This window comes from Vanessa cardui, chromosome 21, assembly GCF_905220365.1.
Source record: "Vanessa cardui chromosome 21, ilVanCard2.1, whole genome shotgun sequence".
Taxonomy (NCBI): domain Eukaryota; kingdom Metazoa; phylum Arthropoda; class Insecta; order Lepidoptera; family Nymphalidae; genus Vanessa; species Vanessa cardui.
The window spans coordinates 7,559,225-7,703,403 of NC_061143.1; the positions used below are offsets into that span (position 1 = coordinate 7,559,225).

Genomic DNA, 144,179 nt, shown 5'->3' on the forward strand with positions numbered 1-144,179 from the left:
GAGATACAGAAAAAATACTTTGACGAGAAAAGAGACGCGAATACCTAGACTTGTTGTTCGTTGTTGCATTTTTTTTAAAATATATATTAATTATTGTAAATGTTTATTAATATGACTTCAAATGTCACGTGAAGCATAAATTATAACATGATATTTCAAAATGAAATCGTAAAATTTTCGAAAAATAAAAAATAAGATAGTAAACAAATTCTAGCATAGTAGTGGGTATACAGCTAGCAAGGACGATAATCGTCGTCAGCGGACCGCCATCAGCCCATCAGTCTATCACACCGGCTTACAACAAACACTCAATATTTGAGTTGGTTTGTTTTCAGTTTTAATATTATTTTCGATTACCGTGACAGTGACGTGTATGTGATTTCATGTGCTTATATACAATTTTTTCAACACATAAATAAATAAATTATATGATTTAAGCCGAAAACAACAATAATTAACAAAACTAAACAAATATAACCTAAAAAAAATATAAAAAACTTGCGTTCTATTTCGTAACACTTGAATTTAAAATAACGTCTCATATTAACGTTTTTATTGAAGATTATTTCATAAATCGAACTAGTGAATAAACCGCGTGGTTTATATAAGATCGCCGGCTTTTTTTTTGTTTTTTTTTTTTTAAATCTTTTCGTGCTAGGCGGTTGAACATCGTGATAGTGAAAACCTGTTTCGAAATAAACTCATTCACATGTGTCTATCATCCTACATTGGAGCAATAAAATAAGCTTCAATCCTTAGAATTAGAAGAGGATGTGTCTTAAAATAAAAACAGAGATGGGGTACTGAGCATTCACAATAATATAAAATATTGATATTTTATATCAAGGTACAATTTTAATGATACATATATTTTTTATAAGAAAAAAATGTATTTTATATTTTGACTACATTATTTTAACCTAAAACTTAATACGTTGTTTTTATAAAATTCTTATATGAACGAAAAAAGATAAGCTTACGAAAGGTTTTGATAAACACTATTCAAATTGTTATTTAATATTATTTGGAACAATTATGATTATGATATGATTCTGAACGTAATAAATAATTCTCTAATAATAAGTGATACTACTAATAATATATGACATTATGAATAATGAGGGCAGTGAGTACGTCTCGTTTTTAACAATATTAAAATTTGAATCAAAATTGAAAATACTTATTAAATAGAAGATGTATCTAACTGATTTGTCAACTAGCTCGTTTTGTGCACAAAGTAATTTCTTTATTAGACGACTAGCAAAGGAAAAAATAAATTATGCCAAAAAAAATCTGTTCCTTAATTGAATCAGGAATTCTTCATTCTCATTCTATTACAGAGCTAATCATTCAATTTGTTTGACACAGCAAGCATAAAGCAACAGGCAGGAGGTAGACCATCGCCTTCTTATACACTTAACAATACGCTTTTATTATAAAGCACGACGTTTCGTTTTTATCATTGTAGTTTACAAATAAAGAATTAATCAAGCACATTTCTTCTATCCATTTTGATAATTGGCTTCATGTTAAAAATAATTATTAACATTTTAAAATAAAATAAAGCTACATCGGAGAATGAAGTATATACGATGTCATAAGCAAAACAGCATTTTATCATATTGTTAACGATATAATAAACGTCAAGAGTCAGGTCTTTAAGGCAAAGATACACGTAATTTGATTTTTATTAAAACCTTTTTTCTTTGTAATCTTCTCAATAACATATGTGTTAAAAAAATACAACAAAAGTATTCAGGGGATGTGAGTTTTGCGAGGATTATGTTTATCGATAACGCACAATCGAGCAAGGTCAACGACTTATATCCACCTCTTAAGCAATTCTTCCGGTAATTTAATTCTATTAAATACAATATAACTAGGTGTCTTATGACACATAAGGCAAAAACATTACGCAATTTTGAATACTTGTAGAATTTAAAACAAATTTAGAAGTTTGAATTGTAAGGTAAGAAAAAGGGTTTGAAAAATAGTATTATGTATAAAGCATGAAGTATTAAATTAAGTTAAAACATTATAATAGTAAATACCTACTTATAGCTATGTATTGTCTATGAACATTAGTTTATATTTAACGCCTTGACGCGCCTGTAGCATACCTATTATAATATTATAATTTGCATTAATAATATCAGCTGCCCGTCTTAACTTCATAAGGTAAACTATAAAAAATATTTATTTTAAAAAATACTGTGACCGCATAGCAATGCCACCTACCGACTAAAAACCATCCAGGTAAAAAAAATTCGACGGTCCAACTTTTTTAAAGTTAAGTTACATACATATATGAGAGATATATAATAATACATACATAAGAGACATCTAAGCTAGTGATTAATTATTAGGTGAGTAAGCCTTTGGACTTTGATATATAATATTTTAGACGACTAGCGTCTAGTGTATTCCCAAGTAAATGTTTTTTGTTTTGTCTTATTAAGATAATGATCTTAAAGCATAAGCTATGTGTATACACATAGCTTGTGCTTAAAAATATATTAGGTAGATATACCACTGAATAGATTTTCATGCGATTTTCATTAATAGACAGAGGGATTCTTAAGGCAGATTTTCGTATATAATTTATTACTGTTTTTGTGTAAATAAGTTGAAATAGAACGACAATTGTTAAACATGACGGAAAAAACAACAAAAAAATATAAATAAAAGGTAAAAATATCGAAAAAGATCCATGCGAAGCCGGGACGGGCCACTAGTATTTAGATATATATAAACCGGGTCGGCATACCACTTCATTCCACCTGATGGTATTAGTGGATTCCAAACGCTAAAACGGCCAGTACAGTCTGGAATAACGAACTAGTCGCCATGGCCATGCTGGTCCACAAGACGCACTGGTAGAGAATTCCATTTATTGGCGATGTGACAAAGAATATACTTGCGAATTTCTTTCTTCAAGATGAAACACATTACTCAGTTCCGGGTATGTGTAAAAGCTCAGCGTAGCGTATGTAATATACTTTACGAAATTTTACTATAGCAAAAAAAAGTGTGACTCTGTAATTCACAGCGTATTATACTCGTCAAACGTTAACAACCAACTACGATACGCCATTTTGATAGACATATGATATAAAATTTCTTATTTTTCTAGTCATTCACATTTCATATCACTCGCATTTCTCATTCTGACATTTCATGGTCGTATTCTGTGGTGACTTACGAGTTTCACACGGAATATGTTGCCCTATACGATTTATTTTTAAAACCATAAAATGTTGTAGAATTTATTTAATTAATTGTTGTTATATTTCATTATTAGAAAAACAATTCGTTTCTTTTGTAAAATTACCAGTGAAATGTTGAACAGATAATACAAATACTCAAATAAGTTAGGTCGGCTGTTGAAGTTTATCCAGCACATAATTATATATTAAAAAAAATCAAAACCTCGTTAAGGAATTTTGTTTTAGACATGATATTTGCTGACTGACAAATAAGGTCTAAAATCGTATGAAACATATAATTATATGTATGCAACATAGGATATTTTTACAACAACATTTAAATAGCATCGATTATTACTGTATATAACAGCTCATACTTGATTATATAGTAAATTGCAAACCAATTATTTAAATAACAGTTGTCTTCAATATTTCTACTTAAATATTTCCAAAGCTTGCTTGTTTATTTTCACACGCATGTATACATAATACACGCAATATGCATTGACTAAGCTGAAATATTTGATATCTTGATCCTAAGCTCATCATATCACATTTAAAAATTAGTATATTCAGCTAATAATTTCATTACAAATAAGCAATATACATATTGGTATCTCTAACATAATATTATGTCACAATTAACGCCGTTTTTCGTAGAGTAATTTTTACGCAATCCTCCTGATTGTGTGAATCCAGCATTTAAATTTGATGAGCTCATAAAAAATTGTTAACACGAAGAAGACATTGAGAATCTTATTTCTGTGATCCAGTTCAAATGACAGCTGGAAACTTATCCGAAGCCGTCAGTTCAATTGAAAAAGGGATAACAATTTTGGAAAGCATATATTTCTAACGAAGAGCACATTTATTTTACAAAACAAGGAATAAAACATATTAGCATGCTACAATATATTACGGGAGAAGAAAAAATCATGTAACTTTCTACACCAAAATAACTTCGAATTGTGTTTACACAGTTTATAATAATATAATGTCATATTATCTATAATAACAAACACACATTACACATTTATTTCTTAAATTATTTTTCCGTTCCCAATTATACATATTTTGTATGTCTTTATATGCAAAATTGTACCCCGACTTACGCGTATCGCGCTCGGTCCCACCTATCGCGTAAGTTCGGGGTATTACTGTACTTTTATTTCACAACATCAACTAACTAAAACAGTATAACTTCAGTTTAAATTTTTGTTAGATGATAAAATAAAGAAACCATGAATAAAACAGAGAAGCACTCTCGTTTTATCTTCGTCTGTATTTTTTATTAGAAACTATTCAAAAATCCGTATAATGTCAAGATTACGAGAGGGGCCACGTAACGTACGTCATTGTATAGACGACAATACAAGCGCAAGCGATTATGTATTTTAAAAAAGTACACAGTTGCCAGTTTTAAGAATCTTAAAAAAAAATCATTCGGGAATACTAATAAAAATTAACACGAAATAAAAGAATTAAATATTTCTACAAAATGTCTTTTTTATACTTATTTACATGATAATCATTATATAATATAAAACAAAACCGCTTACCGCTGTCTGTTCCTTTATATATTTAGATATTATAAATTACGCTACGGATTTTGATTGTTTTTTTTTAATAGATAGAGTGATTCGAGAGCAGATTTTTGTATGTAAAACATTATATTTAGTTATAGTTAAGAAATAAGAAAAAAACTGTAGTATATATAAGCCTTAAGTATCTGTATATTTTATTAATATTTATTATACATAAGTATTTTAAATATGTAATAATAAGTTAATATATTTAGCGAATGAATTTACAAATATAGCATCAAACGAAAAATTCTTATTCAAACACAAGCCTTATCTGTAATTATATTGGACTTATCTGGGTTCTTAATAATGGGATACTTCCTCGGATCGTTGGAACTGGTCTGTAGTACTTCGAGGACATTCTAAAACCGGTAATTTTATTGTGACGACACGCATACGTCGAATAAAGCCTCACCTGTGGATGTTATTGTAAATAAATCTGTAACATCAACGTACACAAAAATTACTTGTACAGAGTTTTATTAATAAAAAATATTCAAAATTGGAATGTTTTATTCGCGATTGCTATTCAAATTAAACTAAAAAAAGTTAACTTTATTTATCTGTATTTTTGACGTGATAAATTCTTGGACAGATTTTAAAATATATCTAGAACGTTTCAAGACGATATTTAACGTAATTATTTATCAGTTTTAATGAATGAATGTTCTCTTTAGAATGTCATTCATTTTTTTTTTATATAACAATGTTGTAAATAACAGAACATTATTTCTTTAAGAGGACGTGTTTGTTACCTTTATTAATAATTTCGTGCAGGTCTACGATAAACCCAATCGAAACCTATCGACGATTAAAGATAATTAAAACATTTTTTTTTATTGATAAAATGTGCAAAATTCGTATACTCGATATATTTCGATGTTTAATCCATAAAATTCAATGTCATGAAAGTTGAACGGGCGGCCATGATTGACTTTTACGGATGCGTTCTGAAAGTGTGTTCCAAATAATAATTTTGTGCCGGCTTACGGTAGGCTCGATGGAAACATATGTATAATAAATTATACGTAAACGTTTATGATAAAGTTATGTGTTATATGAAAAAGTTGTATCTATTTTGTTTTTTTTTTTACTAATTAGAGAGAAGCCGCGTTTTAATCTTCATTACAATTACTTTTAATATTTTCACGTAATCGTTTTTTGAGTATACATGTTTGTAGGTATTGATTAATAATTTCATTGACACTAGATAGGTAGGTACTTTATACGCGCAGTGTTTTGCGTAAGCTTCGTTGCAATAAACAAGTTATAGGTATATTCCATTAATCATCAACATTCTAGGAGAAGGATATTACTTCGCTTTTTTGTGATGAATTACTTTCGATGAGTGACATTTAATTAAAAATAAAAACAACCAAAAAACCCAAATCGTGAATGTATTTATGGAAGATCAGAAATACACATTAAAAGAAAACGGTTTATATGGTCATGTAATTTTAAGAATATTCCTATTTTTAATACTATCACAACTAGTTCATGCGTGAACACTGCGCTGGCAAAATTTAAGAAAACGTTTTTCTAAATTATATAATTCAAACATAAATATATTTTTTTGATAAATCAATTAGTATAGTTCGAATGGAAGACGCAGCATGCAATTCAAATATTAAAAAAAAATAACAAATTACCCACACCTTTATACTGTATAATTTAATAATAAATACCATTCATCATTTATAACTAATATTTATTTGCTACTGGTCTAGAATCCACTGAGCACAGTGAAACCATTTATTGATTTTGTTGACTAGACATATATTTCCAATGTTCTTTTTATGGATAAATAAATAATAATCATAATATTTATATAACGATGTATCCGAACTGCAAGTCATTGTATTACACAATCATAAGCATACATGTTATTAGTATTCCATCAGGGAAGGATGTGATCTTAGTTTAATAGTAGTAGGGTTCATATTACTAAACTAAGGGCCCGTCCTGGCTTCGCACGGGTGGTGAAGTTTTTTTATATTTTTAACTTTGATTAAAAATAAATTGATGTTTTATTAAATTTATTGATATCTTTATTATTGAAATGAAAACTCCTTGGTGGCTTAATTTTTCTGACATGTTTAACAATTGTTGTTCTATTTCAACTTATATACACAAAAAACTTAATAAATTATTTACCAAAACCTTCCTCATGAATCACTCTGTCAATTAGTGAAAACTGCATGAAAATCGATTCAGTAGATTTTGATTTTGAGATTTTGAGTTGGGGGACTTTGTTTTATAGTATGTAGTGATAGGCGGCTTATACTTGAACTTTATAGTTAATCTAATGTAAGATTGAATAAGGAGATTACAAAACCGGTTGCTCAGAAGCCCCTTCGATAAATTTATTTATTTATTCAATATTATTTATAGTTTGTGTACAATTTAAATGAGATAACCCAGTGGATAGGATATGTGCTTAATAGATGTGTGGAATTTGAAGGTCACAGGTCTATTCCGGCAGGGACAAATGTCTTATATTTATACAATAATTAATTGTTTTCTTTGATCATACACGTGTGTGTAAATAACGTGAAATGTTAAAAAATTTGGTGACAAACATCTTTATTTTTATATTTCAGTCGTAAACGTTAACAACCTTATAGGCGTAATATATTACATCTTTATTATACCTACAGAATGTTGAGCTTAGCGTAAACTTCCGGGTGGAAAGCACCCACTCATCAATAGGCTATTTGACAATGCGAAAAATAAATTGTGAATTATTGTAATCAGTGTATATTATGAGGTTAAAAATGCTTTTTTCGAACGTTTGTCACGTGACACAAAACGCTCCTGATTGGCCGGGCTTATGATGAAGTCACTTTCTTGTAAACTTTGCTTTATTACTACATGAATTACGTAGGGCTGCCGTTGAGGATGCAGAATGAAACCGAACGAATTTAACTTATACGTTTATTTAAATAATTTAATTTAACAATTAATTATTTCTAATTTATAATATACGTGACAGTCTGTTCGATGTTAGAACAAAAAGTGAAGTTCTGTAGTCTGAATTACATATTTATATACGAAATCGGTAAATCACTGAATGGTCCCCACGGTATGGTGATTCTTGGTAGCGCTCGATGTTCGGGAGGTCTTGCGAAACAAAGCAGCGACGCTGGCAACAGGTGGTAGCTTCAAGGAATGCATGGTGTGATTATTTCTCACGGTATGGTAATTCTTGGTAGCGCTCGATGTTCGGGAGGTCTTGCGATTATTTCTTAACAACTCCCTCCGCAGGATCAGCAGCTATTTGGAGACTTTTGTCGAAAATAGTGCTGATAGAGACATAGGATCTCTGGGGCTGTCCTGGACTTCTTGTGTTCTGGTTGCCTCATTGTCCTTCTGGTTGGTATTTCTTAAATGCATACATTTGCGACGAATGAGGACGATGCTAATAGTGAGTACTGATGCACCGATGAGTAGGTAGACAGGTATAGTCGTGTGATAGAGCGTGTCTAAGTTCGACAATTCCAAAGTCACTGGTTCTTGAGAGGCAATCCTGGTATTGGTTGAATGTAAGTGAGTCAAATCTATACTGTTCAATTTCAAGATGTTCTTCGCTGTCGCTTTGTATGGATCTTCATTACTATATTCTATATTCAACATTTTCAAAACTTGTCCTTTTACTTGATCATGGTGGTTAGTGATGGTGAAGATGGACGTTTGTAGAGCACACCCTTTAGGTATTTCAGCTAGATAGCTTCCGAGAAGGTTTTTGTATTGATCTTGAGAACAGGTTAAATGAACTTTCGTTAAGTTGGGAAAGCTCAGAACATAGTGACGATCATCCAATTGTTCCATGGCTTGAGAAGATAAGATTACTGGAGTAACCCGACAGGTTTCATGGATATGTTGCTGGAGTATAAGATGTTGAATGCAGCTCGTTTGCTCTCCATAGTGTCGGTTTAAGTTGTCCTCGCAAAGATGACCGTGACTGTACTTCGGACATTCTGTCTCTATATACAGTAGATCTTTCTCGTGAATTGCTACGTATGGATAGGTAGGGATTATAATTTTATCATTACTATTAGGGGCTAAGGACAATTTGTAAAGGATGTAGTTATTGGGATTCATGATTGGAAACTTAATTACCAAGATTATATCATTATCTTTATAATAATATCCTAATCTTAATAGATCTAAATATTCCCTAAAATTAATATCTAGCACTACATTTGAATTGTATAAACCTTTTAGTTTATTTAACATAACTATATAAGTGTCGTAATCGAGAACGGAATAATGGATGCTTTTAGCTCTTATGAATGCCAATAGATTCTGTAGTTTTGACAACTCTTGTGACAAATTGTCTATGTCATCACCTAGTATTGTAAGTAGCTGGGCTAAATGAAAATACTTAATTGCATCTTCTTCTTTCCTAACATCATTATCTAAGATGGTTTTAATAATGTTCTCTATTTTCCTCTGGTTTTCTACTATCCTATCTGTAACATTTGAACTCTGAGATGCCCACTGCTTGCTTAAACTTATTTGATGATTTATTTCAATGGCTAAGTTATTTTCGTTCTTTTGTAGAATAGCAATGGCATTTTCGTTCTTTAGTGCGTCCGTATAATCTAAATTTCCGGAGATTAGGTACCCGTTTCAGGCGCGACTTGGGTACGGGTCCTCTCTTTCTCTTTGTATAAATATGTATAGGTAAATCTGTTACAACCGTATCGTTCGTATAGCGGGCAGCTAATTTCTGTCTATTAGCTAGGGGATTTCTGACATAGATTCGTTGATCAGGTGCATATGTTTTATTTTTTATGCCATTTCTATTAATGTTCTCGGTTATTTCAGTACGACGCTGAAGGGCGGTTTCATTAATGATTTCGTATACCTTTAACATTCGCTTACGGTGATCTAGTATATATTCCTGCAATAGGTGCTCTGTTAAATAAGGATCGTAATAATCGGCATATTCATCGTATATAGAATTGTCAATGAAACTATTGTAATTTACTTCTTTAGATTTAAAGTAGTTCGTAGGGGGTGGGTTCCCGGATTTTGAACCTTGCGATAAAATAGCTAAATCGTTATATAGAGCGGTCTCATCTCGTTGGTCCGCGAAGTTGTTCACTAAAGCAGTTCGAATGCCTTGCCAGTCGGATGGAATCCCATTAGAATTAATTAAGCGAGCAGCAGAGCCTGTTACTTTGTTAAGAATTCCGTTGAGAAGAGCACACCTACTTAATTCACTACTACTATCACTACAAAACTGTCCTACCAATTGATCACATAATTTTAAAAATCTAGTAAGTACATTTGGGTTCCCGTCGAACTCGGGTACCAACCTTAAGGCTTTATAAATGGTGTCTAACTCAGACATTTCCGTTTGTTCTTCTATACTACTTAAACTAATATCTCTTCTATTATCTACGAAAGTTTGCCTACTACTAATAACTATCCTAGGTTCCTTCGATTTTCTTAAATGAAAAATCTTGGCAAATTTTATTAACACACAGGTTAGTTAGGCTAGGATTGAGCAACCACTAAAAAGAATCTAGTGTACTCACATGAACATGTTTCGGTCTCTCTGCGTTATCGATGTCTGGATACCTCTCGTGCAGCACTACTCGTAGATTCGGATGCTACGGATGCAGCAGCTAGACAAGCTACGGCGGGGCTTCACGCGATTACGGAAATCTTCTACGCGAAACGTTCCGCGAGCATCCTACCGACTGCGCCAATTACGTAGGGCTGCCGTTGAGGATGCAGAATGAAACCGAACGAATTTAACTTATACGTTTATTTAAATAATTTAATTTAACAATTAATTATTTCTAATTTATAATATACGTGACAGTCTGTTCGATGTTAGAACAAAAAGTGAAGTTCTGTAGTCTGAATTACATATTTATATACGAAATCGGTAAATCACTGAATGGTCCCCACGGTATGGTGATTCTTGGTAGCGCTCGATGTTCGGGAGGTCTTGCGAAACAAAGCAGCGACGCTGGCAACAGGTGGTAGCTTCAAGGAATGCATGGTGTGATTATTTCTCACGGTATGGTAATTCTTGGTAGCGCTCGATGTTCGGGAGGTCTTGCGATTATTTCTTAACACATGTACCACAGATTAAAATACAGCAAAGTGACATCACCGATCCCATTGCAGCGCCATATTGTCTAAGTAGCGTTTTTGCGCGCTATTCAAATATGGAATTTTTAATATGATATTTTTCGGCAAATATGTACTAGAAAAAAAAAACTCAACTATTACTGGGTTCCTTAACTTCTACTAAATAATATAAAATGGATTTTAAAAACCAGTCAAATATAGCCTACAACAACAATAAAGATTTTAGAAGTTTTTATAATTGGCTGGTATGGTACAAATTATTAAAAAAAAATCAGAATATTCCTACTTCATGCAAGCGGAATGTCAAACCTTCATTTACAATTACGTTCCAAGTTTAAAGTAAAAGTTAAGCTAACAAGCGAAAGTTAAGCGAATAATTGGCAAGAAAAACTACCTCATTAGCCTTCTTACAATGATATTTCGAAATTATGGACAACTAAGGAAGAGGTTATGATATGTAGGATTGATACACATATCAAATTTTTAGAAACATCATATATTTGAAATATCGCATATTTTTGTCGTTCATAAATAAATTATTTGTTCATTGGTATTCGAATATCGTCATTTAGATAAATGTATCGGAATGTATAGCTAAAGAAACATAAATATATATTTAAAATACGTAGTTTAGACAAATAAACATAAATAGTGTATAAAAGTTGAATATATGTATAATATATTAAAAAGGTGTGTGCAATTCAAACACGTTAGAAGATATACTTAATAGTTAAATCGATTTTTTGTTACGAAACATATCAACTGATGAGTCATGAGATGTTATATCTAGAACTAGATATACAAGATCTCTAGGTTAGATTGACTCACTCACTCTTCAAAACACACTCACAATACATAATAACATATCGATTTTTAAATCGAAATTCTAAAGAAGTTTCCCCTCAAAATAGTTTTGTATTATTTTCTAAAAGATATAGTAACGATACTTATAAAAAAGTCATATACTCATTAATTAGGTCGTTTAAAATTACAAAGCTTCTTACATTCGTATATCAAATAACGGCAATGAATTAATAACGACTGATATTTACTTCAGCTTTAAACAGATAGCGTCTATTTCAATTATATTATCTCACACAAATAAAAAAAAACTTGCATCGCACTCGCAACCGTAGCATTTAGTATTAAAACGTGGTAAGTATTGTTTACTTGATATGGAACTTTCGAATCATATCGTATTTACGTTAATGGCTTATAAAGCTGCAAATCCCTAAGTCACAATACCGAGGATGTAACGGTCTGTTACACTAAGAAAGATAGAAGGTTTTCCTGTTAACGAATTTTCAGACACAGTCTAAAGGTTTAAATTTGGCAGTGTTTGCCGTATTTAGGAGATTAGGTCGAACCTTTTTACCTGAACTATGTTCAGTCAATGCGACAAGGACCGTGCTATACGATTATGTGAGACAAGTGATAAAAGCATATTATTTGACTACTATACGTCCTTTCTCCGTTGAGAAAGGATATTGCGGCGGATACCGGTACAAACATCATAACTAATCCTGGTCACAATGTAACGAGACTATATATCGCCGTCCCCGGGGAACAAAATGATAACTTCCATTATCATCGTTTTAGTGTTTTGTCATTTTTGAGATCTTTGGATACTAATACACCTGCTCAATTTTTGTCGTAAATATTGTAGTGATACTTACGAAGTTACAAAATATTACACTACTATTCTACGATTATACTCATGCCTGATATTTCAAGAACAAAAATATATTGTACTATTATCTTAATGTATTTATGTCTTACTGCAGGACAAACAGCCTAACAATTATTTTCTCGTGAAAACTTCTCGACTAGCTTGTGATAAAAGCAGTTATCATTTTATTCTTGTGCAAAACAGTCTACGCGTTTCGTATAAGGTGTGTTTGTAATAATACTTTTGATGAAGTAGTTATAACTCAACCATGCTATATGTTAAAAGAGCCCAAAAGAATGAATTTATTACGAGGAAAATGATATAGCTGAAGATTTCTCGGCGGACGAATCAGAGTATTAGTCGAGTTTACATAGAACATCAAAAATATTACAACTCAATTGTCTGTCAAGTACTGGAGGCAATTCGGATTACATAGAAAATGCAAGTAAAAAATTGTAAACAATATCCAAATTTTATTTTTTTAACACAAGAAATATCTTAGCATCGCTATGAGTTATATACGAAGCTCATGAAATTTCTGATAATCCTAAAAAAAAGACAGAATGTGTTCTTGACTTGACTCCAACTAAGATTTATAATATAAAAAAATATGATCAAGGAATTTAAAAAAAATTATCAAGGAGGTGCCAATGAATGGTTTCAAAATCAAAATGAACCATCGAAAGGAAAGATTGGAATTAATGAACATGGCATACGAGAGCAATGAGATTTTGAATGTATTCATCATCAACAGCTCATATTCGTCCACTGCCGGACATAGGCCAATTGCACGCATTGTGATCGTTCTTCGGCTACTCGCATCCTCAGCTCCTGCCAGCCGTCTTGCGTAAATCGTCACTCCACCACGCCCGAGAACGTTCTACACTACGATTGCCGAAACGCGGTCTCTACTCTAAAACACTTTTTCCCCAACGGTTATCGGTTCTGTGATGATGTTTGTTCTGATGTGATTCCGCAGAGAAACTCTGAGCTAGTTTAAAGTCTTAAACTGGTGGACCAGCTTTGTCGTTACGTGAGTGACTACGTTTTGGCTCCGTATGTCATGACGGGTAGGATGCACCGGTTGAAAACTTTCGTCTTAAGGCACTGTAGGATCGACGATGTACAGATTCGACGTAACTTCCGAAACGCTGCCAAACCTAGCTGAATTATTCTATTCACCTCGTCCTCAAGGTTGTTCTACCAAACCAGTCCGAAACCCAGACTGTCCAGGGGGCTGGAATTCGTCGAGACTTCGCGCAAGATTGACACCACAAACCACAGATGTCTTCAATTTTCGAAACGATTTTGAGTATCTCATAGTCTGAAGTTGGTTACTATAAAAGAAAGTACTTCGCTACTTCACTGTATATGATGATATTAATTGTAAAAGCTTGTTAGGTATTGCTATGTTTGGCATGCTCAGATTGCGAAAAGAGGTGCTAATAAAATAGGTACTTGCTTGAGTCAATTGCTACTCCATGAGAAGAAAAGAGGCGTCTATAACATATTATTTTACTCCGATGTATGTTACGGTCAAAATAAAAACAGATTTATTTTAGTTTGATATATATTTACCTCACAAAAGCTGGGATTTAATACAACAGACAGATGTTTTGAGATTGGCTAAGACCAAAGTGTGGGAGATTCGATGCATTTCAATATTGAGGGCTAACTGAAACGTAGAATAGAATATACTCCCGATTAAATTTACTCAATTGTTAAGAACACATATGTTAATGGCGACAGATATAACGTCAAGGAAATGATGAAATCAGAGTTTTACAACCTAAGGGGCAGTCTAAAAAACTGGTAAGATGGTAAGAGAATATTGTGGACTCAAATTATGGAAGAGAGTGTTACCCATTCACAGCAATCAGTATTGAAATACAGATATTATTTAAACATAGAACCTGTGAAGAATCAGTATGAAACGAGATACCCGACAGATAGTGAGTCCAAACCCCAGCGATGTGGCGGAGTTGCCAGTGCTGTACATATGTATGTATACTGAACTTTTTCCAGTAAGCAAGGCTATGTATGATGGTTTTATGTGCGTTTCCAAGTTAGCACATATCTCAAGCATTATCACGCTCTTAACAAGTTTCTAACTCATCAGGGTAACTCTGGAAGCAATGCTGATGACGAGGAAGAAGATAATGATTAATATTTCAGTTTTTGATTAAAACTGTTTTATTTGATTAGGTAGTTAAGTTTTTTAATTAATAATATGGGACTATGTATTAATTATTTAATGAAGATTAAAATAAAACAGATGAACAGATGAAAAATATTGGAAGTTTTGTTGTATTTCCTTGGTTTAATTTTGTTTTAATAAAAAGGAATCATGAGAAAAGCAAAACTAAACGTGATAACTATATCAAAATTTTACAAGAAAAATCGATTACAGTCATTAAATATAAAATGGTGAATGAATATTTACGAGAACAAAATGGTATTATTGTATTATCATTTGCATTTGGACTCTTGAAACCCTAAGAATAAAATGATATAGCTGTTGTACAATATTTGACTTTGGATAGGAAATACTGTGAATAAAATGATAACGGGCGTTAGGCAACACAGGTGATGATTGATTTTGGCTAATTTCTTATTTTTTAAATAACTCCGTTTTAACATAGGTTACAGGTTCTTCTCGTTATTAACTTAAAGCTTTTAAAAATCTAATTTTCTAAAAACTTTAAATCACGCTTCTATGTCCAGTATTTAAAAAGTTATTGACAAAAACATGTTTTTTAATTCTCCTGAAAATTTACGTTTTGTTAGTTATCTTTTTATTCCCCGGGGACGGCGATATGAGGATTAATTTTTTTTACAATTCAATCGTTTACAGCAATAGACGAGGCATTAGTTCGAGCATATTAGAAAATAGTGCACACAAGCATTAATTGTCAGCTATTTAAAGGTGATAGTCAGATAATAGAGAACTAGGAAACAGTGTGAGAAATCGGAAAGATTATTATTCAATATAGAGAGTAGCATGAGTGGAATATCAGTAGAATAAAATGAAATGAGACGAGATATTATAAAAAAGGTACAACATTGTGTTTCCAAAAGTGAAGAGTTCAAGTAAAAGTATGTAAGTAAAAGAATGATAAAATTTTAGGAATTTATAGCAAAGGATAAATTGATTAAGAATTCAAAGGTAATGGTTAAATGATGCTTTATGTAAATTACCTTTGATATAACGCTATGGCCCTGACATTAATAATACGATGGTTTCTATGTTATATAGGTAGGATATTACGTAATTTTTTTACATAAATATTTATTAGCTTTTTGTTTTTAGATACAAATATTTTTCTTTGAATATCGTAAAAATTATGGTAGTTCAATAGGTTAGTTGCTTTTAATCGTTGGCGGTTAACTTTATACCGAATTAGTAGTCGAGCGCGGTTTCGCACGCTTTTTAGGCTGTTGGTTGTCATATGCGAGGCAAAAAACCTGTGCCCTTTCTTGAATTTGTTTCATACCAAATTTCATCAAATTCGGTTCAGCGGTTTGGCTGTGAAAGAGCAACAGACAAATAGAGTTACTTTCACATTTATAATATTAAATATAGATAACAACTTTCTTTGGCCAGTATCAAGATCAGGAGCCGGGGCTAAGCCCAAAGACAAACGAGGTAACTAGCAATATTATAATGTGGCTTTATATTTTAACTAAAAAAAATAATTAATAATAATATTCAACAGAAAACGAATCCATAACTTAAGTCTGATTCAAGAGTGTTTGTAAACACGAATGACTTTTTCTTTAATGTGACAACTATATATACCCAAAATAGTTGACAACCGCCAACTGTTTTGTTAATTTATTATCAATTATAATGACATCATGACACATATAATTTCTGTATAAAAACAGCATAACACCTTCTTATATTCTACATTGAAGATAACATCTTGGTAATATATATAACCTATTTGATAAGTTAATTACATTGTTTTTATTTCCTAAAACAGTGTCCAAGATTATTTCGCTTCTTAATATGATTTAAGCGATACATTAAAATGAAAATCTTCCAGATGTCATCAAAATTACTTATTTTAATCTATACAAGGAACCATAACAATATATAATTTCGTAGTTATGTAAAATTCATAATACTTATATATATTGTTCTGTTTGGTGATGTCTTGGCTACGATGATCTTTTAACTAGGCTAGTGGATTGACTCTGAGTCAAAATATAGTTTTGATGTTATATTAACGAATTAAATTGAAAGACAACGACTAACATAGGCAAACCGAGATGGCCCAGTGGTTAGAACGCGTGTCGACCGATGATTGTAGGTTCAGATCCAGGCAAGCACCACTGAATATTCATGTGCTTAATTTGTATTTATAATTCATCTCGAACTCGACGGTGAAGGAAAACATCGTGAGGAAACCTGCATGTGTCAAATTTCAACGCAATTGTGCCACATGTGCATCCACTTACCCGCATTGGAGCAGCATGGTGAAATGTGGACAGCAGTGGGAAATTTACAGGCTGTTAATGTAATTTAATGACTAACATAGGTACAGATAATGATATCTGGATTTAGAATCAACATAAGACTGATCAGTAACATATGTAACTGCATACTATACTAATGAATAATCTGGTTAATTTTAAAAGCAACCAAGTTTCTTCCTCTTTTTTCTCACTCGAGGTTTCTTCTCAAAAGGATAGATTTATAATACTGACAATATAAAAACTTTTTATAGTAAAGATTACCTCAGATGACATTACGAAGTTTACTAGAATAAATTAAAAAATCGGATTAACGCTTAATTTTAAATTAAATATATTTCGTACAAATTGTTTATAACAATAAAACCGATGACTAAAAGACAAAAAAGCATTTATTATTGAAATGTCATATTCTATTAATCACGTTTAGAATTGTCTTGGATGAATATTAATACATAATGATAAGGGTCTTAATGTAATCTCAACAGAACTTTAAACCAATAAATTAACAATATTCCCACGAGAATTATTAAAATTAACGCTATATGTTAATATATTGTCGCTAATAATTTAACACAGCTGAATTTCCATTTTTTCCCTATATTTTATGCAGTTTTTTTTATATAAGACTTAATGATATTTAAGACACTTTTTTTCTTTTTAAGACATAATTTTATGTTTATTTTTTTTACTCATTAATTCTTAAAACATTACAGAGACAGATTTAATTATCTCCAATTCTTCGCACAAATTAATTAATAACTAATTCGTACTTTTAATTTGTTTCATAATTGTTATCTTATGCCCGACGGTAAAGGATAACGTCGTGAGAAACCTGCTTAGGTTGTCAGATAAAAACTGTCACACGTTCCTTAATTGATGCTCTACTCAATTTTCATGTACCAAAGAACTTATGCTCGGGAAAATATCTTAAGGTAACTTACATAAGTGTCATAAATTGGTCATAGGTGCATTCAACAATAAACGTTAGTGATGATTGGTATTTGTAGGCTTTGTTTATATGACTTACAACTTTTAATTACGTTTTTGTTCAACTTTTGAATATTATCTGTGCGCGTCCTTAAAGTCTAGTAGTTTTGATAACACTATAAAATAAAAGGGTAGAAATACCGCGGTAAATATTAATCTCAAAAAGTAAGTTAACCTTTATGGGCATGCTTATTTCATACAAAAATATTTATTGCAATATTATAACATAAAATAAACAACTACAATATACCCATATGCAACCCATAAGCTAATCATATGAGTTATATTAGTGGATGATATTTAGAATATCATAGTAAATATTAACCTCACCTCACTTAAGTGTGGGTATACCTTTAGATACATTTTTATTTAAAAAAAATGTTTTGCACAGCAAATATCACAGATCTAGTTACACCTGTGCAGTCACTTTACGGATGTGGGTAGACTAGATCTTCCTTATACGTTCGGTGTTGATATCCAATTCGTGACATTGTGGTCTCTGGAGACCGCGAGACTCGGTCTACGTATTATCTTTAAAAAAATATCATTATAAACGAATAATAAAACTAATATTAATAAAATTTGTTTCGACCAATCAAACTAAACTGGAAGGAGGGCGGATACAGGGTCAGCGACTTAACGCACTATCCGAGATATTTTTTTTTATTGAAAATAGCCTTGGGTATAAGTAGATTCAATGACAGAGAATCACACCATCAAATGTAGACCAATAAATGTACGAACATTTGGTATAAAAATAATTTTGTATATCAACATTTAATATGTAAATGAAGTTATAACAAAAAACTATGTTCTATTTATAACTTTATTTTATTCTCATAAAGATAAAACTGCACAATAAAAAATTTAGTACATTCAGAAATATTCTAGCTGTACTAATATTATAAATGCGAAGGAAATCTGTCTGTTACCTCCACGCTTGACTGAACAACAATACAACCGCTGAACTGATTTTGATAAAATTTGGTACTGACACAATTTGAGTCCTAATACTTCTTGTAAATCACTTCTCGAGGGGATAAAATGGCGGTTGCCGGCTGGTGTTTTATTGGTTATGTTTTATAAATTATGCACGGGTAAAGCACGGGTGCAGGCACTGTTATTTTTTTTTTAATTAAAAATGTAACATTTGTTGCCAGTGTTAAAATTTTCGTATTTTATAAGGAAAGACCAGGAATTGCACTAAACGTTTATTCGGAATACTTATTTAGAAATAAAACGCGTTTTTATTTGATATCATAATGGTATCGCTGATCATGTTACATCGATGTATTAAATTAAAAGATGTTTTTATAATCTGTATCTATTAATAAATGAGAACACGATTTTTGTGTTCCCAGAAAATATCAAACCCTTGTGATCAGAAAATAAATAAAAATTTAGTACAAAGAAAACCGTTTTATAGTAAAATAAAGGATTAACGAAGGTTATTAACGAAATAACACAATTAGAATCAGATAAAGTTTTACAACATATTTTCATTTTAATATTGACGTAACAAAGTATGTAGCATAATCATCGATATAACTATGACGTCATAACTACTATAACCTGAAAAATGAACTAAATTAGTATTTAGAAAATTAAAGAAAAATAAATAAAATAATAATTTAAAAAGAAAATGTAACACTGGCAACACACTAATGATATTAAAAATATCGAACATTACAAAAATAATACAGATTAAAATAAAATAAGGTTATTTATAGAACATACTTAGATCTTTTTCTGTAACTCCATTTACATAAGATATTTTTAATCCAAATTATTTATAATACTAAATGTCGATGTGCCTTAATTAGCCAACATTTGCATGTTGTGTTTTGATACTTTTAATAGAATAATCTATACCTATTATCTATTAAATCAAGGTTTTTTCACTGTAAAAAAAAGAATATCAGAAAGCGAATAAGGTCGCTGGCCCTGCATCCGCCTTCTTTGCGGTCGGGTCCAAGTTGTCGTTCTATCGAAGTATAAGAATAAAATAAAAGAAAGCAAACCTAAATTAACGGAATCATCTTTAATAGGTTCTGCGCATAGTACGACACGACTTAGATGTAGCATCGGCAAATTAAATAAAATCGATTACTGCCGATTTATACAACCAATAGGAATAGCTCCCTAACGCGCCATTCGACGCTATTCGTCGCTATAGATTCTCTCATCAATTCAACCCGAGAAATTAGGTGCATGTAAATCGACGTGTCAAATTGACGAATATATAATACATATGATATTACAAGTTATTACGTTTGTGTAAAGATCATATTCATATAAGAAATAAATATTGATAATTTGGGATAGCGTACTTAATTCGGATGTGATCGGTTTTGAGAATTTTGACGATGCTACATCAAGTTGTGTCGTACTATACTTGGATAATCTCCCATACAAAATAGACTTCGAAACAACATAAATGTCGAAGTATATATATTAAAATACTTATATAAATCGAAATACATATATACGTTCCATAATAGAAGAATAGAATAATAGTGTCTATTTTAATAGACTTACTAGTAGTAGGTATGACTGCTTTGCACGTAGACCACAGTGACCAATTGAATATTAACACCATAATATAATAAGGTCTAGTCTACGCACATGCGTAAAGCGCACAGTTGTAACTAGATATGTAATGTTCGTTTCCTGTGACGATAAAATAGGAATCAATATTTTTTTATCAAATAAAAATGTATGCAAAGGTAAACCCACAATATAAGGTATATATTTATTGTGATATATATTAGTATACATTCTCTTTTATTAAAATTAATTTTCAATTTTATTTTAGTATTGACATTTTTGAAAGAAGGTTTTACTGCATTAATTAATTAGAATTTATTTTTAAAAATGTTTTCTGTAACTTAAATTTTTTGTACTATTACACATTTTGTCTCACTAAATTAAAATCGGTTTTTATTCAAATGTACATGAATATTTCTTATTACTTGTCATTAGTTTTGAAAGTGCTTGCTTAACTCGAAAAAAAGAAGGTTCTTACGTTTAATAAAATTATAGTTAATGTTTTACACGACGCCTAATGACATTATGTATCATAACAATCAATTTTCCCGCCATGAAGAATATTTGTCAATGTTGACGTTGCCAGATTAAAACGACTATCATAATGATTATAATACAAAGTGACAAATACTCGTCTGGGGATTCTAAAAAAATAGTAATCCATATAATATTTAATTCAATTCAATTCTTAGTTTAATGACTTTTATATAATATTTAATATTGAGTATTATATCAACAGTGACATATTTGTCTAATCAATTTTTCCGCCATGACAAGTATCTATCTATCAAAGTGTATTCTGCCACATTATAAATAAAAATTTTAACAAAAAGAAAAACCGACTTCAAACAAAACACTATTTTAAAACAAATGAATACGCACGAAAAAGTAATATAAATAATTCCGTATTCAACATATTTTTTAGAGTCCTCCTAAGTAAAGTAAAATGAAAAATATTAGACTACTTAAATATTAGACTAAATTTTTTCGGTCAGATTAAGAAAACCCACCAACATTTTTGTCAGATTAAGAAAATATGCTTTCAGGATACCGAGATAAACCGCCCCTATGAAAATCTGACGCGCTCGAGTATTTCAAAAAAACTTTTTTTTTTTGCATTTTCAAAAATTCATCGTAACTTATCGTCACGCCGAAATTGTCAGTTTTTTTAAAGGGAGCTTCCTTGGGGCCCACTTAACACCCCTTCCGAAAATCTGACGCACTCGAGAAAATTTTTTTTTTTTCATTTTTGACTACTTTATATGCCTACCCCCACCACGCAAACCGGCAGATTAGTATACCGTTGTTATCAGAGGCGCTAGGGGCATACGTAGGTAGTATGAATATCTGACGCGCTCGAGAATGCCCAAGTAACTGTTTTTTTTTAACATTTTTGAAAAACCGTACACGTTAAACCCACCGCTAAAATGGTTTTTACCATACGAGCTTTTCTTTTCGAAATTATTTTAACTTTCGATTTTGATAGGCCTCGACGGCGCCGTTGAATTACGCCATTTAGCTACCTCGCCTCCCTAACTATCAGTAAAAAACTTTGCAAAAGAGCTATTATATGTCGTCCATCATATGACATCACATCATATACACAAAACTTGATTAAAGACAGTAAGAAATTCTGCCCCAAATCGCACCCTAACTATAAGCTGTTTAGGAGTTCCGTCAATACATAGTATAAAACAAAGTCACTTTTTCTGTCCCTATATCTTTAAAACTACGCAACTGATTCTAATGCGGTTTTTTTTAATCGATAGTGTGATTCAAGGGGAAGGTTTGTGTATATAATACATGAACAATATAGGAAAGAAACACTGACAATTTTAGAAGTTTGCAATGTGATGTCGTAAATAAACAAATTCTTTAGTATATTTAGTATCAGTATTGCACCCGTGAGAAGTCGGGGCGGGTCGCTAGTTGATTATAATATTTGATTATGACAATTACATGAACATAACCACGTGCCGGAAAGTGATTCAAATATCCAAGTAACTCATAAATAAAAGATTCGACCGAGTATTGCTAACGTGCTCCTCAGAATTGTTCCGTTCCCTCCCGTTCCCTTAATTTGTCATAGATCCTATGCTCAGAACCTTACCAAATGTTCACCAAACTACGCTTAAAGTATATCCTTTATAATAAAAAAAGAATAATCAAAATTGTGCCAACCAATTTTGAGTTATTCACCTATTTATCGCGCACATACATAATGCAAATTTAAGACTTATGTCGTTTTCATACGGATACCATCATTGGACAAAAAATTTAAAAAAATGGGACCCCACAGAAAGCACTACCTTTCAAACAAAAAAAAATTATCAAAATCGGTCTACCCAGTAAAAATGTTTTGAGGTAACAAACATAAAAAAAAAATACAGACGAATTGATAACCTCCTCCTTTTGGAAGTCGGTTGAAAAAGACAATATTATAACTATTATTATAAGTACAACAAAGTGACAAATACTCGTATGTCGGTATGTATATAATAGATAATAATAATTCGTATAATATTAAATTAAATATTAAGATTTAATCTTATGGAGCCTTACAGTTTGAATTTATATGCTTGCTAGGGAATAATACAAAACTAACCTGCGACATAAAAACGGTAATAGATACATCCACAAATGATGATTATACTTAATTATAAAATAAACTGTTAACAAGTTATTGTTTGTTTGACTATTATTATTAGGTATACATTTTTATAATTATATGTTTTAATATAACTTAAACTCACAATATCCGACGTTAATTGTACTTTATAATTTTGCTTGTACATTATTGAAGAATAATGGGTAGTATTGAAATAATTCCAAATCAAATCGATCGATAAGAATGCTTGAATCAAAACTGTCAGATTTATATATTGTACAGTCACTAGTTGCCACTCCTGGCTTCGCTTGCTCATCAAGTGTTACATATAAAAAAGTATATCCTTCGTTGGTATTCAAGTTTGTTTAATTACAAATTGAATCCAATTCGTTTCAATGATATAGTCATAAACGTATAAAAATTTGACTAACTTTCGCATTTATAATATTAGAGAAATAAACATATATTATAAACTAGTAATATCCCGCGGCTTCGCTCGCGTTTTAAGGTTCTCCTATCTTGGGATTCAAGTTTTGCTTCATACCAAATTTCATCAAATTTGGTTTAGCGGTTTGATCGTGAAAGAGCAACAGACAGAAATACATACAGAGTTAATTTCACATTTATAATATTATTATAGATGATAATTTTTGTAACGTGCGTTAATTACGTGGGAACTACGTGCCGGTGCGTAAAAACAACGCGCAGCGACGCGGAATCATCTATGGTTAGAAGCTTTTTATTTATTTTATCTATTATTTTTTTTATGCATTGTTTAATGTTTATTTAATGAACATTGAAGCGGGCGGGTAGCAAATACCATATATTTAATATAAAATACGATTATTTTTGCACATCAAATAAATTATGTTTTTTTATTCGAACCTCATGGTCAAGTTAAATCTTTAGACAGACTAACTATTTAAGTGGTTGTTATTATAAGATTATAAGACATGATAACTGGATATATGCTAGTATTCTCATAATAACAAAGGAAATTTATTAAAACTTACTATAAATAGACTGTACTTCTGACTTTGGATTCCAAAAATACATGTTTGTTTTTGTACGTAAATAAATGTTAAAGCCTCAATAGCTCACTGGCATATTGGCCGCCTAGCGATGTGTGTAGTCGCAAACCCGATTTCTACTCGTTAGACTATACGACGCCTGAACTCTTAATATAATCTTTGCGTTAAACTCTAAAGGGAATTTTAATCCTTGAAAAGTTCATATAAAAATATGTTTAAATATTATTCGTTGTCTTGCAAATTTTAAAGATAGATAAGTAAAAGGCTTGATGCTGGTGACAAAAGTGTAGTTATACTCTGTAAATGTCTTATAGCTGTATTAAAGCCTCCTGAATCAGCAGGGTTAAGGGTTAACCTTCTCCTCAAAGGGAAAGCCCTTTATGGATATGGCTTATTGAGCTGTTAGACAATGATAGTTCTCATTCTAGTTTTCACGATATTTTCTTTACCGCTGAGCACGAAATGAATTATAAACACAAATATGAATACTATTTTGATTATATATGTTTATCATAATAAATTACGTACCTATATAGTAATACGGCATAAATAAAATAAGCCCGTTGCAAATAAATGAGAAAATTGCTAAAATTTAATTGGACAAAATGCTCAAACCTGTTCATTATTGGACCATTTCGACGTTTCGATAATGACGTAGAGAAAGGTGAAACTTAAGAAAAATAACAAGTATAACTAGTTGTCCGGAAAAGTTCGGAAATATGTCGTTCATTTTTTCGTCGATTTTTAACGTCAAAGTTCAACGAATCGGTAGGTAATATCATCAGATATTGTTCACTTGTTTATCAAGATTTTTCTGTACAATATATAATACTTATACACTTATACTGATATCATTTCTAATATGGTCCCACCTAAGTATTACGTGAGTAGAATTTTAATAATTATTAACCTTACTCTGGCCCTTATCAGCAAAAGCCAGCAAAGTTTTACTGTGATCGCATCCACCTATGTTAACGTAAACTTTTATTAACGTTAATGATAGTTTTTTTATGATCAGCAGTCTTTATGTCTAGAAATAATGAATTTATACGAAGAAGAGGAATTAAATGCACGTATGATAAATGATATGTACTATATTTTGCGTAAATTCCAGAAGAATAATAATTAAAAAGTACTGACGTAATCACCTAGACTCCCAATTACCCTTGTCATTAAAAATAAGCCCTCCTCAGTACCTCTTCAACTTTTAAGTCATTCTCGAGTCATACCTGAAACGAAGACGGAAACGTAAAAACATTAAAAAATTTTTTTACCTTCAATAAGATTAGACACTTGATACAAAAACGTATCTAAGCAATTTCGTAATATTCTTGTGAAATATAAATTATACATAGATTAAATGAAATATTTTACAGCGACAAAAAAGACACCTTTGATGACGTCGGTGTTTCAATTGTTTGTAGTAAAATAATTTACTTGAATAAGCAATATACGACGCGGTATATTGCAACATTCATTATTTTTGAAGTCTGCGACTGCGTTTGTATCAATTCATTTTAATATCAGCAAATAAGTTTAATGATGATGGTGATTTACTAAAGGTAATTGTAATCCCGATCATATCTTGTTCTTATTGAGGTTCTGATCTATTTGTAATGTGTAATCCTTTTTTACTTCCTTGCGTAACTAATATATCTACCCAGACTTCTAGCTTTGTAACTCAAGAAACTGACTTTGTTTTTTAATATAACATTATTTATTTTATTAAACATTTATGAATTTGAAAATATTTTTGTATAAAATTAAAGTGTTCATTTAAATGATTAAATTAGAAATAGCACTGTAATACATTATGACTAGAAGGCTATTTTAAGAAATAATGTTGAATGTGACGTTTTTTTGGTGAATAGAGACTAATGTGAAATATGATGTATATATTTATATATTGTGTAAGTTTACCTATGTATTGCGTAATACATATAAAAAAAATGTTCCATAGTAAGGCATGGCCATAATTATCGAAGGCCTCTTTTTCTCTTTAGAAAGGTGAATAATTAGAGCTTATTCCACCGCGCTGCGATGTAGATTACTGGCCACACATACAATTTCCTTTGCCGCCAACCGCTAGACAAATTAAAAAAAAATCACATTAAAACTAATTACAATAACTATATACAAATTAGACTAGTTACTTAAATAGCCTTTAGATACGAATTAAAGGGCTCATTATCATTTTAAAATAGTTAAATCAATTAAAAAACGATATGTTACAAAATTATGCAACGCTTTTAATGAATTTTGAGAATGAATATCTCAATGCCAGACAAATTATTTTATGACTTTTTCGATACACCAAGGCTCTTCCGTTAACGATTCTTTTTTTCTACCTACATTGATTTTTTTTTTGGGTTTAATCATAGTAGTTAAGTCAAATATTATCTTACAAACTCAGAAGATTTTCTGATTACAATGTTACGTAATGTTAATCTGGCTTAATATTATATTTCTAATTATCTTCTCGTTATTGATTTAATAAGGAAACGCTTTGCATATTGCAGTAAAAAAAATACTTAAAAATAGTTTTGAAAATCGAAGGTACATAAAACCTACTTCATAAATTAAAAAATAAAATAAAATAAAGAATGTTCACAACAATATTCTTAGAATAAAGAGTAGCTATCTCAGCGCAAATAATTTCTATATAAATTAATTATCACAAATATTACAATAACATAGACAGTCCTCGTCATCAATAAAAAAAAACAATCTTAGATAAGTTTATATAATTATCTTAACATCCTTCCATTAATAAGTTTATGAGATTTGTATAACTTACCTCGCAGTGTTCCCACATACAACACCTACAAGGTGATACCGCGAGACATGAAAAACAAATCGACAATCTAATCGTATTTTCTCTCTAAACATCCAGAAATGGCCTAAACGTAAACCTCATTATTTCATTAATTAAAGGACCAGTTTCAAACTTTAATCATCACTTGTGTAATACGCTTGAACTTAACAATTATATGAAGGTGTAAGGCATAAAAACAAACTTGATTCAGTTTATTATAAGCTATCGCGTAGACACGCGGTCTTCGAAATATCACTTCGGAATAAAAAAATTACGACTCAAAAACTTACAAAATACGAATTTTATATTATAATAAAAGTATAATATTAAAGACAATTGATAAATAAACGTATTATTCTAGTATAAGTCTTTAGCAAACAATTATTGAAGACTCGATAAACAAAAGCTAGTAATAAGATTAACTCCATTTACAAGATTGAATTATACAAGAACAACATGAAATGGTCGTGTTTGAAATGAATTGACGTTCTACAAATAATAAATTATTATAGTGTGTTCATGTTAAGTTATTGTTTTAAATAATTTGATAAGTATTACAATGACGACGGACTCGAAGAAAATCATCAGTCGATCAAGAGTGGCGTTATCACAAGTAAGTTTATCATTATATATTTACCAAAATATTTGTAACCTTATTAATAATGTATTTTTTTGTATGCAAATTATTAGATAAATAATAATTCATTATATAATATAGTTAAAATGATAAAAATACTATTAATTGGCATAAATATTTTCTTCCGTATTATATATTTTTTAAACTTTTATTTACTTTTTCCTTTTCAACAATAATTCAACGATAAGTTGCTACTGGTTGTGTTAAGCGAGTAAGGATTATTTCTCTTATATTTATAATCTTAAGTATTTTATAATTTAACAAATAAACAGTATAATGCTTAGCTACTTTTTATATTAAAGTAGGTCAAGTTGACAATGTTGTATGATTTGTTATATAAAATACAAGTTGTACGAAATTTTTCATTTATAATTTAGACACTTTTCCCATTTTTTTTCCATTCATAAACAGGTGTAATATTTTAAAAATAGATTAATTAAAACAACGTAACCAATAAAGTGAATACCAATGAAATTTCGTTCAATAAAATTCCATTAATGATAGTTGATACACGTAGGTACGAAGTGTCCTCAACTTTTATAAGATACAATTTGTCAATAACTTTTAATAGGCTATTTGTCGATGTGAAACTCATAGCAGAATGTATTGACGAACATTTTTTTACATATATTATATATACCTAATCAAAAAAATTATACTTTAAAATAAAGGCAAAGAATAGTGTCAGTTCGTTTTGTAACGGAGTAGTATACAGTTAAGATAATAAAATCGTCTTGTAACATAGACACAAACAGGTTAGAATTTTTAATTAGTTTATATATTTCGGGAAGCAGACATGCAAACCGGTATCCTGGTGGTAAGTGGTGACTATTGACTCGGGCACCGTGAGAAATATAATCTGCCTCGTTCACAATACCGTCAAAGTGCCGATAATCACGTGATAGAAACTATAATCTTTGTTGATGAAACTACACTAGTTGTCTGATTATTTAAATATAGCAACAATTTTTGGCTCAAGTATATTTGGTCAAAGGATTTTTTAAAACCACTTGTAAAATATTAGCGACATTTTATTAAATCTTTATAATAAAAATTATTTTCTTTAAGTAGACTTTTACAAATTCTTTTAAATCCTCCTTTTACAGAACTGTATTAAAAATAAACGTACCACCGTTTCGGATAGCAGAATCTACGAAAATGAACTGGTAAAAGCATTTGTAGTACAATACAATAGAAGTACAACTATAAGTGGAATATTAATTGAATAAAATTTTCAGTACATCTCTTCAAAATAGATTAAATGATTACGCAATCTAAAATAAATTAATGTAGGTTATTAATTAAAATAAAATAATAAAATAAATCATTTTATACAATATCATATTAAACTAAAGCTTTCATAGACTAGTTTATTTCATTATTCGTTTTTGAATTCAGTCCTTTTATGTAAACGTACAGTCTAAAACATTTGAGATTGCTCAATCGTCCATACTAGTCATTAACTGGTTCAAACCGGAATGGATGTATCTAAGGTTACATTTTTTGTTAACTAAAAACAAACATTTTGAATCCGAAATCAACATCTATAACTGTTCTATGACCTTAGTAAACGAATAATTTTTTCTAATGTTTATTTATATATACGCTATTTAACAGCTTTTGTGACACATAAAAATTATGAAAATTGTATAATTAAAATTTTTGAATATAATATGTAAAAAATTATTAATTCATTAATTAATGGTTTTTAACGTAATTTAAGTCAAAAGTTCATAATAGTGGTTCATCTTTTTTTAACAGAATAGAACATTAATATGTTCGTTTCATATTTGGTTATTAATTTTAAAAATAGATATGTATTTACGTTAAATATTTTCAAGAACTATGTACGTAACGTACAATAAGATCATATGGGAAGTTTTGACAGCATTTCTTCGATGAAAAGCGATTCCGATAACTTAGACAAAACGTCAATACACAAAAAAGCAGATTAAATTGTTTCAAGAATTTGGTGTTTCTTCAAACGGTACACATATCATTATGTCACGAATTAGAAACGATTTTTGCCGCTTGGTTCGTCCGATTTCGCCTCAACTTAATAAAAAATACAATCATCTTATTTTGCAATAAAACCTTAGATTAGCCTTACGGGCTGTTGCTAATCACACTTTATTCTCATACTTTCCAGGCATTTAGAAGTATTACTAAAAAAGGACTGTTATAAATACATATATCACATCGTATCTTACTAGTAGTCTTCCGCGGTTTCGCTTGCATTTTAGAGTCATCTGTCAGGCAAAAAAGTAGCCTATGTCCGTTCTTGGAGTTTAAGTTTGTTTTACACGAAATCTTATCAAATTCGGTTCATCCGGTTTTCGTGAAAGAGCCAGAGCCATAAGAGCCAAAAACCCACAGCCAGACAGACAGACAGAGTTACATTCACACTAAAATTTCACTCATATCACGCAACAGATTATAAGAGAATAAGGTACTTTCAGTCGAGTAGCTTAGCATTAGTCAACTAATGTTAATGAATAATTACAAATTAAATACTATAATTTTAATTTAAAAAAGGTCTGGTATTTATTAAAAAGTAAAATTTCTTATTTTCCTCTTTTCAGTTTTTAGCATGTCTAGCGCTAAACGTTTTGCTGATTGGACTCGGAATGTCGATCAGTTTCGTCACAATGGTTCTTCCCGACGTGCTAGACGCCAAAGAGGGCCTGTCTTTAAATAAGAAACAAGCGTCCTGGTTCGGTAAGATATATTCACAATTATACTTCTTTACAATTCATTTCTAAATAAAAATAAATCTTTCTCTAACTTAAGCGCATTTTTAAAAGCAAATTCGAATAACTAACCTCATATCGTGAGTAGAGTTTTGCTTAAAAATTATATTTTATTAAAGTACTTACACCAATTTTTATTTATCGCTATTTTTCTTTAATATGAAACAAATACTCAAATCATGTAAACAGAAATACTTACAAAAAATACTAAGTTGCAATTACTCTCATATTCTTCTCATATTGCATGGCGATAATGCAAAAAAACCTTTACAATATTGCCTTAAATAAATAATATCAAGAAATACTAACAATATTAAATACTCTAAATGCTATACGAGACCGCATGTAATAAATTATGCTCTATGCATATGTCATTTAGCCCAAAGTCTCGTCCCGCACTAATTTATTAGTTTTACTAAGTAGATAAACGGATTGTATTGAGATTTGCGTTAATAAATTAAGTAAAAAATGTTTAAAGGATATATGAACATATATTGCTAAAATAAGCTGAAGGTCCCTTTTGTGTTGCATCATTCAATATGCCAATAAAAAACGTGTGTTAGAAATTAATGTAACTTGTGTAAGAATAAATTACTAACTAAAAGCAAAAATTTGGTATAGTAGTATAGTATAGTTTATTTATTTATAAAACGAAGAGCAAATGCTATGAATGCTGTAAATGAACACATATTTTATTAAATGTTCTTATGTAACGTGAAGCGAGAAAAAGAGGTTTTAATGTAACTCAAAAGAGACCACCTTACGTATATATACGCCTTATTAAAACAATTTCAATTTTTTTCAGTAATTTTTTTGAAATTCGAATTAACACGGTATTCATTTAATCATTGAACCATCATGAACTAATTCGTAAAAGTTTATTATATATCTTGTACAAGAATATGAAAATCATGCTTGCCTCGTCAGGTCTAAAACTAGGAAACATAGAAGCTTATATATACATACATATATATACGTACTATTCATTAAAACCGGTATAATTTTTATGTAAATTGGTTTTAAAGATTTTTCAGTTAGAAAACAAAGAAAATATCTCATCATTTATAACCATAGATTTTATTATCTTTTATTTATTTGAGAGAAAAATTTAATAGAAGTGTAAGCATTTTTCGGCAACTACTTAAAACAATTTCGAAGTAGAACGAGGGCAATAAATTAATACATCTTGTTTTATGATTATTGTACAAAGTAACGGGGTCACTGTTTTGTTATTAGTATAGAATAAAGATACATGTTAATCAGCGCTGGGTCGGGTCACGAGAAGGCCTCTATTCATTGATTAGCCCTCTCTTTCCTTTTACCTAAAACAGATTTTTAATCATTATTTTATTTTTATTGCCTTATAAGCCTACTGACGTAAATAAACATAATGGCGGAAAAATATTCTTCAAATTATTCATAATTATTTTTTAATTCTGTCTACAAAACTAACTTCAAGAAAATCTTGTAAGAACAAGCGTAAAAAAATAAAATAATAAATAAAGCACAATCATACATCAAAATTATAAATGTATTGTGTATCTACGGTCTTCACTATCACCAACTCCGTAAATAGATCTGTAGAAATTAGATATATTTGAATAATAATAATTGTATATCGTCTTTACAATGTTGTAAGTAATAAAATAATAGTTTTGACCTTTTAATTGAAATATATGTACAGGTTAGTTACAAGTGATCTCTTGAACTTATAAAGATAAATAAGATATTATACAACATGACCGTTTAAATCAAACAAAACGTTCAATCCTTTAGATTTTTGTCCTTATTTCCGACGTACAAGGAAATATACTTGTAAAGTGTACTTCATCAAAGCAGATAATTACAGTAAAACCTTGATTATCGGATTTAATTAAGAGCAAACACGGAGTCTCGATCGGATAATAGAAATGTATTTACTTTAGAGATTGAACTAAAAGAACACCATTATACATATTATTAAAATCACGTTGACATCCATATTAATTTTATATTATTTTTCTATAAAATCAAGCGTTCGGATAAAATAAATCAGGGTTCGGATAATCAAGGTTTGGATTGGAAAATGAAGATAATAATAAATGTCGTGCAATTGAAAATGAAAAAAACCCGATTGTTACCCATCAACAAAACCTTAATTGACAATTGTCATTATGTTATTGCACGCCTGTGATAAAACAGCTTAAATAAATAGTGGAAAGATAAGGCAAATAAATAAGCAAACTATAAATGGGAAATTTCATATTATACCTAAACACTGCATCTGCACTAATTGTTTTATATCAATTGCCGATTACATCAAATATGATTTAGATATACGTACATTTAAGAGAGACTGCTTATTCTGAAAGAAAAATTTTCGAGATACACCTGAAAACACTAGCGAGAAATGTCAACATGTGAAATGTGACCAAAATTAAAATGCTTCGATCTTATATTTCGTATTATTCTCTATGTTTCGGTTCTGTAAGAAACATTGCAAAGTCAAGCGTGATTAGTCAGATTATCGAGATTCATCCAGATTATTTCTCGTAATTTATTAACATTAAAACACATATCTGTTACTGACTCCTCTCAGTACTTAAATTCCGGACCTTATTATATATTAAAAGATAGCTACTAAACAGATTAAGCAGTGGAAAATTTGAGCAACTTGACCATCTGTTATCGAAAATAAAAATTGAATATAACAGGTAATAAAAGAGGTAAAAGCAAATTAAAAATTATTTAACCAAATTGATGATTAATCAATAACTGAATATTTATCAAACTTTTAATGTATTTTTTTATGTGCTTGAGAAGCATAGCCGGTTATTTCACAACATACTAAGCTTCATTTCTTGAGATTGCTCGATCCGTCCATGTCCATGATCAATTTTATCTTTATAATAGGAGGTTTATACAACCGCGGATGTTGAATACAATTGATTTATCTGCCCTTTATTTGGATACGTGGAAGAATTCGATTTTCCAACAGTCAACTGCTGACTACTTTGGGTAATATCGTCATTAATTAGAGGCTGTGCTATTTTAAGCCTGACTGCCTCTCATGAAAAAACTTTACTTTACTACTTTACTGCAAAGAATGCCACCCACTCTTGAATTTTAGCAGAAATTGGATATTTTTTAGATGATGATGACAAAAAATGATTTTTTTATACATTGATTTTCTTTTGTTATGAATAAATCCAAAAAAATAGGAACGGAGATAATAAAAAAGAACTTCATAACTTTTTACTTTCAACTTATAAACTTATAGGACATCAATGATTATTAAGAAAATATCAATCCTGATATATTCACCGACAGACCCTACGTCTAAAGAATGTAAGAGTGTATAAAAGTGAATATGTCGAAAAGTGGCGTTTATCCCTTCTTTCAATTGGTGGTTTAAGTATCAAAGTAATGTTACATTCAATAAGTCTTCCATTTTGATAATTATCGAGATAATATGATGAACAATAAATCGCTTTGTCTAATGATTTTTTTTTTAAATGAGTTTTGAAATATAACACGATTTTCCTGTAATTAATAAACATTTAAATAAAAATAAAATTAATATACATTCAAAATACATTTCTAAATGCACAAATGAAATTAGTATTGATACAATGATTATAACAACGCCCCTTACGTCATTATTGATTTAATTAAAGTTTTTATCGAAATCTAGCTTTTTGTTTTTAGTATAATGAAGAATTTTATAGTAAAATAAAAAAAAGTAATGTTGTTTTCTAGTTTCATATTAAAGGTATAATATTATATTCTAATCTAAATTTAAGTATTAATCCAATACACATAAACTTAAATCAGAAGATAATATTTGTGTCATATATAATATGATATAACTCAAATTATTACACCCGTTGGCAAATTGATACCTACTAGGCTGGCTACGTAGCGAAAAATGAGCAAAATACATACTCTATTAAATACAAATGTTATATGTTTCAACAACAACATACATCTGTAATAACGTGTTAAGCAATTCAAAATCAGTGTGACGTATTTATATTTTCAGGTAGTATGGCGTTCCTATGCCAACCTTTGGGGAGTATATTCTCGGGGCCGCTGTTGGATTACTTCGGACGAAAAAAGGCTTTATTCCTAGTAAACATACCGCACTTAATAGCGTGGCTTCTTTTATACTTTGCATGGGACGTGCCTTCGCTGTTCTTAGGCAATGCACTTCTGGGTATCGGCACAGGAATTATGGAGGCCCCGTCTGTTACTTACGTCGGAGAAATTAGGTAAGAAATTTTCAAATTCTTATTTGCTTTAATACTTCATCTCGTGCTTGGCAATGGGACATATCGTGGTCAGATGAAAATCTGCCAGACATATTTACATACATTAAACTGTATATTAGCAACGTGGCAAAAAAACTTATCTTCAAGGCGAAAGATTACTTGAGCATCTCTTAATTGATATGCAATTGTGGTCATAGAGGGCTCCTACATACTAAATAGTGTATTTATTTAAATATTAATAAATATTTGACTTAACAAACATTTAATGTCCTTGAACAAAAGTTTCAAAGATTTTCTATAAAAGAAATGTACTCAACTATAACCAAATCGAATTAAATACTGATAGGTTTTACAGTAGCTGTTACAGCAAATCTATACATTATTGAAAGATCTTTCGTTCCTGGCAAAGAGGGACAATTGGGCTGTTGTGCCGTTTCAACTTACACTGGATAAGGGGAAAATGGTTAGGCATCCTCGGTAAAATATTATCGTAGAGTTTAGAACATCGTGACCAGTTTTGACAAATGACGTTTGGCCTTGCTTCTAGCGTACCAGTGTGGATTACATGTCATGTGACGTCATAGCATCACGTGATCGTCACGTGTTAAACTATAACTCTCATTTTGAATTACCATTATTTATTTCGTCGCTTCGCTTAAAAAATTATAATTTTGAGTCGAACACAATAAAAAAAAGAACACGCTGTTTTAATGCTGAATCAAAAATTCAATATTACGCATAATTAAAAAATATATAAGTATATATATATATATGTTACGCTTGACACAAATTGTTATTGATTAGCACTTTTAATTATTTTATTTGTATATTTTAATCCGAGAATGTCATCCGTATTGGCAAAACAATAAATCAGTTGTATTAAAAAATTGTGTCTGTTACATGGATAGGAAAATCTATTCCAAAAATTTATTTGAACTGCAATAAATTTAATCGAAGATGACTTTTGAGCACTTATTATTCTTTGGGGTTTCAGTTTCAGCCATGCACGCAAAATAAACAAATTTGTCCATGTAGTACGTAAAACATAAATTCCGCTGCACTGGCGATTTTTTACGTAGTTAATACCTAAAAAATATTAGTATCAAGTTTTTAATATCCTATTCTCAACGTCATTACAAAATCATTACCAAAATATGACACCTATAAAAAAAATGTTTTTTTCGAATATCTATTTTTATGGTACATGTAGGCGGACAACTGGTACTCGGTTCACCTGATGGTACTTTCTATTAGACGAACCATTTGTCACAACCGCCCACAGACGTTGACGATATGAATATTAATCATTCCTTACATCACCAATGCTCTGTCAACATTGGGAACTAAGCGTTATGTCCCTTGCGCTTTTAGTTATACTAGCGGCTCGCCCCGGCCTCCCTACGGGTGTAATTCTGATACTAAACACACTTCGATGTCGATGATTGTATATCTATTAAATACAAAATTCCTTCTTTTCGAAACATTTTATCTATTAATAAATAAAAAATTAACAAAAACCGACTTCAAACAAAACGCTATTTTCAAACAAATTAATGTGCACTAAAAAGTAATAAAAATAATTGCGTATTCAACATATTTTTTAGAATCCTCCTAAGTACGATGAAATGAACAATGATTTCTTAAAAGACGATTTACGATTATATACGTAGTTATATGTAGTTATTGTTATTTTTGGAGCCGGTGTCAAATGGGTCCACACGGGAAGCGCTGCCTCTCAAGCAAAAAATACCAAAATCGGTTCACCCAGTGAAAAGTTATGACGTAACAAACATAAAAAAAATACAGACGAATTGATAACCTCCTCCTTTTTGAAGTCGATTGAAAAAACGCATAAAAATCCGTTGTATAATTTTAAAGATCTAAGCATACATAGGGACAGACGGCGGTAAGCGATGTTGTTTTATACTATGTAATGATTAGCTCACTCAACATTCGAACCAATACACAATAATACTAAGCATTGTTGTTTGACGGCTACCACTAAGGTATGCCATCACTTGACCAACAGTTGGTGAATTTTCTTCTCGATAATAGAAGATTTGTATTTGTTGTGAGGATTAACGTTATTTTGATTTGCATTTACATTATTATTTATGCCTTTATAGTATTTTCCGATCGCAAAAAGAACTAAGCGAAATAAGCAACTTTGAAAAAACCCAATATAATCGAGATTTTATTAGACAAATTGAAATTTTGAATAATCTGTGATATCCATTAGGGTTTCGCGAAAATTACGTTTTGAATGTCAACGATTTTGATATCGAAACTGTTAGTAAGGTTAAGTGGTAAAGTTGAATAATATTATATTATATCTAATGTAATATATTATAAAAAAATAAAGTAACGTATTCATCAATAACTCACCGCAGTGCATAATATAGGAGAGCTATTAACAAATTGCATGGAAAATATTGCTCTGAGGTATGTTAATTTAATCCTTCGTTGGAAATAAATCTCCTATTGCCTTAGTAATAAGAGTCAATATCCGGCCAAAATAAACCATAAATAACATTTCGAAGGTTCACACATAGATAATCTGTTATAATGTGAATTAAAAAATATAAATGCAGCGATAATCCACGATGTTTTATTTATAAGTGTTATCAGGATTTATTATATAACATGGATATACAATTTAATAATATAAAACACATAAGATTATCATAAAGACTTAGAATAATACGACAGCTGACCTTTATTTAGTAAATAAATTAGCACGGTTATATCCAATACCTCCATTAAAAAAGATCTTTTAAAGATTAAAAATGAAAAAAAATGTTAATCCGTATTCAAAGCCAAATTATAAAGTGAGTTACGTTTTTTTTCTCATGAAATCCACTTCTTCATTCAAATTAAAATTTATATTTTTTCTTATTTAATACTAGCTCATAGTTTCAAAACGATCAGAAACTATACTAAAAATTTATATGTATATATTTTACCCTATAGCATTAACATAGATAATAATCAGCCCAGACGCTTATCAGCAAAAGTATCACATTAATTTAAATAATACTTCATGAATGTAATACTTTTGAATAGTCAGGTGGTAATTAATCCTACATGGTTAAATGAAATTCGAAACTACCGACTTGCATAGAAGGTAGAAAGACCATCAAGAATCGATTCTCTTTGATTTCCGCGACGATTTTGAAGATCACCTCTAAAGCACACATGACCAAACGATACACATTTACTTAGCAGATAAAGTAAATTTATATAAATTGAACTAGAAAAAGTTCTGACTTTTTCTAGTTCAATTTATATAAAATTATTTATATATAATTTATAAAAAATGTTATCCGACTCTGGTCGGATTTAAAGTTGTGGAGGCCCCGGGGCCACAAAGCAGTGAGGGCCCTAGACGAACAGAAGTGTGAACACCCTAATAATTATATTATTATGAATTAATTAGTTTTTTTATTTCAATCAGTAAACTATGAATTGTTTCGTATTTGTATCGGTAACTTATAAAATAATAAAAAGTAATACATTATTTTAATTTGACTATATTTTAGTATTTGTTAACTTGCTGAAAACTGTGGCCCCCTCTCATGTGGAGGCCCCAGGGCAGTTGCCCCGGTTGCCCTCCCCTAAATACGGCCCTGGAAAAAGTCATACCCAAGTGAAGGAGAATTATATTTAAAATAATTTACTTCATTGCGGAAGTATTAAAATTAGTGTAATTAAAAAAGAAATAAAAATAGATATAATTACAAGGAAAACGGTTCAATATTTGAATAGATCAAGATAGAAAAAAGTAGTAGAAAATTATAGCTATAATAAAATCAGCCAATCAGAATCCAATACCGGATACAGGTCCAAATAGGACCAATGCTGTCGGTTCTCAGCCTTACGCAACCAATCGAATCCCTCCATAATCTTCAGGTCGTAAACATGTTAAGCTATTTAATTTCTTATAAATGCAATACTCTGATTAGATGCGCTGAAATAATGAATGTGATATATTTATAGGTCCTCATTTTTTATCGTATTTATATAATACTAGCGACCTTTAACAGATGTTTTCTTGTTCTTTACTATATTTTCCATGTGTTATAAACAAAAACCTTACTCTCAAATCACTATCTATTAAAAAAAACGTATCATAATCCGTTGTGTAATTTCAAAGCATACATAGGGACAGACAGCGGTAAGTTTAGTACTATGTAGTGATAAAACACATACGTTTGAAATGTAATTCGTTTTGTCTTTTTTTTACATGACAGCCTAAAAAAGAGCATCTCAGAATGTGAGTTTCTTTATTCAATCATTGATTTAGAATGCTTGAACAGATTTTGATTCTACAGACATGAAATAGTTTCATTATCTCGAGTGTCGCCCGCTTTAAATTAATTCATTCAAACATACAGCAGGTGTGTTTTTCAAATTTTGAATTTTTAAAATTGAAATTAGTTATAATGATACGTTTCTATGTGCATACATTAGAAGTGAACTTGACCTATCATTCTTATCTAATTAATATAGAAATTATAAATACGAACTTCATTCAATAATGACTTAGTTGTGCCAGACTACAGATTACTTCTCCAATATCACGTAGGATGAAGAAGACACAAAGAAGATTGATCGGTTTGGTTGAAAACAGCACCTATCAAATTTCTTTATCTACTAATTGACGTCTAAGAGGCTTGTAACGACAAATGATTTTAAGCCGAAGGGAGAACTGTTAAACGTTTTTTGTTTCTATAACGTGTACGGCTTTAAGGTCGATGACATTACTTATGAATAATTAATTATATAAATTCTAATTATGAGAGGTAATTATATGACTAATACTTGTATGAATGAACTGTTATATATTATATTTATATAAGAATAGGCTATTTGACAATGCGAAAAATAAATTGTCAATTATTGTAATCACTGTATATTATGAGTTTAAAAATGGTTATATACGAACGAAAATTGAAAATAGTACTTAATTTATTCAAAAATCTATAAATAACAATGCATTTTTTCAAACGTTTGTCACGTGACACAAAACGCTCCTGATTGGCCGGGCTTATGATGAAGTCACTTTCTTGTAAACCTTGCTTTTCTACTATATGTACCACAGATTAAAATACAGCAAAGTGACGTCATCGACCCATTTGCAGCGCCATATTGTCTAAGTAGCGTTTTCGCGCGTTATTTAAATATGGAATTTTTAATATGATATTTTTCGGCAAATACGTACTAGAAATAAAAAAAATCAACTTTTACTGGGTTCCTTAACCTCTACTTAATATAAAATGGATATTAAAAACCAATGAAATAGCTTATTATTAGCAATAGTACTTAAACATATACAAATATGAATTAAGAATAGTTACTGCATAAAATTTGATCACATGGAATAGTGACAAGAATGTTAGCAGCATTTCTCGACTGCATCGCTATTCCGATCATTGGGTCAAAAAGGGATCCAGCCCTTCTGTCACCTATGGAGGCAATTAGTCGAGGTGTACTTTAATGAAGCTTTTTGCACTACTACTCCAAGGCCCAAGTGTTTCGATAGCAAATGCGACAAAAAGTTATCCAAAAAGTATCCAAATTGTATCTAATTTTGTAATTCAAATATGATTCATTCCCTATTAAAGTCTGTTTTTTTATGTACAAGCAAAACAAAATCACAGTTACATTGTATGAACGAAAGTAACCGAATCAAACAAACTTAGGTACGGTCACCGTTATACAGTTATGTTGTCATCAAAGATATATTAATTAAATATGCGTTAATAGCAATTCGAAAAGATAAAGATGTTGATCTAGGTTGTTTGGTAATTGCGCAATAATTTATTCGTAACATAGATTGATGGTGAAAAAGTACCAAACCGAAAGTATATTTAACATGACTAGTTATTCATCTTTGGTACATATACATCATATAACTTAAGTTGACGTCACTCCAAACTATTTCGGCCTCTAATCTGTTAGGACGACAATTTCATACGGCCGGAAAGAGATCCGGCGGAAAGTTTATGAAATCTTTAGAGGTATGGAACTATGACACGGCCAGTTAGAGTTAGGAAACTCCCGAGGTAATGAAAAACCATTTACACAGGTTTCGAACTTAGTACTTCAGCATTTGCAGTTATGTTAGCCCTTAGACTAATGACGTAATCATAAGTGTATTCTCTTCCGATGAGACAAGACGTGCCTGAAATCGTTGAGGAAAATATCACCATTATTAAATGTATTCATTAAATAAAGTTTCACAATATGAACATTTAGGCCTAAATCACACCTATCAGCACACACATTTATACGGCTCGTAAATAAAAAACTGAGACACGTGGCTGTTGCTTCAGCTGCTAAAGAATGCCGTTTTTAATTGCTCGTCCATCAACGCTCACAGCGTATCAATGTCAATTAACATGCTATCCCATGCTTAAGTATCCATTCATATCCATTGACGTATATTAACATCTTTTAACGTATCATATCCAGTGCGATACTTATATGCATTGAAAAAAAAAACATACAATAACATGATTTTTTCCTTTATTTCTGTTTGGGGAATTGGGACATTTTTTCCCCCAATTTGGGGAATTTCGCTTAGATTTTTGGGGAATTAGGTAAATAGGCATTGGCAACCCTGCACTAAACACAAATACGCTCGTGAGCTGCCAAAAAAATGAGCACGATGTATGTTTATAATGATACTAGCATGTAAGTACGTTTGTATTGGAATCGAGTACTAGGGGCTCAGTGGAATCTTAACAAGAGCAAAACGAAAAAACAATAGTCCTTCCCAGTCTGTCTATTCTTGCGCCCCCAATAGTCTACGTGCCTGTGCCTGGGCACCGGTGGCACCGCCTTATTTACGCCACTGCGCCCAAGCTGAATTCACGCAAAAACGCACAAAAACGTATCAATAGATACCTACGACAAAATACAAATTGAAGCCATTAGATCCATGCCTTCAGAAAAATGAAATATCCTAATATGTATATGAATAATGTCTAATTTGTTAAAAGTAAATAGAAGTAAAATAAATGTAAGATCAATTTATTGTTTTTTACAGTGATCCGACGCTACGTGGAACACTGACAACCCTGACTAACAGCTTCACATCGACGGGAATGTTCATCGCATACTTACTAGGAACTGTGGTGTCATGGCGTCAAGCAGCACTTTTGTCGCTCACCGTACCACTAGCTACAATGGTGCTTGTGTTATTTGTACGTACCAAATCCTCCTTTACTTTACTTTATTTATTTATTTAGCTGTGCCCGCGACCTTGTACGCGTTTTAATTTAACGAAAATAAAAAAATATCGTAGCCTGATTTACTTCTTATTATATCAGTTATTTTCTAGTGAAAGTCCCCTCATCATCGGTCCACCCGTTTCAGAGATTAGCTGGAATAAACAGACGGACTGTCAGAGAGACAGAGAAAAAATGTAAAAAATGTTATTTTGGTATATGTACCGTGTATAGATACAGATGCATTGAGTAAAACGGCTATTTTAATATTACAAACAGACACTTTTTATTCAATCCAATCCAATCCAATTTTATTATACGTAGTGTAGGACGTCCTCAGGCACGGTGGAGTGACGATATAGGTTACATAATTAAATGTATCTCCAAACTTAACTACCGGTTTCTGAAAGACTCGAATTAAATAAGAAATTCGATCATGTAACAGTGCAGTCAACGTAAATCAACATTTACTTTTATTCGGGATTGCGCAAACGTTGTTTAATATAAACATATCTAATTTAAATACTACTCCACTTTCGTAATGTTATATTTAAAAGTTACAGTATTGACAATGCAGTTGACGATACTGCAACATATTGCAATAAAATGTTTCCGCATTATTTACGTTAAATTATATCAAAATATATTGCATACAGTCTAAAGTCATAGCTGAACACAATTAATTATTTTTTCTGAATGTGGAAATAACTTAACGTAAATCCATAATTAAAACCACCTCAAGAAGATACCTACTCTAAACTTTTCAATTCCAAAAAAATAAGCAAAAGGGGCGATCGCTTCGGATGCATCAACTAACGCATACTTAACTGCTTATACAAAGTTTGAGTTAAAAAATAAGAATTTTAATCACCAACTGACTTCCAGTTTTTGAAGGGCCAAAACTAGTCAAACTACTATCAATAAAAAAACATACTATTTTTCGAGAAGATTGTTAACTGATGTTTATTTTATTAAAGAGTCGTTAAACTATTATTGATTAACACTTTAACACTGTTATTAATGTCTTTAATAAATAACATTTATTATTATTATGACGAAATACAATGGCTTTATTAATATTGATAATAATTTACGACTATAAATTAAAAGTCTGATGTTTCTAATTGATTGAAACATATAATTGACTCCATTTATAATGCTATATATGTAACAACTCCTTAAAAATAAACTTAATAAATATACATAGAAACATCCAAGAGTATTACATAACGTAAAGTTTCAATGTCAGTTATATAATAAACACTTGAATGATTCATGAACATATATAGTTTATGACCCATGATGATACTATAAAATTGAAGACGATCGTGCTAGGTCAGATATCTTCGGGGTTAAGCAAAGTATATTATTGTGGGTTTAGGAAAATTGTGGTATAATAGTTTCCGCATACGGCTTCGCACGCATGTGATAGGAAAAGCAGCTGTACCGTACATACCTTCCTGTACTCCCGATAGGGTGCATGTAATATTTTATGATTATCAAGTTTAGTAGGGAAAGCGTGACAAATAATCAATATTACTTTCGAATTTACTTCAAATTAATTATGATAGCCATCTAGCTTTTTTCGAAAGCTGATTCAAAATGATAGTTAATAAATGTGATTTCAAAATTTTTCCTTTCAGGTTCCTGAAACACCAATTTGGTTGCTATCAAAGGGTCGGCAAAAAGAGGCACTGCAGTCCCTATGCCGACTTCGAGGCTGGGCTAAACCAGCAGACGTGCAAGAGGAGTTCGATGAACTTGTGCAATACAATGATAATATCACCAAATGCGTCGTATGCAATGCCGAAGGAAAACCAGATGCTCAACAGTGTGAACATGCTAGCTACAACATTTTCAAGAAGTTAGCTATGAAGTTCAAATATGTTCTATTCGTCAAAGAAACAATGAGGCCATTTAAGCTCGTCATGGCGTATTTCTTTTTCCACACGATGAGCGGTCTGCTACCAGTCAGACCGAATATGGTGAATGTATGTAAAGCGCTCGGAATGAAATTTGATTCAAAAGTTATTGTGGTGAGTTCATACTACGTAATATACAACATTTTTACAACATTAACAGCCTGTAAATTTCCCACTGCTGGGCTAAGACTTCCTCTCCCTTTGAGGAGAAGGTTTTGAGCGTATTCAAGCACGCTGATCCAATGCGGGTTGGTCGATACACGTGTGGAAATTTCGCTGAAATTAGTCACATGCAAGTTTCCTCACGATGTTTTCCGTCAACGCCGAGCATGAGATAAATTATAAATACAAATTAAGCACATGAAAATTAATTAGTGCTTGCCTGGGTTTGAACACACAATCATCGGTTAAGATGCACGCGTTCTAACCACTGGGCCATCTCGGCTTGAATATTTAACATTAGGTCATATATCTTTGATTTATTAAATCAATGTTCAATACGTAAAAAGGGACTCAAAAAATGTCAAAAATAATATTAATTTATACGTTATTTCCAGGTCGTCGTTGGTTTAGTCTTCATAATTATGAACTTACTATCAGCTGTAATAGTGAAAACGATTGGTAAAAGAAAATTGATCCTATCTTCGCTATTCGCAACAGCCTGTTGTAGTCTCGCTTTGAGTATTTACGCTGGAAGCAAACTGCCCATCGAAGTGTTCTCTTACGAAGCGAGCACATTTCCTGAACAGACGGAAATTCTCCCTGTATTTCTGTTCATGATGCTCGTTATGTTTACAAGCTTGGGTATACCTTGGATATTACTTTCGGAAATGTTTCCATTCAGGTAACCTATTTTTATTAATTTTTTACTACATAAGCTTAAGTTCCTTGCTATCGTAAATATTTTTAAAACAAATACCATATAGTGTTGTATGAATATACCATGAACTTAATAGGTAAATTGAATGAATATAGACAAGTGCAAGAAATCAATAAAAATATTTATCTCACATTATTGCTCTTTTATTTTTTCAGGAGCCGAGGCATGGCAACGGGTTTGGCTGCCGCTCTTAGCTACGTTATTTTCTTTTTAGCTTCAAAAACTAACTACAATCTTGAAGCTAATTTCCACATGCATGGAACCTTTACGATATATGCCATTATAGGATTTATTGGAGCTATATTTTTATATTTCTTCTTGCCAGAAACTGAACGTAAAACTTTAGTCGAAATTGAAGCTTTCTATAAAGGAAACCAAAAAATATTTGCAGACGACTTCTTCATAAACGCCTTTAGAAAAAATAAAGCTGAGGACAAATGCGTTAACAGACCAATGCTAGTCAATTGAGATTATTTATACCGAACACTTGCCATGATGTTGTTTTTTTTTTTAAATTATGATTTTATATATTTTTAGTTATCCAAGACTGCCTCGTATACTTGTGAAATTATTATAGATCGAAAAATGTATTTAATTAATACCGCCTCACTATCTTGCCGCGAATAGTAAAATTTCAAACTTTCATTGTTGAAGAGATATTAGTTAAAAAAATTAATTTAATTTTGTTTTAAGTTGATTACTAGATTTATTATATACTAATAAGAACAAAATTTGATACATTTATAAATAAAATTAAAAACTTAGTATTAAAAAAGCACAAAAATATATGATAACTAAAAAAATAATAATTTATGTCAACAATAAAAGTAACTTAAAATTTTAAAACGCACAATTTGTTTTAATCTGTTGATTTAAAAGTGGACAAAAAAAATAAAGGGATGCTATATCGCTGAATATATACATGTTATCTGGCAAATAAATTTATTTTTGATCATCGTGTTTTAAAATTCTGAAAAAGTCCCTGGTTTCCCCTTTGCGCGTAGTCGCCCACGTTTTCGGTCTTCCACAATCGTCTGCGTGAGTTATCTCATGTTGCAATGGCACTATTTTTGATGTTTCTACTAATTTAAGCTTACGATCTTCTGACGATAAACTCAAGTAATCATTATCCGTTGCAGCTGTTGTAGTATCTGTTGTGCTATCTGTTTTAACATTGTCAAAACACGAACATTTCTCTTCACAATCAATTATTTCAAACCCTGAAAGGAAATTGAACTGAAATCCGTAGAATATTTTTTTTAATATACAAGTAACATATTCTCCTTCCATCAAAGTGGAATCTAATAAATAAAACTTATTAATTATTATAGACTTTTTTATTGTTTTATAAAATTGAACAGAGGATACCTACTTTTACTTATTAACGTAAGACAACTTAGATAAATTTTCTCTTTTTCACTTTCGAAGTCGTCAACCAAGTTAACGGTCTTTGACATTTATAATGATTACAAAACATTAAAGTCGTCGAGAGATTCTTTTTCAGCCGCTGCGTAAGTAGTTTATATGACGTCAACATTTTTGTATTTAAAACGTATGATACTTTTGTAATTACTTCTTTAGCTGTTGGTATAAAATCAATTTGGTGTGAAGTATAATTAGCGGTATCATTGGTTCGTGTGTGATTTTCTTGCAGTGACAAACGCATTTTTTCATCCTCCAATTCATTTTTCTCTTCTATGTCTGAATCTTCTATTTTGTTTTTAGTAGTAACTGCCATTTCAGTAGTTATTTCCCAAGTCTTTGGTCTATTACAGCAATATGTTCGGCTTTTAGTTGTATCAGTTAATCTTGGAGTTAATTTTTTTGTTAATAATATTGGCGTATTACTGTCATCTGATTTCATTTCTGTCGTAGTTTTTGTTTTAATATTTGTCGATTGATGCGATGTAAAATTATCGTTATCAGTTTCTTCTGTAATATTTAACAAAGAGGATGTAGTTTTGTCATTAAGTGAATAATTTTCATCAGTTTTTTGTTTTGTTACATTCAACACTATTGGTTTTTCTACTGTTGCGTTTAATACGTCGTTTAAAAATATATATTCCTCAGAATATTCAGTGAAAACTATTTTTTGTGACTCAGTGGTAGTTTCCCATGTTTTCGGAATGTCACAACCAATTTCCGTATGTTTAAGATTTTCTTTTGAATTAACAGTATTGATTGTGTTAATTTCAGAAAGCGTGACTGCTGTATTTGTTTTTTGGGACGTTATAGTATTTTCAGAGATATCTTTGTTAGTCGATATAGTATTAGTTTCACTATCATTCATTTTAAAATAAGATGTTGCCTTTTGTTTTGTACTGGTAATTACATTACTGTGAGTATATTTCGAAACTAAAAATAATAAAGAATATTTTATACTTATTTAAATATGGACGTATTATTTATTTTGTATCAAAAGTTTCTTATTACCGCAATTTGTTGAAGCTTCAAACATAGCGTCAATCAAATTGTTTTGAGTCGGCAGTTCCAAAGTTGTACAAAATAAAATATATGTTTCTGTATAACCTAAAAGAGATTATGGAATTAGAACATTGCCCTATATTTAAGGTATTTACTTAATATTAAAAGATATGGTAAAAAATACTCAACTCGCACTGCCAAACGAATCATATTCTATCACATCAAATCCAATAAAATTACTCAAAAAAAGTTTCTTTATAATGAAAGTCATATCATATTAATTTGGAACTTTACAAAATATAAAAACAAAAAATCTTTTAGAAGACATATCAGTTTGTATAGCTCTAGTAAAAGTAAATTAATTATAACTTTATTAATATCGTAACTTAAAATTGGAGTAAAACTAATCTTCTAAGTCATAATACTTTATTGTCATCAAATTCTTGGTATTTTAGCATAAGTAGTCTGGCTGACCGCTATTACAAGGGCTGGTCACTTTCGTCATGTACTCTGGAAGATAACAAATTGGATTTATTGATATATTTCAAAATCGATACTTCGATAGTACATTTATCTATGATAGTTTTACTCCAATATTACAAAACTTTTTGACATTGACAATAAAATTATGAAATTTAGTGATAAAGAATGTTATAAAAATATAGGGTACACAGAATATTTGTAAAAATATGTTTTATTGTATTTTATGAGTTTTGATATAAAATCTTCATGTTATATACAATACGGAACATTTTATCATAAATATATTTTGATACGAGATTTTCCTAGCGATGTCAAATGTTTTGAGGAATTAACAGAATACATTAAACGACTTATATTTTGATAATCAACATTCCTAATCTCTAAACTGTTTGAAACCTTGACACAGTTAAATAGCTTTGGTTGGTTTTAAGTGCAAGGTGGATTAGGAATATGAACACATTAGTAAAATCAGATTAATTAACTATACAGTTGAAGTTTTTTGGAACTTATTTGCTTCTTGATATTGCAGCATAATATTTGGTACAATACAACTGTTGCAAGTGTTAAATAAAAATTGTAGTATTGTTGATATTATTTGACTTTTGTGTTCTTAGTTATTTATCTATACTAATTCTCAATAGAAGGGCTATCTCAAGCATATCAGTTCAAAATAAACTCTCTAGTTTTTTAATATGATGTATGTATATGAACTCAAACTGAAACTCAAATTACTTTATTCAACATAGAAGCATTACACTTTCTCATTGATGGTCAAATAATGATCAAAGCATACAAGCAAATACTCAACTTTATTACCTACAGATGAATTTTTAATCATATTAAAATGTATTACGATCATGGGTACTTGTTATTAACTTATTATAAAGAAGAGAAAAAAATACTGAACTTTATTTGTTGTTCGTATTGATGTGTTGACAAATGACTATTGTTTTAAATAAGTTACGTATATATTTACTATTTTTATATTTAATATTAACTACTAAGTCTATAGTATTTAAAAATGTCTCATTCTATGTCTCAGTCATTTCTAATTCTAAATTTCATACAATGGTAATAAATATACCTACCTACTGAATAACTACCGAAATTTAATTCAAACTTTTACGTTAAAATATCATTTCCGAATTTTTAAATTTGCAAGCAGTTTGCAGCAATTGATAAACATTTAATTCTTTCATTTGTTTATTTCTTAAACCAAATCAACATTGATATTGATAATGTCCAAATTTAACCTACTGTTGAAATTTGGAAAGAATCTAGGCGAAACAAACAACAAGTCGTGAAATGTAAGAAAGTCATATATATCAATACGCGACTTTGACTACATTGACGATTATATTTCAATGACATAAGCTTCAAAATTGCGTAAATCGGTTTTAAACATTTTGTGATCGAGTTGTACACCAAGTGTCGAATATATTTTTTAGAGATTAGATTCGCATATATTTTTTGTTGACTGTCTCAAGTTTTGTTTTGTATCTATGTGTGACTCACTGTTATTAGCATCATATTTCTCATAAGTAGACCGAAAACAATTTTAAATATTCTTGTAAATACTTCTAACTCAACTTTTGTTGAAAATAATAGAACCAGTATTATAATATACGGAAACGGAAAGAATCGATTTTTAAGTGAAACTAATCAAGCAGAGTCAACACTTCTGTTAAAATAAATTTACATATGTCTATTCGCATTATGCGTTATATTTGAATTTGTAACTAACGTCAAAATATATATTCCTTGAAAACAACGCACACTTCCATAAAACTAGTATCTAACACACACACACACACACATTCACACATTGAAAATGAATTAAACTAGAGAATAGAGTGTAGTAGTGTAAGTTAGGTAAGTAATACAAATTACATACGAGTCCCATAGTCGCAGTTGAATTCATACATGTCGCATTGGTCCATGAAACTACGTCGACTACAACCATCAGGAGAAGACGCGCAGACGACACGGCTGTCGTGGATACAAGTTGAAGCCATGTTACAGAAGTTTATCGGCTGTGAACATTATTTTTACCTACTTTATAGCAGTAGATACAAATAAATAAAAAGGTTTGAACATTAATAAAAGTCAAAGTTACACATTTTGAGAAAGAGATAGGGAGAGAAAGTTAAAGGATCAAATTATTAACATCCGGACTTTTATATGATATGTATAATATGATATGATGTTTACTGTCTATTGGCCAGAAATATAAGGCTAGAGATCCCAGAGTTTTGGGCTTAAACCCGGGTGGAACCGATATAAATTTATTAGTTTATTCTATCAATAAATACTCAGTAACAGTCCGAAATCTGGAAGTTGGAATTGTTTACAACCCCTTGTCGGAGAATCAAGTTATCCAGTTGATCTTGCATCTGAAATTGAGCGCGTGGACGAAATCTCTCAGAAAGACATTACCAATACGTTTTACCTATACTCTATTCCAACTATAAAAACTTAAAATATATTAGCCAAATAAACAAACTTTCGAAAGCAAATTAACGCGATATCATTGGTTCTCAATCAATGATTGATACTTGATTTATCTATGCTATAAATATGGATTTGCGAAAAAATTGAATTTTTTACTTGAAATATATATATATATATATATGAAAATACTAACAAAGCCCTACGAACAACTTAACAGATATAATATAACATTGTAATATGACAGAACAAATGAAATGTCAAAGAATAATTTATAATTCTAAAATAAATATCACATGGAGATATTCCGTGACTAATAATCCTATATTCTTAATACTGTAATCTCATAAAATGAGACAAATACAAATGCTTTATCTCTGACTAGTTTAAGTGATGTGTATTATTTTGTTACTCATTGTGTATTGTTAGAACAAAATATAAACAAAGGAAATAAATTCCACATTGCACATACGAGTATATAGTGAGACTGTTGTAAAACTACAAAGTATAGTGTAGTACTAATGTGTTAATATGCGTTAAATTATGGGTTTATTTTTAGTTCAAATACATACATATTACATATCTAACACTAAAAATTGCTGACACGATATTCTATTCCGATTTAAATTAAACTGTAATTATGTGCTTTTGTGTTTTAGATAGAAAAGTAATAAAAAAATATTAGCTCTTTTAAGGTCTATGAAAATTATACTTTTTATTTTATAGAATTACAGTATATCTCTAAGTAATACTTAGGTCTAGGCACTGCAGTGTGCACTATGTGAGCTGAGATGGCCCAGTGGTTAGAACGCGTGCATCTTAACCGATGATTGCGGGTTCAAATCCACAATCATCGGTGTCTAATTTCTTCGAAATTCTGCCACATGTGCATTCCACCAATCCACATTGGAACAGCGTGGTGAAATATGTTCCAAATTCCTCCTTAATGGAAGAGGAGGCCTTATCCCAGCTGTGGGAAATTTACAGGCTGTTACTTTACTTTTACTTTTTACTTTACTGAAGTGTAAAGGAAAGGAGAGTGGTCTCTTATATAAAGAAAATGTTAGTAAAAATGCGTTAAATTTGGATGGTGCTACATAAGCAACACGATAAACTGTAAAAAAGTTAAGGTTTTGTGTACTGGAGTGTTACTACTCACACCAAAAATTACTAACGAAATTGTTGAGAACTTATTATCCTGTTATACACAACTTGACGTTATTTCAACTTGTTCTTTTATTAAAAGGATCACATTACCTTTAACCTCTCTAGCGCTGGGATAAACTGAATTCAAATATTGTTATGGTATTTATTATAGTATAATTCGTATCTACTAAATAATAAGCTTAACGAATTTGTATATCTGCATATTCATATTCACCTTCCTGCGTGAATTAACTTCTCATATTCAATATTATCCTGAAATAAACGTATCAAATAAAAACAAAATAAGTTTCATATTTAAAATTTAAATAATACATGTATTTAAATTATAGTATTAGTATTTTGTAACTACAAAAACATACAAATTATTTCTTGAAATCGGTCATTTATTTATTTGAGCAATTAGCACATTCAATTCACTGCTGCTTACGCGCTGAATTTTAAATCAATATATCGAAATGAGACTATATAGTGTACACAAAAATATTTGATAGTTGACGATGTATGTGAAACCAATAATAATATCGTCATGACCAAATTTCAACCATAGTGTCAACACGGATACATTCTATGTGTTTCGGTTTGAAGGGTAAATAAGTCAGTGTTACCACAACAAAAAACGTCATAACATCGTAGATACTAAAGTTGGCGGTGCATTCGTGTTATAATGATTAACTAATATTACTTTCATCAACATTGTCTATGATTGATGGTGATCACTTATCATCTGGTAACATTATTAATATTTGCTTTTTTATTGTGTAATAAAAACCAGGATCAATGAGGGTTCAGTTACAGGAGCAAAAGCTAACCGTCCGATTGTATCACTGTATTCCTAGAAATGCCTCAGCTCAGCTATATTACACTGCCAATATGATAATTTCAGATTGCTACTGAATATATTATTCCCGGTATTTGTGCCCAAGTCCTCCAGAACTATCAATGGATAATTTATAGTGGTGCTACGCGAATGAAGAGAGTTAGGAATGAGTATATAACATATATAGATAAGTTTGAAAGTGGAACCAACAACCGAGAAGTTTTGTGGAAGCCGGCTATCATGGTATGGGCATGCTATACGGAGGAATGAGGACCATGTTGTGAGGAAGGTCTTGAGCATGGATGTAGATGGATATAGAGGTAGGGGGCGACCAAAGAAACGATGTTAGTACGGTGGGGAAGACGATATGGTTAGAAGGAATGTTACTTGAGAGATGACGTCAGGCTGAGAACTACGAAATAAGGAGACATGCTGCGTCGACCCCAAATTAAATTGGGTTAAGAGCAGAAGGATGATGATGGTCACTTTATACGCGGTTACTTATTTCAGCTTACATTGTAACTAATTGATTAATTCGAACATTGATACTCAATTAAAATTATATATAGAATATAAATAACATTACGTAAGACAAATGTTGCTGTGACCATGAAACTAATGATAACGCTGAAAAGAAAACATTATATGTTAAAGTAATACAGCATAATGTATGTATAGTCTGCCAATATAATATAACTCACCAAACAATAAAATGCACAGCATGGTTTATTTCCCTAACATAGTTTCAACTGGTAAATAAGAAAACTACATATTTTATTATTTGCGTGAGTAATAAAATGTAAAATTGAAGCTAGTAATGCTATAAAGATTTATTTTTTAGTATATTATTATTTTTATTTTTATAAATATATTCTTATTAATTTTACAATTTCTGTAGAATCCACATTTACATTATTTATACTAAATACTAAGCATCGTTAATAACCTATATTACTAATTTAAAGCATATTCTTAATAAGAGTAACAAAAGAATATAGAAGTAGGACAATGAGAATCACTTAGTAAAAAAAGTTTATTTGTCTATATCACATTCATATACTTACTACTACATAACTACCAGGTCTAAGGGACGTAACATCTTATATCCAAGGGTCTTGTAAGTGTTAGGAATCATTAAAATAACATACGGCGCCAAATCTTTGATCACCAAACCGCCCATGCTATGAAAATAAAAAGATTTAATTTTTAATACTTTTTCTTTTTATGATACTTGTTTTATGCATTCAATTTCTTAAATATACAAGTTTTAGTAAATCAAGATAATTAATCTAGTTTATTAATTTATGTAATTCAAGATATGCATATATAAAATATTTTTTTAATTATAATTTGTGTCTTCGACAATCCCACAACCCTTGATACATTTTTTAAAGATAATTTATATCTATAAATAATAAAACGTAAAGTTTTGATTATAATTACTATAAAAGCCTACAGCGACTACGAATATGGTATATCAAGAATGTCGAAATCTGAAACCAAATAATATATAAATTTGTAGATAGAAATATTTGTTTAGTTTCAAGCAAATTATCTACCGGACACATTCTTACGATAGTTTTTTTTTTTTTGATTTATTTATCAAGTGAATATAGTTTAGTATTTTTTATGATGATTCTCCTTAACCAGTTAAGCAGATAAGTGGATTATTAATCATTTTCCAGCTGTTTGTGTAAGACTGAAGACGTTACTTCGGCTTTCAGCGTTGTGAATAATGTTCCTCGCGGAGAAGATTTAGTTGATTTAATATACTATTTTATTAAAGTACCCTTTTATACTTTGTATGTAATATACAATGGTGTTAAAATTAGAAATAAATGGAAACACGAAACATGTTAGTCGTTTGCGATCGACGTTTTCTCAGGTACGTAAACTTTTTTTGTTTTTTTTTTTGGTTTTTCTTAACATCAAATTAATTTATTATCTGTGCCTTTGGTGTCTATCTCTTCTATTATTTGTTTGGTAGATTGATGTGTATGTTTTTATTTACAGAAATCCCTATATTAAAAACAAAACAACATTTTTAATTGTCTTTGTGCTTCAACTCTTGGGTTCTGGTAAATTAAGGTGGCTTTCTGAAATCCTGGGCTAGTCTGGGTGGTATTTGAATTAATTAATCCATGATTAGGTTATATGTATTACAGAAGTGAAAAATTAAATATCGTTATTATAAGCATGTTTCTGATAAAAAAAAAATTTGAAGTATGCCTACATCTAAAAATTAAATCATTTTGTAAAAATATTAGAAAAAGGTTTTAATTAAATCATGGAAATCGGTAATTACAAATTTAAACGTGAACTTGTTAATTGTATGTACTCTATATCTATTTATATATCTATATCTATTTATATTTAAGTTTATAAAAAATATAATAATATCGTGTTATAGTACTTTAGTTTCTCTAATTACCTTAAGTGTGAGCAATAGCATTTCAAATATTATAATTAATATAAATATAATTTATTTATTAAAACACATCTAAAGACTTTATTATTAGCTGTATATGTTTTTACCCCTCTTTAACTAACTATTTTTATTTTAAAATATAATCAATTTATATATATACCATAAGCAGACAGATAGATATAGACCTGTATATGTATGTAGTATCTGTCTGTATTTTTATCGTAACCGTAATATTGGCATTAGCAAGTCACGCATTGAAGGTATTTAAATTAAATAAAAAATAAACGTTACGAACACCTACAAATTTGACAACATTGTATGTCTGTTTGAGCATCTTGCAACCATAAGATAATTTATCAAAATGATGTTATCAATTGATTGCGATAAGACATTGTTTGACCGATTACCATGAAATAATGGAACACATAGACGTATTAATTCATGGAGAAAGTTTATTTTTATACTGTCTCTACTCTATTCTAATTGTCATATAGATGTATTATAACTGCACTACAACTTCTTTGCTTACTAATTAATTAACCGAACGCTTTGACAGTTGATATTTATTTGAGGACGCAGAATATTTTAGCACAAATCATATCCTATACAAGTTAAAAAAATATAGTCTATAGTATTTTAGTGTTACTCGATTCTAATATACATAATGTTTCTAACTGACCTTTTTTTAAAACGTGGAAATTTTTGAACACTTGAAATTATCTTTTTTTGTTTTAAACGGTTGCGTACAACTAAACCCAAATCTCGGAGCAATTGGCACTTACATTTAAGATTATTCAGACTCTCTTATCGTATCTATTTACATAAACAATATCAAATCACTTTGAAATTATACTTTAATATAAGTAAGTAAAAAAGATTTTCTTGCGATTAGACCAAAAACCTTATCTTTAAATTAATTTAGACAAAGTTAAGGCAAACAAGAAAATACTTTGTTATTAAATTTGAATAACTCATTACAGATACAGAAGTATCATTGTTATTTTAAGATTAAAGTAAATGAACGCTTTAACTGACGATTTATGACACAATACTTGAGAAGACAAGATCTCTATACGTCGTTTCGTTTAAAATTAACACGTTTTACAATAAAATATAACATTTAACGAAAAACACATCTTAAAGCAATTATTGAATATATTAAAACTAAGTATGGGTTATTTAAAAAATGTATATTGATCAGTTACATCCAAAGGGATTTAAAATCTAGGTTGTTTTTAAGGCTTTTTGACAACTGAATTGTCTGACATTTTTTTTTGTTTTGTTTCTTCATTAGGTATATATAAGTAATAAATATTTACTGTACAAAAGATGACCACGTGGAAAGGTGATATGAGTGGTAACAGCATTTCCTATTTGAATGGGAACTCCGAACTTTACTGCAAAAAATTTATTTAAATTGATGAAAAAAAAATTACTATTAAAATATGTTACAGATCACAGCGTCAACATCATCATTTCTACTCTTATTTGACTTGGGCATGGCGATTAATTTCTCAACGATTATGATACCCGCGCTCCTCAACGCTAAAGAAGGCTTATCACTTGATGAAACACAAGCATCTTGGTTTGGTAAATTTTCAATTATTTTGTTATTCGAAATTATTCTTACAAATCTGTGGTAGTCTTAGTTATTTTTATCATTACATAGTACGAAACAAAGTCGCTTACCGCTGTCTCTCCCTATATATGCTTAGATCTTTAAAATTACGCAACGCATTTGGATGCGGTTTTTATAATAGATAGAGTGATTCGAGAGGAAGGTTTTTGTACATAATATATAGAAAATATGGTAAAGAAACACTGATAACTTTAGGAGTTTCTTATGTGATGTCCTTAATAAATTCAAATTCTGTAGTAGGTATATTTAATACGGTTTTTATTTCAGGGAGTATATCATTTTTGTCACAGCCAGTGGGTGCGTTGCTCTCTGGACCGATCGTTGATTACTTTGGTAGGAGAAAAGCTAACTTCATCGTCAATATTCCCATGTTATCAGCATGGGTTCTGATGTACTTCTCGTGGAATATTGCAACACTTTTCATCGCTAATGCCTTATTGGGCATCAGCTCGGGTATTATGGAAGCACCTATCAGTTGCTATATAGGAGAAATTAGGTAAGGACGATTTGTTAGTAACATATATTTTTTTAAATATCCTCCATCGATTCTCTTTTATTTTGTATAGTGGTTAGGGTGATCAATTGTGTTGCCAAATAATTTTACAACAACTATATGTTTTTAACATACTTTTAAAAATAGTCGGTTTATCTTTCTTCAGTCGATCGGAAACGAGCTATATTTTATAAGTGATAATATATATTTGAATGTTAAAAATATTTTCAGTGAGCCGTCGATACGAGGTGCGCTTTGCACGCTGACTCAAATGTTCACATCATTCGGTATTCTTATTATGTATTTCCTTGGTACGATGGTGGACTGGCGGACTGCGGCTCTGATATGTCTCCTTGCGCCTGTTGCATCCATGATTACAGTCGTTTTTGTAAGTATATCATGAATAATTTAAATGTACCAACCTATAATGTACTGCATATAAATGTAATAACATCACAAATGATTAATAATTGGAAATTGACGTAAACAAATTCTATCATACTTTAACAGAAATGTATATCATTGATCGTAACTTAAATGGTAGTTAAATAAAACTTTAATCAATAACCAAACAAGAATAACGAGATCACATATAAAATATGTTGTTCTCATGAAACTTTACCTATTAATGTCCACAAATACCTTGCTAAATATTTTAATTCAAACTAAAATTAGGATGAATCTTTTGATTAGTGTACCTTATTATATATAAGTAACTAGACATGATTTGAATTTAATGCCAATTTTATAATTGTACTGTCCTGTCATATATATGTACATATAAATGTATAGTAGTACAGGATCAGACATATCTTTATTTAAACCTTAAACTTTATCCAGTCACCGGAAACACCAATATGGCTTCTAACAAGAGATAGAGAAAAAGAAGCACTGAACTCTCTTTGTAAGCTTCGTGGTTGGACCTCACCAGAAAACGTGAAGAGTGAGTTCGTTGAACTGACCGCTTACAGCAAGAAATTACGAAACTGTGTCATATGTTATAATACTGACCAGGACAATAAACTTTGCGAACACGAATCAATGAATTGGTTTGTAAGGTAATAATAAGCATAGGCATTACTTTGTTGTTAAATGTACTGTTTCAATAATATAAACACGTAAGCAATATATTGTAATTAAAATAAGTCACGTTTTTCATATCAGTCACAAATATTGCAGATTTATTATTGAAGGCGCTTCTAAAACATTGATTTATTTAAAATTGAATACATTTAAAATAGCAATTTTTGGAATAAATAGTTTGATTTCATTATTACACATAAGTTTAAAGCTTTAAGTTAAACAGTAGATATAAATAAATTAACGTAACGTTAATTGTACAAAATTTATTTATTTAAAAAAATATGATTTGTAATTGAAAACAAGGGTACAGTACTAATAATAATTTGTTTCAGGCGTATTCTCAAGATTAGATATGTGATGCTTTGTAAAGAGACCTTAAGACCTCTGTCACTTATGGTGCTGTACTTTTTGTTTTTCGTGATGAGTGGTCTGGCGCCCATGCGACCGAACTTAATCAACGTTTGTGGAGCCCTTGGTACGAGTCAGGATGGCAAGCAAGTTGTGGTAATTTTTATATATATTTTTTGCTACCCAAGAACTAATTATTACAATAAGATTAGAAGCAAAATATGGATTGTATGTTCATTTATTACAATATGACTTTAAATAAGAAATTTTACTTTTATCCAAATTGTGTAGTCGACTAGTAATGTGCCAGAAAGTAGTCGTAGTAGTAAATCTATAGCAAATGTATCTAGTGGCTTTATAAATAATAGCATGTTTCCTTAATCAAAATAAATTGGACATTTATATTAAGATCTTTGTTATTAACTTAAGTGGTGTTTTTCCTAACTCTCATTATCCGAAGAGACGGAAATTTAACACGTATGGATGATTATTATAAATTTATCCAGTTCAGGAGTAATGACAAGCTATCAGTGGCATAAAAACCAAATAGCTTCAATTGGCCTCATGGTTATAAAAATGTATGTCACATATAGTAATTAATTTTATTATTTTTTTGCAGTTGATGGTGGGAGTTATTACATTCATCACGAGTATCCTTGTCATTGGACTTATTAAGGTTCTCGGCAAGCGTAAACTTGCGGTCACATCGTTGTTCGGAAGTGCCGTCTTCTGCATGATTATAAGTGTATACGCCAAAAGAAATTTGGACGATTTGGTGTTCTCATATCAACCATCGACATTCCCTACAGAGACCAGTATTATACCATTAATATTAATATATATTTTGTCCTTTTTCAATGGACTGGGAATTCCATGGGTCTTGCTCGGAGAAGTTTTTCCATTCAGGTAAATTATTTCCTAATTTTTTTATGTTTATACAAATACATAGAGTATAGTTGAATAAGTATCTTAAGCTTTTTAGATGAACATTAAATTAACTATCCAATAAATAATTAAAAGTAAATTAAATTTATACTTTATAAAGAGTCACGTAGTTTCTATACATTTCTTAATATTCAAAATTATTAAAACGTACTTAAACATAAACTTATTAATTTTTTCATTTAACAGAAGTCGAGCTACAGCACAAGGCCTATCCGCTGCAAGCAACTATATTTTCTCCTTCCTCGGGGCTAAAACCTTCATTAATCTGGAAACTGGCGCTAAGTTATGGGGAACATTTGCTACGTATGCAGCTTTTGGTTTTCTCGGAACTATTTACTTATATTTATTCTTACCGGAAACTGAAGGCAAAACTTTACAAGAAATTGAAGATTTCTACAATGGTGAACTTCGAATATTTGGTGGAAATTCCTTATTAAAATATTTTAAACGACGTAAGCAATAAAAAGAGATTAAGATAAAACCTTGAGTAAATTATTTGACTTATGATCATATGTTTATAATTCACGTAAAATCTAATTTAAGTATAATATAAATAAAGTTTTAAATTATTTGTAAACAAATATTTTTCAAACATATTTTATTAATACCATATCACTAATTATTATTATAAATAATATACACATTTTAATCACGAGCTTGAAAATATAAAACAATGAATCACATTTTTTACAAAAATACATTTAAACTATAAAATTATTGAGACGGGTCTTCAATTTTCGCTATAAATAATGGTATAGCAAACTGCGTGTCCCACAAAACGGCAAGGAATGGTCTGTTTGCTTGGAAGATCGCTGGAGGATCATCATATGATAGGGCAACGGCTGCAAATGCAGCTGCACCAACTGCGGATAGACCTTGTTCATCGACAGATAAGTATCCCGTGTGAACTGCTTGAGAAATCTCTGGAGCATAAGTTCTGTATGTTCCGAGACCCGAAAGATCAGTCTTAGGTGAGAAGATCCTTGATATGTTCATCTGTTAAATAAAATACAATCATTGGCATGAAAAGTAAGAACTCTCTAAACAAATTCCGTCCATAGTAGTTATTATACGGATATTAGAAAACATAATACAAGCTCTTATAGTGCAAGTTTAAGTAAAAACATAAACGTGAAGGGTTGTGCTTTATCACTTCACTTCCTTTTTTTCAGAGTCATTCCAAAATTGCGGTTGAGGACTATCAAAAAAAGTCTTTCACAATGATTAAATTACTTTTTGGCTCGATCAAGATATCAGAATAGATCAGAAGGGTCAATTTGACTGCAGCCGATCAAACGAGCCAGTACAAGGTATCGTATAAAGGTTTGAGTAAACCTATGCTAAAATGTTTAAGATAAATCTCATCGAGTTACTTACGTTTTTCAATACCGGTATCATATCTGTGTCCGATTTAATCGTGAATTTCGGTATTTCTAATTGTACTTCAATTTCTTGGAAATTGTGGTAGCTTACTAACTTAGTATTAGTCAAAGAGTTTAATGTTGTATCCGCGTCTGATGACTGATGCGGAAGAATCAATATCAGAGAGTATTGGTGACGCTGAAATAAAAATAAATAAATGGATATTATTGCAAAATAGCATCTTATGTAATGAGCTTGAAAAATCTAAAATCAAAATATACTTTATTCGAGCAGGCTTTTACAAGCACTTTTGAATCGTTATTTAACAAGTACTTTAAGTGAAGCTACCATCGGTTCGAAAAGTAGGTTCTATCGAGAAGAACCGACAATTTCATTAGTTACTGTTTTTCTCATCTATAAATACAGTCATTTTAGTTACATAGAATTATATATGTATGTAATTTATCCTCACTGGAAGTCCACAATTATTAATTTCACGTTTTTTTATCGTCTGCATAATCTTGTACTGAATAATAAAATTACCAGCCCTCTTTACCAGTGCCCTCTTTACCAGTGTATTTTTAAAACTTGTTCGCTTGTTACTTACCTCAAACGGCATAATTGTTATATAAGATTTGGTCGCCTCATCGATACCATACTTGAATGAATGACGCATGCGCATGAAGGGCACCGATTTAGCTTCTCCGCTGTTCAAGTGGAATATCAATAACTTGGTGGCTTCTTTATTAAATTTCGTTTCCCAAAGTCCTTTGAAGTACACAGCGTTTGCAATCACCAATTGAGTGTTGTGATTGACAGCATCTAAAATGATTTTTACATCTAGTTATTTCATTTTATAATTAGTTCATGGAGGAAAATAGTTACGTAAGGAAACAATGGGTAAGTTTTTAATTGCCTTTAAATATTTAGTTATAATATCCGTAATACTTTGTTTAAAAAACTTACTGTAAGGCAAAAGATCCTCAATCCTATTATGAGTTTGAATGGCGATCCATTTGTTCATTTGCTTCACAGCTTGCACAGGTCTCGAAAAATCCATGACTGTGACTTCACTGCCGAAGTTCAGTATGGCAGTTTCTCTAAAATTGGGGTTAATTTCGAAACCATCGCCAATAAATAAACTATTTGACACAGTCAGGATATTACGAGAGTTACGTTTCTGAAAAATAACAAATACTTGATTGTTAACGTAATTTTACTATTGGTACTTTTGTGATAAAATCTTTGTTACAACTTATAATAAAAAAAAATAATTTCTACACATTAAATTTTAAATCTTAAATTTTAGGTTGCTAGTTTCGAATTTTGTTCTACTAGATATTTTAAGAATATTAACTATTTTGCTAAAGTAATTTTCATTATAATTGTAAACTAAGCGGATATAATTATAAGATAAAATTGTTAAATAATAACTGGATTTTGAACTAAAATCTTATCTGCTTGTGAAATGAATCTTCAAAGTAATGTAAATCTTCTTACTTTCATGTCATACGTCAATCTTCTGTACGTTGGGGCTACGACTTCAGGAGTCATTCGCAATATCCTCGTTATCTCATCCTGAGCCTCGCCAAATACTGCTTGTTGCAAGAGAGCCAAAACGGTCGCGATAGATGTCGGTGAAACTATGAGGTTACCGGATTGCAGACGATTTATACTCTGTAATATAAACCAAGTACATTTTAAATCATGGGCACAGATGGATCGAGAAGATTAAAAATATTTTTATTTATTTTTATATTTTATTGCTAAAATTAAGGTAGCTACTAAGTTATTTCTATAGAATTAAATATCATAAGTTCGATAACAATATTTATTTTAAGTTAATATTGTACATAAATATTTGATAATTTAACGTGTGCCCTTCGGGAGTGAATTGGATTAATAATTTATTCTACTTACCTTCATAAGATTAACACCAAAATTCGTAATAGCGTACGTTACATTATTAAGATATTCCACGTCTGTTTTACCCACACCAACAAATCTAACAGGTTTCGTGGTGATTGGGGACTCCTCAGAATCAATAGGTCGTATTGGCTGTACTGCACTGATATAGTTAATATTATCATGATTGATCAGTGCAGATGGTTCATTATTCACTCTGTTGTCTTCTCTGTTTAATAACTGTGCTTCAGCTTTTCTTTTATTAAGTACATCTTGAATATATTTGTCATAGCTGCTGAGACCATCATTTTTGTTTTCGCTTGTAACCGCTTTCTCTTGTTTTTGATTATTTTGAGAAATCACACCTCTTCTCTGTTGTCGTACATTGTTCCATGACTGCGTTTCCACTTTACATGCGATCGCACATAAAACGCATAGCACTTGAAATAAGAGAAGAAATAACAAGTTACTTTAATTCTTCTTATTTAATTTGTGAATGATATGGTTTTTTATACGAGTCTGATTAACAGTTTGAGTTTAAATACACGAGTTTATAATTGTATTCGAATGAAATGACGACTTCGTCATTTGTAATGCAAAAAGCTTTGATGGTTCTGTATCGGTATTTATATTATAATCAAAACTATAAGAGAAATTTAAGCAAAATAGTCTTAATTTATATCGAAGTTTCATCACATACACTATGAATGAAAAAATAACATTCGTACAGCATTATACATTCAAACTTACCAATTATTCTCTTCATAACTGCACTGTGATACTATCGTTAATTTTTATTTTGTTCGCAATCTATTTATTTATTTTTGTATACATAAACTTTATTGCAAATGATATATTTATAAAAATACAAAAACATTCGCACGACTTCGAATTCAACTCGCTACTACAATAACCGTAAACAAGACTTTAGTAGTATCTTAATTTTAATCAGACGTTACTTCTGACGCATGTTACTGAATTTTAAACTCTACCACCAACATTTAGAGTTTATAATCCTGGGTTATTATTTAGATATATATTATAGTGTATTTAAATTACATCTGTCTGTGGTTTTCCCAGGCAAGCAGGTTTCCTCAACGCTTCTCTTAATGCGTCTCTGAATAGGTACGTTTTAGTGGTATCATTTAGTTGATAAAATAATAAAAGGTGAAGATCAAAGTTGATTAATGCGGTACTACGAATACTCATTAAAATATATGTAATGAATAGCACTTATAATTAAGTAATAGTCTTCGTAACTAAAATATAGTTAGATATGCTTTTTTCGTTTATACATAAAATATTTATGCCATGTGACTTTGCATCGAAGACGTAACCATAAAAACTCGAAATAACCACGTCCAAATTAGGTTTCAGTCAAATGTGACGTTTAACTAAAATATTTGAAAATTATTATGTTTTTGTTAAAAAGCAATCGCGTTATGTCAAAAAACTAGTTTTTGTTTAACGGACCTCACTTTGCCACTTCTCGATTCAAAATTAATAAAAAAAGAGGAAAACATTTATACGAATGATTTATAGTACCTATATATATTATAATATTTTGAAATTTCAATATATCCATACAGATACTTACAAACTTTTGAGCACAGTTTTATTAAAAGTTGTTGAAAGACTCAAACTATATGCAATATATGACTAAAAAAAATACTTAAAAAATATATAAATAAAAATAAAGTAAATTTATTTCTTAGGCATACTCTGAATCATCTTACGCAGTCAGAATCATTATCTTCAGTAAATTCCGTATTATCGTGCAATTACATGTACATATTTTTATATCTGTATTTATATATTGAATTATGGGTATTGAATAGTTCTGTATATATAGTATATCATGATGATTTACGCAAGGCGTCAGGAGCTGGATGCGAGTAGCCGGAGAAAGACAACAGTGGCGTGAATTTGCACTTGAAGAGGACTATGTCCAGTAGTGGACAGTATTCATTCATTCACTCTCATATGTCGATGGAATGGTTAATCCAACACAACTGGAAATATTTCATAGAACTACCGGCTTTACGTGCTTTCCGAGTTATGGAAGTGTACTTACAGTACCTTTTTTTTTCTCGCTGGAAAAACGCTTTACGCGCTTCCCCCACGTGATGGAAAGTGGGGGGGTTTTTGGAACTCCCCGGAGCCCTGAACGCCGAGTGCGCTCAAGGACACCGGGTTTACCCACTAAAAAACCAGCGGTACCCTCTCCGTCTTTCGGCGGACGCCACGGGATCGCTTACGCATACCGTGACGCCCTGACGATACTTACAGGACTAGATACTTCAGACTGCCGAATATAATTTATTTTATTGTATTATTTACCTTTATATTCTAATTATATATAATTGTATAGATTATGTAGATATTTACTGATATTAAATATGAGGAAAACATTGTTATAAAAGGGACCTTATCTTATTAAACTTACTAGACCAGGGAAACCCAGTCGACATGGCCTCCTGACCATGGCCTGACCCGACCTGTATGTATAATATTTTAAAATAACAAAATAGTTTAAAAATTAAAAAAGTAGATACATTCTGAGATTCTATAATTCGTTTTATGTGCATGTTCATTTATTCATGCATAATTCCTAAATAAAGTTATGAGTTAATCCTTCGTTCATGAATTACATCAGATTCGAAATGATTTAACACAGTCAACAATATGATTTTGTTTTTAATCACATGTAGGTATATCCTAATAGCGGGAGATTATAACTGTGTATAGAAAAAAAAATATATATAGAATTAAATAATTTATTTTACATTTGTCTTATCTTGAGTTCGTCTTCTCATTGTAATTTTTCCAATAAAATAATAAGTATTTGTCAAGTTTTGTCAAGTCTCATTAACATAGACGATTTAAATATAAGAAAAAAGAAAACAAAAATAATAGTAGTTCAATATATGATAGGAAAAGTGACGATGATTAATATTTTGCTAATTTATCTTAACCATCACGCTGGGACAACTCTTGTATCTACAATTGCTAGTTCATTTGCTGAACTTATAATTTTCTGAGCTACATAGTGGGGTGGTGTGCCGTAGTACTCGAGTGGGGCCTTGTATTCGTATAACGGTGTGGAAATCAAGCGAACTGCCCTTCTTTGAACGGAGCAAACGTAGGAAATATTTGAAGTCTTCTTCAAAGCTGCTTTAAACCTGGAAATCAAAAATATCAATTATTATTAATAAAATAGTAGTACTAATATATATACTAATAAAATATTTAAATACAGCTATCTATAGAAAGTATACTAAGAATTCATCCAATTAGATAACCATTTATTCCTATCAAACCATATGACACGCTCGCACGAGCGTATGCGTAGGTAATATGTAACGGTATATCGATTATGTCTATTCAGGGGAAATACGGAGAAAATGACATGGTGTTTGGTTTTTAATCATATTTATTTAATAGTATTATAATCAGTTTCCATCGTTTTTGGTTATCTTTATTTTATTGACTATCAGTAAAACAGCCTTTTACTTAAGTATGATAAATTTGTATAAATATATATACAAATATATATGTATATATATAATCTAGTTCTGCTATATCATTGTGATTGGCTAGTTTAAGAATGCAGTGCCTGAATTTATAAATTACATTTCTGGACAGCGCTCACGTCATTAGCACGGACTCGTTTGGTTTGTAAAGAAATAATTGTTTTTCCACTCTTGTGCAATGCTCGCAAACAAAACCTGGTAACCCAGATCTTACACAGCAACCACTTATGGGCGAATTATCGTCTCATTGGACTATGACAGTCAGAAAATAGAAGTGCATTAGCACTTGTAACTGACTATATATTTGTACACTTTATGTTCAGATTATTCATCTCTATCGAAAAATGCCGCATTGGTTGAAATTCCGTCAAAGTAACTTTAATATTGTATAATTCTAAACTTGAATATTGAAATAATCATTGATCGGTTACTTACACTGGATTCGTTTGAAGCTTCACCATAGCCTCTTTCTTTCTTAAAAGCAAAACGGCGTTTCTTACAGCTGCTGCACCAATCACTGACGGGCATTCATTGCAGAGAACTTTATCTACCATCAAACCAGATATACAAACAAATGTTGCAGCCAGTTCAATCTCACCGGGATGTAAGTTATCGCACCACCATGACAGATATGTTATAAACTCTTGTGGTACTACAGGCTGGGACGGGAATTTCTGAAATAAACAATTACTCATAGAGAATTACTTTGATGAGGATATTGATTATTCAATATTTAGGAGTCTTACCAATTTATATAGTACAGCTTTTTCAGCTGCTAAAAGATTTCCAGCTGTAAAAGCGTGGCTCGCGAACCTAACTAAACGCTTTGCAGTAGCAGCATGACCGTGAATTTTCTGCGCAATCCAATAGCAAGCTGCTGCGACAAGCTGCAACTTCTCTAACTGGACGTGACCAACGGCTAATATTGAATCCAGATACCAAATCGCAGATTGAACTACTGCTGGATTTCCATCTGAACCCTGGAAATTTTTAAAATGCTTATAAATAATACTCGTAGTCGCCGCGACTTTACTCGCGGTTTAGGGTGTCGGTTGTCATGTGTAAGCAAAAAAAGTGACCTATGTCCATTCTTGGAGTTCATGTTTGCTTCAAGCCTATCTTAGTAATATACTGGTGCATCTTATTCTCCAATAGAGAGAGAACATTTTTTATCTCAACAATGTCTTTAAATTAAGTTCAAATTTGGACTGCACTTTTATAAATATATATTTCTTTTATGAACGTTAGCGATTATGGTACGCAATTAAAGTCCATCGCTGTGTCAGCAAAGACTTTCAGGTAACATAAGTGCTTATTATTTTAATAAAATGTTGTTTCCGTCTAATTAAACCACTTAAACAGTAATTTAACTCACGTTAACTTTTATCAGCCAGTTGATTACACAGGCACGTGTTATGTTTGGTATTCTTGGCACCACTGTTCTGTTCTCCACATTCAAAAGATACGTAAATAAGTCTGCTGTATAGTCCCGGTTTAAACATTTCATGTATGACTTTTTAACTAAAATTAAAAGATAAGCAATTAATATTAACAAACATCTAATCCAAACTCATACTTTTATTAAATACCATAGCGTATGTTCCTCGGGATATAACACTGTAGGCAATTAACATATAACTATATAGAAAATAGTTTTAAAGAATAGGTTATAAAATATTTAATATCTCAGCACCAAAATATACAAATAATTTTTACTATTTAAGATAACGCCTGAAAAATGTTGTTACAAAATTAAGCAACAGTAAGTAATTAATGCGCATCAACTTCTTTCTCCAAATATTTAAGAGCAAATCAAATATTGTTTTATACGTGTATATGATCGGATAAATACTAACGTGAATCTGGCGACTGTAAATTGTCTTGCAGGCGTTCATTGAACAAACGTCGTCTATGTCTCTCATCCCCTTTCTCATATTTCACCATCGGCGAAAGACCTTGCAATTCTCGACTATGCGGTCTCTTAAGACTCCTTTTTATATTTCTCACTTTATTTGGTTCCAATATTGGTGATTTTAGAGCTGGTGTAGCTGCCTTTTTTGTTTCTCCGAGACAATTCTTTTGACGATTATCTTTGAAATATCGCAATTCTTTATGTTTACTTTCATCAAGTGCACACTCATCATCACTTATAACAATAACACTACAATCTTTAATGCTTTCGTCCTTAAACACTTTGTAGTCCCAGTCTAAGTCTTCAGTATTCTGTCGAACAGTAACATGCCGTGCATTTATCTTAATAGGACATTTAATTTTTGTTTTTATTTTTTCTACTTTTTCATTTTTGTGACTAGGCCCTGCATTATTAACGATATTATTTGATTGTTGATTGATAGTCTTCAATGGATGCCTCTCAATTTCTGTCTCCTGTTGTCTCTTTAACACGTTTTGTGGTATTGGAGGTAACGGTTCTGTAGGTAGAGGTATCTTCGATTTCACCTTCATCCTAATATTTTCTTTATCCATATCCATTTTAATAATAAAAGTAATATTTAAATACTAATATTTATACATAAAGTCTTTCTTTCGTTACTTTCTTTTGCGTTTGATCACGACCGGCGTGAGCAATTAATTTCTGTGACAACTGAATGACGATTATATTTAAGAGTACCCGCTTTATATTTGAGTCAAACATTACATGTCGTGTTCAATTTAAACCAGACAGACAAAATTAACCATAATCAATTTTATAATTGATATTCCTTATTACATGAATAATTTAAATGTGTAATATGTTTTTGCTCTAACCTATAGCAATAATCATGGCGATCACTTCAAAAACATTAATGTTGTTGTTTTGCAGCACGTTATGTATAGCGGTAACCACCATCAAATCGATCTTTTAAAAACTTCCTTCATAAAAAATACTTCATGATATGTATATGGCAATATCGTTTAAAATACAACGTCTACAGTAAAGGAGAACATTTCAGCAGGCTCATAAATAAAAAATAAGCATATTTCTGTAAAAATAAATAATTTATTCTTAAAAATATCACATCGTCTAAATAATAAATAAACTTAACGCTAATTTAACCTAAGCTGTGTACTTTATCATTATCAAATGCATCTGGTTCCATTGGAAATATCTATTTCTTAAAAGAAAACTCCACAGCAAAAACAAACAAAAATATGAACTTAATGGAGTGGGACGTAACTAGAATAACAACAGGGTCTTTTAACTTTTAAGATTAACAGATTAAAAAGATTTTTAAATTAAAATACCATTCCGGTATTTTTTTAAAGCGAAAAGTCTGATGGCGACTGTGGGTCAGTGACTTTGCCGGCTACAACTACTAAGTTGTCCAATCGGTCGACGATGTAGAAGACAAATGGATGCTCGACGGAAAACTTTCGGGGTTCTTTGATTTCAGTCAAGGGAAGATTCTTTAATGAAGCCAATTCATCAGCTTCATCGACAGCGTTGCTTGCTAAAAGAAAAAAGAAACATTATAATATTTCAAAAAATATATCAGATTAGTAATTTATTCCAACGACAAAACGTCCAGGCTGGACCATGAATGTAGAACTAATAATTTAGATAATTTAAATTTTAAATAAATATGAATTAAAAAATAATATAGTAATTGAATTGTTTTCAAAATTTCAATTTGACATTATCAATAAATACAATTATTGTAGTCGATATCTGTGAGTGAATTTTACGGTGAGCTTCCAATTTTCTTCTTACAAAATACTAAAGATACAACTATAACTGGTAAAGCAAAGAGTTTAATAAAGCCAATTTACTCCAATTGATTCAAATGAAGTACAAATTTTGTTATTCTAAATATTTCAAAATTACTACTAGTTCAAATTACCTCCAACCATTGATGCCGACGTATCTGTGTTGTCAACGCGAACGGCTACATTTTGTACGAGCTCTTGTACAAACAAACCTTCTTTAGAAGATATTCCTGTTAAATCTGCCTCCCGACCAAAGATGCTACTCACACCAAACTGTAACAAATTAAATTTCGAATATTTTACAAATATAAAAAACGAGGAAAATGTATCGCAAATTTAGTATACATTTTATATCTGACATCTCTTTACCTTAGCCAAAGCTGTAAGCGGCTTAGTTGTTGTCTCTACATAGAAAGTGGGTAAGGAAACTTGTAATTCCTCTTCTTTAAGATTTTCTTGGATGTCCGGTAAAGACGTAGCTGGTAAATCAGCGATCAGTCTTGTAAGACCGTCGCGCGTCCGTGGCACGAGAAGCATCAGAGCATAGCGACCACCCTAAAAAGAAGAGTTTAAAAATCACAAGAAATAAGTTATAGCACTAGTTAAACTAAAGAAATTAAGATAATATTGACTTCAGACAATACACTTACGCTATCACCTATCGCTTTGAATAAGCTTACAAGATTAATTTTACGTTAATACGAATGCAATAAAATTAAAACACTTATTTACAAATTGTGTCATTTTGTCGTATATATTGTTAAAATGGTTAATAATAAATTTAGTGGCAGTTCACTTACATCATAAGGTAAGAAAATGGCTTCACTGTCCAAATCTGGTAAAGAGCTCGTCTTAAAAGTTCCCTGAGTTTTCATCATAGGAACTTGCTTCTTCTCAGTGTTGGACTTGTAAAATACACCGGGTTCTACTTTGTTGAATGGTTTCTTCCATGACCCACGGAAATACATACCGTTGAAGATCAACATCAACGAGTTACTTGCTGAAAACATAAAATAATTAGATTAATAGCCCAAAACAAATATAAGAATTTAGATAGGTTGATAGATAACAATATAATTTGAGTTAATTATATTGTTTAGATGTAGGAAACTTACTTTTACTAGACTTCTTTCCAACACTATTGACAGAAATGCTTGAAGCTATATCATTCTTTTCGTTTAGTACTCTTAGACTGCGCGCATGATTTCTAGCTTCAACTGCGACCATGGTTTCTTCCTCATCGCCAAATTCCTTTGAATCTTCGGAAGTCTTCACAAGCTTTATCTGTTCTTTAATGTTCTTAGCAGGTTTGTATTGGATGTGAGAAATGTCCACTTTTTCTGGAATGTCTTCAACAGCGTATGTTATTAATTTCTCATCAGACTCTTTTGGCGGAATGATATCAGGGATTTCTTCATTATTAACATTCTTTTCAGCGTCATCGTCTTTCGGTTCCAGAGAATTGTATCTCTCAACAGACCGTACCTCAGTTAAGTAATAATCTTCTAGAATTTTCTTGTAATCATCATTTATTGTATAATTTTTGTAAACGTAAAAGAAGTTTTTCAACTCTGGCTGATTATATTTGTATTCATTTCTGTATTTAAGGCGATCCATTATGTAACGATAAGTTTTTCTTGTAAGATTCTGATCATCGGGTAAGTGCAAAGCTGAAACTAGTTGATTTCTCGTATCACCGCGCGCTCCTTCGGCTAATATAGCAAGAATAGCTGAATATCCCAGAGGGGAGAAAGCGATGTTCTTATCATCGTCAATATAGCTCTGTAATAAATATAAAAATACTCATTAAATAACGCAGTATAGCTTGATTCATACGAGAATATATTGAATTTAAATAATAATGTTTGTTTATAGGTATACTTAAATTTCTATTAAAGTTATTGTACCTGTAAGATAGTCGTAGAAAGTTCATTTGTAGCTTCTCCAACAAAACTTGTAATTTCGGATTTTTGATTGGATCGCTGCTGGCGCACCCATCGTGCGCTTGTCAGCCCAACGGCCACCACTAAAACTGTAATCAAAAACATTGAAAATTATGGTAAAATACACAAGAATTTTATATACACTATAATAAAATACAGTAACGCAAATTTAAATGTACATACATATTATGAAAATTTGTTAAGGTAACTAAACGCATTGAAAACTTCTAAAGTGGAAATAATATAACGAAATATTTTTCTGATTAACTTTAATTATATGTCCCCAGACTTTTATTTGGTAATTGCGAATTTCTCATACGTTATATACTATACAAAACAATGAACATTTTGCTTCGTTATAATTCAGCGGTACCGTAATCTATGGACTGTTTTCAAATTAAATTTTCTACACACCAAGAACCAGTGGCACGCATTAAGATAAATAAAGCCATTTAATTAATTATAAATACAGAATTACTTGTTTTATTAACTGGTCTAACAAGAGCCGTATGAAATTAACATACATAGGAAACAAGATGTCCTTATTCAAACGTAGCATCATTAAAGATAACTGATATTGATCAAACTAGTTGTGAACGAAGATTGTAGGTCGCTAGCGGTAATAGTGCAGTACACGGTACACGGAGATGCAATTTATGCGTTCCCACGGACTAAAGAAACATTTCTATACACTGCTCTCACTTATATAGTAGCTATATTTTAGTTCAATATACTTTGCTATAGGAAATAAACAGGACTTATGACAAAGAATAACCACGTGGAAGAGTAACATAAGTGGTTAGTACGAGTGCGTCTAATCCGATGATTGCGGGTTCAAACCCAGACAAGCACCACTAAATATTCATGTGCTTAATTGGTGTTTATAATTCATCTCGTGCTCGTCAGTCAAGGAAAACATCGCGAGGAAACCAACATGTCTAATTACGACGAAATTCTGCCACATGAATATTTCACTAACGCGCAATGAAAAAGTGTTGTGGAATATGTTCTAAACCTACTCCTCAAAGGTAGAAGAATCCTTTGTCCAGCTGTGGGAAATTTACTGGCTGTTAATGTAAAAAAAATTGTATTGTAATGTATTGCAAACCTTTCCTTGGGCGTTTAATTAAAACAGCCCTCCTGTCTCCGTTTGTGGTAAAAATAAATAATAGTGGACAATTTTTATGAAACAACTTAAAGGTGTAAATAAGGATACTTATATTTAGTACTTATTGTGTTACTTTGCATTAATAGACATTGTAATCGATATGTAATCTTCTTTCTTTCTTTGAAGGAAGACTCAGATTGTCTTAGAATTACCCAAGGTAACAACAAAAAAATGTCTGTACTAATTAATTTGAAAAAATATTTAATATATTTTTATTAACACGTGCAAAAACGAGGTTTCAGATACAACATCGCTCGCCATCAACCCGTAACATGTATCCTTACTTTCACATTTAGATTTATTTTACATAATTTTACATATTTATTTATTTTAAATTAAATATATGGTATATATGTACATTTAATTTATAATCGAACGAGCACCATATAAGTTAGCTTATAAATAAATTGATAGGGTTTCTATATAATCTACTCTGTTAAAACTCGCTGGTGTCAAACAGCAGTTCAATACATCGAGCTGCAAAACATCAACATTTTTAGGATTTGTTTTGTTGTAGTATGAGTGTACTCACAATAATTGCTGCTTGGAATATATCATATACAATTTAGTATTATATATATAATTATAACATGGATAGATGTCTTAAATTTGTTTTTTTAAAGTGTTGTAATATCGAATTGGGGCACAATCCTGTAATGATATGCATACAGTGTGGCATTAAATAAATAAAAAAATAAATAAAATCAACATCTATACCGTTCAGCCGATAGAAATGACTATGTCGTAAACAGGGACAAGACAAGCATCTTGATTTTTGCTATTAATTATACATCTAAGTGATTAACATCTGACATTAACGTTATACAAAGTATTAATAGTATAAAAAAACGTCAATAGGAATACTGCTTATTGTTTATGTGTATAGTTTTCTATTGTTTGCAATCGCTGATTGATAATAATAGTTGACACAGTAACTCCTTGCTAATAAACTTACGGTTTTTCCGATATATATAGCTTAGTGTAAATAGTATAATAATACTGTGTCTCCTTCTTTCAAATGTCAAATCAATTATTAAAGAAATAGATAAATCACTGTTTATTATTCACTACATAACGTTTCTTAGTAAAGCCGTTATTGTTTAGCGGCTTGTGTAGTAAGTAGTAACATATAGTTTAAGCAAAAAACAAAATAAATATTTATAAAGTATAATTGTATTCAGATGCCATATACTGTAATAAAGTATGTATACATTTAGGAGATTCCTTTACCTATTAAACTGGCAAGAAGAAAAAAAAGAAAGAAAAACAAAAGCGCGCGAAACTGATTTCAAGCGCCATTAATTTATCTTTTTGGACGCGGGCTGTAATGTCGATATTGGCGCAACTTGTTATTTCGGTAAAAATTGTGCATTGTGTTTTATTTTGGACTAGTAAGCTTAACTGAGTAAGTAGTTTACTTCAAAATATATGATTTGGTTTGTTAGTAAATTGCTTTAAGTATTATAAATTCTTACTTTATTTTCAAATCTCTTTCACTTCTGTCTACTAAATATACTTGTATATTCATATTAGTTCCCGACCGCGGATAAGACTGCGTGTAAGTATACAGGTGTTAAGTACTTTTTTCCGGGATAACAGTAAACTATTCCTGACTATAATATAACTAAGTTGAAATAAAGTAAGTTGTACATGACAAGTTGTTCTATAAAAAGTAATAAACCTAAATATAGATATATAAATACAAGAGAAACAATGTACTATTATTTCATTTAAAATATCATTACGAATTACCAGAGTTTAACAAATTTTAAGTTCAGCTCGCATTTACAACCCACTACGTATAAACAGCGATTACAAACATTACACACTCGAATACTATGAAAAAAATCTAAATAATAGTAAATTTTACAAATATTTTGATAAATAATGTATCTATTCTTGCCACTATTCCTCGCGGTCAAGATTTATACAGTGCCTAACTATTTTTAATTCATATTTGTATTTATTTAAGTACGTTATTCTTATGTTAATAAATAATAGACATACAATAAATAAATACATATAACGAAATTAAAGTGTCTGTAATATTAAAATAGCCCTTTTTTATTCAATGCATATATATGTATGTACACACGGTACATATACCAAAATAACATTTTTTACAATTTTTTGTCTGTCTATCTGTCTGTTCGTTCCGACTAATCTCTGGGACGCCTGGACCGATTTTGACAAGCCTTTCACCGGCAGATAACTGATATATTAAGGAGTAACTTAGGCTACAATATATTTTTTTGTTGAATTCAAACGCGTACAAGTTCGCGGGCACAGCTAATATATAATAATATTTTTTCAAGCTTGTTTAAAATAATTGAAAGTTTTACTATTTTTAATACTATATATATATATATATATATATATATATATATATATATATATATATAGTATTAAAAAATATATATATATACTATTGCAGTGATATATATCATTATTTACATAATATAATCTTTGACCTCCTTCGACATAATATTATCATGGTCAGTACGTACAACGCGGCCGTGCGCGCGATATATACGAACACTATTAATGCATGACACGGTGCACTTAAGTTAGATCAACGTTGATTTTATGAGCTCGGTAGAAAGTCGATGTGAGAACGGATGCGAAAGACCGACATCATCGCCTGGAATACATTTTTAAACTTTATTTTTAGCGTGAATAACGTGCACTATTATTTTGTTGTAGGGATTCGTGCGAGCCCCTTTGTATGTACCACCAATCAACACATATTCTACCGCATAATAGCCATAGTTAACATTGCTGTGTTCCGGTTTGAAGGAGTAGGCCAGTATAACTAAGGGCCCAGGGACATATTATCTGAAGTTATCGGCGCAATGGAGATATAAGGCATGTTTTTTTTGAAACTGCCAACGTCTATAGGCTGTGGTAACTACTACTATATTTTTCACGTTTTTCATAAGAAAAATCGCTATTGTAAGTAATAGAAAAACAGTGTCTAAGATAAGTTTTTATTTGATGTAATAAATTAAGAACTAGTCTATAGTACATTCTTACCTAGTCTCGTACAAGTAAGGCACGGCAAGTGCGCGGTGAACGTACTGCGTTGACCCTACGCTATTGTACTCTCATGAACGAGTACCGTCAACATTAAAATACTATTATAGAATTAGATGCTAAATTCTAGCTCATTTCTTTAAATAAATACATTAAAAAATATGTCCCATTAATAACAAACTAATATAATAACGATAACAAGTTAAACAAAATATTCATGAAATTAAACAATGGTTTGAATTTTATAACATATTTTTTTTTTGTTCCTTGTGATTGAATAGAAATTATTAAAAAATATTTCAATAAAACTTTTTTCAATTATAGAGAAAAAGAAGAAAACAAATGTGTCGAAAAAAATATTGAAAAAAAGATTTCATTTGAATTTGGAACAAGATTAAACGATTAAATATACACAAATAAAAAAAAAATTAAAGCATATTTTTTTGTTAATTCTACTCTACTAAGCAATCTAGCGCATACCGGCTGGGAAAGTAATCAGTGAGCTCATTCGGACAATAAAATCATTACACTGTATTAAAAAATAAATGCCCGTACTATTAAAAGTGCACGCCGTAGTCAATTTTTTGTTTCGTTTTTTAACGTAAAGAATACTAAAATCATTTAAATCATTATTGACCAACTTTTATGTATGTGTTCACAGATAAAATAAAAATATCTACTATCAAATAATTAAAAAAATATATAAAAGTATTGTTGTTTTCGTATTTAAAACTAATTTAGTAAATATGATAGACTCATTAAATAATCGTATGTACTAACCACTTAGCCACCCCAATTCCAAATAATAACATCAACATTTAAACAAACAAACCATTTCCAAATGGTTAAAATTAGGTATTCAAATTTAGACAAATTTCTACCTTCATTCGTTGCTAACAAATAGAAGAAATAGAAAAAAAGATTCAAATGAACGAGCTTGACTTTATTAAAATAATAAACAAACAACTCCGTCCGCGTAAAAAGGGACGGTAAGTTTTTACTTCACATATTAATACGTAATAAATACGTATAAATGATATTGAATCGAATTCCGTGAAAAACCGCAAAAGTCTTTCCAAGATTATTAAACGCTATTGTTTCCATCGCGTATGTGAAATATTATTACTCTCACGTAGAAAGACGAATAATTATTATCCATACAGCGGATGTCAACATACAAGGCTGCAATACAAATTGATGCACAAAAGTTATATATTACAAAATAATGTTTTATCTGTTAGCCAATCGGAATTACTCTCGAGGCTAGAAATAATTCGATTTTTAAAACATCTCATCAATGTTCACGCGTCGAATTGTGCTATCAAAATGATCGCAATTTTATTTTTCGTTTTAATCGATTTTTATTTGAATATGCCGTTTTTAGTTATTTACCTCCCCAGAACTAAATATGTTTTAATGTCTCTTTATAATAAGATAAATATAATTTTTTGTGAAATGTTATGTTATGTTAAAAACCACAACGAGGGTTCCGTACAAGCTTAATGAGTAGTTCGTCCATCACGTGAATTTAGGGCTTAATTTTATTTGTGATTCATACAGATACAGCTTTTTTATATTTTTCTGTGTACTTCTGCCTCGTCACAGTGGTTCTTGTCTAATTTCATAATTCCAGATCAAAGGGACGTTTAAATTTTAACTTTTTCAAGGAATTGCAGACTTGAATATCTCATATTTATTGAAAGTACAACGTGTACTTCGTTTGATTTCCTCGTGCTCCTGAAGAGAATGTCTCGAATGTAGACGGACATAAATATATGGAATAAATTGATCCTATAAGGGTTTCGATTTTTCTTTTAAGGTATGGAACCCTAAAATCACTTATAAAATTTCAAATAATAACTACACCTTTCCGTTTCTTTTTTATACAAATCATTTAAAGCAATTTCTTGTAAATGTCCATAGCCAATAGGTTAGTAGACACATGTGGCAGATTGCCTGACACATGCAGGTGTCCTCGCGTTATTTGCCTTTACCACGAGACGAATTATAAACAAAAATGCGACTTTATAATCTAGATTTATATCTTACTGTTTATAATTTCATATAAGAAACATAGATCTAAACTTACCCAAGTATAACGGCTTCATTTTACAGATCACTCGCTCCAGCTAATAACTGTAAAAAGAAAATATGTTAATTGATCGACATGTTATTTCATTATCCATACAAACAACATAATTTAGTGCTCTCATATATATATTTTAATAATATATAACAATTTTATAAGAAAAGGAATAATTTTATTCATTAACATTTATATTTAGTTCAAAAAAAGGTGTTTAATTTGTCTGACAATTTACAAAGTCGATCGCTTATGTATCTTCATAAATTATACGCATTTTTATTTCATATGAATTCGAAAAATAAAATCACATACATTTACATGTATATTTAAATAATATTGTTAAGGCTTACTTTGTATTCACAGGTAAATGATAATTGTATTACTATATTACTCAAAAGAAAAAACACGGTACACCGCAAAAGTCATGCATTATGTAGAATCATGGTCTTGAAATAATAATGATAGAATCAAATCTGTCAAGTCAGAATATAGCTATAATAAGTGTTTTACAATGTTTTCTGATTTTCCTGTAAGTGTTTTCTTTGTGTACATCGGTTTTAATCACGTTACATAGCTAATGATTATTCAACCGAATAATTTTAACTTCGATATTAAAAATTGTAATAAGCAAGTGATTGCGCTGTGATTTGTATATTAGATATGTATTTTTTACGAGTCTTTTGTTAAGTTTTTCTTAGTTGAAAGATATTTTCTTAAAATATAGCATACTTATCAGTGCTATTATGATTAAAATCCATTATTGTATAGTAAAAAACCGAGGAGATACCAATGCAATTGTATTCATTTACCAAAGCGTAACCAAAGTGTAATCAAGTTGTATAATTTTACTAAATTGTAACTACTGAGTTTCTCGACGGTTCTTTTCGATATTATTTATATTCTGAACCAAATTTAATTTGTGAAGTGATGAATTAATTAAATAATTTAACTATCCAAAACTTGAGTTGCTTAAATATTTAAAATACAGATAATTCTATATTTGAAATTACGCTGTCTATATTTTGTAACACTATACCGTGAAACTCAGATGTATCACAAAAATCAATTTTTTTACTTATTAATAATAATAAAAAAAACTTTCATCTTCATGAAGATTAGCAATGTTAATTGATTTTCGTGATTTTCCTCATTATATATCGCGTGACTTCAAATGAAAAACGTTAGAAATTATTAAGTCCGGCTAACATTATTCGTGTTAATGAATACCTAACAGTTTATATAAAGAATCACTAATTACAGTATTAAAGAATATTATTTAGTTAAAAAATAAGCTCGCAATATGTTGCAAGGAGTTTTTATATATTGTAATCGTTTTTATTTTAATTAATACATACGAGTTAATTTAAAGTTTTTATATTATTCAAATTAAAGACAAAATTTATTATTTTTTTTTTACATAAGTTTATACCAAAGTAAGCTAAGTTATTTATTCGATATTGTTAGATAGTTTTAGCATAAAATAAAAATAAAAACTATAAAAATAAATATGAAACTCTGATATGTATTTATCATTGAAACGAGTTATTTATAAAAGATGAGTACATATTTATAGAAGATCAACGTGACATCACATTCGTGTAAATGAATTCAAATATTAAGTAGTCGCCTTCGATGACAACCTATATATACCTCAAAAAATTTGTAAGTAAAACCGGCTCCATCGATAAACACTTCAAATACCTAAAATAACCTTAGATCCAATGATGCCATCGCCATAATTAATCCTTTAAAATGCCACTACAAATTCTGCATTGAAAATTATTAAAAAAAAAATACTAAGACGAATCAAAAGTACGCTTAAAATAAAATCGAAATTTCGTATAATGCGGTTGAACAAGTAAGTTTGACCTACATTAAGCAGTTGTTAAAATACTTACGAGCAAGGCACAGGCACAATTTAAAAAGATACACAGATTAAAAAAATAAATTGTCAAAATGCGCGGGAAGAACGGCCGCGTTCGTGCTGTGGCCGATCGTGAATGACGTGCACGGAAGCTGCTTCGCCACACTTTATATCAACATTTAACAGTTATGTTTGAATAAACAACAGCCCGTATAGAACTGACAGTGGAAACTAGAAAAATGTGAAAATGTAACTTTTAATATCGTGTGTTAATTAAAATTATACGTATTAACTAAAAGAAATAGTAACTACATTAAAAGACATGTTTAGAAATAAAAGTAAAAAACTATTTTAATTTAATAACTGCTTTCAACCATAGAATTTTCTTTCGTATAGGAATATTATGTATATTATTGTATATTTTTATATTATGCTTTTCCAATATTAGACATATTGGAAACTCATAATCTAGCAAAGCACTAACTTCTGTACGTTTGTAACTGCAACAGACTGATCAATAGTCAATAAAATGAAATATAAATACATATTCGCAATGATAAATTAAATCAAGATATAAATTTTAAACTTATCCTTTAAAATATTGTATTCGTTCTTATATTGTAATTGTTATAGTAGCCTTATAAAATACCTACAGCTAATTTTTATTAGCAAAGCCTGTCTATAAGATCGTAGTTCTCTAGCACATGTCCCGATATCGAGTGCGCGAAATCGAATTAAATGTGACAGAAGCAAAGAAACGGCAAAGAACCATAAAACGTAAAAATCATAAAGATATTTTTTATAATGGCCAAAAGAAATTTCAAATCGAAATCCGATGGACACGCACAATTGTATCTACAGTATCGGCTGAATAAAATGGAATGAATTGTGTAGGTCTATGGTAGTTCAAGTCCTTTCAGGTCTCCGCAAAATTCATTGACGACCAAGCCGCCTCCTGTTTTCAATAGCATTATAGACTTACAAACTGGGAAGGATAATTGTTGGTGACTCAACTTACTCCTCATTCTGCACATTCATAAATAGTTGCAGATATCAGTAAATAGTTAGCAATATATATAAATAAAATAAAGAACAAAATATAAATTAATATTACCCTTAGTAACCAAAGAAAGGAACTTATCTTTAGATCTTTGAAGCGTAGTTTCAATGTTCGTAGTTTTTTTTTACAAATGAAATAAAGAAATAAACAAAAAAACTTCAAATGAAAGAAAGTATTGAATTACATTGACGCTATAAGAAACATAAACCAATGCCAACAAACCATGGAACTAAGATGTTATGTCCCTTGTGCATATAGTAAGATTGGCTTCTTCATCTTCAAACTGGAACACAAAAATAGTAAGTATTTCTGTTTGGCGGTACGAGATGAGTGGGTGGAAGCTAGGCGGGCTTAGACAAAGCTCTACTAACCCATGCAGGCCAGTTGGTTATGACCAATTAAGCTCTTAATGGATGTAAACAATGTCCACAGCATTTAAATTTGTTAACACACACGTTTATATAATATAAGATACATTTATGAAATTACTGTCATAAAAAAATATTTTTTTTTTAATGTATTAAACATTGTTACATAATACAACGTAGTTGAAGTAAATATTTTAAATTACAAATATCATTAAAAATTTATAAATATTAAATAAAAATCATTCGATTTTCCGGATCAAATTTATTAAATCTTTATTATAATACCTAAAGATCCAGTGTAATTGACATCTATTCTTTGGTTAATTGTAATTAGACTTTTATAACATTTAAATATTTTTTTCGGATTGATTTCTTGTTTTTAGTTATAGCTGCCTGGACCTCAATTCAACAACAAATTGACGGCTTATCGCAATCGAATCTAAACATAACAGTCGCTGTTTAGCCTTCTCTTATTCTACTAACACCGATGTAAATAAATTGACTTGAACATCAACGATTAAGGTGAGGTTATTTTATATAAGAAGTTGGATCGAAGTAAAATCGGTAAAATCCATGATATCAAACGATAAAGAGTGGTTGGATGAAGGTATCTTATCTGCCTAATAACGTGTCTTTTAATTAGTACTAAAATATATCTACATATTCGAAACATGAAAACTAACCTTATGGAATAGAACCCCAAACACGTAACCTTATTTAAGCCTATATATTATATATAAATACCTAACTTTGCTTATACATATCATGGAACACAAAAGGCAAAGATATACGAGTGTGTATAATACCTGATTTTATACAATTTTCGACCTCGCGTGTCCTTCTTGGAAATCGAACGACCGTTTAAGTAAAGTTTTTTTCGAAGTTATCTGGATTTCAAATTTTAACTACCAACATGACATGTTTTTATAATAATACGCTTAAATGAGCTATTAAACTAAGATTTATTTACTGAATAAATAAGGTGTACCTTATTATTATTACTGGCAATTAATTTATATAGTGCCAATTGTGATCCGCTATGAGCTACAGAAGTTGATGAGGATCTAAAGGAGTTACAATAAAGTAGATACCATAAAAATCTTCTATTTAATTAAAATTATATGATAATATATGATAATAATATAAAATTATATATTTTATAAAAGTAACCCAATTATAAATAATAATTTCAAATAATGTTAAGTAAATAAAATGTCTGAGTATTAAATTAATATTCTTATAACTAGTTCCACTTTCCTTGGAGGTTGAAAGTTCTATTAAGTGATATGTAGTGGAAAAGTGAAATTGTTTATAGGTATCCTTCATAACTTGTTTCCATTTGTTTTGATTTCTCCTAACTATATAAAATAGTAAACAAGATTGTATCAGTATTAATTTTAATTGACGAAAGATAGCTCGTACATATTATTAGCTGAACCAACGGCTATATCCTCGAGAATTTTCTAAATTTTTAAGTTCAGCACATGTCGCCCCTTAACTTTGCCCTCTTGGGGTGAATTAATAGAGTAGTCTTCCCCGACGCTCAAACTATGTTGTGACCAGATTTCATCTGAATCAGATGAGCCGTTTAAGCGTAAAGAGGTTACTTTCGCATTTATAATATAGTACCTATAGAATGTTTAATGTGACTTTTGCTCTGTTCTCAATTCAAAATAAACACGCGGTATTTATGCATTTTTTTAAAACATTCTTTTGTTTTATAAACTTTTTTTTCTCTCAGGCATCTGCCTACATACTCATTGAATATGAGTGAGTTAGAATTTTCAAACTGTATTTCTTATTTTACGACTGCTTTAGTGTAGATGTAGTTCCTAAAAGTACAATTTATTTTTGTATGACCATTCAATATATTGTCTTTTCCAATGGAAGAAGAAATAACGATAGACAATGCTTAAATTTTCGTAATTCGTCCGATTGGCTAATAACTCTTCTATTTTGTATTACTAAACTTATATCAACCTTTAATTTCACAAACAAAGTTCGACTCAGTGACAGCTTCGTCAATGTTCAAAACAGAATAGTTTTGCAAATCTATAAAGTAACATAAAGTTGGAGTATGTCTTTGTAATATTAAAATAGCGCTTTTTTACTCAATGCTTATGTATGTATACACGGTTTACATACCAAAATAACATTTTTTACAATTTTTGTCTGTCTGTCACAAACAGATAGACGATCTGTTTGTTCCGGCTAATCTCTGGAACGGCTGGACCTATTTCGACGGGACTTTCACTGTCTGATAACTGATATAATAGGGCGTAACTTAGGCTACAACATTTTTGTTGTTAAATTAAAACGCGTACAAGGTCGCGGGCACTGCTGGTCCATTATAAATATGATAAATTATTCAAACTGTCGACTATATCATATCTTGTATATTTATTTGGCTTATATCTTCTTGTAGTTGAAATAAAATATATTCCTGGATAGTCTCTTAACTTAAAAACAATGTTATTACAACTGACAGTATAGACACCATTTATATATTCACCAAAATATCATAAATTAACTTTCAAATAAGTGTTAAACTAAATGCTTTTAAGATTTGTAAAGAAAGGTATCTAAATATTTAGTTATTTATTATGAACATCTTAGCACGAGGTAATGGTAACATCTTTAAGCAATATCTTCTACCCGCCCGTAAAGTGTTTATAAAGTATGTATGTTAAAGTAATCTTGTATTTCAATGAGGTTATTTTGCAGTGTGAAAGTGGAAAGGTGGGATTTAAGCTGTGTTCGATTTACCTGTATTCGTTTGTTTTTAAAAATTAAAGTCTTTATCATTATAATAGATTAAATCCTTTTTAAAATTTCGCGAGGTTTCTCCTGCATTTAACGTTACTTCTCCGCCCACGTGTTATGTTGTCTATATCTAGATATAAATAGTATATCTGTTAAAGATTCAAACAAACAAACTAATTGGCTATATAATATTAGTAACTAAACCAAATATGTTATGATCCGTTTTTTAATAAAAATTGCTTTTCTGGTAAGCACTAAACGGTATTAATTTAAGATAAAGATGTATTTAAGGCAGAAATTGAATAATATATTGTTCGATAAAAACAACACTATGGTTTCTACAACAAAACTCAAATACAGAACATTTTAAATAGATCGGAAATACGTAGGCAGTTGAGCAAATGAACCGCCAATGAAAAGAAAAATTGTCAATATGAGGTATAAACATTTTGTAGTATAAGAAAATATGAACTATTTCTTAGACTGCTAATATGTGAACTAGAAAAACTAATAATACACTCACCCTTCATTCTGAAAACCACTCATCACTAAGTAGTAAAATGCCTGTCAGGCACTATGTCCCTACTCGATTTAAGTATATTTTGATATAATTGTTTTTTTTTGCCAATAGCTCAGCTATAATACTTATATAATAATTATTGTTATAATAATTACTATGTATATTGTTACTACTAATACTTCTTGTTTAACATACCTTTATTTATACTCTTAATTTTTTTTTAATTATATTTAAGAAATTTTGCTAACGGCTTAATTAACGTTCAAATCGCCATTTTTTTCGCAATTCCATGACAAATATCATACACACCTTTATAGAACAGTCTTATTAACTACCGGTCTGAGATTTAAAACTGAAAGGGTAATTAAAATTTATCAGAAAAGGATTAAATTTAAAATATTTGGCGACGTACAAACCTTCGATTTTGCGGAAAATTGTTCAAGATTTGGTCAAATTTAGAGGTTTCTTACTCTTGTAAGCTCGCCTGAAGCAAAAAAAGTTAAGATGCCAATTGAATTTTAATAAATTAAGAAATTCTTCAGAAAGTTAGCACAATATGTCAAAGCGAAGAAAAAAACTTTTATTACTACTTTACAAAAAATGTGCAATTGATACAGCCAAGCCGATACTCAGATATTCTTCCGCAAAACAGCAGTACTCAATTTTGTTGTGTTTCGGTTTAAAGATTGATTACGTCTAGTGTAACTACAGGCACAAGGGACATATCATTTTATTTTGGTGGCCAATTGGCGATCTAAAGAATGGTTGTTTGTTGAATTGTCTGTGGACGGTTGTAAACACTTACCATCACTTATCTATATCATAAAAAAAACTGCTGCTATTCTTAATAATAAAATTAATTAATCAACAACTTCGGTACGGTCTTGTGGTATCAGAGGTACCACGAGAATGGTCATATCACGCTGTACTGGGACCGATCTATAATCATCATATGACGAGAATCTCGTGAAGACTGAGAGACTAAATAAACAAATAAAATATCTTGACTTAGCTCACAAGATAGTCGATATGTGGAATATGGATACAGCACTTATTGTGCTGATAGTCGTTTCAGCGAATGGCCTAATGGCTAAGAGCCTTGACCACCACCATAAGAGGCTCGTTAGGCAGCTGAGTCAAGGGCCTGATGCAGAAGGCAGTACTCCTCGGTACGGCGCGTATTGTGAGGAAGTTCCTCTCTTTGGAGCCCTGACCACCGGTGGCTTGGACCCTATTCCCGCCACTGGTTCCCGCCTCTGTATTTTATATTTTTAAATATATTTTATATGTTTGTATTTTATATTTAAAAATGTAATTATAAATAAAATAATTAATATTATTTCGAGGTGTCATTTTTTGACAAGTTTGAAGATAGTTTCCACCATCACGTTAAGTTGTATATATAGTCACCATAAACAACAAATACATAATTTTACTCACTTTTATTCAATCTTGACCTGATTTTCTAAGAATTAATAATCCTTCGAACTCGAGCTGAAATGGTGACAATGCTTTCGGTTTCGGTCGATCGAAATCGACTTTCGGACGAAGACTTCTTGTGAAAAGGATTTAATTCTACATGATATGTAGTTTGGATAAAGTAATTGTAATTTATTTAAATTTTTATTCAATCCGTCTCTCTTGATAGTTATTAGTCTATAAAATGTTGTTTGTAAATGCGCTCAGATTTAACTTATGCATTATATATAAAGTATTACCTTTAGCTATTATCACATCTAAAAAAAACGTATAAAAACACATTATTTTGTTTTTATACGTCCACGTTTAATAAACTGGATAATAACATTAAAGATAATTCGAATTAGTTTTTGAATTAATCTTAAATGAACTAACAAACATAACTTACCATTTTATAATGTAAGAAAGTACGATTTCATTAAAAGTTAAACTGTCATAAACTTATAAAATGGCAAATACAAAATACAAAATTATAATTTTTTTTAACAAGGGCACTCATTAGTAGATTTTCCGGCAGAATTATCAATCAAATAAATTGTATTTTATTTACATACTTATCACTAGAAAATAATAACTTCTAAAATTCTTAACGTTATTAAATATTCTAAAAAGACGGTCTCTCGCAAAACTTTGCCTTTATTTAAAAGATTTTTATGCTATTTCGAAACATATTGCAGTATTTGTTTTGATTTCATTGTAAAATGAAATACAAATTTGGCGCCAAAGTGATGAAACCTTTTTAGAAAGAAATTTTTAATTTCAAATAGTAATAATCTGAGAAATGGATGATGCTTTAATTTTGTTCGACGCTTGTCATTTTTTTTTTCCTACACAGCCGTAGTGCCGCTCTCTAACCGGCCAGTAACTTTTCTTCGCTTCTATAATTAATTATTGGTTAAATCGTAACAATTTCGTAAATTTCAATCAAGAATCCTCGATATTTTTCTGCAGATCTTATCAAAAGGATATACCTACCGATTATTTAATGATATAACCGCTTTTTCAGGTGCAACTATCATACCACAATTATTGCGACAAAAATTGGCTTACACTTTTTATAAATACAGTGGCCTCCATTGGAGGGTTGGTTCGTTTGTCCGGATGATCAGAATTGCGATTTAATTGGTAAATGCTGCCATTATACCTGCCACCATTCCACGCAGTAATGATTTGTACAGTAACTATTTTTATTCTTATTGGTATATAGTTAAGACCGTAACGATAAATAATGCTTTTGTTAAAACGTATTGGAGGATAAAGTGATAGAGGATAAAAAAATCTAATCTTTAATACTGTTGACATTATAATTATACACATATTTTGTTCGATACCTTACAATTATCAATAAGCTGCTATAAACTAATAATATTAACCACTTCGCCACTGTCCAGTATTCTGGGGGATTTGTCCATTTCTTTGCATGGGGTCTGCAAAACAAAAAAAAAAGGTTTTAATACATTTTGAAATTTATAAAGATGCTCATTTCGTCTTCACTTATACATATGTATATATTTCAATGTGGGTATAACCTTATGATTATATAGACCGACTTTGACAATTCTTTTACATGCGTCTACATTCAAGTTGTGTTGTCAATAAAATTCATTCCATAAGACGAGGTCCCAATGGATTCGGGATCGTTGTTGTTAAATATCTCTAGCCCTGTGCTTTGATGAATATAATAGAATATTTTTTGGTAATCTGGTAATTCAACTCGTGAAATGAACCTTTACGTCTTTAAGGAATAGACGAGGATGTTTTGTTCTCTAAAATTATCAAATAATTAGTAACTACCAGCTCAAAATGATAAATTACTGAAATTATTCTAACTGATGGGAATATCATATTTACCGACTACGTTTTGTTCTGCATACAATGAAGGCTCTTCAATTTTCCCTTCGAAAATAATGAGTCCTAGTTCATTATCTCTGATGAAGAAAACAAAAGGCCTATCCACCTTCAACCGGACTCCATCCTCTATGAGAGGTATGACCATTGCTGACGAGGCAGCAGCGGCTACCGTGCCCGTCTCATCAACGGACAAGTAAACTTTGTGCAAGAAATTGTTCACTTGTGCGGATCCATTTTCGAACATTCCTGAAAGATTTGCATTTTTCGAAAACAGTGTGGTGATCCTCATCTGTAATTATTTTCAATAATTAGAAATATATAAAAGAAGAAAAAATACAAATTATAACAAATTATTTTATTCACTATATTGATTATAGGTAATAAAAAAAAAGTTCTGTGAAACCTATAATTTCGCAGGTTAATGAGTCCTGGAAAAACATTACTAATCATTAATATATTTGCATTGTAATAGAACATATTGAAAATAATACGCTTAAATGTATAGTATTTATCTTTGTAAGTTTTTCATCAGACGAGAGTGCGACTTAAGGCGAGTTGTGATATGAGTACTAGACTACTAGATTCCAGTAGGTACACTAATACTCGTTTTAAAGGTATATAAAAAGTAAAAAAATAAAATTTTTGTTCTTGCGATCAGTGTTGATTTCCTCGAAACTCTTATACAAATATGTACCCTCAATGGTTTTCTTTGCTAAAGTAACGCAAACAATCGTTATATACCTTTGAATAGTGCATACGGTAATCAATTCCATAAGCAACGATAGATTTTTTCTTATTCCTTATTCAAAAACTTGCAACAATTATTCAACGACAGCATTAATCGGAGTCGTTATTCGTATGATAACCTTAACTAACGTAATAGTGTTATGTAATAAAAACTAATATGTGATGAACTTACTTTGCGTAGAGGCTCCACCATGCTCTCACTATAGTCAATTGTAAATTTAGGCATAAATAGTCGGACGCTTGTGGGTTCCATCAATAATGTTATCTGTGGGAGACTCATATATGGAAGATCTCTGATTAAAGTGTTAATGCCGGTACGATCGTGCGGAACTAATACAAACATGGAGTAACGACCAGTCTGAAAATAAAATCGTTTATTATTTAACATGCGTTACGATAAAACACAAAAACATGTAGGCATGGCAATTATCTATAAGAACAAATTCAAAACTTACAGCGGCCCAAGTTATATGCCACCTATAAAATTAGTCTGAAATTTAAAAAGGTTCGTAACATCGAAAGACAGTTTTACAGTATTATTATTGCGTGTATTAAAAATATGCAAAAATTCATTTCATAACAAAACGTGTGACTTAGCAAGTAGTTACCTACTGTACCAGAAATAAGTAACCTGTAGAAAGCACTACCTAGGTAGGCCTCACGGCGTAGGCGTCATTGGGAAATAGATACTCCTAGCTCAAGATTATACTATAACAAGTTCATATTTTAAGGAATGATTATTTCGTATTGAAAAATATTTAGAATAGAAAGGTGATTAGTTCAGAACGAAGCTTACCCCATATGGTAGTTCTAAAGCGTGAGCTCTCAAATTATCGATGTACGCATAATTCATGTCTTCGTGTAATTCCATCATGGCAACTTTTTGACACGAGTCCCCATTATAAAAGCAACTGGCGTGTGTATATTTTGGATTAAAGGCATAACGCCATGTACCTTTGAAGTACAACGCGTTTGTCAATAACGATTCAGAAGTTGGGTTGATCTCCGCTGAAATTAAAATTTAAGAAATTGATAATTAAAGAAGCAATACATTTGGTGTTTTACTTATTTTTATACTATACTATTTCTGTTCTTTTGACACTAAAAGCATCTGAAAATATCATAATCATAAATGTCGTAACTAGTCATAGCTGTATATCCGCTTTTCAAAATTGGATTGGAACGAAGCCTGCTACGCGCCTGCTCCCAACGTGTGAAAGTATACAACCATTATTGCATCATTGTAAACAACACTTATTAGCATGAGTTTGAGCATTATTTTTTGACAGTTTTTATATCCATTAGAACTGCTAGAGCTGCAATGGCCTAGTGATTAGAAGACGTGAATTTTAATCGATGCTTCCGAGTTCAACTTACATTTGTTTGCATTGCTTAATTTAGGACGATGATATTGCACTATACGAAGTAATTGAGATGAACAATCCTTAGATTAACGTATTCTATAGGATTTAATAATAGCTCAGTTACATTGTGCACTACAAACACATAATGCTAATATAGATTTAAATATAATGTAACACTAATCTACCTACTATCTATTTAATGTTTCTTCTATAGTTTCAATATCAAATCATTCGACATTTAAAACTCAATTTTTTCGCCAATCCGTATTAAATATCATAGGATTCGACTTACCTCGACCAGTGATTTGTTTATTTGTATTTTGTCTTCTTGTATTTGGAATAGACTATATATAATATGATTCGCAAATACAAAATGTAATACACACTTTATAAAATAAACTGTGAAACCACTATCGAAGATGTAAGCAGACCTTTGCGGTTGATTTAATGATTGTCAGTCTGTCGTTAAACAACTATATTCCTTGAAACATACATATTTTTCAAGAATTTCAAATAATTTGTCGTATTTGCTAAGCAATGTTTGTTAATACAAATTTTAACGTTTCTATATACACTAGTTTTGGAACTACTCGGGAACTGTCAAGAATTTGTACATAATGCCGACCTATTTTATATTGTTTATTTCTAAATTTACTAAAAATGAGTAACGTGTTAAAATAAAAAATGCCCTATGTCTATTTCAGTAAATGGATACGATTTTCTTTGGAATACAGTTTTTTAGCTTAGTATAAAATAACGATTTATATAAACAACAACAATGCAAGAAAAATTATGTAGGCAAATTTAAAAAATGTTCGATTCTCGGCATAGAATAAAATTGCGGGCAGACTTCCATCTCCTTAAACAAATATATTCTTCTTCATATCAAATCACAACTTAATTCCAATAAACATTTACGAAACAGTATTTATGCAGTGTTGTTAATAAAATCCCATAAATTAAAATAATATTGCTTACTTTTGTTCCGAAATTAGTTTCCAAAAGCGCTATTTGCCTAGGGCGTTGAGTTTGCTCGGAACTGCGTTAATATCCACAAAAAAACAACAAAGATATTTATCGCTAAAAATATAAAACCAAGGCCGAGAAGTTATTAGAGGTTTCATTCTGCGTTTTATGTTTTTTAATTTGTAAGATATTTAATTATAATTACGATACTTAAATAAATTTTTAAAGCGATAAAGGTATGTATATACGTATGTATACGGATAGGTATGTATCATACATCAATGAAGGTAAGCATTGGGAAGCTTTTAAGGTAAATTTCTACTTTCATGACCTTTAACTTTAAATACCCAGAGATGAGTAAGCCTTCGTTATTCTATAGAACCGGAAACATCACAGCTGCATCGTGTTTCAAGGGTACTTGTCAGTTCTTTGTAAAGCTGCTCTTTCATATAATATTACAATAATATTTTATAGACATAAATACGAATAAGAAGTAATTACACGAATGACTATTATAGTTTTCAATTAAAGGACTTCAAGATTATAAGATTATTGCAATAACGTAAATGGATACATTATTTTGGTATAAAAAGTATTAAGTCAATCGAACAGGAGCATGAACTAAATTGATAACTCTCATTCCAACAAACCAATAATCGAGTTCGTTTAATTACAAAGTCAATACAATTGTAGTATTCCACATTTCTCTGCTCTTATTTATTGGTGAAACTAAAATCGACACTTCGATAAATATCTAGTGGTGGCACATCCGTTGTACTGCAATGCAAACTGATGACAATAGCCTTAGACACATCATCCTTGCCTTTTCCCAATTTTATTTGGGGTCGGCGCAGCATGTCTTCTCCTTCCATACTTCTCTGTCAGACGTCATCTCACAAGTAACATTCTTTATAACCATATCGTCTTTCACACAGTCCATCCATCGTTTTCTTGGTAGAGGTAAAGGTACCTCTATATCCATCCACATTCATGCTCAAGGCCTTCCTCACAATATGTCCCTCATTCCTCCGCATTACATGCCCATACCATTATAGCCGCCTTCCACATAACTTCTCGGCTATCGGTGTCACTTTCAAACTTCCTCTTATGTACTCATTCCTTACTCTATCCATTCGCGTAACACCACACATTCCTCTCAGCATTCTCATCTCCGCAACATGCAATTCTTTTGTAGCCCAACACTCACATCCATATAGGACAGCAGGTCTGATCATGATCTTATAGATCTTCCCCTTAACTTTAAGGGGAATACAGAGGTCACAAATTGTTCCCGTAACCTGCCGCCATTTACTCCGTGTGGTCCTGGACTAGAATAGGACCTCCCCAACTCTACCCGTGGGTGTCGTAAGAGGCGACTAAGGGTTTATATTAGGGCCCAGCGCATATCACCTGCACTTTGGGCCACCCGTACGGTGGCGGGTAAACCACCATAATAGCATTCCCAAGGTCATTAGTGTCAGGCAGGCGGCCGACTTTAAAAATTTAAGCCGACACTTTTAGCAATATTAGCCTTAGACACAAACTCGTCATATTAATCTATAATACGATTACGAAAATATCTATCATGCCGTTAATAAACAACAGGATATCCATTATTCCAAGTTTATTACTTAAATATTCCGACATTGTCATGTGATCCTAGTAACAATTAATATATTTATTATTAGTTAAGGCCACACAAAAAAACAAGCAAGCAAAACTGTTGTCCCGTACTTTTCGACCTCTGCTCGCAATTATTTTTCAAAGAAAAAAAAAACAAAAGTGTAACTTATATAATCACAATATATTATAAACTAAAACCTTCTCCACATGCTACAACTTTTGGTATAGGTTGAGGCGTTACAAAAAAACGTCTCATCATTTGTCGAAGACGAGCATAATTTGATTATGACATTTTGTGGAATATTTTTAAATCGCCTTCTAAATCCGAAGTGATGAGTATTTTAAATAAAAACTGTAGATCAATTTGTATTCACGTTTGGTGTATAATTTTCAAATATATCTGCATATTTAAAGATAATCTGTATATTATATGATTATGAAAATTAAGCATTATAATTTAAATATTATACCATTTATAATCCTAATATCCGATACCTATTAACAAAAAAGTTCAATATGTATAATTAATTATTATTTATTAAAAGACATTTACAAAAACCCAATGATACTTAATTAATATTTCTTACTTATATGAAGACCTATCAGTATTATAATAAATAAAAATGAATATATATACGTCTTATGTTTCTAATCTATTCATCCGTTTTTAATGAAACTTTGGTATGGTGGTTTGTCACGGCAGTGTTAAGCCTAGGAGCCAAATCTATTAATTTATTACATATTCTGGTTCCATTCTTATCAAATTTCAATTATTGTTCACAGCAATTATTCTCAAATGAAACGCGATTGTGGACCAATTTTGCTAGGATTTAAAGGTTATGATATATTTCTAATTCTATTCTGATCTTGTAATCGCGTAATTAAATTAAATAGAAAAACTACTAAACGGCTTGAATTGAGTTTTAATCGATATTTTTGTGTAGAATTGTCCCAAAATAAAGACGCTTCACAATAAAATCGTAATATAAGGGCAAGAACTTCGAAATAAAATATTCATGCCACAAATTTCTTGTCACGTTCTGCAAACCATAATTACCGACATGTCGCAAAAAAGAGCTAATTGTTATCGCTTTTTAGACATTGAACTAATATTAAGACGATTTGGAAAATACACCCAAATCAGATACAACTACAGATTAAAGTGGTACTTTTTTACTTACAAGGTTGAACCAAAGCTGGTATGAGCCCATTTGTGTGGTGATTGATCCAACCATTGATGACATTAGCAGCGTTTATAGTATCACCAAAATCGATTGAATAAACACTCGATAAGTATATATTGCGTACAGCTTGCTCATACTCCTTTCTCAGTTTTAGTCTGTTTGATACAAATACTGCATTGGTGTTTTGGAGAGTGACCCCTGAAGTGTTCGCCTGTAATAACATATTTTTATGACTCAAACCGTTTTCCATTCCAATCACATATACCTATATTTAATCAATTCTTTAAATATCAAAACCTGTGTACTGCATAATATATGTACCTACCCAGTATTGAAGTGAACAGGAAAAATGATTTCATATTTAAACGTTTGTAAACACAACTAAGTTTAAAAAAGATAATAATACTGTATTAGCATAATATAATTTGTTTTTAATTATGGCAAATGAATTGGTAATAAACATACGTATAATGCATTCAAGTATAGATTCAGCTGATCTCTAACTTCATCTTTATATGGCGACAACCTCAATGCACTTTTAATTTCAGCCTCTGTATCACCACTTGTAACTTCCAATAGCATAGCCAGAATTGATTTAATACTGGCAGGTGATACCATAACATTTCCTTGTTTATCTTCAGCCGTATAACGAAGAAGGTCCGTATCAAAAAAGTTTAACCGTGATATGTCTGGTACAACATTTTCGCGGCAATCGAAGCTCCGTATACCAGCTAGTAAAAATACTGCGAAAACTGTTGGTAATAAAAGGAGCAAAATAATTAATCAAATCCTCACTCATTCACGTTGAATAATCTGCTAATAATTAAGACATACAGGCAGACTTGTTCTAATGACTGTCAAGTGCGTACAGCGTCACTACATCGTAACGAGACAAGTTTTCTCGAGTTTTAATTAAAATTAACGCTATTAATATCTGGTAGGTATACGGAATGTATATATCTAGTATCAAGGTGCTATTATTAAAAGAAAAAATCTATAGTGATTATTTAAACAGTCGTAAATGTATGTTTAAGAATAAACGTAAGCCTTCATTAAACACACACAAACATGGAAAAGTTTATCGTGTGATTATTAGTTGAAATAATCAGAAAACCCCAATAATAAGACTATTCATTTATACTGGCATTCAGTGTCATATGATTGTTAAATAAACTTTATGTATAAAGATATGTTTTAAGCAAAAAACAAAAACCTTGTGTACAAAAATAATCAAGTTGTCTAATGTGATACGCTATGTTGGTTATACTTTGATTTACTTGTAAATTTTCCTCTTATAACCAGTTTATTATTAAAAAAAATAACGGCATTTAATTATTTATTGCAATTTCAAGAACGAAGGCTTAGTTTCGAATAATTATAACAAATATCAATAATTCTAAATAAAATAAGACGTGGATATTATGTCATAATAGTCCTAAATTTTAAAAATTCATTTGTATGAAATAATTGGGATTATATTTAAATACATATCATATTAATCTTACTTAAAATATTTTAGGTAAGAAAAAGATTTAACGCTTTAAAAGTCTAAAATAACTTAACTAAATGGAAACATCTTATAATTAAATAAAAAAACATATATATCGAAGCATAATGATTACTCACCAGTAAACAAAAACATATTTTATATTTTTCGCAAAATATACAAAAACACTATAATAAATACGCGTTAACACAACAAAGAATCATGTCTTAATGATCGAGAATCGTTTAAAAACAATGAACGAATGGTTAAAAAATAGGACTCAAAATGAATGAAGAATGATATTGAATGAGATGAAAAAATAATGTCGCGTGTCATGCGGAACTACATGTTGCAGACCAGTTTTTGACATTTGCTATTACGTCACTCATTTTATAATTAATTCATACCAATTTATTGAATATTTGTTTTTTTCTTTTTCGTATTCTTTTTTATAAATATTTTGTAATTAATTGTTTAAATACTAATCTAAAAATCTGTATTTGTATTGTTGGTATCACATCTTACATACTATTAGATTAAATATTGAGATATTTTTGTCACAATGACTAGTACCTCTGCTGATGGTGAAGACACAACTTCATCAACAGCGACAACACTGCCCGTTCTTTCTTATTCTACTTGCTATTTTTATTATAATTAATGTATGTACTCGATTTTGATAAGAATACTTTTAACATCAAAAATGTTTCATTCATATACCTATGTTTATAAAAGAACTATTTAGTCGTCGTGTTACTGTTGAAATAAATATTAACACCAGTTTGGAATGTAGTTTATACCGAGAAAAATCAGTAGGAATTTCGCTGAGGTATTTTAATTAATTACTATTAAAATTATCTATTTTAAACTCCAGGCATTTTGCTGTATTTATTAATAGTTTATGACATTTGATTTTTTAAATAAAAATGTCCATTGAATCATAATAGGTATAGAAACGAATCAGGAAGGATGTAATGATTTGCGAAATCGGGAGCTAATTGTTATACATTTTACTTTACATCTATCGTTTATTAATGATAGAACATGATATTTTTTCAAAATTGACATATTGTTGTGAATATAATGTGACGCAACTATAAGTATAACCAAAATCGGTACTGAAAATGAACGCCACTCAAATAAATAAATAAAACCTAACCTATGTTGACGCATTCGCAGATTTTTTCTACGATGGCATTAACACGCAAGTACCTACTCCAAAAACTTTCCAAAGGAAAACTCCGAGCCATGAAATATATCGCAAGAAACAGCTAATTTTACATGTTATATGTAAAAAAACTAGTCTTATTGTAACGATATGACTAATCGATTTTTTTTTATATTATATAAAAGTACGGCCGTCGGAGTAAGGAAAATTTTTAGTAGCCTTTTAGTCAAGCGATAGCATTGCCAATTGTAAATGTTTTGCGATTTTTTATTTTACTTTCAGGGCTACCTCATTTATTTCCTATATCTCCATAGTCTTGTTGTTACTTTACTTGTCTTGTGTATAAGCAGCGTACTTGAAAAAAAACCGTTAAAGCAGACCAAGAGAATTGAGTCAAAGAGTGACGACTTCTGATCGGCAAATGGCAGATGGACAGTGAACTTTTTTTTATGGTATAGGTTGGCGGACGAGCAGATGGGCCACCTGATGGTAAGTGGTCACCATCACCCATAAACTATGACGCTGTAAGAAATATTAACTATTCCTTACATCATTAATGTGCCACCAACCTTGGGAACTAAGATGTTATATCCCTTGTGCCTGTAGTTACATTGGCGCGCTCACCCTTCAAACCGGAACACAACAATACTGAGTACTGTTATTTGGCGGTAGAATGACTGATGAGTGGGTGGTACCTACCCAGACGGGCTTGCACAAAGCCCTACCACCAAGTAACTGAAAATGGTGACGTGATAAGACTGCTTGCGAATGACGGAGTATTAAGAGATTGAGGGACGAAGGAAGAAACCAGTGTCCAGTAAAAGATACTTTCAAATGTTTTAATTTATCATCACGTAGGCTTATGAAAACCTTTAATTATTTTGTTTACGATTAACGCGTGAACGTATTACTAAGTCGACTATATACGTGTATTCGTGTATTAGGGAATAGTAATTTTGCTATTTATGAAAGTAATATTTAACCGATATTTTATGTTTTCCAAATTTTATAATTATTTTGTTTCTGATACAAGTATTGTAGTAGTACAAGGTTCTAAGTTGTTACAATAAAATTTTTAAACTATGTTTTTTTTATTTCAAGTAAGTATGTATAATTTACAAATCTTTTGATATATTTATCTATAAAGAGGTTTTATAATTAATTATATCATGCATATAAGCAAACGTTATTTACAATTGATGCAATTGATTTTACAACTATTTATTATAAGTTTATTTATGTATCTATAGAAACACTTGTATATTGCAGTATCTATATTGAACGCAGTCTTAACTTCGATCATACTGATCACTCCACTCACGTTAATGGCCTCATAAACCGATAAAACTCCAGACCGAAAATCCTCCAGGTAAATCCAGACTCCGCAGTAATGTGTAGTGTAATAATAATTAAAAAGTGCTAAATAGTATACATAGAAAACAAACAATCGATACAAAGCATACTTTCATTGCGTTAATATACATACACATTTTATACCTATAAATATAATCGTATTCACTAAGAAAGTTTTTTAATTATAATGAGAAACTGTATTACATTCAATATTAACGCAAATGAATTCAATCTTATTGATTGTATGTATTGTAATTCATTCTTATTTATCCATTACTTAAATTACATAGTACAAAACCAAGTCGCTTACCGCTGACTATCGCTATATATGCTTAGATCTCTAGAATTACAAAACGGATTTTGATGCAGTTTTTTTAGTAGATAGAGTGATTCGGGAGGAAGGTTTTTGTATATAATACATGGATAACATAGTAAATAAGTACTGATAATTTAAGAAGTATCTAGTGTGATGTCGTATATAAACAAATTCTGTAATATATTTAGTATCAACATTGCATCCGTGCGTAGACGGGGCGTGTCGCTAGTACGTTATAAATAAAAAACAAGGTGATTGTATGTATTACTCAATGCAAACAGTCACTCTTTATAATGGCAACAATTGGCGTCGTGTGGTTGCGAAGCATCACTACCACGACCATGTATAGAAAAACTTTTTTACTTTTTTTATTTAACAAATAAAATCGTATTAATAAGTTTTCTCAGTAGCATTTTAGTGTCTCTTTATTACTTCAATATGTGATGAGATTGTAATATTTTAATAAATGATTCTTTGATCAAAAAAGCGATAGCGATCGATACATCAAGTCAAGAATTAATCCCCTTACAAGATACATCTTTTCTTTTTTCTTTTATAGTATAGGTTGGCGGACGAGCATATGGGCCACCTGATGATTAGTGGTCACCATCACTCATAGACAATGACGCTGTAAGAAATATTAAATATTCCTTACATCGTCGTGCCACCAACCTTGGGAACAAAGATGTTATGTCCCTTGTGCCTGTAGTTACACTGGCTCACTCACCCTTCAAACTGGAATACAACACTACTGAGTACTATTATTTGGCGGTAGAATAACTGATAAGTGGGTGGTACCTACCCAGACGGGCTTGCACAAAGCCCTACCACCAGGTAAAACATGACGATATTAAGACGCTAATAATATTTCTGTTAATAAATTGTTATTATATCCCAATTGAATCTAAACGTAATTAATTCCACTTTGATATTTTATTTACGGGAATTATCGAATACAGCAAACACAATTAAAATTTCTTTTATTTTTTAATATAATTATCTATTATTGTAATGTAGAAAATGTTTTAAGTTATATTAGATGTGCTTTATTTCTTGTCATTTATATATATTATGTAACTTTAAATGCGCCGTCGACGAGGGTCGGATCTGAAACGCGGCCTGTGAACAGCAGTTGCCTCGTCATCTCGTCTTGGATGAAGAAAAGGAACGGCTTGTTCGCGATCACCTCAGCGTTTGGCATCATTTGTTCACCGAATTTATTTTCGAGAGAGATTTCTGTAAAACAATGTAAAATTGATGAATATCAAAAATTATATGTGGAAATTATATCTGATTTTATTTTAAAGTAAACTAACTTTTACGAATGTACTTAAGAACTTAAACAATAGTAAGCAAGGAAAGGTCTGTAAATGACCTACTAGGCGAATGCCTCCAGTTCCTTTGAAAACAAATTTTGGAGCTGATACAACGCTTCTTCAACACGAATTCATAGATTATGGATACACAAGTAGCAGAACTTCATTGAAATTATACACGTATAAGTTAGCTCACTTCATTTTGCTACACAAGACACGAGATGAATTATAAACATCAGATAATTCCATGGAAATTCATTGGTGCTTAGTTTGCACATGAACAATATTTAATGTATGTACACAATAAGTATTACCATAGTACCATATTCAAGTACCTAACATCCCAGCGCAAAAGAAATTCATGTTTCCTTAATGCCTCATTTAAAGTTCCAAGAAGCCGATATAACGCACTTGAAATATAAAACGAATATTACCTGTAGCTGAGTAAACAGTACTTCCCAATTCGTTTACTTCAACTCCAGACCGTTGTAATACTTTGGAAATCTTCAGTCTGTTGGAGAGAACTTGACCGCGAGCGAGACCGGGGAATGAGGCAGTATCTTCGAATGCTTGCCTTACACCCAACTAATATGAAACAAAACCAAATATAATATAATAACAACTAGTGTTAATAAAATATTTGTCGCCAAACCCCGAACAACATTATTTGCAATTAAAAAAGATATTATTCTGACACATCCTGGTTTTTAAAGCATAGCAGAGCATGAGATTAATAATAAACCCAATTCAAAATCAGCTAAATTCATGTTGCTTGAATGTTATGAACCTTTCGATTACGTTTCACGTGTTCACCACAAAGCCAAATCATTACTTATAATATTTTAATTAAAAGTTAATTATAAATAAAATACTATTCCATCAAAGTTGTCTATTATGTATCGGGCTTTAGAAATACAATTTGATCTAACCGCATAATTATTGAGTCAATGTAATCAAACGAAAACATTGCAAGGAAATACCCACATCAAACGTTCGCATATGACGTTCACGACGTATCTTGATGAGGAAAACGTAAGTCACTTAAAGTTATTCCAATGTTGAATCATTGGGAAATCTTCAATCAATCAATTTATATTGTATTTGTGTACCCTGACCGCTGTCGTTTAATATATTAACAAGCGGTATCTGTACATCTAATACCTTTATGTTAAATACCTTTTGGATATTCGATAACCTTTCTTTATAAATGTATTTCGTATATGTATGTTATTTATATTGCCAAACACCAATTAACCTTATGCAAATATAAGAAACATATGAAAACATTAATGATATGGAAATATTATAAATCTTGTCTTTAGTTTGTAATATATGGCACTGCACCAGAAGGCTAGGTCGGGGTGTTATGCTGAGAGATTATAGTAATAATCATTCACTCAATACACGCAATTGATACACGCTGGTTCTGCATATAAAAAATATTTTATAAATTGTGATAAAAAACGAAAATTATCAAATATATGTATAATCTGTATATAATATTCTCTTTCCTAACCTACCCAGAAGAACTGGCAAGAAACTCGGTAGTCACAATTTACCTAACTGTTAATAAAATATAATTCAATTTAATGATCCCTAAAAAAAACGAATACTTTACATTACAATTAGTGTTGATTTATAAAGATTTAAATTCATATTGAATTAATTAAAATTATTATTGTATAATATTAAGAAATATATAATGTTCAAATATTTTTTATACAAATATTAATGTACGAAATATTTTATGCAAAGGTAAGTCTATTTTAGTTCGATTTCGATATAAATGTATAGTGTGTATATTATATACCGATTGTATTTACGAATATAAATATCTCGTTTATATTTTGTCTTATTGAATTATTTTATAAAATTTAAAAGCATATCTCTCAGGGCTTCTTGACAAAAACAAAACCTCTCAGCAAAACTAAACAACGTTTTTTTATCTCAAATACACACACTCACAAGGCCTTTGGTTCATATTATTATTTTACTTAACAATAACGTAACTTTGCTTATAAATAAAAACCATTTTATTCTTAGACAGCATGACAAATTAAATATCAATATATTCAATAAAAAGTTTAATGAACTCTATGACGATAATGTTTGACTCAGAATACTGTGTCAGTTGTCAGTATATATAATAATAACTCACCTCTTTTAAAAGCCCGTCCATTTGCGAAGTATACTCAAACTGGAACTTCGGAATTGTAACATCAACAAAATATTCTTGGAGGTAGTACAGTTCATTGCGCAATTCACTTAATCCGTCGAAAATATAGGACAATCCAGTCAATGAATTTGGGACGATTACGTACATTGCAAATTTATTACCCTGAAAATATAATGACATATATTATTTTTCAATTATACCAAAAAAAGTACAAAGTCACATACGTGGTAGGGTTATTATTAAGAGATTAAATTTTGTTCCTTAATAATGTAATGCTGGTGGGATCCACTTTGGTATTGAGCCCTTTGTAATTTAGTCGTAGTAGTACTAAACTTGTCTCATCACTTATACTCGTCATATATTCTGTCAAACAGCAATACTAGTTTCGGTTTGCAGGTAGAGCTTGCAGGGTGAGCCATTACAACTAAAGACACAGTGACCATTACATCTTAGTTCTCGAGGTCGGTAGGGTTTTGTGATACGAGAACCTATTAACGTTTCTTACAGTTTCAATGTCTATAGGCACTGGTGACTATTTACAACTAGGTAGTTGCCAGCCAGATTACAAATATTACCAAAAAACATAATCGAGATGATGCCAAAAGGTCTTATGGACCGTTCTAGTCAAGTAGTTCTAGTTATCTGGGAACTGTTGCCACTACTCTTTGACACCATACCCGTTGTTACATTGGTGTTGTCTCGTGTCAGGGAAACAGCGTTTTTAAGTTGGAACTAGACAATGGCGCCAAAATTAATCTTTAATTTAATATTATTGGTAAATGGCAGTTCTTCTTCAATATTTGATTAATAATTTAAGAAGAAACAAAAAATTAAAACTATATCTTATTGTCTTCAGCGATGGTTAATTTTTACAAATTTAATTTCAATTGGAAAATGCAGTTTACATTTTTCCACATTACAATATGTATACACTTTTTAAGATATTCATTTAAATAAATACAATTTCATAAAAAAATTTTTATTTCTAATTAACTAAAGATATCACTTACCAGATATGGCATCCTTAAGATTTTGGCATTAAATCTTTTAGATTCGGCAAAGAAAAATTTATCTCTTATGTTCATAAACGGAGTTTCTTTCTTATCATCAATGGACACGTAGAACGATTGTGGTTTGGTCGCATTCGGTGCGAACTGATGTTGCCAGGTGCCTTTGAAGAATATAGTGTTCAATACCAATGCTGATACGCCAGCAATATCATCTGAAAACAAAAATCAACAAAGCTTAGAAGTATTCGAAAGGAAATAAAAATTATTTACTGTAAACGAAAATAATTAGCTGGTTTTTATAAACAATTTAATGTTAATTCTTTCCAAATAAATTTCGAGACCAGATACAGGGACATACTCGTAACTCAGAGGATAAATCTTAATCTTAATCTTAAGAAGGTGAATCTTAACTAATAGTTGCGAATCTGGGAAAGCGTTACTGATATTCAGCGGGACTAGTTTCCAGGATGGCATAATTTGGAAGATGAGAAAAATCTTACAAAATATGAGTACCTAATTAAAAAATTACATAAAATTATCTGTTATGAAAAAATGTATACATTTATTAAAAATTTTGCTCTGGATTTTCATCCACTTCTAAACAAAATTTCGATAATAGCACAACATTTATATCTTTGCACTTCGTCGCTAATGTTGAATCCGGCATAAAAGATCTTTAACCAATGTTATTTATCAATAGTCCATTTTTTTTGCTCCGTAGAGAAGAAAAGCTCGACCATATTATTCCAGGAATAAATAAATCAAACTTTCATCATTTGTTATCAAACAAATGATAGAAAAGATTTTTTTCTCACTTTATAAACTTTTATTTAATTCATTCAATTTTAAAAAACAGTACCGTACCTGACTTAACCAAATCCGGAATTCTTCCCTCAGTTGCATTATAAACCCAGCAATTGATAGCGCTAGCGGCCGCTTCGGGGTTACTAAAATCTAAGCTCTTTAATTCAGTCTTATAGAACTGTTGAGAAATCGCAGCAAAACGCTGTTGAGGTATGACTGTCGCTCCAACATATATTCTGCTTCCTAAGTTAAGGATATACTGTGAAGATTGAGTCTGTAAAAAATAATATAAATAAAAAATAAACATCCTTTTATGGCTTTACAGGGAAGAAGGAAATTTGTTAGGTCTATATACGCACAAAACATTGATTTATAGAAACTCGAATATTAGTGCATTTCATATTTAGATATACGATTGTAGGACTTTTTGTAAAGCAATCTGGGAACATATTAGATTAGGCCGAATTATAAGGCGTGACTTGAATATAAAAAGAATTGAAATACAAATTAAACAAATGGACATTCAGTGGTGCTCAGTTTGAATTATTGATTAAGATGCAAATGCTATCCACTTAACCATGTATTATTATTAAACTATATATTATTTGTATATCTTCGGTTAAAATCCTGTGATGTATGATGATTCCATATCAACATAATCGGTATTAGAATTATTCGGTATTATTGTTTAATTAAACGAAAATTCACAATTTTAACTTTCAATGTTAATATCTTTATAATAATCTTATAGTAAAAATCTTCATTAACATAATAATTAATAACATTAAGTGCTTAAATATTTTCAAATAATAATAATTACCAATAGTTAACCCAATTAATTACGCTCGATAAATAAATAATACGTACCTGTAATGAGCTTAAGATCATCGCGAATTTTTGTCTCACAGAATTTGTGTCGCGATCGAAACCCAACACATATGCAAGCTCAGATTGCGTAATTCCTGTTGCTGCTTCCGTGAGTATCGAAAGAGCCAGTTTTAATCCCAACGGCGATATGAGGAAATTAGCTTGCGAGCTTGAAGCTACTCGCTAAAATATATGAAAAATAAAATTATATTATACATTAAATTAAATCTACAACACTATGAGAAACGCGTTTGTTTACAATATGTTTGAGACATTTTCTACTGCAACTATATTTACATAACAATAGTAGCTAAAATTGTTTTCTACATTATTTCATTTTATTTAGCACGTATTAATTTATTATTAATATTTTTGACGGCAAATATATCATTTGTACAATCGTTATGCTTAAATTATAATTCAAATGTTTTTCTTTAACTTCTGACACAACTCATGCATATCCTCGATACTTTATCAGAAACCTTCACACATTTGCAAAAGTACCAGCTCCATCAGATGAACAATAGGCAAACACATAGACTACAAACAAAACTAAGCGACTATAAAATATGTTCATTGTTGCGCTAACACGCACACTTATGCTATTTTGCGTCGTATTAGATTTTACATTGTACGACGAATGAAAGAGGTATCAACGAAAATACGTTCACACATAGTTTATGCGTACCTTCAACATTTACACGTTAATAGACTTTAAACTATCAAACATTATATAAATTATTTTTTAAATTTATTCTAAGTTTCACCAGCACCACCTTGATGTCCGAAAATCCACAACAGCGCGATTTTTTAGACATTTTCTGCCTCGCACATCCACTTTGTGGAACCAGCTTTCGCCGGCGGTTTTTCCGAACCGATACGACATGGGAACCTTCAGGAAAAGAGCGTACTCCTTTGTTAAAGGCCGGCAACGCAGCTGCAAGCCCCCTGGTGTTGCAGATGTCCATGGGCGTTGGCAGTCACTTTCCATCAGGTGAGCCTCCTGCTCGTTTGCTACCTATCTCATAAAAAAAAAAAGAAAATTATCCTTTTTTTTACCTTAGTGAGGGTCCAGTCGAATTTATCATAGTCAGCTACCGATGGCACGTACTTGTCGATGGCTTCCAGATAATCCGAGTCTGCCATCCCATCGGGACTTGGTGTAACGGGTACCACTTGCGATGATATCGCTGATGGACGAGCTTCACTATCTGGGATTCCAAAGACGCTCTCTAAGAGCTCCGAGGTGATAGGAATGTTTGAACTGCATATTGATATCGGAACTGAAAAAAAATACTTAACATTGAAATCATTAAAGAATAACCATATTCACATAATTTTCAAGTATAGCATACTCCTTGTATAAAATTATGGTTTTCAATTTTTGTTAAATTACTTATATTTTAAAAAGTTAATATTGAATGAATTTTTAATAAAATAAACTCCACAAATAAAATCTGTTTTGATATTTTTTGCTGTCTTTACTATCAGCCAAATCCCACGCACACTAACATCTTGGATACGCTTTGGTGAGAGATAATCGCGAGCAATAGATCTAAAAAACCGCAATCGTCAAATGGAGTTTCCTAGAAATTATACTCGGGCTAGTATTTGAAAATATTCTATTCTTAATTGTTGTTTTAAAAATCAAGCTTTTGAGAGGCGATCATTCCCGAAAAAAATAATCAGAGTATACTTGTTTCAAGTAGGCAGGTCTGTATGTACTAGTTATTTTACAATTTTTACTAATAAATAAGTATATAAGTTTATTTTTTTTTGTTATTCTGCATTGACCTGAAAAAAAGCTTGACCTAACCTTACCTAACCTAACCTAATATATTATTTAGAAAAAAAAAATAATACGAGGCGATGCAGAGGGTTTTTTGGAGTAGGTTTCACTATATATTTATGTCTGTATAGGTAGGTGGACGGGCAAATCGGTTATCTGACAGTAAGTGGTCACTAACGCACATTGCTCATTTGCCTCGTACCTTAGGATGTCATATCCCTTTTGCCTGTGGTTACACTGGAACCATTCAAACCGGAATACACCACAATGTTTTGGTATTATTAGTTTACAATGTTTAGTATTATTATTAGTCCTGCACTTTGTAGCTATAAATTTTGTATACAGATGTGAGAAGTGTCAATTTCATATAATACATGTTTTGTAAAAAGCCACCTATGTAATGTTCATGTAAATTCTGAGGAGAAGAAAAGCAATTTGACCGAATTGCTTGTGCAACATCAAAATCAAAATAAACTTTATTCAAGTGGGCTTTTACAAGCGCTTTTGAATCGTCATTTAACAATTAAGTGAAGATACCACCGCGACCGATTCGAAAAGTAGATTCTACCGAGAAGAACCGGCAAGAAACTCAGTAGTTACTTTTTTTCAACATCTAAATACAATCATATTAGTTAAATACAATTGTATATGTATGCAATGTATCCTGCCTGGAAGTCAACAAGTATTAATTCCATGCTTTTTTTTCATCTACAATGCAATAATATGCCTCATAATATTCTTCTAAGTATATCAATAATAATAAAATAAATAATAAGAAATGTTAATATAAGAGGAAAACCAAATGTACATCTGAGATTTGCTTGTAGCACCATATTCTATAATATAACCGGTTTAGTTCGTGCTGATCATACCAAACGTGATAATTCAAAATATTTTATTTCTACTTTGAACTATGAATGTGTTTTTAATCTACAATTTTTTTAAATAAAATTATTATCGAAACTGATTTCAAATGTCATATACTTCTAAGAATCTATTTTGATATATAATAACATTATTCTGGGAAGATATTTTATTTCCCCCAAATTGTTCACTAATGCAATGGAGGATATGTTCAAGACGCTGAACTGGAAAGGACGTGGCATCAACATCAATGGCGAATACATCTCTCACTTGAGATTCCCAGACGACATCGTCATCGTGACAGAAACGCTGCAGGACCTACAACAAATGCTGAACGATTTGGCTGATTCTTCTATGCGTATTGGCCTACGGATGAACATGGATAAAACCAAGGTCATGTTCAATGAACATGTTCTATCGGAATCGATTGCGATACACGGTACCGTCCTCGAAGTTGTTCAAAAATATGTCTACGTTAGGCAGACTTTGCGATTAGGTAGAAACAACCTTGAGGACGAGGTGAATAGAAGAATTCAGCTAGGTTGGGCAGCGTTCGGAAAATTACGTCGAATCTTTACATCGTTGATCCCACAGAGCCTTAAGACGAAAGTCTTTAACCAGTGCGTCCTACCCGTCATGACACACGGAGCCGAAACGTGGACTCACGGCAAGGCTGGTCCACCAGTTTAAAGTCGCTCAGCGTGCTATGGAAAGGGCTATGCTCGGCGTTTCTCTGCGGGATCGCATCAGAAATAAGGCGATCCGCCAGAGAACCAAAGTTATCGACATAGCCCACCGGATTAGTAAGCTGAAGTGGCAGTGGGCTGGCCATATTTGTCGCAGAACCGATAACCGTTGGAGGAAACGTGTTCTAGAGTGGAGACCGCGTCTCGGCAAACGTAGTGTAGGACGTCCTCGGGCACGGTGGAGTGACGACTTACGCAAGACGGCTGGCAGGAGCTGGATGCGAGTAGCCCAAGAACGATCACAGTGGCGTGCAATTGGAGAGGCCTATGTCCAGCAGTGGACGGAAATGGGCTGATGGATTGGATTGGATTGAGAGCGTTAAGAGATAATAGCCAAAATCTATAGTTCGAAAAAACCTACTAGAATAGAATACGAAATAATTTTGCAGTTAATAAGTAATATGTAATTATAAATTGCAAGATGATGTCCTTGGTTTAAGCTCGGAGGATGGTCACTAAAAAGTCATGAATCTAATCAGTATTAACGCCATATGATAAAAAATAATAATTGATTCATTAAAGTCGAATTAAAATTAAAGTCTTCTAAACGAAGACAGATTTGTTTCATAAAGTTATGTTCATTGTTAAGTAGTAAAGTTATGTTATAATATATCATTCAATCACCGAGTGTATGAACCAGATTATTAGGTTGGCTTGGCTTGGCTGATCTTTGCAAAAACGGTCCCCAGTAGATACGATGGCGGGAAAAACAAAATTTCTCAAGGTACGTGTCAAGCAAGCGGCCGGTCGTAAAAATATAGCCATTGTTTTGTAGCATGATTAGTATCGCAGCAATCGGCCTCTCTGGGTAGTAGACATATGAGTCGCAGAGAGGATATGCATCTAACTAAAAGATATTGAATTTGTGACGAAGGTGGGTGGTTGTGTATGAGATAAATGGATGTGTATGATAATATAACAAATTAAAGAGGAGAAAGGAAAGACATGAAGCGCCCCCCAAATAGTTTGGTACAAGGACAGGGACGAGAAGAAGTAGTTTTCCTGGCATTGTCTCGATACAATTTATAAAAATTGATCAAATCAGTCGGAAAATCAATTGGTGCGATCTTACACGAACACACTATAATATGCTTCAATGTACATTTTATTTTACGAAATATTTTATAAATGAGGTTAATTTTCATTTCTCCTATTTTAAAGAAAGTTCATTGCTAGGCAACACGAAAGTTTTATAATCCTTTCTAATTTTCTTATTCAACGCCCAAAAGTTTCACCAGTAAAGTGAAGCATATTTATAGAATAAAATGACTGCAAAAGCCACTCACCGGTTTTGTATTGGAATATTAATTCTACCGTAACGCACCGCACTCAATATATGATTTATTATCGACAACGAATTCAATTTGTAATAATTTCACATGGTAAATTAAAATCTTGTCATGGTACAGTATTTATATGTAACTTTTTTTTTATGGCGTAGGTTGGCGGACGAGCATATGGGCCACCTGATGGAAAGTGGTCACCATCACCCATAGACAATAACGCTGTAAGATATTATATTACCTTACATCGTCAATGTGCCACCTTGGGAACTAAGATGTTATGCCCCTTGTGCCTGTAGTTACACTGGCTCACTTACCCTTCAAACTGGAACACAACAATACTGAGTACTGTTATTTGGCGGTAGAATAACTGATGAGTGGGTGGTACCTACCCAGACGGGCTTGCACAAAGCCCTACCACCAAGTAAAACTTATAAAAGAACTAAAATAGAAAAAAATATATTTTTTTTACCTTTACCAATTTTACTGTTCTATAGTTATATATTACCTAGTAAACGATAACGATGACCTTTCAAACAACTCAAGAGTTATCATCGATTCGTATATAATTATTTTTTTGACAAAACCAGTAGTAAATTGGTTTCTAACCGCAGACGTTACTATTTGATAAAACAATTTACAAACCGGTCAACGTTTTGTGGTTTGTTTATCAATAATTCATTTTTAATTATATAAAATTACAGATTTATAAATTTGTACCGTTGACGCAATATTACTGGTTTTATTTTTAGGTACTTTTATATATCCTCTCTCGTTTACGTCTGTTGTCTTGATATTTGTCTGATTATCACCAAATTGGACTACGGGTTTTTTAAAAGATATAGGTACCTAGCCTATTCCAATGAAAGTAGGAAAAAGATAAACTTTCTAGAATTTTTATTTCTCTGATTCTCTGATTCTTTATAGAATCTTAGATTTAAGTTTTTCATGGTTTCCTAACAACTCAGCTGCATTCATAATGCCCTGCTAAGAGTTTACGATTAATGTATTTTTATTATAGTATTACACTTAACTACTTATATCCTTACCTAATATCCTACTTATACCTTGAGTTTTCTCCCAAAATTCCGACAAGTTACGGGGACAAAACACCAAATACATAGTGAATATTATGGATTTTACTCAAGCTCTCCAATTATTTTGACGTCATGATGTCAAATTGTTGTTTATTTGGCTTTTTCCCGTTATAGTTGGAATAGAGTGTACATATTATGTTTGTTTTTAAAGTTATGCTTAGTATTATAAATTTAAATCTGTAATGAGCACGTCTCCCCATTAACAATTAAAGATTTTTTATGCAACTAAATAAAATTCAAATATCTCTTTGCAATATCAAAATATAAAATGAGTAAGTGTGTATGATTGTTTAAATAATATCCACACAAAGAGCGCGTATTAAAAAAAAAACAAACTGTAGGTCGGTCTGTATGTTCTGAGTAACATTCGAAACGTCTAAGCGGATTTTGACGACTATTAGTGATAGATAGTTACTATTTCATGGGCTAAGCATTAATTAATTAAGGTAAAGAATAATTGAGGTTCCACAGATGAAAAATAAATTCAAAATAATCATTCTTCCATGACAACCGCGGTCGGGTCGCTCGTTCCTAATGTTTACACTAAGAACTTACAAAAAACACAAATAAACAATCTTTTATGTGTTTATTTAATAAGAAACTCTGACCTTATATAATCAGTTTGGTTTATATTTAATTATTAAATTAAGTATATTTGCTATTAGTTAATATATAACTCATAATAAGGGCATTTACCAACTAAACCATTTACTTATAATTAACTTGTTTTTTTCCTGTAATATATTATTATTATTATGAGTCCCAATATCTTTAACAAGTCACGTTCATTACATTATTTACAATTTGTCGCATGTGGCTTGGTTCGCGTTTTAAGGGTTGGTTATTTTTAATTATTAAAAAAGTCATCGAATTCGGTTCAGTGTATAAGCGGAAGAACAAGAGATGGACAGAAAGACATAGTTACTTTCGCATTTATAATATTAGTAAAGATATACAAATACGGATGATATAAGTCTGCGCACAGTAAACTATACAACGCTTCCTTGATTTAATCTTCTTATACCCACAACACAAATGTACCTAATTGCTTTTAAACTACATAATCCCTAACAGGTTACCATCAATTTACAATTATTAAAGATCTGTGGAGGAAAAATATATCTTACGTCATCGTGCGAAGATTGTTTATCAACATTAGCCGCATGACGATAAACAAATTGCTTTTTTATAGAATATTCCTATTTCGATTTTTAAAATAACGACGCATTTACCACAGATTAATTATAAATATATACATAATTTAATTAACAAATATAGGGATGTGATTTTAGAATATACACAGTTAGTTATATGAACTTATATGCGCAACGCGACCTTACAAACGTTAAACGACAATCTATATACATATATATAGGCAGCGACTGTATATAAAGAGATGCTAGATACACTAAAAAAACTCACCTAAAAAGATCACAAGTAACAACCTCATCTTCGCTCTTGTCTTCAAACAAGGAAAAACTTTTGATATCGAAAAAAATAAATGTCAAAAATGTTCAAGGCCTCAGAACCGGATGTGTTCAATTATATATATACTCAATAGGAAATAATAGTTTCAAAACATTTGAACACCGTGTTATTATTTAATTTTAAACAACTAATAAACACATTTCGAATAATTCACATCTAAAATGCGTGTACATACTGCGGAATGTAAATCACAACTGAATGCCGATGATATACGTCGAGGAAGGTTTTTACAACCGGTTCATCGACAAACGATAGCGTGCTTTTTATATTAATAAGTTTATACTGCATGTGTAGTAGTTGACTAATGAACAAAAATATAATAGACCAGTAATTTTAATGACGTGAACTATTTTAATTCTCGGTCTAATGACATCTGTGGTCTGAGATCAAAATATTGGGAATGCAGCGGACTGAAACTAGAGAATCGACCTAATACAACTCCATTGCTAGTGTATTAATTGAACGATAATTAGTATGTAACTAAACATTAATAACAAAATAGCTTCTTTATCCGATCACTTTTGTTTGTATTTCCTAAATAATCAAACCTCCACAGATAAATTTATAGACAACTTTGGGCAATCATTTATCACGTGTACGTTTTTTTTTTTACAAATAATCAAATATCACACGTATTGTCCGTGGCTTTAGTTTGTCTTTTCAATTATTGTAGTTTATTTTTCTCACATGTTATAGTTCCATGTATAACATGCAAACAAATTTTTGTTTTAATTATGCTTCTAATTATATTCAAATTGTCAAAGTAAATAATGAGACGAAAACGGGGCTTTTAAGTTTCCATGTTTATATTGTAAATTTATGTAAATGAAGACATTTTTTTAAGCAGATGATGTGGATTCAAATAAAGTACATAAAAGTTAATTGCATATTTTGTAATAAAATCTTAGAATACGCAATGGTATATACAAATATATACAAAAATTGGTAAATACAAATCGTCTGATACTATATTTTTTTAATTTGAAAAGGTTATAAAAATACATTATTTAAAAAAAAAACAATAATTAGATATACTTCACTCATAAAAATGTAAACATCAGAAGATTAACCCCAGTTTTAAGGGAGACTAGACAAATAGAAACTAGCACAGAACAGTAGCGCACAAGTATGTGCACATGTGCTTTCTTGTGCTAACCACAGGTAGGTACAATATATAATAAAAATCTGATAATCTTATATTGATCATCGGCCTAATATCTTCAAATTATATCAACGAAGCATTCCTGTTCGGAACTGAACTCGCAATCTGAATCTGAAGTTGGAATCATAATAATATTGTAAATAAACCATAATCCTGACTGATGTATGAAGTGGTCATTTAGTTTATAAAGTATTTTAATAAAAAGTAGGCATCACTTTTCCATGAAATGCATTAAACTTAAAAAAAATCGCCAATATTTGAAAAGGAAGCTTAGATAGGTACTTACTTACTATAAACCAACAATAAAATATTTATCTCATTTGAATTAAATAAAATATATTACATAAAAGCAAACGTACAATTTAGCGACCACAAGTAACCAGAAAAACATAATATGGGTGATTTTTACTACGAATTTCAGGGTTCTACTTTGGAAAATTAGATAATTATAACTTGAATGCAATTCTCAATAATAAGCTTTGTTTTACTATTGATATTGGCAAAATATACAGAAGTACTGAGAACCTTAAAAACCACAATTTATTGTATAAAGGCAAATTGTTATAGAACTTTGTATGACCTCATTGCATATTTACGTTCTTAACGATTTGCAGTATTTAGTAGAAGTAAGACTAAGCCCAATCAACATGTGATCTCCTGGAGATCAGAACTTACATATCATTTTCAAAGTTTTCTTTTTTTATTTTTCTTTTATGTTGATTAATTTGTTATTTGTACTGATTGAAGTATTATCGAGACAGTAAGCGATTCAGGAAAGTAACATTTTGCAACCATGACATATCAGGTATCTAAATGAATTAATTGAATTACATAAAAAAAATTGTTACTAAAAAAATTGCTCAAGAGTAACACTCAATACATTTTGATTACAAATCATTTCTAATATAAAGAATCCTTAAAAATCATATCCGCAAAAATGTTTATGTTATTTAAAAGAAAAAAGCATTTTAGCCACATACTCATAGCAAGTAAATAATTACATCATCATTACAGAAAACAGTGGAATTTACGTATTATAAAATTACGGAGAGCTACTTGACACAGAAGTATGAAATAAAAAAACGCTTAGTAAACTTTTTAAGTTTTTTTTAGTTAGCTCTTAATTAAAAAATCAAGTCTCGAGATATTTACGAAAAATGTCCATTCGTCGTAGTAAACACCTTGCCCCTAACAGCCTCCCCCCATTCAGGTAATGGCACACTGAATAGCGAGAAATACTAGACTGCCGATCAGGCCCTCTGCGAAAGAATCTTCTCACTAATATAGGCTACAGATTGTCAGTAGGGCACTGTTTCCACAACGTTTGTCATAGTCGACAGTGTAAAAAGAGCCAGTGTGCTTAAACTATTAATTCTGTGGCTTCTAAAAAGGTAACTGGTATATGTAAGCTAACCATCATAACACATACCCGATCATAAGACCAAGCGGGGATCGCTGTTTTACAGTACATGTAATATCGCTGATATACTACGTTTATCACGTATACGTATATAGTTCCAAAGAACTCAGGCGAGCGTCAAACATTAAACGCTTATGAGAGGAATCTATCAACAAAATATACTCTTAGAGATTTAGTGGAGAAGGTAAATTAACCATAATAATAATAATAATTCCCGAAGTACATATTATTTATAATAACGCTATAAGCGCATTGGCAAGATAATAAAAGTAGGTAATATAAAAAAATACTAATCCATTTTTACTGGACTTCAAATTTTTGGTTAAGTTTACTCCCTTTAAATTTAATTATAAATTATTCGTATCTGCTTACTGTGTATAATGAATACGTAATCAATTATAAGTCATTATCTAAATATTCAATAATTTGTGCACGTTTGTTTGTGTATTTTTACATTAAAGTTTATAATTATCTTTTTCCTCAATTAAAGTAAAATTAGAGTTGTACTCATTTGAGTATACGACCTCTTTAACTTTATATTTTGTGTATATATAGTTATGTATATTCATTACACACTAATATGTAACTCAAGGGCAGAGTTCATTGGGATATTATAAGATAAAGAAATGCCGGACGAGTCAAATAACCACTTACAATATTATGTGTTTATTCGTTTCTATTCATTATATACTTACCTATATGAATGATTTTATAACAAATATACTAATACTAAAAATAAAATAATATAGGAAAATAAAGTGTGACTCATAGAGGGAAAGTGTAAATTATCGTTAAGTAAATTCCCAAAGTCACATCTACTCACTGAAACTACATTCTTTTAATACCAGAACACCCCTATAACACAAACATTTACATTGTTGCCTAAACTTTTAGAGATCAGGAAAAAGTCCTTACCAACTGCATTGTAACAGATCGGGTCAGTAACTTCCATTGGCCTGACCCGATGACCGATATTCTAGTGACGACGCTTTATTATTAATAAAACATACAAATTATTTTATTCATTATTTTTAGCTGAGATGGCCCAGGCAAGCACCACTATATACAGGGTTATTGGTAATTCAAAAAAAGTTAAAAATGTGATAACTCAAAAATGGTCAACTTTTGCATCATGCATATGGGGGTTAAAATTATTACAAATTGTCACCCCTATCACCTCCTAGCGGATATACGTTGAATTACCAATAACTCTGTATAAGTGCTTAATTTGTGTTTATAATTCATCACGTGCTCGGTGGGGAAGGAAAACATCGTGAAGAAAGCTACATGTGTTTAATTTCATCGAAATTGTGCCGCTCGTACATTCCACCGATCCGCATTGGAACAGCGTGATGGAATTTGTTCCAACCCCTCTTCTTAAGGGGAGAGGAGGCCTTAGCCTAGTAGTGGGAAATTTACGGGCTGTAACTGTTACTTTACTTTACATTATTTATAAACAGTAAATTATTAAAGTCGTGCTAATAGGAGAGAAAGCATTTTTTTATTCACTGACACTATATTTTTGTTCCGCATTCTTCTAACGAACTACTTCGGTCCTAGACGGAAAGTCTGTAGGATTTAACATACGCTTTAATTGACCTTTGATCATATGTAGACGTAACAAACATTAGGTCATTTAAAAACCAAGTATGTTTAGTATGTTGAAATTGTACCGGATTCGGGGAACACCGGTTAGTCACGGTCGAGGCGTAAAAATAAACTAAATATAATCGACAATACATTTTTTTTTTCTTTATCTGGCAAAATATAGAATTCTACTGCTTTGAGTACCACGTATAATTTTAGATTTAGACTAAAATCCTGTTATACAACAAACATTCCCTAGTAAAAAAGTCCGATTTTCGTACCAAAGTTGAGATTAAAAAACCTTAAAAAATTACTAACGTTAATATGGGATTTTCTTTAAAACAAAATGTTTATTTTTACTACTTAAAAAAAATGTGTTTTCTTTTCTACGGGTGCAGCGACAAATATATCGCATATCCACCAATCCGAATTAAAGCAGCTTGGTGAGAAAAACTAGAACGGAGTGGAGGCCAACAATAAGACAGCAGGACATTTATTGAATTTACATCACTGTGTAGAGTCGGGGTAAGAAATGGTTCGTCACCTTAAGATCTGTTTTCGTGTGCTGAGTATGAGCGATCGAAAGCAGATTTTTATTGATCGAGTATGAAATTATTGCGTCGCAATGATTTGGTGTTTAGATTAAAAAAGTGCTAAGAGTTTAAGACTTGATAGGAATGAATTTGAAAGCTGACGAAGGTTTTCTTACTCTGACTGTACATACACGAAGGGACAATTACACTGTACTGTTGTAGCTAAATATGACGACACAATGATTAATGTATTTCGTAAAAAGTGCTACCAAAACTATTTTTTATTTATTTATTTTTTCTTATAATTATATATTTTTTTAAATAAACAGTTTTTTTTTTTTCGTTTTATATTGATTTATTTAATACTTAATCGTCAAGCTTTCGTCCACTCTCAAATATTACAAAAATATCATAAATAGTTATGATATAAATAACAGGTGGGCCATAAAGTTAAGCGGATAAGAAAACATCATATAAAAAAAATACCAAGCTCAGGAAATAAAAAATATATTTATTATAAAAAGAACAAATGGGAATTTTATTTTTTAAAGATAACATCATTTAGGTGTTTGCCCTCTTCACGTTTACACTCTTCCAATCTATTCCTCAAATTTGTGAAAACTTTCTGGCACATCGCTCGTGGGATAGCGGACATTTCCTCGCGAATGTTTTCTTTGAGCTGGGCAATCGTCGTCGGTTTATTAGCATAAACGCGACTCTTCAGGTATCCCCAGAGAAAAAAATCCAGTGGCGTGAGATCTGGGCTCCGGGGAGGCCACGGAATGTCCCCTCGACGCGATATCAGTTTTCCATTAAACACTTCGTTAACGACTGACAAAGACTCATTAGATGTATGGGATGTCGCCCCATCTTGTTGAAACCAGGTTCTACTGTTGTAAGCTTCAAAATTATGCAGTTGGGGAAAGAAAAAGTTACGTAGCATTGCTGTGTAGCGATCGGAATTTACTGTTACTGTATGGCCTCGCTCATTTTCGAAGAAATGGGGTCCGATGATTCCTTGAGCCGACATGGCAGCCCAAACTGTAACTTTAAGCGAATGCAAAGGTCTTTGATGTTTTAATTGGGGATTTTCTTCGGCCCAATATCGACAATTTTGTTTATTGACAAATCCACACAAATGGAAATGAGCTTCATCCGAAAAGAGAATATTTTTTAAACTTTGAAAACGCTCTAACATTGTTTCGGCAAATGCAAGACGTAAATGGTGGTCATTTGGCTTTAATTCCTGGACTAATTGTAGCTTATACGGGTGTAATTTAAGATCTTTTGTCAAAATACGCCTCAATGATTTTCTTGATATGGCGAGCTCAGCTGATCTCTTTCGCGACGACTGCTGGGGATCGCGCCGGACCGACGCTACGACTTCGCTTACATTCTCCTCCGTTCTTACTGTCCTTGTTCGTCGCGCAGGTTTTTCATTTAACGTCGAACCCGAAGACTCAAACTTTCTAACCCACGATCTGATCACACTTTCACTTGGACATTGGTTTAAATCATGTAATCTAAAGTTAGAGCGAAATAGACGCCGCGCAATAGTGCACGAATCGCCATTTTTGTAATACGCTTTTACACAAAACGCACGCTGCTCACCGGTGAAACGCTCCATGGCGACAGATTTCCGAGAAGCAAGCTACCTATCCCCGCTACCCACACCCCGCTCCCGCGTTCCGGTCAAGAGTAATGCGATTTTGAAATTCGTACGCCTTTCTGGCCCACCCTGTATATGCATATTTTTTAAATATTCCAATGATGCAAAAAGGTTTAAATAAAAAAAGAAATTATATGTATAACAATTTATTGATTGTAACATAATTAAATAAAAAAATATAATTTTATTTTGGAAGTGAATTTTAAAATTAGTTCTAAATTGATACTGGCAAGTTAAGATATGGCATGAAGAACTAATGTTTTTGAGAGATTCACGGCAGAATATGCTTTTACTTGTTTTTTATACTACAATAGTTACATATATTTTTTAATTTTTTTCATTATTCTTTTTTCAAAGAATACAAGTCAGCTTCAAAAGGTACGATTGTTTCTTATCGGTGCCTGAGAAACCGGATACTTCACAATTGCGTGTCATAATAATTTATTGCTATATTTACACGAGGTACTGCGTGATTTTCGTTTTTATATAGAATGTTATAATATATTCATAATTTCGTTGGTCTCGGCACGTAGTCCTGCGGCGTGTTCGTGAAGAGCACTGTGACCACCCACAAATGAAGACCAATCTGTAATTTTGTAACAACAAACCATTTATATTATTAAGTAGAGGTTAAGTATTTGGACAATATGGCGCTGCAATGGGGTCGGTTACTTCACTTGCCTTTATTGTAATCTGTCGTAAATATAACCCACTTACAGTACGCAAACGAGGTTTACAAGCAAGTGACGTCATCATAAACCCGACCAATCAGCAACGTCATGTTTTTTTATGTCACGTGACAATTGACAAACGTGTAACAAAAATGCATCTTTAGTCATGGATTTTTAAATAAATTCAGTATTATTTTCAACTTTAGTTAAGAAATAAGCATTTTTAAACTTATAATATATACCGATTACAATAATTGTAAACACTTTATATTTCGCATTGTCAAATAGCCTATTCTGGATGTATAGTAGACACTTACTTTAACTTAGATGTTGCATCGGCAAAATTCGTAAACCCGATCACATCTGAATTGAGTACGCTATCCCAAATTATCAATATTTTTTTTTTCATGCAAATATGATCTTTGCACAGTAATAACTTGTAATATCATATAACCTAATATATTCGTCAATTAGGTGCGTCGATTTACATGCACTTGCTTTCTCTGACGCGTGAATCTATAGCGACGAATAGCGTCGAATGGCGCGATAGGGAGCTATTTCTATTGGTTGTGTAAATCATCAGTAATCGCTTTTATTTTCATTCCATTGCATTTTCCGATGCTACATTGAATTTGTGTCGTACTTATAACTTATATCGAAATACAGAATGAAAATATCTTACCATATATATCAAAATAAGCAGTCTAAATATTGGGAATCTCTTTATCATAACGCCGATACGTAGTGACAGCGCAGAGAGGGGCGATCCGGAATACATGAGTCTCGAGCGGGCGCGAGTGTCGCCTTGGTCTTGTAAGTGGACAACGCTGTGCGAATACTTCGAACGAAGAGAGGCCAAATCTGATCGGTGCTTCGACTGAAATTATAAATAATATTACCAAGAATCTGTGAATATACTCGTCGGTATGTCTGTTTCTCTTTGACGACAAAACAACTCGACCCAATTTGAAGAAACTTTAAATTAACCAAGCTAAAACTACAAGATAGGACATAGTTCGTACCTAACATCTGATATAAAACTCCAATAACGCAAACGACAGCTAAAACACGTACAACCGTACTATAGCGAATTTTGGGCGCATAATTTTTGTTTAAAAATCGACGTAAGGAATCACTTGTTATTCTGGCAAAATTGTATCTCTTAACCAGCATTGGAGCAGCATAGACAGATGCGCCTTAAGCTTTCGTTCAAAAAAGAGCGCCCTAGCCTAATTTTGTTACACTTCAGGTTTCATTCATTTGAATTCGATTTTTAAAACAGACATATATTTTTTTACGATAGGAATATATTTTAAGAAAAAAGAAAAAACCTAAACGCCATATATTATTTAAACACCATATTTAAAACGTACCTGTAATTTATCCAATTGTATCTTAAGTATGTTATTATCAGCCAATAGTGTATCGATCTTGCCTTGTTTCTGTATCAGCATCTGTGTTAAATAATGTATCTTTTCGTTATCCATATCCTTGATGACGTCATAGTCAGCCACGTTCAACGCGCTGGTGTCAGTCATGGGGACGGCGGACGCTGACTCCCTTAGGTTGTTTAATTCCTCCTCTTTGTTTTCCAAAGCCGCTCGCAAACTTGCTATAGTTTCTGTAGACTCGATTTGTAACGATTGTAATTCCTAAAAAATATAATTTAGTTAAAAATAAATTAGTCAATTTTTTTAAATTCGGTGGATCAGATCCTATTAGAAGATTGAAATTGCAAATCCCTTTAGTTACCACTGAAAAAAAAAAAACGATTTTGAATATACGTTACACATTATGTTCGTGGAATAATCCGAAAAAAAAAGTTCCAAACCTTCTAGCAAGTATAATAAGATTCTTGGCCCAGTGGTAACCACTTACGAATTCTTTTATACAATTTAAATAAATAATAAGACATAAAAAGTAACAAGTACATATTCATTCTAAATTGTATATTACCTCGTGAGGAAACCTGCATGTGACAAATTTCATAAAAATTCTGCCACATGTGTATTCCACCAACCCGCATTGGAACATCGTGGTGGAATATGTTCCAAACCTTCTTCGCTAAGGGAGAGGAGGCCTTTAGCCCAGCAGTGGGAATTTACAGGCTGTTGTTGTTGTTGTTGTTGTTGTATATTACCTTTCCCAAATTAAGACATTGTACTTCTGCCCTATTTCTAGAACTACGTTCTTCCTTCAGCGTATCTCGTAGAGCTGAGACGACTCGTTCGGCTGCGCTGTGTCGTTGCTCCAGCTGGGTCATGCTCTGTTTCATATCATCGCATTCTTGACGCACACGAGCTATTGATTGTGACAAATCTTCTCTTTCTTCTCTGTGAGGAAAAATAATTATATTGATTGAGAGTCAAGTGGAAATACCATGAAAAAATAGACGAAGGCAGAAACTCATGTGTTAATTTCGTAGAAATTTGAACAACTTGTCTAAATTACTGACAATTTCTAAAGCTAAAAATAATCTAACTTTGCACTATCAACGATAGAACTAAGTTTCTCCTCTGGATTGGTTATGGCTCATCTGTGGTGCTCTATGATCGATATTATATACAAATGAATTGAAATTATGAGCCAGGAGGTTAAAAATATCTGTTTTTTTAAAACGAACGTCTTTTGCCCCATAAAGGATTTATTGGCTTTGCGGAGTTTTAATCGAATCGACCGAAATTTAACATATCCGCATATCTTCGATTTCAGCATTTTCCTCTTAATTAATCAGTACAAATTTTTAATCATTAGACAACATAGTCTTCCTAATTGTATTAAAGACTGTCTATGATAAACAGAACGCAAGCATTTACCGAGCGCTACGTACAAAAAGAAAACGCCAGTCAGGCATTCAATGGGCTAACTTTGATTACGAAATATAGATTAAAATTTATATGTATATGTAAAGTTAGATAACACAAATCAGATAATTTTGTAGATTATTTGAAATCAATGTATAAATCAGAATCAAATTGAATAAAACATTTCATTTCAAAATGATTAGATAAAATACTTACTTTAATGATTCTATCTGTTCCACTAACAATTTGGTATCTTCAGTAGAATTTACTCCATCACGTAATGACTTAATTTCATTGTCTTTGGCAAATAGCATGTTCTTAACTCTCAATTTGTAAGATTCCCAATCTTTCTCCAATCGATGACACTCTGCTGATGACTTTTCAATTTCATTTTGTTTCTCAGTAATCATTGTCTGAGCATGACGTAACTCATTCTCTAATTTGTTTTGTGCTACTTCTTTATTGCTCAATTCCTCAGTGAGTGTTTTAATTCTGAAATATAATATAATTTGTACTTAGTAATTTTTTAGTATGATGAAAGAAATACAATAATATCATAAGTATTTGTTTTTAAATATATCTTTTTATATATAGAATGTAACTCTTTTTTTTTTAACTTACTTTTTCTATAAATAATTTTTTCAGCTGAAAAGTACAACCAATTACCAAAAAAAAAAATATTACTTAAAATAATAATATTACAGGCAATATACATGTTACAAGATACAATCACAATGAGAAAGAAATATAAGCCTTGGTACATTCTAACCAGTAATCAATTTGACTATAAAACACCAATACTTTATTGGTTACTTGGTTTGAAGTGAGTGTAACTACAGGCACAAGCAACATGACATCTTAATTTCCAAGCATAGTGGTGTAACATGTGAAATAATTAATTATTTTTTATGGCTCCAATGTCTATGAGCGATGATGACCATCAGAACTATTTGCATCTGCTTATTTAAAAAAAAAAAATTGACTAGACATGACAAAACACTTACTTCTCTTCTAACTCAGAATTTTTATATTCCAATGAATGAATTGTTGATTCCAGACATTGATTCTGTTCTATGTATTTGCTCTGTATGTTATTTACTTCATTTTCTTGTTGCTTTATTTTATCAGCCTGTGTCACCAAGGCTTCCTTTTCCTCTCTTAACATGTGGTTTAGTTTTTCACTATTTTCATATTTAGTCTGTGTGATTTTCAGTTCTAATAACCAATATTAACCACATTGATATTATGGAAAAATAAGATAAGTATAGATAAATATTTCTGATTAAATAGATGAAAATACTGTTTTTAATAATATTAAATGAATGCATACCATCTTCTGTTTTGCTTAATCTGTCGAGCAATTCTGAAACTTCCCTATTCATAACATTAAGTTCATTTTTCAACATTGCATTTTCAATTTCACAATTCTGCATATTATAAGCTATGTTATCATTGTCCATTATTTCTAAATCTGAAGGCAAACTGTATCCTGAAAAGAAAGAATAAAAATTTAAGGTACTTTTTTCAAAATTAACATTTATATATTGAGGTACAATTTGAGAAAACCTACTTCTATGTCTGAGTCCAAACTGATCCATTACTTTATTTTCATTAAAATCACCAACTAATGTCTTTGGAGCGTTATTAAGACTATATTGGGTAATAGGTTTTCTGGCTGGTGACTTTCTTTTACTACTTTCTTGCAATGTTCTACCATTGTCTTGGCTTGGTTTGATTACAGATCGTGACTGGTGAAATTTTGTTGGTGAACCTGAAGGCGTATAATTCGATCTAGTTTCAGTTACATTTGAATTTCTTTTCGTATTCCTAGAATTCGTTTTCTTCTTTGGAGTCCATGTTTCTTTCGTGCCATTATGATTCCGTAAAACTACACCCGTCTGTTCGTCGAGATTGTTTAGCAGGCTTTCTGCCTTGCCGGCGAGATCCGAGAACCATGACATTTAAAGTACTACTGTTTACTCTGTTTTACCTATAATATTAAAATTTTTGAACATTATTTTACTTTTATCCTTATACTATTTCACTTCTTCAACAATAACATATTATAGTTTTTGATAAAAAGTATAATGTTTCTCATAAAAATAATTTTGAAATAAGTAAGTCTAAATAGTATATTAATTACCGACCATTAGTAATTTACGCCAAAAATTTTCCTAATTTACAAATGAAAATGACACAAAAACAATTTCATTATAATGACACTGACAATGACACGTAAACAAAGTCAGAAGCAAAATATATTTATTATTTTGAAAATTAATTGTGGACTAAAAGTATCAGTAGTAGATTCACATGAATATTTAGAAAAATAATATACAACTTTAGAGTTGACCAAATTTTCAGAACAGTCTTTAACGAAAATACTGAAGGTTAGGCTTTATCTTACCAAGTATTTGCCTTTTCCAAGAGGCAAAAAAAATCGTATGAATTTGACATTAACCTGAACAAGATTGACATTATGTATGGTATACAATTAACTAATTAATGAATTGATTATTTAAGATGTGTAATTACGTTACAAATTGAACAAATAAATAAATCTAATAGTAATAAAACAAACATCATGGACTTCGAAAGTCCTGATGTAGAAAAAGATTTTCCAGGCTTATACGCATCAGAAACTGGACGTAAAAGTAATGAAAGTGACTGTAAGTATTATATAAAAACAAAATATTTTATACGTACCACTACTTAACCGAATTATCGAAAATTAACTTTACATTTATTGTACTAGACCTCAATACTCTTAACGAGAGAAATCTATATACTATATAGAATATAAAACATAGTACAACATCCACTGAAATGTGTTATTATTATTAAACGTGTCCCTCATTCGTCTGTCTGTTTGTTTTTATACGATGGAATACAAACTACTGAATGGATTTTTATACAGTTCCTACCAATGAGTGATTCACGAGGGAAGACCAGACTTTTAATTTATTAAGTTTTTGTGTAAATTGTGTGAAGTATGATGATGCTAATATGAAGATGTTGCCAAAAAATATGCAGACCAATAGATATAATAATTATTATTTAAATGTTTAATACAGCCTCCTATTCTACCTTAGCTGAGACTGGTAGTAAATGTACAATAACTATAAAATTACAATTGACACAAATTAAGTCATAGCCTAATGAAATATCTAAATTATATTCCAATTTAATAAAAAAATATATAAACAAAATTATACAGCTTTTTCTTTTTATATATCTATAGTTGTTAATACAACTGAAATCAATTGTGGCATTGTTAAGTATATATAATGTTGCATCTATAAATGTGGTTAATCTTTATATGTAAGTCTGATTGTGCTTCTTTTTTTTAATCTTGTAATTTATTCAGTCAGTGATGGCGGTGAACATGAAAAACCTAGCAAAAAGGATTTACTAGGCCGTCGTAAAGATAAAAAAGAGTCAAAAAAAGATAGAGGTTATGCAGCTCTGGGCGGTGAAAGCTCTCCCGAAGAAGATACTGATACAAAGTGAGTTGCTTACTTAAATATTGATAGCAATTTTAAATATTTATCATTCTTTATAAGTCATGTTAAGATTATTAGTAACATTATGTAGTAATTTGTTTACTCTTAAATACAAATTGTGTAGAATTTGTACAGTCTTATGTTTTTTTATTTCTAACTTATCTTTAATTTTTTAAGCATATTTTAAACAATTATATATAAAGTTCATTTTGCTTAGAAGTCCTTCGAAAACAAAGAAGACAAAGTCATTTAAATTCCCAACAAAGAGTAAAGAAAAACGTGAGAAATCCAGAGACAAGGAGAAAGTCTTAGAAGATGTGGCCAAGCAAAAAGAACTAAGTGAAAAGGAGAAAAAGAAGGAAAAGGAAAGAGAAAAAGAAAGGGAGAGGGAGAAAAAAGAAAAAGAAAAGAGGGAGAAGTTAAGAGAGAAGGATAAGGTAATGTATTTTTTATCTAAATATGGCATAGTTAAAGTATTTCCAGTTTGTTGCTAATAAGGACCGAAGCTGTATAATATTCAAGACTTGACTGATCCTTTGTGTAGTAGCTATCTCATAATACTCCTGATCTTCCCTTTACACTGAATTCAGGTCCCTGCATAGGTAAATAAAAAAATATTAAAATTGTCTACCATTGAAAGACATGCGTGTTACAAACCCAACGATTGAATTAAATTAATAGTGTTAGGCAAACTTTCTCTCTTCGATAGTGTACTGGCGTGGCTTCTGAACAGAAAGTAACATTTTATCAATTTAGAGCATATAAAATTAGTGTAGAAGTAGTCTTCCTAAAACTATACATTAAAAACATTGTCAATTAGATTGTATAAATGCTTCAGATTGTGTGGATGGATCGAATAAATTTGGAACAGAAATAGATTATAGTATGAAATAGGAAACCAGTTACTTTTTATTTCGGAAAAAATGTACACAACTGCAACCATTAACACAATCCTCCACCAACCAGTTATTAGAATCATACATCTGCCATAATTATCAATAAAATAATAAAGGAATGTGCCATATGATACGAAAAACTGGTTTTTAATAGAACATCTGTAAAATATTTATTGGCGATAGAATGACAGGTGCTAAATTTCATTGACATTTCATCATACTGATATAATTAAAAAGCATGTTCCTTTGTATCAAAATCAACTAATTTGAACTGTGTATCACTATAGAATTTCAATATTTAGGTTGTACTAACTTTTAGTCCAATCAATCGATTATCGTGGCGATTTTATCGAGTTGTTCCGATTTGTTTGAAGCTTAGTGATTACAAAAATACAATAGCGACTTCATAAATCTTTAATAAATATGCGACATAATTAATAATTATTCTGGATAAATGATTTATACCTATAAAAATCTCACAATATATTTCTATATGACTGAATATGCATGCTGTAGTGAAGCGTTAAACGTTGAAACATTCTTGGTAAGATCTGCTATGCAGTAATACATTAAACGATTGTTACATCGACTTGCAAATGAACCAGAACCTCACTGGATAATATGGCAGAGAACTTAAGAAATCATATCCCAATACTAGATACCTGTTCCGTCTTTGCGTGGGTAACATTAGTCTTTTAATACATATATGTTATTCATCAAAATCTAAATATTCTTTACTCAAGTAGGGTTTTACAAGGACTTTTGAATCTTCATTTAATAACTAAGAATTTTAAGTGAAACTATCACCTATTCGGAATGCAGATTCTACCGAGAGGAACCGGCAAAAAACTCCGTAGTTACCATTTTAACATTTTTTTAAAGTACAAAGTCATGTTAGTTAAATAAAATTATATATATGTATGTGTAATATACCCTGTCGGGAATTCAACAAGTATTATCATATATCATGATATAAAATCGCTATCGAGCCAAGCGGTCTATCTACCTCCTTGCAATAATTCATCTTGTTATCAAATATCTTTCTAAAATATCAAAATGACAGGTCCAATATGCAAATGATTATTTATACTGATAAGCATATATGCGAGTCGAGATGGCCGAGTGGTTAAAACGCGTAAACATTAAATGATGTGGGTTCAAACATAGGCAAGTTCCACTGAATTAGCATGTAATTATAATAATTCATCTCGTGTTTGACGGTGAAGGATAATATGTTTATAATCGAGAAAACCTGCATGTGTTTGATTGCAATGAAATGTTTTTTTTAGATCCTCCTTCTGAAAGAAATAGCAGACCCGTTAGATCTTTACAGAACTGTAAGCATATATCTGATTAGTAGTTTATATTTTCGCCTTTTTATCCAACAAACAAAAATAGTTCTTATTAGGATAGATCCATCGTGTGTGAACATAAAAAAAAAAACATAAAACAGAATTATATTGTAGTAAATGTGAATGAATATGTTCGTAATTTAAATGTTGAACTAAGTGTCAACAGCCATGTCCAATTACTTTCTCAGGCGATGAAATGACTGAAACTTCATTAACATTTATGGAACTTGTAACCATTCAATTCCACTAACAGTTGACTACCACCTGTATGTAGGTGCAGTTTATGACCTACGATGAGTAAATTAGTCTCTCCCTTTAAGATGATGTATTGTGGTTTGGGTGCGACATTTTGATTTATTTATATTGGTGGTAGTTTTAATAGTTAATCATTGCGCTTTGGAAGCACTCACGTGGTGCAATCTATACTAATACTTGGTGGTAGGGCTTTGTGCAAGTCCGTCTGGGTAGGTACCACCCACTCATCATTTATTCTACCGACAAACAACAGTACTCGGTATTGTTGTTTTCCGGTTAGAAGGGTGAGTAAGCCAGTGTAACTACAGGCACAAGGGACATAATATCTTACTTCCCAAGGTTAGTGGCGCATTGACGATTTCAGGAATAGTTAATATTTCTAACAGCGTCATTGTCTATGGGTAATGGTGACCTATACCATAAAAAAGTAAAACTTTTGTACACAGCTAAACTAATGAATTGAATTTGATGATATTATTTTTCAAGCCAATTTAAACATCAAGATGTTTGACAAGATGCTAGACTTTTTTATACCTAAAACGTGAGTAATTCGGGCGAAAACTAGTTTAATATAAAGTAAACAACAGTTTTGTTATATAAATATAATATTTAACATCAATACATGAATCGTGGTCATTAAATGATGAGGCTGCCCACTGCAGTTTACTGATGCATATCTTCATTAATGTCACGCTCATACACAGACACAATTATATTCTGACCTAAGGTCTTAGGCACTGCAATCGTAGGTTTAGTTTTAACGTAATAGCGAGCATTGTGTAGTTTTAAATAGTTTCATTCAATGTGAATAAAGCCTAAATTATGTGTTAAAAATAACGATGTACTACGAAGAATATTTATTGGAATCCAAAAACAATTCTTGGAAACTTGGTTTTGAAATAAATTGCTTAACTGATTTAATAAACCAATTTTGGTTATTTTTTAAATAATAGAATGAATTTATATAATTTTAGATGCAAAATATTACAGCCAATATTGTATGCGTTTATAGTCAGAAAATAGGATTAACGGATCATTGTTATATAGAGGTTAACTGAATACGAGGCTTCAAATCTCAAACGAAAACAATAGATATCTATATAATAAGATATAATATTAAAAAAGGTTATTGAATGAAATGGAATAAATAGAATTACGAATTTAGAATGCGAACAAATATAAAATTATTTAAATATTTTCTTTTAATTTTGTACGATTGCGTAAACAATTGCGTTATGTGTATCTAGTATACGTACCATAAATAGGTCATACGCATATCGTGAAATATTATTTTAATATGTTTAAAAATAGATGTCGTTGCCGCTATTTCTAAAAGCGAAAAGAAGAAATAACGAGTGTTTTCAAACACTAATTAGTGAAAAATGTATGTCAAGTGTTGAACCACCTACAAAGCTTTACCAAGAACTACTTTTGGTTGTTGTATACATATTCTATCAGAGATAAAGGTTTCAAAAACCTACACACTCCAATCACCTACCCACTCTACTGATACTTCGTAAATATATTCGAAATTGTATAATTCAATAAACGTCTTAAGAAAACAAAAATAGACAATTTTAATTCTAAAACAGATTTGTAAAAATTTTGGGTTGTGTCAGTTAAAATTATAATTGACTTTGATGTATGTTTAAAAATTTGTTGATTGATCTCGTCTTTTTGGGAGTATACGTAACGATTATAACGACGCAGAAAAAATAGACTTGTTTATTTTTAAAGTGACATAAATTATTTAAATTTAGTATTTACGTATAATTAGGAAAGGTAATACATGCTTATTTAACATATCTCATAATAGTTTGATACTACTAACGATTTTTATGAATATATGATCCGAAAAGTTTACTAATTTGGTCCTTCATATTATAAAAACAAATTTAATTTACATTCTGGCTAGACACGATAATCTGGCCGTTTCTTTCTATTAATTTGTTGTGTTTTTAATTAAATCGATAAGGATTGTCCATTTGATTTAACTAGTTAATATGAATTTAAATAAACAATTCGAGTAACAAATTTTATTGCTCATTGCTTCGTCTATAATGTCTACATAATTTCACCGTTGAGTAGGTAGTTCCGACCTTGGGCAGACGCTGCTAAGGCATGGCTCATTCAGTTGTGCCGAGACCGCGACATGCATCACCTGCGAAGTGTTTTTAACAAGGTGATCGAATCGATTCCGATTGACAGCGCGTAAATATATTCGATATGTTATCTCGATAACATCAAATTACTGAAAATATTAATAAAAATACGACGTGTTCGTGTAAACAAATCACACGTGTTTTTAACGCGTAAAATGTTCTAAATATAAATTTATTCGTTCTTTCATAGTTTTTAATAGCGTGATTTAATTTAACAAAAATATCTAGCTAGTAATATTACGGCTTTTTTTTTTTAAGACAGTGATATTCATAAATGCATTAGTGAATATTAGAATACAACAATAAATTAAGTGACAAGCTTGTTTGTTTGATACAAAATTATAATCCATCATAAGTGACAGCGATTAGTAGGTAGGTAGCCTATCGTGTGCGTCATATTTTAGTTTATCGTTGTTTACAGGAAAAAGAAGAAAAGGCGAAATTCAAACTAGAATCGAAAGAGAAATTAAAAGATGACAAGAAGGAAAAAGTAAAAGATAAGGATAAGGAGAAGGTGAAAGAGAAGGACAAGGAAAAAATTAAAGAAAAAGATAAAGATAAAAAAGATAAAAAGCTCACGAAGGTGCCGTCCACGGTGACGTCGGGTGTGCCTTTCGAAGAAATATTTACATTGGGAGGTGAGTTATTTATTTATATTTGTATAGTATACTTTATAGTGAGTTAAGACATCCGATATTAATTTGAAACACTAATAAATACATATAGAAGTCGTTATAAAATTCAACACCTCACTTAGAAGTTTGTTTACGTTAAACTTACTTTGTATAATAATTCGTAAAATTAGTCTTGACTGACTATCAAAGAATAGCTAAAACTACGGATTCTAGAAAGCTGTTTGTAAAATATGCACATTATAGATATAATGAGAAGTAGATTATTTCTGGAAATTTCGACTTTATAGAAGAAAATTGTCATGAGTTTTTATCTACTTGGTGGTAGAACTGCGCTTGCACCAAAGTCACACTTAGCAGATATTCTTCTGCCATACAGCATTACCCAGTATTTTTGTATTCCGATTTGAAAGGTGTGTGAGCCAGTGTAACCAGGTACAAGGGATATTACACCTTAATTCCCAAGGTTAGTGGCGCATTGACGATGTAAGGAATGGTTAATATCTCTTAGAGTGCCATTGTCTACGAGCGATGGTGACCATTTATCATCAGATGGCCCATTTGCTCGTTCGCCAAAAATAATAAAGAGGACTACTTAGTTAAATCACGATAAAATCCCAAAAAATATTTTTAGGTAAACAAGTTATAATGCTCTTTAATCTAATGTCAACGCTTGTCCTTGTATTTCTTGCATACAATGTAACCTTTACTATTAAGAAACGTTTGGTGACATAGATACTTTAGCACTTATTCGAATGACTCAAGAACTGACCAATAAGGATTTTTTTTCATGCTTATTAGTGGCCCGAAGTTTGCTTCATAAGAAATTTTATGAAATACGATTCAGCTGTTTGGCGAAATAGTGACAGATAAACAGACAGATAATATAAAATATACTTCTACCATAATTTCGTATGGTATCTCTACGGTTCTTCCTTAACCTTAATCCAAACTCCGTGCAATTTTTCGTATTATATCTGAATAAAATAATTAATTATAACTCGTAACTAGCAACTATTTTGAATCACTTAATTTTTTAAACTGATATGTATAATTGTTTTGTATAATTGTCGATTTGGTAAATTTAATCTGATCCCACCTGACTTCGTGTATCCCAGTAACTTAACTTGCTACTTAACATAATTGTTTTTCTTGTCTGGACTATGATTGAATTAAGTAGTTTGTGAATGCACCCTTATGTCCTAAAAATCAATAAAAAAATAAACCATCGATATTATGTTGGTAAACATAAATGATATGAACGCAGCTATTGATGTTTTACAAAAAAAAAGTGTTAAATGATAATACGTCAGAGAATTATCTGTGCTAATGACAAAACAAAACACTCGCTCAAGGTAAGTGATAAGATGTGACATTAACTTCTTAATTCGGATCGTGCAAACGTTAAATTTTCATTAGTCTGTGTAACATTTTAACCATGTATAGCACGAATCCTTTTCTAAACGGCTTTCAAATCGGCGGTAAGACATATTACTGTTATGGTTTTTTTTTATCTATAACTGTACCTGAAAATATTGTGTCTAAAAATATTCTGCCAACGTATTACGAATAATGAAGAAGGTACGATGAGACTGGTCAATTGCATTTTTAATTTTTATAGAAGAAAATTTAAATAACTATTATATGTTAATGGCTCTCAGTTGTGCCAAAAAACATCGATTATTTCTCCGAATATATTGCGGATACATCAGTGAAGAATATTTTATAATAAGAGAGAATAAATTCACTGTTTAAAGTAATTCTTATTTTAGTGAATAATATTTTTTTACGATGGTCAAATCTAATAATAATACTACTCACAGTAAAAAAATACGTATAATTTTAAAATGACAGATTTAGTAGACATTACAGTTTCCGGGAAAACCCTGAAACGTTCCGCGTTTATAACTTATAACTATACTCGTGTTTGTTACCAATGAGTATGAAAAATAACATTAACATGTGTAATCTTCCATAATCAAATATTATGTACATTTTAAGTATCCGTATTGTTCTAGTAAACTAAAGGATAATATTTGTGACAATCGCTTGCACAATACCACATGAATAAACATAACGGTGATCAATCTCAAATAAATAGTTTCTATATATTTTAACGAACAGATATATCCATTAAATGAAGAGTATCTGGCAACACTAATTTGGAGTTTCTTTACTACTAATACGAAATTTAAACGAAAAAATGTGAAAGTTATATACATAATTACTTCTTTTGCAGCATTATTAGTACTTACATATTACGTATTATTATATTATTTTATTTCAATGTGAATGTAAACTGTGTTTTATTAGTTTTTTTTTATTTAATAATGTGAAATTTTATAAGGTTTTTACTTTTTTTCTGTATTATTAAATTTTAAATACTAAATGTAAACATGCAAATATTTAAATAAATTCTTTTTTCGAATTAATTATTTGTGACATCTTATTAAGTAGGTGATATAATTTTGGAAAAAATAAGATGTTCGTTTATTATTTTGTAAATAATTTAGTAACATGTTTTAATTGATTTAAATGAATACAATTTTAATTAAGAAAGCATAGCTTGAAATAATTGTTCTCGAATGTTTTCGAGTAATATAACATGGTTATGTTTCAGGTCGGATCTTTGTTACTTTGTTTTTATTTATCGTAATGTACAAATTACCCTTAAAATGTAATAAGATTACAATATTAGTAACAACACACTAATGTGGATAATTCTTTTTCATTCAATATTCGTTCTTATTGTAAATTATTAAAGTTTATATTGCCTTACGTAGAGCATACTTTACCAACGTTTTATTTATATTTAACGTTTTTCTAAAATCGGCAAGGTTAATTTTTGTTTAGTTTTTGTAATTCTTTTTGCGTTAAGTTATACTTATAGGTAACTAAATAAAAAAATGTTATATATTTTTGTATCTTTACGTCAATATATACTGCTTCTAACTTTTAACAATATAAAGTATTTTAATCTCTACTTTTGAACATAATAGGTCGGGGAAAAAGTTTCTTCGTATTTTATATGAAAATTCAAATAGTTTTTTTTTATAGTTTATATACATTTGACTAAAGTATGTAGGTGCCATTTTGTTCCATAACTTTTTGCCATCTTGTTGGTAGAGACATGATCCCATTGCTGTAAAAATTTTGGGGCTTCTGATCGAAAAACTGCAACAAGTGGTTTTGGCAGTCCTCTCGTGATGCTAACCTGACACTGCATAAGGAATTCTGCAGAGACCGAAACAGATGAAAATCTGAAGGTGCAAGGTCAGGACTATACGGCGGATGCATTAATACCTCCCAGCCAAACTCTCGTAATTTTTGTTGAGTGCCTAAAGATGTGTGAGGTCTAGCGTTGTCATGGTGAAAAACCACACCCCTTCTGTTGATCAATTCTGGCCGCTTTCTCTCAATTTCTTGCTTCAATCTCATCAATTGTTCGCAATACAGTTCTGAATCGATGATCCTGCCGGGCGGTAACAGCTCATAATGAATGATGCCCTTCCAATCCCACCATACACACAGCATTACCTTGTTGCGAGTTAATCCAGGTTTTGCCACAGTCTGTGAAGCTTAACCGGCCTTTAACCACGATCTTTTTCGCACGTTCTTGTCGTATGTGATCCACTTTTCATCACCAGTTATCAGCTTCTTCAAAAATGGTTCGGTTTCATTACGTCGTAATAAAGAATCACAAATGAGTACACGGTTCATTAGGTTTCTTTCAGTGAGTTCATGAGGCACCCATATATCGAGCTTTTTTGTGTACCCAGCTTTATTCAAATGAGTCAAAACCGTTTTGTGGTCAATTGCCAGTTCTTCAGCTACAACGTAACTATTAATATGCCGATCTTGCTCCACTTTTTCAAAAATGGCATCAATTTTGTCCGTAACAGGGCGAACAGAGCGAGATGCATCTTTGATATTAAAATTTCCGGCTTGAAAACGCTTAAACCAAACTTGCGTTACTCTCACAGATACTGCATTAGGTCCATAAACATCACAAATTTTTTCGCGGCTTGAGTTGCATTTTTACCTTTTTTATAGTAAAATTTTAAAATGTATCGAATTTCTTCTTTAGATTCACTCATTTTAACAACAACAAAAACAAATGAAAATCACACTAATTCCTAATTTGAATTTGGAAGTGCCTTCTTTAAAATTAAAACTTTTTAATGATACCAAAACCAGCCAGATACAAATGGTATAGCCAAAGAGATTTTATTACAAGTTCATACATACTATATGCGAAAAGACTTTTTCCCCAACCTAATATGTACATATTTTTAAACTAAATGTAAGTTTTTAATCTATTACCTAGATTATAAAACTGCACAGCCAAACTGAGTTTAAAAACTGAATTAGGCGAATAAAAAGTTGCCTAACTGATTAGCCTATTTGACGAGGATTTCTTAATAGTTTTGTACTGTTTACACTACCCCGTTTAAAAAAGTTCGTAAAGCGATTAATTGATTCTATGCCTGAAATATTTCGAATCGTATTGGAGTCCCATTCGATTTTGACGACCTCTGCGGTCGAGTGGTGTGTACACCGGTTTTCATGGGTCATGCCACTCTTGAGGTCCCGGGTTCGATTCCCGGCCGATTTAATGTAGATTATCATTAGTTTTCTATGTTGTCTTGGGTCTAGGTGTTTGTGGTACCGTCGTTACTTCTGATTTTCCATAACACAAGTGCTTTAGCTACTTATATTGGTATCAGAGTAATATATGTGATGTTGTCTCATATTAATTATTATTTTGCGACTGGGTAGAGATCATCGTTTAATTTATATTAATTGTAAGTCAAACTTGATGTATTTTTATCTTTACAGTCGCGTTACCAATATTCGGAGTACCTCTGCAGCAATCCGTCGAGCGTTCGCGATGCCACGACGACACTGGTTTGCCGCTCGTTATTCGCGACAGTATCGACTTCTTACAGGTAGGTTTTATTTGTAACATATACTCACATGTCACGACTTACCATAGACATTGTCAGTGGCGGCGTAAGGCCTCGGGGTGCAAAGGGCCTCGCGCTCGAAATTTGAAACAGTATAACATAACATTGGGATATCAGAGTGCTGTAACAAATATTTTTGTTTTTATATTTCTTTTTTTTAACTTTGTAATTAGTCGATTTGATTGTACTCATAGATTGTATGTTTGTCTCTTTCTGATGTCTTTTTTCTAACATTTGTACTATTTTTAAGTGGAAACTTTATTGGTTTATGATTTAGTAACAATTCCTTAATTCTATAAATAAAAAAATAAAACAAGCGCTTCGCAAACTGTATCTTGCCCACATTAAGATTCGATCTTGCGCCGCCACTGGACATTGTTATAGGTAACTGTTCTTCACAACGAACATCCTAATATTAATTAGACTACGATATATTCTATGTGCATGTCATTACTAGAAATACTACTAGATTTCTTATACTTCTACTAAACAAAATCACAGTAATTCCAAATATTGCTTTTTAACCTTGGATTAACTAATTAGTACCCAGCTACTATAGCGTGCTATGACATTGGGAAATAGACATGGGTGAAATTCCTAAGATTATCCTAGACTGGTCGACTAGATATAAGAGGTGAATATTTACAAGGAAACAATAAGACCATTATTTAAACTAACTCCGTACGAATTTATTTAAACGATTTGACAATTTACCGAAAATGTAGTTATTTTCAATCCAACCAATATAATCATAGATATAACATATGTGTATAACTTATTTGGAGTTGCTAAGTGCTAAATAATGTTAATACGTATAGAATTACGAGGAACAGTTACACTGTGTCTAAAAATATCTAGAAATTTCAACAATAATACTGCCTGGAAATAAAGTCAGCTCAATTTAAAAATACTGAGAAGGCACAGACAACACGTCAGTGGATATTTGTTAGTTGTATAAGAAAAAAAAAATGGAAAGGCAAATGATAATTTCTAGATTACAGTTTTCATCGTTAACATTGTTATTTAAAAAGTGCACGATGTTATATTGTTTCATTGGTCTGCTTATGCAGTTGAAGATTCCGAGTCCTGGGTACGAGTTCCAAGTGCTCTTAATAAATTGTCAATATCTTCCCAAAACACTAAAAGCCTTTTCTGTGTCTGAACTCTGTATGCCTTTCACTTGAGCTCTTTTTCTACCAAACCCAATTGAGATCATCATCATCATTTAACATGAAAGTAACAAATTAGCCGACTAACAAAAGCAAATATATGTTCTTGTAATTTTTGAGACAAATTACCTAATATGGGTTCTTTTGTAACTAAGTGTACGAGGCATCGTATCTTGTATTGTTAGTAAAGTAAGTCAACCGTTGCTTACAGCAATTGCTTTGTAATTTAAATACATAGTATGTGTTAGTTAACAAATTATAAACCTTAATAGCAAGCCAAGAAGGATATTAACTATCGAAAAAATATAACACCTACCTTACTAATATAAGGGAAAAGTAAAAATTATTCAAAGTAGTCTCGGGGCTAATTTTCATATTGATAACAATTCACTTGGTGGTAGCGCTTTGTGCAAGCCCGTCTGGGTAGGTACCACCCACTCATCAGTTATTCTACCGCCAAATAACAGTACTCAGTATTGTTGTGTTCCGGTTTGAAGGGTGAGTGAGCCAGTGTAACTACAGGCACAAGGGACATAACATCTTAGTATCGTTAGAATAAAAAAACACATACTTTACGCTAGTGTCCAATGACATATAACAAACTTAATCACAGTTGAACTTTAACTTAGTATTTCTTTGATTAGCATTAGCATTAATTTTTCAAGCCTGGCTCTCACAAGATTATGTTCTATTTTTCAATTTTTTTTATTCTCTTTACGGTTGAAGGAATTTACATTAGACACTTTAATTTTATTTTATATCTATAAACATAATAAAATTGGAGTATATTTTTGTTATATAAACCTTTTGTCTAATGACACCTAATAGAATAAAATGTTAAGTTAATTAATAACATATAACAAATAAATAATAACAATAGAACAGTAATAGTCTCTAAATGACCCACTGATGGGCTAAGACCTCTTCTCGTTGAAGACGATGGAGCTAATTCATCTACGTTAATCCAGAGTGAACACACGAGTGGCAGATTTTCATCCGAACCCGAGGTTTCTTCATATCCTCCGCCGCAAGCAAAACAGTCATGAACTTGTTTTATTGGTCATTAGGTTCATGAAAATTCAGTAGTGCTTTGATCCCGTAATTTTCGAATCATATTCTCTGTATCAACTTTTTAAGCATATAGCTTAATACAGTAGTATTAAGTAGTTATTAATGTTACCATTTGATGAAGTAAAATAAAACTAACCGTCCGAAATAATCCAATATTAAACAATGTTAACAAGGTCAACAAATACTTGGATTCCATACTAATGTTCTAAATAAAATCCAGAAAAAAAAGTATTTGCATGCCTATTTAATTCAATTACTCATATTACGTTCAGCAACATTAAATCCTCATTAATTGAGTTATTTTTTATTCTTATTTAATTTCGATAGTATAATGTCTGTAACAAAATTATATTTAACAATATTGGACTTGTTTTTAATAAACGTTAACATTATGTAAATTTTAATATAAACCACCTATAAGATATGTAAACAATCTTGGGAACTAAGATGTTATGACGTTTGTGCCTGTAGTTTCATTGGCAAAAGTAAGTAAAGTAAAGCAACAGCCTGTAAATTACCCACTGCTGGGCTAAGGCCTCCTCTTCCATTAAGGAGAGGGTTTGGAACATATTCAAACACGCTGTTCCAATGGGAGTTGGTGGAATGCACATGTGGCAAGATTTCGATGAAATTAGACACATGCAGGTTTCTTCACGATGCTTTCACCGCCGAGCACAAGATGAATTATAAACACAAATTAAGCACATATATATAGTGATGCTTGCCTGGGTTTGAACTCGAAATCATCGGTTAAGATGCACGCGTTCTAACCACTGGGCCATGTCATCTCAATTTCATTGGCAAACGCTTTTAAAACACAAGATACTATTTAGTGCTGTTTGGTATTATATATGAGAATAACATGACATGCACATCTCGTAAGCATTTAAAATCTACCATAAGGAAATGACGTGCTTGTATTACCTTGGCATGAATTTTTAATATTTGTAACGTCAAAAATATGTACTAAATATTATGTAATAACTAATATAAAACAATTCTGGATCATTACAGGCACATGGCCTAAAGTCGAATCAGATATATCGGGCTGAGCCAGACAAGATAAAACTTCAGCAGCTACGCAAACTTTTCACGGACAGGGGGCCGACGTTTCCGTACCACTGGGATGTGCCGGTCGCTTGCGCAATGCTTAAGAGTTTCATCAGGTAAAGTATTTCCCTGTACATTTATATGGTAACCAATCAATCTGTTACAGCGATACAATAATTTATTCATAATACATAATTCATTGTTATTGTTTATGGATTATAGTTTACACACGTTCGTCTTGATCTCTTCACGTTCTCTGCGCACGTGACATCCATGCGTTTCGTTCAATCGAGATGGCCCAGTGGTTAGAACGCGTGCATCTTAACCGATGATTGCGGGTTCAAACCCAGGCAAGCACCGCTGATTCATGTGCTTAATTTGTCTTTATAATTCATCTCGTGCTCGGCGGTGAAGGAAAAAATCATGAGGAAACCTGCATGTGACAAATTTCATAGAAATTCTGCCACATGTGTATTCCACCAACCCGTATTGGAACAGCGTGGTTTTGTTAATTGTTTTGCGTCAACTTACACGATCTATAAGTACGTGAAAAGGACTAGCCTACAGGACGACAGATAAAATGATAAACTATTTAATAGATAGGTGAAAAAATGTACAAGACAATTCTATGGACAATAAAATTAAAAAAAAATCGAAGTAGATAAAAAGTTACAAAAAGATTTTACATTAATTTTGATAGTATTATATCTTTCAATTATAAATACATGTCTTTAGTTCAGAATGCAACTAACCATGTATTAAAAACATTCCCGGTATTTTATTGATATTATTTGTAAATTAAACATTGTCATACTCAGTACCAATTTAATATAACCAGTTTTAATTTACTCGTACAAAAAAGAACGCCAAACGATCATATTACGCTAAAAACAACTGCGACAGCTAATCTCTTTATATTTGTTTTAATGTCTTTTATTAATTTTGATGGTAGTCTTAGTAAATAAATATACTGAAACAGTTAAAAATATATATTGCTTAATTATTTCTTTTTTTGAAGTATCTTCCCAATTCGAAAGTATACTAAAAACTAATGTTTTACATTATGCTTTTCATGATTTTTTTTTTTCTATTTTCATAAATAGATAAAATTTTGCAAATCATGTCTATAGTTCCTTTGTCCGACGTTCGTTAGAAAGAAAGTCATTGACCGACAAAATATACACAGACTATAACACGACAATGAAGGTCTTGTTCAGAGTCAACCTCTTTCTTTTATTGTCTCCAAACAATACTATTGTTTTTACGTATATAACATAAGGCTACATAAAAACTGTAAACTTCATGAAATACTGTGACTATTCTGAAAGTCCAAATGAATATTTTGTTTTCTTTATATTTTATAAAATCAACCAAATCAAAATATATTTTATTCAATGAGGTTTAAACAAGCAATCTTATGTCGTGTTTTTATAAAACTATATTAAGAAGCTATTACTGGTTCGATATAGATTTTACTGAGGAAAACTGTCAAGAAAATCATTAGTTACTCTTTTCCAACATTGTAAATATAAAGTTATGTTAGTTAAGTCCAATTATAGTTATATATATCCTGCCTGAAATTGAAAAAGTATTAGCTCCACGCCTTTTTGTCATCTATATAATCTTGTTTTGAATAATATGTTTTTTGAATAAAGACCTTAATCCAGAGATTTAGCAGGGATTGTTTTTTCTAAAATACATATAATAAAATTGGAGTGTCTGTTTGTAATATTAAAATAGACCTTTTTTACTCAATGCATATTGATTATTGATGTATATACGGTACATATACCAGAATAACATTTCTTACAATTTTTGTCTGTTTATCTGTCTGTTTGTTCCGGCTAGTCTCTGGAACGGCTGAACCAAATATGATTAAATTTTGTATAAAGCAAACTTAAACTCCAAGAAAATACATAGGCTACTATTTTACCTGACACATGACAACCAACGCCCTAAATAAAGCGCGAAGCCGCGGACGACTACTAGTTGATAAATAATTACAGTAATTCCTAGAATTTTACAATAAATAAATGTCTCATTATTTCAGTGAGTTACCCGATTCGATACTCACACAAGAGTTACACGGTCAGTTCGAGCAAGCAACGGCGATCGCGGAACCACAACGAGAGGCCACGATGGTAACGCTTATAGGCAAGTTGCCGGCCTGCAATCACAGCCTGCTGGGATGGCTCATGCGACACTTTGAGAATGTCGTCGCCAACGAACAGGTCAGTTGAATATTATAGGACTCAACGATCAAGACTATTTAGTAAGGTAATAAATAGAGTTTATTTCAATTGTGTGATGAGCTGGATTATAAGATACTTTCAAAATAATGTCAATAATTAATGGGTTACTTATGTATAAGCTAACTAATGGCCACAGTCGTTAACAACAATACTTGGGCTCAAAATAAATTCCACAAAAAAATGTATTTGCATAATTATTTAATTCAATTACTCATATTACGTTCAGCAACAGTAAATGCTCATTAATTGAGGTTAATGATCTGGATTAAGATCAAGACTAATAGGTCTATCTCTACATCTCTACTTACCGCGGTTATTATTTGCTCATTATATTTAATGCAAGCTTAATATTTTACTTGGTAGTAGGACTTTGAGCAAGTCCGTCTGGGTAGGTACCACCCACTCATCAGTTATTCTTCCGCCAAACAACAGTACGCAGTATTGTTGTGTTCCGGTTTGAAGGGTGAGTGAGACAGTTAACTACAGGCACAAGGGATATAACATCTTAGTTCCCAAGGTTGGTGGCGCATTGACGATGTAAGGAATAGTTAATATTTCTTACAGCGTCATTGTCTATGGGTGATGGTGAACACTTACCATCAGGTAGCCCATATGCTCGTCCGCCAACCTATAACATAGCAAACAGTTTGTACTAAAACCTTTGAAATGCACTCCATCTTCCGCTATAGGTTTTGTATCGGTTTAGCGGTTTCCCAGTAAGGAAACTCAAAGCCACACCATCACCGTTGTCAGAAATAAACATTTCTTACATCGCGGTGGTAGCTTCATTTAATTGTAAAATGACGATTCAAAAGCTCTTGTAAAAGCCTACTTGAATAAAGTTTATTTTGATTTTATTTGTCTATGCGCCACGCAATCCAAGGAACTAAGATGATATGTACCTTGTGTCAGCAGTTACCCTGGCTCACTCACCTTTCAAAAACACAAAACACAAAGCATTGTTGTTTGGTTTGGTTCCCAGTGAAAAAATCATGTATTTTTAAATATAGACATAAGGTAATGTACAAAGTAATTATTTCATATTTATACAATCTGTTCTCAGACTAATCACGCGAACATCCAAACAATAGCAACGGCGATGGGTCCAGCTCTGAATATGTCGCTGAATTTGCTCACATATTTCATCTCTAAGGCGGACAAACTGTTCCCAGACGTTCGTCTCACCAAGTAAGTAAAACTAGTATTCTTAAATTATAGTTTTTATCTCTTTCTATCTGCTGTCGCCAAGGGTGATCTATGAGGGATCGCTATAAGCTATAGGACCTCCTTCGCGCACCATTTGTGTAATATGTGTTGTGCAATAAAGTATTTTAAATAAATAAAACAAAATAAAAGGCTAGTTATTATGGATTTTAATCGCGTATATTAATTATTTTGGACATCCCGACCCGTGACCACGAACGCTGTAAAGTTTTGTAGTTTTTTGTAGTTTTATTTAAATGTGTAATAATCGCGAAAATTTAAGACAACATTAAAATAAAAAGAAATTTCTTCTTAAAGAGCATTATTACTGCTCATATAAACATAAATTCACTTAAGGCTTTTTGCAATTTAGTCATCAACGACTTATTCAACCAGTCCCTATGACCAAATAGTTTTACTTATAATTCGAATATTTTAACTTTGCATTTAGATTAAATGAATGTAGTCTTTATGTTGAGTCTTTTACTTTTAAATTTATATATTTTTTTTTAAATTGCATCAAGTTTTATTATTCTAAAAACATATGTTTAGATATCAGCTTCATATAAAACGTCTAAAGATTATATAGACTTTTGCATATAGCGAGCAGTAGCAATTAATATTCTATCAAGTAGGGTTAGCTTTTAAATTATTTTACGTAATCTGTGGATATATTAATTAATATAAGAATGACTTATTTTAAAATCTCTCTAACTCAATAAATAAATAAAATTACTCCATGTTCTTTAGTGGACACACCTGTGCCAAATTTCCGACGAATACGGGTCTCTTAACGATATCCTTCGAGCACGAGATTTATAACTTATAGTAAATGCTTTTAGACGTTAATATACGTTCAAGAACGAAGAGAGGAATTTTTAAAAAACAACAGCAAATGTATAATATACATAAATATACAGTAGGTTTATACCTACTTATGGACTAGGAATTGCGTCATCTGATGGTAAGTGGTCACCACTCAATCCATAGACTTGTTGCGGTAAGAACTAAGTCATTATGTTTGTGTTAGTATCTCTGTAGTTTTATTTATTATTAATAGTTGAAGTGATGAACTTACAGATATGTCCCTCCCCTACTGTCGATCCCGGCGGACTTCCCCGAGACCGCGAACGAGATAAGCGAGGAACTCCGCAAGCAAGAGTCGCTTCTGAATCAGATACACGCGGAAATGCACGCCGGCTTCATCACCAACGCGAGGGATCAGCAACTGTGGGAAGCGCAGAGGATCGTCACGCAGTTGAAGGTGACCTTTGACCTTAATTACTTGGAATAGTTTTTATTGGACAACATCGCATACATTTTCTGATCCCAATGTAAGTAGCTAAAGCACTTTTGTTATGGAAAATCAGAAGTAAAGACGCTATAATTAACATCCATACCCTAGACAATTTAGAAAACTAATGAACTTTTTCTATATGGACTCGGTCGAGAATCGAACTCGGGACCTCGGATTGGCGTTTCGCATGAAAACCGGTATACGCTCTGCTCTGACCATAGAGGTCGTTATCACACATCAAATTACAGTCTGGATATGGACAATTACTTTTTTACAATTTAAAAGAAGCTTTTTCAACTAAACATGACATTATTATCATTTACAGAGGAAACTCCGGTCGGTTCAAAAATCAGTTGAACCGAACACGGCGCCAGTCCAACAAGCTTCAGTAGACGAGAAACAAGAAGACGAACCAACACGGCGAAACTCGCAACCAAGCGAAGCAGTTGTTACAGAAACGGAAATAAAAACACCACAGACACTCAGTGAACCTTTCCCAGAAACAAAAGAATCCCCAAACACATCCGACCCAACATTCCCAGTGGAATTTGAAGATAATTTTGACTTCAAACCGGCTGAAACAAAAGAGACGCCGGAAACGGACGCGCCTGCAGAGCGAGTTGTAGAGAAACCGAAATTCACAGAGAAGGAATTGAAAGTGTTAAGATTGCAGCTGGAAAATGCGGAGTATTTGCAGCTGAAATCGCTTCTTCAAGCAAAAATCAACTCTGAACAGTTCGAAATCGTCAAACTTAGGAGTCATGTTGCCTTGAAAAATAAACAAGAGGGTGTCGTCACAGGTAACAAGGAGAATAAAGAAAACTACACGCCAGAAGAACAGGAACTGAGGCAGAAGTTAATAAAGGAAAATGCTCTGTTGGAGCAAAAAAGACTGAGTCTGGTCAACCAGATATTCCAAGAGAGGGTTGCTTGTATACAGCTGAAAATTGAATTAGCGATGAAAGAAATAATGTCCAAATCATAAATTATAGTTTATAACTATTTATTCTAGATTAAGTTAAGTTATATTAATAAGAAAACGTTTTTTGTCTATTCCAAAACTTTAACTTAGATGTTATATGACATATAAGCGCACTGATATAATAAACATGTTATAACATACTTATGGCTTTTATTTATATATATATTTACGTTGAATATTTTCTAATTATTTACCGATTCCATATAGATCTATTCACTCAAAATACTGCACGTTATTTACCATTTAATTAATATAAATAAATTTAGTTCG

General features: G+C 31.1%; 8 protein-coding genes and 1 long non-coding RNA gene across 15 annotated transcripts; 3 read left to right on the plus strand and 6 right to left on the minus strand.

Annotated features, from left to right (window-relative positions):
• The first annotated feature begins 290 nt into the window (after positions 1-290).
• LOC124538701 (facilitated trehalose transporter Tret1-2 homolog) lies at positions 291-48,147 on the plus strand. 4 transcript variants are annotated; one of them, XM_047115851.1, is made up of 8 exons: positions 291-371; positions 27,475-27,652; positions 30,259-30,394; positions 34,448-34,676; positions 41,728-41,884; positions 43,552-43,944; positions 44,388-44,674; positions 44,866-48,147. In XM_047115851.1, exons 2-8 carry the CDS (start codon positions 27,599-27,601, stop codon positions 45,176-45,178), a joined length of 1,569 nt encoding a protein of 522 aa, XP_046971807.1. In that variant the 5' UTR covers positions 291-371; positions 27,475-27,598; the 3' UTR covers positions 45,179-48,147. The 4 variants fall into 4 exon arrangements, with proteins under 4 accessions (XP_046971807.1, XP_046971805.1, XP_046971808.1 ...); XM_047115849.1 differs by having other exon boundaries at positions 27,401-27,652; positions 44,866-48,146; XM_047115852.1 differs by having other exon boundaries at positions 308-323.
• On the minus strand, positions 1,315-12,649 carry LOC124538706. The gene is made up of 3 exons (XR_006966993.1): positions 12,445-12,649; positions 11,335-11,336; positions 1,315-1,325 (listed from the first exon to the last, which is right to left on the minus strand). It is a non-coding gene; the product is annotated as an uncharacterized LOC124538706 (long non-coding RNA).
• On the minus strand, positions 47,528-52,858 carry LOC124538704. Its single transcript, XM_047115854.1, has 4 exons — positions 52,751-52,858; positions 52,636-52,676; positions 49,512-49,650; positions 47,528-47,644 (listed from the first exon to the last, which is right to left on the minus strand). The coding sequence occupies exons 1-4, from the start codon at positions 52,770-52,772 to the stop codon at positions 47,586-47,588; spliced, it is 261 nt and encodes an 86-aa protein (XP_046971810.1). The 5' UTR covers positions 52,773-52,858; the 3' UTR covers positions 47,528-47,585.
• Positions 52,859-53,720: 862 nt separating this feature from the next.
• LOC124538702 (facilitated trehalose transporter Tret1-like) lies at positions 53,721-59,554 on the plus strand. The gene is made up of 8 exons (XM_047115853.1): positions 53,721-53,934; positions 55,932-56,067; positions 56,384-56,612; positions 56,841-56,997; positions 57,450-57,667; positions 58,025-58,196; positions 58,660-58,946; positions 59,172-59,554. The coding sequence occupies exons 1-8, from the start codon at positions 53,866-53,868 to the stop codon at positions 59,446-59,448; spliced, it is 1,545 nt and encodes a 514-aa protein (XP_046971809.1). The 5' UTR covers positions 53,721-53,865; the 3' UTR covers positions 59,449-59,554.
• LOC124539100 lies at positions 59,143-77,808 on the minus strand. The gene is made up of 18 exons (XM_047116422.1): positions 77,724-77,808; positions 71,398-71,522; positions 70,606-71,272; positions 70,291-70,490; positions 69,860-70,045; positions 69,625-69,763; positions 69,047-69,234; positions 67,793-68,008; positions 66,532-66,765; positions 66,221-66,459; positions 65,257-65,434; positions 64,699-64,750; positions 62,268-62,692; positions 61,848-62,024; positions 61,314-61,527; positions 60,955-61,169; positions 60,363-60,545; positions 59,143-59,981 (listed from the first exon to the last, which is right to left on the minus strand). Exons 1-18 carry the CDS (start codon positions 77,740-77,742, stop codon positions 59,700-59,702), a joined length of 3,939 nt encoding a protein of 1,312 aa, XP_046972378.1. The 5' UTR covers positions 77,743-77,808; the 3' UTR covers positions 59,143-59,699.
• On the minus strand, positions 65,016-68,278 carry LOC124538705. Its single transcript, XM_047115855.1, has 5 exons — positions 67,642-68,278; positions 67,161-67,306; positions 66,532-66,765; positions 66,221-66,459; positions 65,016-65,434 (listed from the first exon to the last, which is right to left on the minus strand). The coding sequence occupies exons 1-5, from the start codon at positions 68,273-68,275 to the stop codon at positions 65,230-65,232; spliced, it is 1,458 nt and encodes a 485-aa protein (XP_046971811.1). The 5' UTR covers positions 68,276-68,278; the 3' UTR covers positions 65,016-65,229.
• Positions 77,809-87,046: 9,238 nt separating the features above from the next.
• LOC124539101 lies at positions 87,047-111,571 on the minus strand. The gene is made up of 15 exons (XM_047116424.1): positions 111,207-111,571; positions 105,065-105,288; positions 104,006-104,188; positions 103,199-103,412; positions 102,335-102,546; positions 101,307-101,486; positions 99,583-99,733; positions 98,905-99,068; positions 95,136-95,139; positions 93,975-94,261; positions 93,507-93,720; positions 89,169-89,380; positions 88,545-88,730; positions 87,626-87,914; positions 87,047-87,201 (listed from the first exon to the last, which is right to left on the minus strand). The coding sequence occupies exons 1-15, from the start codon at positions 111,232-111,234 to the stop codon at positions 87,143-87,145; spliced, it is 2,607 nt and encodes an 868-aa protein (XP_046972380.1). The 5' UTR covers positions 111,235-111,571; the 3' UTR covers positions 87,047-87,142.
• Positions 111,572-117,908: 6,337 nt separating this feature from the next.
• Positions 117,909-142,842, minus strand: LOC124538716 (golgin subfamily A member 5). Of its 2 annotated transcripts, none has more exons than XM_047115869.1 (9): positions 142,709-142,842; positions 122,689-123,108; positions 122,449-122,607; positions 122,123-122,333; positions 121,335-121,610; positions 120,455-120,647; positions 119,688-119,966; positions 118,997-119,191; positions 117,909-118,229 (listed from the first exon to the last, which is right to left on the minus strand). In XM_047115869.1, exons 2-9 carry the CDS (start codon positions 123,077-123,079, stop codon positions 118,149-118,151), a joined length of 1,785 nt encoding a protein of 594 aa, XP_046971825.1. In that variant the 5' UTR covers positions 123,080-123,108; positions 142,709-142,842; the 3' UTR covers positions 117,909-118,148. The 2 variants fall into 2 exon arrangements, with proteins under 2 accessions (XP_046971825.1, XP_046971826.1); XM_047115870.1 differs by lacking the exon at positions 142,709-142,842 and adding an exon at positions 123,266-123,370.
• Positions 123,573-144,049, plus strand: LOC124538715 (ralA-binding protein 1). Of its 3 annotated transcripts, none has more exons than XM_047115865.1 (10): positions 123,573-123,787; positions 124,486-124,624; positions 124,839-125,058; positions 129,708-129,924; positions 134,758-134,867; positions 138,140-138,291; positions 140,226-140,406; positions 141,491-141,615; positions 142,711-142,894; positions 143,253-144,049. In XM_047115865.1, the coding sequence occupies exons 1-10, from the start codon at positions 123,703-123,705 to the stop codon at positions 143,910-143,912; spliced, it is 2,073 nt and encodes a 690-aa protein (XP_046971821.1). In that variant the 5' UTR covers positions 123,573-123,702; the 3' UTR covers positions 143,913-144,049. The 3 variants fall into 3 exon arrangements, with proteins under 3 accessions (XP_046971821.1, XP_046971822.1, XP_046971823.1); XM_047115866.1 differs by having other exon boundaries at positions 124,842-125,058; XM_047115867.1 differs by lacking the exons at positions 123,573-123,787; positions 124,486-124,624; positions 124,839-125,058 and adding an exon at positions 129,262-129,306.
• Positions 144,050-144,179: the final 130 nt, after the last annotated feature.

Bases quoted from the DNA above. Each gene is read 5' to 3' on its own strand.
- LOC124539101 (XM_047116424.1), bottom strand. From the start codon at position 111,234: ATGAGGTTGTTACTTGTGATCTTTTTAG. The intron at 104,189-105,064 runs GTAAAAAAAAGG...CATATATTTTAG, and splicing joins TCGACTGGACCCTCACTAAG to CGAGTAGCTTCAAGCTCGCA. The intron at 102,547-103,198 runs GTACGGTACTGT...TTTTGTTTTCAG, and splicing joins TCCGGATTTGGTTAAGTCAG to ATGATATTGCTGGCGTATCA.
- LOC124538715 (XM_047115865.1), top strand. From the start codon at position 123,703: ATGGACTTCGAAAGTCCTGATGTAGAAAAAGATTTTCCAGGCTTATAC. The intron at 129,925-134,757 runs GTGAGTTATTTA...TTATCTTTACAG, and splicing joins AGAAATATTTACATTGGGAG to TCGCGTTACCAATATTCGGA. The intron at 142,895-143,252 runs GTGACCTTTGAC...TATCATTTACAG, and splicing joins GGATCGTCACGCAGTTGAAG to AGGAAACTCCGGTCGGTTCA.
- LOC124538702 (XM_047115853.1), top strand. From the start codon at position 53,866: ATGGTGTTAAAATTAGAAATAAATGGAAACACGAAACATGTTAGTCGT. The intron at 58,197-58,659 runs GTAATTTTTATA...ATTTTTTTGCAG, and splicing joins AGGATGGCAAGCAAGTTGTG to TTGATGGTGGGAGTTATTAC. The intron at 58,947-59,171 runs GTAAATTATTTC...TTCATTTAACAG, and splicing joins GGAGAAGTTTTTCCATTCAG to AAGTCGAGCTACAGCACAAG.
- LOC124538705 (XM_047115855.1), bottom strand. From the start codon at position 68,275: ATGGATATGGATAAAGAAAATATTAGGATGAAGGTGAAATCGAAGATA. The intron at 66,460-66,531 runs GTAAGACTCCTA...TGTTTATTTCAG, and splicing joins AAGCTGTACTATATAAATTG to AAATTCCCGTCCCAGCCTGT. The intron at 65,435-66,220 runs GTAAGTAACCGA...TTTGATTTCCAG, and splicing joins AAGCTTCAAACGAATCCAGT to GTTTAAAGCAGCTTTGAAGA.
- LOC124538701 (XM_047115851.1), top strand. From the start codon at position 27,599: ATGACGACGGACTCGAAGAAAATCATCAGTCGATCAAGAGTGGCGTTA. The intron at 34,677-41,727 runs GTAAGAAATTTT...TGTTTTTTACAG, and splicing joins ACTTACGTCGGAGAAATTAG to TGATCCGACGCTACGTGGAA. The intron at 43,945-44,387 runs GTGAGTTCATAC...CGTTATTTCCAG, and splicing joins TTGATTCAAAAGTTATTGTG to GTCGTCGTTGGTTTAGTCTT.
- LOC124539100 (XM_047116422.1), bottom strand. The intron at 70,046-70,290 runs GTAAGTGAACTG...TCTTCTTTTTAG, and splicing joins CCATTTTCTTACCTTATGAT to GGTGGTCGCTATGCTCTGAT. The intron at 62,693-64,698 runs GTAAGTTTAATA...TCTTATTTCAAG, and splicing joins GACTGGGTTTCCCTGGTCTA to TGCTATGCGTTTTATGTGCG.
- LOC124538716 (XM_047115869.1), bottom strand. From the start codon at position 123,079: ATGTCATGGTTCTCGGATCTCGCCGGCAAGGCAGAAAGCCTGCTAAAC. The intron at 120,648-121,334 runs GTAAGTATTTTA...TTTTCCTCACAG, and splicing joins GAACAGATAGAATCATTAAA to AGAAGAAAGAGAAGATTTGT. The intron at 119,192-119,687 runs GTACGTTTTAAA...TTATAATTTCAG, and splicing joins TACAATTGGATAAATTACAG to TCGAAGCACCGATCAGATTT.
- LOC124538704 (XM_047115854.1), bottom strand. From the start codon at position 52,772: ATGCTGTGCATTTTATTGTTTG. The intron at 49,651-52,635 runs GTAATGTTATTT...TAATGTTCACAG, and splicing joins CACAGCAACATTTGTCTTAC to CCGATAAACTTCTGTAACAT. The intron at 47,645-49,511 runs GTATGTAATTTG...GTTATCTTCCAG, and splicing joins CAACTGCGACTATGGGACTC to AGTACATGACGAAAGTGACC.